At 40.9% G+C, this 144,179-nt stretch overlaps 4 protein-coding genes across 6 annotated transcripts; 2 read left to right on the forward strand and 2 right to left on the reverse strand.

The window, feature by feature from the left end:
• Nucleotides 1-26,803: 26,803 nt before the first annotated feature.
• Nucleotides 26,804-55,237, reverse strand: xxylt1 (xyloside xylosyltransferase 1). Its single transcript, XM_080882235.1, has 5 exons — nucleotides 54,801-55,237; nucleotides 52,746-53,373; nucleotides 46,230-46,377; nucleotides 39,428-39,560; nucleotides 26,804-30,643 (listed from the first exon to the last, which is right to left on the reverse strand). The coding sequence occupies exons 2-5, from the start codon at nucleotides 53,280-53,282 to the stop codon at nucleotides 30,247-30,249; spliced, it is 1,215 nt and encodes a 404-aa protein (XP_080738361.1). The 5' UTR covers nucleotides 53,283-53,373; nucleotides 54,801-55,237; the 3' UTR covers nucleotides 26,804-30,246.
• Nucleotides 55,238-55,673: 436 nt separating this feature from the next.
• LOC308396716 (uncharacterized protein) lies at nucleotides 55,674-63,152 on the forward strand. 3 transcript variants are annotated; one of them, XM_080882232.1, is made up of 12 exons: nucleotides 55,674-56,052; nucleotides 57,105-57,238; nucleotides 59,867-59,976; nucleotides 60,546-60,635; nucleotides 60,733-60,779; nucleotides 60,871-61,001; nucleotides 61,169-61,250; nucleotides 61,358-61,471; nucleotides 61,686-61,775; nucleotides 61,953-62,024; nucleotides 62,108-62,285; nucleotides 62,368-63,152. In XM_080882232.1, the coding sequence occupies exons 1-12, from the start codon at nucleotides 55,931-55,933 to the stop codon at nucleotides 62,569-62,571; spliced, it is 1,374 nt and encodes a 457-aa protein (XP_080738358.1). In that variant the 5' UTR covers nucleotides 55,674-55,930; the 3' UTR covers nucleotides 62,572-63,152. The 3 variants fall into 3 exon arrangements, with proteins under 3 accessions (XP_080738358.1, XP_080738359.1, XP_080738360.1); XM_080882234.1 differs by lacking the exon at nucleotides 55,674-56,052 and adding an exon at nucleotides 59,467-59,586 and having other exon boundaries at nucleotides 57,109-57,238; XM_080882233.1 differs by lacking the exon at nucleotides 55,674-56,052 and having other exon boundaries at nucleotides 57,105-59,586.
• A 1,678-nt stretch (nucleotides 63,153-64,830) lies between these two features.
• Nucleotides 64,831-90,079, reverse strand: LOC308396849 (ankyrin repeat domain-containing protein 13C). The gene is made up of 13 exons (XM_080882464.1): nucleotides 89,400-90,079; nucleotides 87,733-87,774; nucleotides 81,192-81,296; nucleotides 76,478-76,563; nucleotides 74,405-74,450; nucleotides 73,455-73,521; nucleotides 72,069-72,213; nucleotides 71,506-71,637; nucleotides 70,467-70,628; nucleotides 67,375-67,454; nucleotides 67,090-67,188; nucleotides 66,805-66,905; nucleotides 64,831-66,688 (listed from the first exon to the last, which is right to left on the reverse strand). The coding sequence occupies exons 1-13, from the start codon at nucleotides 89,785-89,787 to the stop codon at nucleotides 66,558-66,560; spliced, it is 1,584 nt and encodes a 527-aa protein (XP_080738590.1). The 5' UTR covers nucleotides 89,788-90,079; the 3' UTR covers nucleotides 64,831-66,557.
• A 4,420-nt stretch (nucleotides 90,080-94,499) lies between these two features.
• On the forward strand, nucleotides 94,500-105,613 carry cth (cystathionase (cystathionine gamma-lyase)). The gene is made up of 12 exons (XM_080883896.1): nucleotides 94,500-94,757; nucleotides 96,137-96,218; nucleotides 96,393-96,488; nucleotides 96,628-96,737; nucleotides 97,033-97,167; nucleotides 97,306-97,363; nucleotides 97,800-97,877; nucleotides 98,106-98,258; nucleotides 100,443-100,564; nucleotides 101,622-101,674; nucleotides 103,274-103,412; nucleotides 104,665-105,613. The coding sequence occupies exons 1-12, from the start codon at nucleotides 94,572-94,574 to the stop codon at nucleotides 104,677-104,679; spliced, it is 1,227 nt and encodes a 408-aa protein (XP_080740022.1). The 5' UTR covers nucleotides 94,500-94,571; the 3' UTR covers nucleotides 104,680-105,613.
• Nucleotides 105,614-144,179: the final 38,566 nt, after the last annotated feature.

Consider the following 144,179-nt stretch of genomic DNA (forward strand, 5'->3'; position numbering starts at 1 on the left):
GTCACTTCCGGTTTCGGGCAGGTGATGGCAGACAGGCGATTGTTCACGCTGACGTCTATTCCAACATAGGAAGTGTTACGAACAGCTGATTGGATCGGCAAAGTGTGTTTCTGGAATATTGTGTTTTTGTTGCTTTAAGTGCTTTTTATGCAGTTTTTGCAAAGCTATATGTGAAAGGAAACTGTGACCTAAGACAAGCTGATGGCATAAGATGTAAGTCCAACTCCTCCGGTTTCATATGCAAAAAAAATTATTGCGCTAGCTCACGTGGTTGCAGAGCTACCGGGATTTAAATGTAGTTGCACAAAACGGAGCGTGCCAGCTCTGACTGGTTTTAAAGGGTTAAATGAAGGAGCTGGAATGCCCTTCGAGGTCATTTGTGCCAGACTTTAAGGATTACTTTCCCTCGCTTTCTCAGTCACGTCCACTCCGGACTCGTCGCATCTCATTTCAAAACAGCAAGGATGTGATGCAACCTTGCTAACCACTGTGTGTCTCTATGTCCATCTTTTATTTACAGTATGTTGTGAACGGGCTACGTTTGACCTGATGCTTCCTGAAACTCCTCCAACAATTTTTCTTTCATTAATCTATCTAATATTTTTGATAACATTGTCTTTAGAATTACCATGATAGCATGCTGTTGTTGGCTGATACCAAATAGTGTATTGCTAAAAGAAAATGTGCTTTAGTATTTTTGTACATACACATAAAAAGACTTCTGACAGCATCTATTTGGCTCACATTTCGGCTCACTGAAGCATGGAAATGTCATGCCGAACAGTTTGGGTCGCACAAGGGTGTAACATTTTATTTGGTGGTATTTGATGGTTTGGGCCCCAGGAAGACTAGCAACCACTGTTGTGGAAGCTAATGGGGTTCCTTATAAATAAACAAATAAACAAACAAGCATATTGTAACACACTAGAGCTGGTTTCATCCAGGGAGTTACATTCTTATAGTTTTGCATTCTCACAAACACTGCAGTACATCACGTCAAGTGTAAGGCCATAACACAGACCCTCCTGAACTCCTCAGCTGGTCAAATTCACATGTACAGCTGAGAATGACTACGAAGCTGGACTTCAGAGAGAGTGCTGTGGGGAAAACAAGAACAAAAACTCCCAACAGCATTAACAGACAAAGGGCAACATGAACTGAACTGCTTCAGGAAAGTTCCACTCTGCTGTTTTGTAATAGTGTGTGGGCACGACTGTAGAGGATGAAGCCTGTGTGAAAAAAAACTAATTATGCTGTACTCAAACAGCCACGTGTGAGATTGTGCCTGGTCAAGCTGGCTGCACAGAAACGGTTGCTAAGGATTCATAAACACTACTATATTTTCAAGCCGAAACTTCAAAGAAATTGTTCACATGAACTTCACATTTGCATTCAGAGGAGCTTGTTTCTGTGACATTTTCACAGAACTATGCAAACTGCACCTACACTGTAATTTAAAATGTGAATGAAAGCATATTTGAATCATTGTTTCCCTCTCAGCAGCTCAGTGCTATTTTGACTAAGTATGTTTTTTCACGCAGTGTCATATCATAATGAGAACATATACAGTCTGCTGACTGAGTTGAAAACAAGGAAAATATTGCACTACTTTTTCTTTTTTTTTTTTTCTTCTTTTTTTTTTTTTTTAAATGACATCAGAAACAGCAGTATGCGACATTACGTGATGGCAGAGCTTCAGTTCATCCTTTGTCATTTTTTTTTTTTTTTTAATAAATAGGGCAGGGGGAATGAATGAGAGAAAGAGGGGGAGAGAAAGAAAGAAAACCAAAGGGGAGAAGAGACGGTGAGAAGGGGGGGGAAGAGAGAGAGAAAAAAAAAAAAAGAACTCCTGGGTCACCTGTATGGAGAAAAAAAAACAAACAAACAAAAAAACAAACAGAGGAGACAGCAAACAACAAAGAGCAACATAATAATAGAGAAAACAAAGCACCATCACAATAAACTAGCTAGCCATAGATATCAATATTTACTAAATAATAAACGATATTGTGCAGCACGCAAGATAGACAGCGCACAGTGTGCTTTGAGGTAGCAGCCAAGAAAGCTTTAGTCCGCGTCTGTGAATACCCATGTGTGCATACCTGTGTGGATCAGCATGCTTGCATTCCAAAGGTTTCTCCATGTAATGATCTGCTAGGGAGTGTGGGGGGGCCACAGCCCCGTCCTCCAGGGTGTGAAGCGGGTATGGAGGAGATCAAAACTCCAGATATCCAGAGGCCCCCAGAACACAAGAGACCATGGAAGACCAACAGAGGGGCAGCCGCGCCACTATTCCAGTAAGAGCTGAGGAGAGTCCCAGATGAGGGCTCGCCCAGCAGCCGCGGAGCAGAAGTCAGGGGGAGTTGCAGTGACGCGCCCGTGAGCTCCGCCGGCCCCCAGCTGCGCCTGAGTGACCGAGCCCCAGGCCGAGAGGCCGGGGGCACCCCACCTCCAAAGGGGGCCCGAGCGAGCCCCAGGCCCCAGGCCCCGACAAGCGGCCGCCAAGGAGTGAGCCGGTGTGTACCCGGACGCCCACCCCCAGACACAAAGAACCACCAACACACCGACACCTGAGGGAGTCCGCCACCGGCAGGGGAAGTGGTGGTGGGTGGAGATAGGCCTCCAAACCTTGGAGGGCCTGAGGTGTCCCCAGAGAGGTGGCGTCTGATACCCAACCTGACATATAGACACAGACATACAGGCACACACAGACACAAACATCCATTCCCACCCTCATGCTCTCATATGCACTCACTCCACACTCAACCAACGTGGAGACAGACATAAAGAGACGCTGTACACACAATCACACTCCCCAAGCGTACTCTACAAATTGCACTACTTTTTCAAAACGGCATGCTCGGAAAGGAACTGGTTACAATTAAAATGAAAATGTGCTGCATGAACAAGATAAATACTTTGTGAACACCCACAAACAAGCAACAAACAGACTGTCAAGGGCACACAGACAGCTAAGCCAGAGAGACAGGGTTTGTGCATCTGTGAGTGCAAGCATCAGGGCTGTGGGGGGAGCAGGCACGACACCGGCACGTGTTATGGCCGCTTGCTGTGGCACCCTGGTGCCTTGAGGGAAGGGTGAAAGGGGCTGATTGATCACCTGCTGCACAGAGAGGCTTCAGTCAGCATTATACAGAAAAAGACAGTGATAGAGGGAAACAAAAAAAAGGCAAGAGAACAGATGTGTAGAGATTAAGAAGAGAAAATAAATGCTAATCATAAGAAAAGGAATAAAAGAGATAACTAGGAGAGAAAGTGATTAAGAGAATGCTTATAAAGAGCAGGGAGGAGAGGCGATGAGACACAAAGACTCTCCATGTGATCATGTGGTCACAGAAAACAGGACGGAAAGAGGCATACAGCAGAATCTGCTTTTCAGCATCACGTGAAAAGATAATTTTCCCCCTTTGTTTCCCATCACATCACTGCATGTGTTCAGCACGTGTGCTGAAGGAAGTATTTTTACCGGGTTGTCAGAGTGACATGCTCCTTCTTCATTTAATTTAACCATTCAAAGATTTGACAGCTGAGTAATTGATGGCTCCACAGGAAAATACTTCGAGGTAAATGTTAAAGAAAAAAAAGTTCCTTTGGGAAGTCTCCTTGGAGCAAAATACAAAGAAATAAGGAGTGAATTAAGACTTTTGCAAAGTACTGTACTTCTGACACCAGTTGCTAAACAGACTGAAACAGGCATCCAACCTATAGGCTGCCCTCCTGCTGTTTATGGGGCTGAATGCTATTTCTGAAACGGCATTTCCACCACAAAGCTGTAGGTTCTGATACAGATATCGCAAAGCACCATAAAAGGACAACTCAACAACAACAGAGCCTTTCATCTCAGCCTAACAGAAATTTAAATCTGGGTGCTTGTGATTACACGCTCTGTAATTAAAGTGTGCAGGTAGGTTGCCATGAAGGCACAATGACATAACTGTTAATCAGGCATACACCACAACCTTCAAATCCTTTAAAACTAAAAAAACAAGTTACAATAAGGGAAACTGAGATTGGAGCTTTCTATGGAAACTTAGCTATTATTTATTTTATATTTTAGGTTAGCAGGAGGCAGTGGTTAAAACATATATTTATTTTAAAGAGGCAAAAGTTGCAATTTTCTTTTAAGCTATAAAATGCTACACAGTACTGCAGGTCCTTTTTTTTTTAAAGTAGCTTTTGCAAAGGATATAAAAACAGAGTAATTAGAGGAAAATAAATGTGCTTTCATCAATATTTTTAGTAACAAAATTAATTTAAATTACAGTTTATACTAGGAAAGCGTCGTGGCATAATGCTAAAATCACAGTTGCTCATAAAAAACAGGCAGAAAAATGTTTTCAGTTTTAAAAAAATGGATAGAAAGCTTCAGTTGGGAATTCATTAGCCTGGTGTTCAGAAGCACGACCGGTGATGAAAGCTCCTGCGTTACTCCTGCGTCCCCTGCGTCTGCTGTTTAACTGGGCAGTTACGTAGCAAAAGGACGATCCTGATTGCATCAAAATGGAAAAAATAGGGCTGCCAGGACCTTTAACGCTCACTGATGCACGCTTGCTCTTTTTATTCGTGGTTTAAGGGGAGTTGTGCCTTACTGTAGTCGACAGGTTGGCTCACTCATTTTTAACAGCTTTCTTGAATTTGGTGGACATGTTTATGGAGACAGTAGCTGAAGATGCTGCACTTAATCACTAGTTGAAATACAATAGCAGACTGTTATATGTAACAATAAATATATATCCAGCATTTAAGCCTAAGAAAACCATATGGAAATTATTCCACTCAACATTAGCATAACAATGTGGGAGCCAATGATGAAAATAATAGTACGGCTGAATATCAGCAAAGCATGTGTTAGGGACGAAAGGATCAGAGCGGGAAATGAAGAGCGCTGAAGAAGAGAGGGAGGCTGCTCATCGTGAATGATGGAAGCCTGGAGTCGTAAATGTAGGTCACAGACTCACAAATGTATGTCAGTGTGTTAAAAACAAGGGATGCAACCTCAAATAGTAGAGCACAAGACACAGAAACAAAACAGGACAACAAAAAAGAACGAGACAAACAAAAACATTTGAGAGCCAAAAGACAGGACAGAAGTAGGCAAAGGAAAAAGAGATAAAGTCAATTGAAAGAATGCGATTGTGCATTATATGGCAAATCAATGCTCTGTTTAATTATGTATGGCGCCGGATGGGCCAGAGATCACACTGTGTAACCATGCAATTAGCAGACCTGCATTGGGTCAGCCGTTCTCGGCAGGGAAATAATCAATAATGGAAAGTTGTGAAGATATAAACTTCACCTGTAAACGGACAAAAGAAGTTCAAATTCTTTTAATTTTACTGCTTCTTTACTCCATGTTTTTAACCTGTGCTATTTCCAGTTAATAGGCTAGAGCATTAAACATAATATTTACACTGTGACCTTTGCTCAAAAGAGAATGCCTGGAACATACGATAAGATTAATTGCATGATAATAGTATCCTAACCTATTTATTATGAGGTTACAGTCACTTTAAAGTCAGTATATTAAATGTCTAATTCAACGGTCATCAACATTTTTTGCGCCATGGACCGGTTTATGTCCGACAATATTTTCACTGATCGGCCTTTAAGGTGTTGCAGATAAATACAACAAATAAATGTAGTACTGGCACCAAAAAAGAAGATTTATTCATAACACAATAACACTAAAAACTGATAAAAACCCTGAAAACCATAAATTTCACATCTGAGCCTCAACTCTCGCGGCCTGGTACCAAACCGGTCCATGGCCCGGGGGTTTGAGGACCGCTGGTCTAATTGACAGATTTTAATGTGTTATTGTTAACAGGTATTGATACTAACACATTATTAAACTATTACTGATTGTTATATATTTGTTTCCACATTTCCCAGACCCCTTATTATCCCATAACATAGATTTCAGTGTAATATTACTCAGCTAAAACCATTGTTCATACAAAATATTACTTGGATTTTATTTAAGTAGTAATACTTAATGCTTATTTCTATGTTATTGCCTTCTAGTTTCTACATCATTTCCCCAGTATTACCACATCATTACTGAGCTGTAATGAAAAGTGCTACTAAAAGAAACTATAAAGGGAAGACAGGGCAGGAGATTAAAAACCAGCAAAGTGACCATTAGCTTACAGAAAAAAAGAAGGAAAGCCCTTTGTTCCACCATCATTATGCAGGTGGAAGGATGAAAAGATTATTTTCCCCCTTTGTTCCTCATCACCTTCATGTGTTCAGCACATGTGACGATGGAGGCGTTTTTACTTTGTTGACTGCGTCACGCTCACAGGATGTCACAGCATGGCTCCCTGTCCTGAGTGACAAGTGACTGATGCTGATGTGTTTCCCTTTGGTTTCTATATAAAAGTAAGCAAAGAAAAGAGACACACTTCTTTACTAGACTAGAATTCAGTAGAAGTAGAAATCAAAAACTAGCATGAAAAAAGCAAAGTGCATACACTTAAATGAAGTAGGGACCATTTTTGAAATTGTCAGATGTTTTACTGTGGGCAAATGCTGTGCATCTCCTAGTGAAATAATACAATAATACATGCTTGCTGGCCAATTTCAAATCATCAGTGTTATCTGCTCAATCCAAAGCCCTACATCACTTTAACAAACAGCAAGTAAACAGACTGAAACAACAGTTAATGTTAATAAATTAGTGACGGGCAGGACAGTATAAACTAAAAGTACCTTAGAACCACCAGTCTGGGTGTGTGGTCCAGGTAATCTGCTCTTTAACTGCACACTAACGGTCAAACGCTGATTACATGGTGCAGTCAAAGTGTGCGTCTACAAAGAGATTGTCCCGTGTCGTGAACAGCAACAGTGCTCCCATCAGGGTACAGCAGCGCCTCCGATAGGTGGCCCGAAGGGTGTCTGTGGCCTATTTTACGCACCGTGTGAACAGAACACAGTGTACAGCAGAATACACTGTGCTGCACAACTAACAAGCTCAGATCGGTGACAGTGCCTTCATATATATCAATTTATCAGTGATACAGGAGTATATGAGTGAATTATTACAGACATAGATGGGTAGACAGACAGGCAGATCCATAAATAGATGAAGATAATATTCTGTCATGTAGTGCTACTGAGGCGTGTGTGTGTGTGTGTGTGTGTGTGTGTGTGTGTGTGTGTGTGTGTGTGTGTGTGTGTGTGTGTGTGTGTGTGTGTGTGTGTTGCATACATTTGTGGGTTTTTGAAGCAGTTGTGTTACAGGTTTGTGGGGTGTGTCTGACAAAGATGTTTAAGATTTCTCACATATCATCTTTCTAGATTTCAACCAGTACTGTCACACTGCATACAAATGCATTTAAATCACAGTATGTAGCCAACAAAGAGCAAGAAATCTCATTACTAAAAACAAAACGGTGTGTACACAAATCTTTTGCCTCAGAGGAAATTTGTTTGTGTATGTCTGCATAGTAAATCAGAGTTTTCATGGCTGGTGTCACTCGAGCCAAAGTCACAGCAGAGATGAGTGTTGGGATGGGGCACTGTGCCAGGGCTGAGCTGGCAGCTGCTCTGGGGCAGACGGAGGAAGTGGCACTGCCATGGGGGTGGCACGGGTGGTTGTACTGCTCTCTCTGAAATATAGTTTGAGTGTTTTGAAGCATCACACTGTGAAAAAGAGACAACAAAAAAGTCTGCATGTTTTTTCATCACAAGGTATCCCCTAATAGCACCATACACGCACATAAAAGCAAGACTTTAGAAGACAGATGAACAAAAACAGAGCGGCATGAACCTAGAACTGAACACAGGCTATAAAAATAGACTCAGAAAGGCATGACTGACACCTGGTATTGTCTTTATTACAAAAGCAACAGACAACATCTTACTAATGTATTAACTACTCGTGACATCAACATATTTGCAGCAGGACAGTTAATGTTGGACAGCTTTTCGCCCAGCACACCTCATATCACCAGTGAAAAAACTCTAAATATGGCCTGTCACCATCGGCTGGTGAAGGCATTTAGCACTACTATAGCTGCAAATTTCCAGTGTCGACCAACAGGACATTAAACTGTCAGATCATTCACAGGTTAACCATGCCAAAAGTCTAAAATGAATGAATAAAACCATCAATGTTTATTAGCTCTGTGGCATCATAAACCTTTATTGAACCCACAACACAGATGTGGTTTGCAAACTGTAAACTTCTTGTCTGTTTACAAAAAAAAAAGTCTGGAGAACCATTCCTGTAGACTGATTAAAGAAATTTAAAAAACGTTTAGCTAAGAGTGTTCAGGCTGTGTTGAAGAATAAAGATGGTGTTTCCCGTTTCCCACATTTCAATAAATCACTAAACCTGTTTCCCATTTGCACCTACAAGCAGGCACGTGCAGAGGGGGGGGCTAGAAGGGCTTGAGCACCCGCCCCTTTAAACCTCTCTGCACGGCCCTGCCTACAAGGTAGGATGGAAAGAAAAACAAGGGAATGGGAAAATAAATATCTGGTTTTATGTTAGTCGTGCTAAACATACAACAAGATCATTCAAAGAGGACAACTCCCTTCGAAGGCTACACTTACAATATGCTGATGTCAGCCTGTTTTTAACAAAATGTTATGACACTAGCTTGTTATGGCTTCTTTGTGATGTCGCAGATCATCATACTAAAAATAAAAAGAGTGTTTTACAGCTTTCTCCGTGTTCTTTCATATTACTTGATAAGGTTTCTTGGGCCTGGGGTATTGTTGTGAAAACGATCCATAAGAAATTGTGGGTAATATAAAGTTTTTACTGATTTTCACATTTGGAGTGACCTTGACCTGATTTTCACCAAAATGAAATCAGATGGACCTGTTATTGGTATCTATCATCACACAAATTTTGAAAATGATATCTTGAAAGCTGTGGACGCGAGTCTGCTAACAAGCAGTCAGACAGACAAATAAACTGAATTAAATAAATTATTGTGTTTCAGGGTCTTAAACCAGAAAAAGATGCAAGGATGAATCTGCTTATCACAGTAAGTTTCTGCCCTGTGATGAAGAGCAAAATGGAACTTCTGGGAACTTGTTCTGCTACAGTTTACCTCAGGTATTAATTAAGAGTAGTGAGCTACTGAGCCGTCATGAAGCGCACATTAGGGGTAAATCTGTGGAGGAAAGTAACAGCTGTTGATGGACAGCACAGCTGGAACATGACTTTATGTATAAAACAAGTCTGTGTCTGGAATGTGAAGGAAAATGTGCTGCAGCACGTGCATGTCAGGTTACATTTACGCTGGGGTTTGAGACTAATGCACGCACACGTTTCTTACACACACACAAACACAAGGGAACACCGCTGCCTTAAACTGCAGGCAGCATGTGCGCCGTTTCCATCATACGCAGCAAGGTTATCTGCGTCCAAGCAAGTTGTAATGAAGCTGCTTTGGGCTTACTTAAGCTCAAACAGTTAGCCTTGTTAATTACAATGAATTAAAAAAAATATCTTCCTCCTAATTTCAGAGCTTTTACTTTGATGTGGAACAAAATGTTCTGAACGCATCACTGATGACACATCTGAAGCTGCGTTGGTATTTTCCACGTCACATCGCTGCTTTCTAAAGCACCGTACAAAGCATGGGAAGTGATTTGCATTTGCATCCTCTCTTTAAACATCAGGCTCTTCTGAGAGAAGAAATTAAAACGACAAAGAGCGGAGGTAGTCTGCAACAGAAAGAGCATCCGTGTGTTTTCTGGGTCAAACTGGTGGAAGGCAACACTTCTCACCGTCAACAGGACACCGCCCTGCATGCCAGGAGTGATTATGCTGTAGCTTTTACAGCTTGGTGTGTTCTGTCAGTGTATTCCTCTAACGGACATTCATTTGGCATCTTCTTATCTTCAGCCTGAGAGATTTAATCAGTCAGCTGCTCACCTAGTTATACCCTCACTTGTCTTTTTTATTATTTTTCATACTGTTTCACTCTCCGTCTACATCAGCTTTCATGTCACTCTTCGCCTTTGTCTTTCATCCCATTTTTCTTTCCTCGTAGATTGCAATGGTGTTTAAAATTAAAATACTCTCTTAAGAAAATACAAATCTTAAGTGAGTAACATGACCTACATTATTGTGTAACCACACTCTGACAAAACATAGCATGTAGATGAAAATTGCATTTGACATTTAATGGTCAAATGCAGACCAAATGCAGACCTTATTATCTCCCCAGAGAACTCACTTCGATCATACTCACTGCGGTGTATATCCCCCCCGACGCTAATGCTAGGTTGGCCATGAAAGAACTTTCTGCAGCCATTAACAAACACCAGAATAAACACCCCGAGGCTGCTTTTATTGTTGCTGGCGACTTCAACCACACCAACTTAAAGACAGTCCTCCCACGATTCCACCAACATGTCTCCTGGTGGGACAGACGCAGTGCTCCAGGACAGATTCAAAAACACAGACTGGAATAGGTTCACCCACACAGACCTGGACCAGTACACCTCATCTGTACTGGATTACATCTCCAAAACCACAGACAGTGTCACCACCCAGAAACGGATCACGATGTACCCCAACCAGAAGCCTTGGCTGAACCGGGATGTTCGTCTCCTCCTGAAGGCCCGCAACACCGCCTTTAGGTCAGGAGATGCACACGCCTACAGTACAGCCAGGGCTAATCTAAAGAAGGGTATCAAAAAAGCCAAACACCATTACAAAAAGAAGGTAGAAGAACACTTCTCCAACTCCAACCCCCGACGCATGTGGCAAGGACTCCAGACCATTACAGACTACAGGACCACCAAATCCTCTGATGTCTCCTTCCTCAACGAGCTCAACAACTTTTATGCTCGTTTTGAGCGAGGGAACCCCACAACCACAACAGACGTGACGCCAGACCACCAACCTCTGACTCTCTCCCCCACCGATGTAGGAGCGGTGCTGAGCAGGATCAATGTCCACAAGGCTGCAGGTCCTGATGGCATCTCCGGGCGTGTTCTCAGAGCGTGTTCTGGGGAGCTTGCAGGAGTGCTCACAGACATATTCAACCTGTCCTTGGCCCACGCTGTGGTACCGGCCTGCTTCAAATCCACCTCCATTGTCCCGATACGCAAAAACTCCAACCCATCTAGCCTCAATGACTACCGCCCAGTAGCACTCACCCCCATCATCACTAAGTGCTCACCTGGTCCTAGCACACTTCACATCCTGTCTCCTCCCCACCCTGGACCCCCACCAATTCGCATACCGCCAGAACAGGAGCACAGAGGATGCAGTCTCCATCGCACTGCACTCTGTCCTCTCACATCTGGACAACAACAACACCTACGCCAGAATGCTGTTTATAGACTTCAGTTCAGCGTTCAATACAATCCACCCCTCACAACTCATCAGGAAACTGACAGACCTGGGCATCAGCTCCCTCATCTGCAAATGGTTACTGGACTTCCTGACCAACCGCCCCCAACATGTCCGGCTGGATAACCGCTGCTCATCTACAATCACGATGAACACCGGTGTACCACAAGGATGTGTGATGAGCCCTTTCCTCTACTCCCTCTTCACCCACGACTGCAGACCAGCCAATGGTTCCAACACCATCATTAAGTTTGCAGATGACACCACGGTGATTGGCCTCATCAGTGACAACGATGAGGCCGCCTACAGGGAGGAGGTGGATCGTCTGGCTGAGTGGTGCGACACAAACAACCTGCTGCTTAACACCGAGAAGACCAAGGAGCTCATCGTGGACTACAGGAGGAATGCTGATCCACATCCACCCATCCACATTAAGGGGACGGCTGTGGAGCGTGTGAGCAGCTTCAAGTTCCTGGGAGTCCACATCTCCGAGGATCTCACCTGGACGACCAACTGCTCCAAGCTGGTCAAGAAGGCTCACCAGCGCCTCTTCTTCTTGAGGACTCTGAGGAAGAACCACCTGTCCTCAGACATCCTGGTGAACTTCTATCGCTGCACCATCGAGAGCATCCTGACCAACTGTATAAAAGTCTGGTACGGGAACTGCTCTGCCTCGGACCGGAAGGCGTTGCGGAGGGTCGTGAAAACTGCCCAGCGCATTGCCGGAGCACCACTTCCTGCCATAAAGGACATCTACAGGAAGCGGTGTCTGAAAAGGGCTGGGAAAATCATCAAAGACCCCAGTCACCCATCACATGGACTCTTCACCCTCCTGCCCTCTGGGAGGCACTACAGGAGCCTCCGGACTAAGACCACCAGGTACCGGAACAGCTTCTTCCCCACAGCTGTCAGACTCCTGAACTCTGCCTCCTGACATCTGACCCACGTTAACTCACGGACTGGACATACACACACACACAACCACCCACAACCACCTACACACACACACACACAATGGACAACTGTACCCTCAAACACACAATAATAACATGGACTGAACCACCACTCACAACCACCAGCACTTTATATAGCCTCTGTAGGAATTATATCTCACTTATCTTAACTGCACTACTGTATAGTTCTGTGTAAATAATCATTCTGTACATTCGATAATTTTTAATCCTACAACTGTTTATAACTTGCATAGTTCACATTTCTGTATAACTGTATATCTCAGATTTCTGTAGTTTTTCATATTTATATCCTGTACATAGCTTGTACTCACTACAGCCTGTACATACTTATAGTTATAGAATATTCATAACATACTTCATACCGTGTACATTATAACATACCATAATAGACCCATTTCTGTAATATACTTACATATCTATATTATTGCTAATATATATTGTAATATATTTATATCACGGCTAAAGCACTTCTGGATGGATGCAAACTGCATTTCATTGCCCTGTACCTGTGACATGTGCAATGACAATAAAGTGAATTCTATTCTATTCTATTCTAAAACTTACATACATAAAGAAAACAAAGAAGCAAAGCACGATTAATGCGTGTAAACCGGCAGATATAACTGATCAAAACATCTCAGCAGGTGTAATGCTGTTGTGCGCAGATGAATGTGGAAACCGATTCCAGGATGCTGAATTCATGCAGAAGGCACAGATTTGATGTAGAAGGTTGCAGAAGCATGCCAGGAGGAGCTTGCCAATATATTTTATTGTGCTGAAACATCTTGATTTGCCAGTGAGTTTTCCTTTGCTGCCCACTATACTACTATACTAATGGCATATTATTAAGTTCACTGGAGATGAAACTAATACTTACTCATCAGTCTGTCGCAGAAATTAAGCAGCAAGGAAAAAACAGAATAGCTGACAAGACGAAAAAGAAAAATACATCCAAAGGTCTCCAGTTCCCAATCCATCCATCCATCCATCCATTTGCTTCCGCTTATCCTTTTCAGGGTCGCGGGGGGCGCTGGAGCCTATCCCAGCTGTCATAGGGCGAAAGGCGGGGTACACCCTGGACAGGTCGCCAGTCTGTCGCAGGGCTAACACACAGGGACAGACAACCATTCACACTCACTAACTAACACATTCACACCTAGTGGCAATTTGGATTATCCAATTAACCTATCCCCACAAGCTGCATGTCTTTGGACGGTGGGAGGAAGCCGGAGTACCCGGAGAGAACCCACGCAAACACGGGGAGAACATGCAAACTCCACACAGAAAGACCCCGGCCTGATGGTGGAATTGAACTCAGGACCTTCTTGCTGTGCGGCAACAGTGCTAACCACGGTGCCACCGTGCTGCCCAATCTATAGAGCATTTTAGGATTTTTCAAGCTTGCTGGTTTTTAAGTCACATCCATCCATCCATTTAGCCAAACAAACGTTTTACATTTTTAATCTTTATCATTTTAACTGTGACATTTAGAAATGTTCATTTGACATTTAGTCACGTTCCCCACGTCTTCAATTCCAACTCCCCGCCTTCTCTCTTTTCTTCTCTCTTCCTGTCTTGCCAAATGTGTGGGTTTGAACAGGTTTCTCTGCATTTGAATAGAAATCTCAGGGGTGTGTCTATTCACTGGTACCAGCGAGATCTCTGGCTGCCACGCCTGCACTTCATCACTTAATATCAGGCTTCTAGTTCCTTTTGGGGTTATTTATTCATACCTGTAACACTGTGTGTCCCCTGGACATCCTTCATGTTACAAATCTCTAAAACTCCACCTGTTACAGCTGCCATAGAGCCCCTCTCACTGAGCCTACATGAAACCCCTTTGATAAATCTTTGGCTATGTCAGTAAACAAAGAGCTCTTCGTGCCAGCATAAATATAGATTCGCAGACACAGATTTATTCCTCGTATTCGTTCTGTTGGCTGGAAACAATGTTACAACAATTGTTCTTAAGTGTTAATATATGATTCTAAACAGGATCCTTATTTGTACTTGTGGACATTAGATTAAAGTTTGCACATAACCCAAGCCTCCAGCAACTGCCCTCCTGGCTCTTAGAAGCTCAGAGCTGCTGACTTTCTATGTGATGAATAACAATTGACTATGGGCTTCAAAGGATGCCCAAGGACCCCAAAGCTTCCGAGTCCTGCTGTTAGCATTAATGAATGACTTCATATGGTTAATGAATGTGAGTTTTGTGGTTGTGAATATAAAATAGATGATTTGTCGACATGTGAGATCATTCAGCAGCCCATACGTTAACATTTACTATTTCTATGGTAGATGAAGCTGTGACCTACAACATACTCTCACTGCTCGCTTATATAAAACACCAACTAAGATTAATGTATTTTGTACATGCCCCTGTTTTATATGTGAAACTTAAGCCATTGCTTATTGGAGTTATTTTTGGATAGTGTGTCAGAATCAGTAATATAATAAAATGTAATGAAAGCGTTTCTCTAAGAAACGTCTCTTAATCCTTTAGAAAACCCTCAGACTTAGTCGAAATCACACCATGACAAAACTCCATTTTCATATCTTCCATTCCACATATATGAAACCTGTGATTAAGATGCTTCCATGTCAGTGATGTCAGTCCAACAACAGCGTGTTTATCACCTCAGAAGGTTTGACTCCCTAAATGCCAGTGAGTCACCAACACTGCCTTGGCAGAGACAGAGCCAGTGGACGCTAGCCATCTGGGCCAAGGAATCAGGGCAGAGCCTTTGAGCATATGGCCCTGTGGTGGCTTATAATGATGTTCCAAACAATAGAGACCACACTTATAGGGAAGTTACAGCGTAACTGTTTGTCATAGTTACGCAAAGTTGAGTGTTTCTATCAGCCGTCTAGCTCAGTCAATAATTGATTTATTGGTTTGTTAATAATCACGTCTTTACCAGGACACGATCCAGACAGCTCATTAAAGCGAGGCGATGACAGCGATGACAGCGATGACAGCAGTGTCTGGTGATTGTTTCTGCTCAGTCGCAGAAAAACAGGTGGAGCAGAAAGGTTTGGGAAGCTGTGTCAGGGAGGGCTGATTAACACAGCTGCTGCACGTTGACTAATCACTGCTTGCTTCTTACGCAGTAGCATACTGGGACCTTAAGAGTTCTCATGCACAGGCTGCAAGATGTAGTCATGCCAACCCGTGTGGCTTGGGTGTCATGAGTTATACGTGCTCCACTGTGCCAGGCAATTAAAAGGTGTTCACAGCATTTCTGATGTTCATGCTGTTTGTGAGCAGCTCTGTGTGAAGAAAGGAGTGTCTGAGCTAGGTTTGGGTTTGTGCTGGAGAGCCTTACAGGCAGTGAGATAAATGCACAAAAACATCCTTGTTTACCATCTTAAACTAAACTACATGTAAAGGTTAAAAAGGCCTCAAGTGCCAGTATCCTGCAGGTTTTAGATATCACCCTGGGTCAACACCCCTGATTCAAATGATTAGTTCATTCCCAGGCCTCTGGAGAACTTGAGGACATGTTGAGGCAGTAATTTAGCCATTTAAATCAGCTGTGTTGGATCAAGGACACATCTAAAACCTGCAGGACAACGGGACTTGAAGCCTGGAGTTGCCTGCCCCTGGTCTAGATGGTGTAGTTTTAGGATGCATGTGTAAAATCTCTGTAGTCATGATTGCAATAGCACCAAGGGGGAAAAAGTTGTTGGATGGATTGAGTTGAATTTTGTGCATAGACTTGAAGACGGACTTTTACTTAAAGTACAACCCTAAATCTGTAAAAGGAGGGGAGCTGTGTAAAATGTAAACAACAGAGAATATAATGATGTGGAAATCTCACAAACCCATAGTAGAAACTGATTCACAATAGAAAATAGAAAACATACAAAAGGTTTAAACTGAGAAAATATAACATTTTAAGACGGCAGCAATGCATTTTAGAAAGCTTGGGCATAGCTATGTTTGCATGACCTGGATGATGGAGAGCCTTCACAGATCTGTTAGCATAAAGATATTTATTTCACAATCCCTTTTGTCCATGTGATTTCTGTTACACGCAGCACGGAGCGGTGGCGGTTAAAGAATGACAACACTTGCGCTGATTTTCTGACTCACTGCATCCATCTGCTTATTGCGCCAACCTTCAGCCCATTCAAGAATTTTTAAGCTTTGATTTGAATTGATTAAATAAAATTAAAACAGCCCAGCAGATCTGTGATGAACTCCCCACAGATGGTCTTCTAATGATGACCTAATAACAGTTTTCTAATACATGCAGTGATTGGCTGTTAATCACTGCTGGAGCTTCTCCACTGCTAGCCTGTTGCATGTTCTGTAGCACACTGACCTACTTACAGTGTGAGGCATGTTTTTGTCTTTTATATCAAGCCTGACAAATGACATCAACATATAAGAGCTTCATAGTCATGACCTTTCAGCTAGCTTGTGTAATTAAGTGTGCCAGAGCGTACGTGCATGAATTCAGTGATTCCATTATATATGTGACTAAGAATGCTATGCAGTCACAGTATTATTCAGTCATTACGTGCACACCAAGGTTGTTCTGCGACTGTCTTTAAGCATTGACCGACTGCCCAATTTTACCCTGCTATCCCAAAATACTCCCGGAAATTCCGTCCTATGATCTCACCAGAAGCCTGTTACCAACGTATGTCGCAGAATGGGGTCAACATTTTCTGTCATGTAACTAATACATAAAGCTTTGAATTACCTGAGGAGCTCAAACTATGGAGGTGGCAGTTCTCAGTACACACACACACACAAGGCGGATTAACCTGATATATAACCATAAGAGAATTATCTTGTTCTTTCAAAGAGAGCTGGATGCAGTGTTTGCTCTCTGTGGTCTTGTCTCAGGCTTCGTCACCCCTGTTGGTCAGTTTTCTAAGGTGTTTCAACATGTGGGTCATTCGTGTTCTGATGCCTTGCTGGAGCCAAAAGGTCATAAATGGTCTTTTTAAAATTTTTACAATTAAAGTAATTACGTTTTGAATCGTAAAACTAATGGGAGATTCATTTTCTGTTTAGTCAGAGTAATCATGACGACAGAACAAACAGAAGAAATGGGTCTTCTGAGAAAATGTTTTTTAATCACCACAAATCTCTCACGTTCTCCAGTTGATCGTTTCTTAAAAAATGACAGTATACTAAAGTACAGTGCTTAACAAATTAGATCACCACCCAGTGCAACACTTCTGATATGGCAGTCATAAATTAAGAGAAATGATCATTAATAAACTAAGTTTTATGTATTTTTTAACAGTAAATCCACGAGTGCTGTCTGAGTTAATCTCGTTAAAATGACGTTAACCCTCTCAAGGCAGGCGTTGCAGATTTGCAACAAGTAAAAGCTAACAACCTGATTACCCCACATACATATTTTATGAGATTTTTTTACTCAGAAGTACCACTGCAGGTATTCTTTTGTGCATTAGCAACAAAAACTTAATTTGAGCCTGAGAGGGTTAACGCCATAACTGCATTAACGCGGCAAATCTCTGTTAGCAAGTTAACGCGGATCGCCCCATGCGTGGTATTGGATGGCGTCAACCCGTTAACGTTAACAGAGATTTGCTGCGTTAATGTGCTAATGTTAATGTCATTTTAATCTCTTTATAACGAGATTAACGCTGACAGCACTAAAATCCACCAGTATCTACAAGCACTTTAATCACGATTGTTAATGCTGAAATGCTTCCTGTGTCCTGTCTTCTTCCCCACAACCAGTAGCAGCAGATGACTGCCCCTCCCTGTCAAGTACTGTGTGCAGGCAGGAATGGTGGACCCAAAAATGCAGATTCATGGAGGTGAGACGGTGAACTCAAACACAGTTTCATTGCTGGATGGCAAAACAGAAAACTGGCTAAACTAAAAATACAAACAAACTAAGCAGGCAGACAGTGAGAAATGAGGGAGATCATGACACAGACCAAGAAAAACACAGGGCTTAAATACACAGAGGGAGCAATCAGGGAATGGGAGACAGAAGGGAAACACAGCTGGGACAAATCAGAGGCAAAGAGACAAGAGAAACAAAACCAGACACACTGCACACAGGACTGGGACTATCAAAATAAGACAGGAACCAGGAAACACACAGCCTGAACTCAAGACGCGCAAGCTTAACACTAAGGACGGGAGGAATAAAACAGAGAGAAGATTCACAAAACACAAGACAAGGCTAGACACTGAGGGAGGTAAACATAATTATTAACGGCAAGGATTAAACAACCGAACATAAACCAGTTAGAGAACCTAAACTTATGACATACCTTAAACCCTTTAGACAAAGAAAACTAGAACATAATGAAAAAAACAAAATCAAAGAACCAAAAAACACAAAACATTAACAGAGCCTGGATCTGCTGCAGGTTTCTTCCTGTTAAAAGGGAGTTTTTTTCCTACTGTCGCCAAGTGTTTGCTCACAGGGGCTGCAGGGGTTTTCTCTCTATTACTGTAGGAAATGTGGCACATTGTAAGGTGACGAATGGCACCATATAAATAAAATTGAATTGAACTGAATCAAAATATAATGATATCATATTACGTTTCTGTGAATTTATAAATTTACTGTTTTGCTGAAAAAATAGTAAAATACATTATTCTTATTTTTGATGCCAAGTTACTATTTTTACTTGGATTCTCAAACAGAAAAAAATTGTTTTAGTGGTTTAATATTATTTTATCACCAGAGAAGTTTAGTGTGCCGACTCAAATTTGGGTATAAAAACATGAATTTCGTTTATTTTCCCAACAATACAATTAGAATATAATTTTTAATTTTAAACAAGCTTTTTCTGACAGTACAGTGAATCAGGCAGCCACACCTTGCAACAGCTAGAATCACTGCAGTTCACGGAGGTGAGGGCAGTAGCAAATGTTAAGCCCAGTTTAAGTGATTTAAAAGAAAAAAAAGCTTGTGATGAATCTCAACATGACTGAGAAATCAGTTAACCTGAGAAACAAATGACCACACTTAGGAACATTAAATCTTAGTTAAATCAGGCACGTGAGAGCCCAGCACAGAAGCTGAAGGGTGGGGTGGTAAAGGCACTGAGTGTGTTATTAGCATTAGTGATACTGGCCATGCTGTACTGCATGTAATTAAATGTAACCAGCCACAATGAATGAGCCACTGACGCCGAAGCCTGAATGTGTGTGGACAGGACTTTACTGTATTCTTCATTATCAGTGTCAGGCAGTAACACATTATTTTATTAGTGTAATGAAATTACATTTTATAATGAGACGTATGAGGGTTTAAAATTGGACATTTAGTCACATAAACTAATTGCAAACTGCTGATCTGCCCATCATAGTATCTTGTTTTATGTTTTGTGTGTTAATCGCAAGATGTGTGCTACATATTCACAAGGTGTTACTGCAGCAGCTCACTCCGTGCGATTTCAAAGCACTCCGAGGCAGATTTCACATTTGCTGATGCAACCCCCAAGGGATTTGATCTCCTCTTGAAGTAAAACCAAAGATCTTTCCCTTGTTAGGTGAGTAACTGTGAGTAATTCCTAAAGAAAGAAAACTACTTTTGGCTGTTCCCTTATTCACAAGGGGTTACCACAGCAGGTTGCGCTGCGTGTTTGATTTTGGGAGATTTTTTTATGCTGGATGCCATTCCTGACACAACTCCAAAGGGATTTGTGTCTCCTGCTGGGACCAAACCAGAGATCTTTTGAAAGGTCTTCTTAGGCGACCATGTAAATGAGTAACTACAAAATTAATATATTTACCATTTTCAAGGAACTTGCCCAGTACCATCCTTTATTGGTCAAGTTTACCTTTTGATGCCTTTTCAGTCAAACAGCTCTGACTGTCTGTACAAACAGCTATGCAGCATAGATTAAAATGCACCAGAACAGCGTCTGTCACCTTCAGCAATGAGTAATTAAGTCTGATGGGTAAAATTATAAATATTACCATCAAAAGTTAGTGTGTGTGCTGCGGCCTGTCATTCTTTTCCACTGGCATAGAGTAATAAGAAAATAATGATACACCAAGGTTCCTATAGACCCTCTATTTTCATCTGTGCGATGCATTCACGGTGCTAACATAAATAACTGGTTGTGTCTGTGGAAATTCTGCATTTAGCCAGCACTTCAGAATCATAAATCAAATGTTTTTTTAAGCAGCAGGTGATCTCCGATGCAGTTTTTCTGGGTGAAATCATCTGGAGCTCTAATGCACTCCCATACCAGCAAAGATAGAGGAGGCTTTTGAACTGTGTGATGATAACAAGCTAGATGGTCCCTCTGCTCTTTAGTCCAGATGATGAACTGTCCATGTTTTCCAAAAAGAATTACATTTTTGATTCGACCGAGCACACTTTGAAAGTGTTCCTGGATGATGCCCCCTACTTTTCATTCATGCATTTTAACTTGCATTTGTGGATGACCTGATGACCTGTGTTCATACACAGTGATTTCTGGAGTGTTCCTGAACCCACGTAGTCATTTCCATGAAAGAATCATACCTGGTTTAATGTAGTGCTGCTGCACTTCGTGTCTAATAACTTTTTGTTTGGACAGAAATGCTTAAAAAGGATGACTTTATAAGAAAATATTCCAACAGTCTGTTGAGTTAGTTCAAGAAACTGGACATTAAGTGAATCCAGTGCATTGAAGATAAGTTCAGTTATCTCAACATGATAGAGTCGTGAGTCACCTCAGACTGTAAATCAGATTCTGCAGTTAAATACAAGATTAGAAGTCAGTGTGGACACGTCTCCCTGTGGAGAAGTAGGGCGACACAGAGACCTAATTTCAGCTAGACAGAGTCATATATTATATGGGTCAGCCTCCCGGCCAGTGTTCACAGTTTGTATCCTTCCAGAAGGCATTGTAATTCCATATCTCGTGTATTAATGGCTGTAATGTGTCTAGGTGTAGCTCTTGAGACAGCCGGTTGAAGTATCCCACTGTCTGCCCATTGTGAGATGCCATATTCCCCGTGGTTGGTGACGCACCTCTCCAATGAATCAGTCCCATTCCCACTCAATCATTCACATGAAACTCAACATAAATATCTAAGAAAAGTAAAGAAACTTTATTATTATATAAGTATATATTGCCAAAGTTTGCATGTCTGCCTTCACATGCATATGAACTTGGTTTAATATGATGTTGGCCCAACAGCTTCAACTCTTCTGGGAAGGCTTTCCACAAGGTTTAGGAGTGTTTATGGGAATTTTGGACCATTCTTCAGACACTGGCTTATAACCTCCACTCAAATTCATCCCAAAGGTTTTCTGTCAGGTTGAAATCAGAACTCTGTGCAGGCCTGTCAAGTTCTTCTACACCAGACTTGCTCATCTATGTCTTTATGGACCTTGCTTTGTGTGCTGGTGTGCAGTCATGTTGGAGCAGGAAGAGGCCATCCTAAAACTGTTCCCACAAAGTTGGGAACATGAAATCATCCAAAGTGTCTTGGTATGCTGAAGCATTAAGAGTTCCTTTCACTGGAATTAAGGGGCTGAGCCCAGCACCTGAAACTCAACTCCACACCATAATCCCCCCTTCACCAAACTTTACACTTGGCACAATCCACTTGATATCATGTCACAGTACCACAATGGAATTCACTGAGCTCCCGAGAGCAACCCACTCTACACATGACTGGGTGCTTGATTTTATACACCTGCAGCCTTGGAAGTGATTGGAACACCTGAATTCAGTTAATGCTTTTGCCAATACAGTGTATATAAAAACACACACACACATATTTGTGTGTGTTTGCTGTTCTCCTCAGTATTCAGTTCAACGGTTACTTCAAAGAACTTAATTTTGTGAGGTAAAGAATGAACAACGTTAGAGAGAAAACTGCAACAAACAGGTAATCCCCTACAAGTGGCCCAATGGTGACAGCAGGAAGAAGGAACTCACTTTTAACAGGAACAGATCTCCAGCAGAAAGTGAACTCTGAAACATACTCATAGTATAAAAATAGTGTCTTCTACCAGGTATTTCTGTACAAATATAACCTGCCATTTAAAGATAATATTGAATTATTGTTAATACAATCGAATACAAACTTTATTTCAAATTTCTAATTCTATCGAATGTCCTCAGCTAGTGAGATTCAGCCCTAAGATCAGTTCTAGTGGCACTATGTGGGGAAAAGAATCACTTAAAAATAAGTTAGTAGATTTTGTGTGCTGCTGCTGCTCTGGATTCACTGTTTGTGGATTTATCCAACTGAATTCAACGTGATGTAAGCTAATGTTACACAAGCTATCGTGCATGTGAGAATTCAGTGAGTGAATCTAAGCAACACCACCACCCAACTCAACCCGGATCATGAACAACACAGTCCCTCTGCACCAGTTAATCACTGTAAACTTATTAAACCAGTGTGGCCTGCACTAAAACTACCTGGTATTTTCATGCAACCTTTGAACACAATAAATGTAGTATACTTGAAGTTGTTTTGCAGGATGTTTCACAATATAAAAAAACAGCAACACATCGTGTAGGCTTTGCATCCAGTATCTGTTTGATCCCAATGAGACTTTTCACCTGGGTAAATAAAGGATGATGAAACAAAAGGGGAAAAATGAACAAGGGCATTATAGGAATGCTTAAAATTTCCAGTCTAACAAGTTTTGAAATAACTCCTGTCTCACATCTTTCTCTGTCTCTGCGTGGCGTTATCTCCTTCTTTCCCCCCCCTGGGAAATCTATTCCATCAGTGAGTGTCACATAGAATAATAGCTCATCACCTTACTGCATAAAACTTTATAAAACTGCACAGTTCAAACCTGTTGCTTGGCTAATCTAGTCAGCCTCAGTCAACAGCGCTGACAGTCCGTGGCCCAATTTCAGGTCGTGCCATTTGCACTGATGTTTCATCGCTTGTGATTCATGAAATGATCCTCTGCTGTCATCATAATCTTCCCTCTTGTTTAGAAGTTACAGCTGTTGTGACACTGCGAGGCTGAAAACAAGGCAATCTCCAAAAGCCACAGATGGCGGTGCCGTGTGTGAGTGCATGTTAATTTGTGTACTGCTATGCATATGCAAAAACTTGGGTGCCAAGATAGGAGCATGATGAAAAATAGTAATGGATAGAGAGGGAAAGGAGGACAGGAAAGAAGACCCGAACATTTGCATACAGATCATTGTCCTTTATCACTATTGTTCTTGTCTGAAGCTTTAATCTGTTTCCTGATACTCCACCCAATATTTTTATTTTCCAGCTGGTGGTATTTGACTGTTGGTGTGTTTGTCAGGAATACCTACCTACCCTAAACTTTATAAAACATATCCAGACGAACACATTTAATGTTGGTGCTGATCTAGGTTACTTTGTTTAAAGCTGACAAATTAGGTCACTGGTATTAAAGCCTTTTAGGCTTAGTTCAGTGTAAAATAGTAAGCCTGTGTTTGGTGACAAATTGGATAAAGCCATAGGATTCATGTGCATGACAGCTGCACTTAATGTTTGTCATTGATTACACTCACCTTGGGACTGACTATTGTTAGAAATTGTTGAATTATTTTTCTCTGTCCTCTGAATGAAACACTTTAATGCATATTGACTGACTATGTCAAGGTTAGACACGTGCTGTTGTGGGCACTCGTACACAGCATCAGTGCATCAAACTGCTGTTGAACCACACGTGAAATGAATTAGAACACAGGTATTCACCATGATTGTGCTTTGAATATGAAGCGATAGATGCTATTGAAAAAAAAACTTTTTTCAACATCACTACATTGTCTTATAATCTGGACTTGTTGGCTTGCAGTGAATTTTAACTTGGTTTTTAGACATAGCAGAACATTTGACAGGTTAAGTGTCATAATTACATCTTTATTGTCATTTCACATGTACAGTGAAATCAGTGCAAACGTCTGATTCATCCAACCCCATTGAAAGTAAATGCATTTTAAAAAAGGGCCATAAAATATACATGTAAGTGTCACATTATATCACACATAAAAGACATTTAAGCTGAAACAATAAAATAATTCATTGTGTTAAAAAGTTGCACAGCTCGAGCAGTGTAAATGAAGTTGTTTCTTTTGGATAAAGTATTTTTTAAATCTCTTTGTCCTTGCCTGAGGGCAGCTGTTCAAACAGGTGTCTGGGGTTGGATGCTCTGGGCTGTTTTGAGGCAGCGGGGACTGCAAAGTTCCTGCAGAGAGGAGAGAGGGCATCTGATGGTCTTCTGGGAAGTGGTGATGACTATCTGCAGCATTTTCCACTCTGCCACTGTGCAGCTGCTAAACCACACACCGTTTCAGTATGTCAATATGCTCTCTATGGTAAAAGGACACAAGTAGTTTTTAGATGTGTTGGTTCTTCCTGGAGATCCTCAGGAAGTGAAGCCTCTGCTGTGCCTGCTTTCTGTCTGTGCTCCAGGTCAGGTCCCCTTTGATGTGCACATCGCAGATCCAGAAGCCTGACACCCTTTCCACACATTCCCCACTGATGAAAATGGACCGAAATCCAATTTCCTTCCTCCTGTTAATCATCAGCTCATTGGTGTCGGTGGTGTTAAGGATCAAGTTGTAATCCTTTTACACCAACCAGACAGTTACTCATCCACCCCAGAGATGAGCCCCAGTACGGTGGTGTAATCCACAAGTTTGATGATGCTGCTGCTGGACTGGGCGAGTATGCAATGGGAAGTAGGGAGGGTGAAGAGTAGGGGGATCCTCACAGAGCCCTGTGGGGGAGTCAGAGCTGAGACTGAGAGGTGAGGAGATGTAGTGGCCGTCTCTCACCCTCTGGGAGTGATCAGGTTTTTATCCAGAGGCAGATGGAGTGAGGCAGTCCCAGGTCTGTCAGTTTGCTCATCAGTTTGCAGCAAGGATGGTTTTAAATGTTGTGCTAAAGTCCCCAATAGTTAAATATTGCACACATACACAGCATGTACATAATGCAACTTTGTATCTATTTCAATACAATGCTCTTCCAGGCTGGCTGGTGTGTTTTCCCTTTAGTTTCAGGCAAAAGAATAAAAACTAAAAATAATTTTTTTTTTATCGTGCATATTGAGTTCTAAAGACATTTATGGAGTCTGAGTAAAGCAACAATGAGTGCAGAACAAACTGTACAGATGGATGAAGGCCGCTTATTCAACTTTTTAGTGGGCAGCCTGCCCGGTCTATGGGTGGGAGAGATACTAGAGAGAAAATAGCTGAGGGAGAGACAAGGTGGAGGAGCTCTCAGGAAGGTACTGGCCTACATTTGTTTTTCCAATTGGTGTGTTGTGCTGTCTACACTCTCATACACACAAACAATCACACACAGGTTAAAGTGAAAACACTCCACGTACACATATTTGCACACGGGTTACGTGGAGCTTCTGTCAGCTGAATGTGTTTCAGAAGGAGCAAAGGCAATATATCTTTGATTCGATATGGTCTGAATGTTCAAATTGGACAGACTGTCAGCAAAGTCTGCTGAATTTCAATTACTTTTCTCTTTCTACCACAGCAGCTGTCACCATAAGCCAGCAGTTTAAGTGTTCAATTTTAATTACACACGTGCGTTTGCCTGAATTTTTAATTATGCCTATCAAGTGCTGGTGGAACATTGACTGAAGAAGGCGAAATGAGTGCTCAAGGGGGACGGCTGTCTGCTCCCCATCTGACGAGAGGTGAGCGGCAGGCTTAGGGAAAAAAATCAAGCGCAGATAAAAACAACAGATAAGAAACACTGAAGGTCCACAAACACCGCGTCCTTCTTTGTGCTCGAGCTGGATACAGGTGTCAAGGAAAACTGGTCCTGTGGTTTTAATCAAAATGAGAAAATCTATCTTGTTACCATCCCAGAAAAGGTGAAACAGAGGTGTATTAGCGCATGTAGCATGGACAGCTACAACTGAAAACATCTGGCTGCTTGAAAAGCAAAAAACTAAAATGGTGTACCTGAACCTGTTGCCTACAGCAAACTGAAAGAGAGCAGATATTGTTTCAGAGTAAGCTATGCTGATTTTTTTTCTACTTTTCTCAATTAAATGTAGGTTTTGAATTTGCCCGTCAGTGTGTTTTTGTTTGTCGCTGCGATCTCTGCTGTCATGATTAAACTCTATGAAAAGCAGAAAAGAAACGAGCCTGTCATCTCCTCGCTGATTGTCACATTAACACAACAGGAACAGGCCACAATACGCTGCACCCTGCTGTACAAGAAAACACCATTCAAACGATTGCAGATGTTTACAAGGACAAGTGAATGAAGGCTGTCACTGATGATAAAGATAACATCATTACATTCTTGCAAATATTCTGCTTATGGAGCTTTAACTGGGTGTGATGGCAAATTTGAGTGAGAGAAATGGGTCAGGCCTGGCTTGCAGCAGATAAACAAGAGCACAGACATGGACTGGTGTTATAACATAAGCGAGGTTGATCTGTATGCATTTTTATACTTTACGTAAGTAAACGCATCCTCTTTTACTGAAGTGTTGGCAGCTTTACCTCCCACGCGCACACAAACAATAAGGACAAAGAATTTTAATAACAGCAAGACATTTTATTTAGGAAAGAGAAACACACACAATGTAACAACATTTTAAAGATTTGATAACTCTGCTGCTGTCACAGGAAGACTTTATTAAATGAAAAGGGCATGTAAAGCTTTCTCATTTGGTTCCGTCAAGACAAATTTGATCTTTAGACATTAGCATCATCTGCTGAGGGGTTATTAAAGTGAAAAATACAGACAGCTGTTACTTTGGTAAGTATAGTGTTAGTACATCAATGCCATACACACCAGATTATTCACACTCTCCATGATCTCAGTCAGATTAACCAGGGTGTAGTTGCTTGTCTAAGTTTTGTTGTCACTGCTTGACTGCATCTGCACAAACTAATGACTAATTAAAAGCCAACGAGATGTCAAAGAGGCTCACAAACAGGGACAGACAGATGATGGATGCCTCACAATTGCATAAGTGCATTGGTCATTTAGCCAAACGAGCTAAAACGCTTTATACAAAGTCTGAGTGTTTGAAGGACAACAGAAACAACTGACATGGCAATGGATGCACGTAACACAGGAATAAGCACTCGACAATACCGATCAACTGACCAGTGACCCCGTCTGTTTCATGCATATTCAGCACATGGACAGCAGTGCAGACAAACAGTCGCTTGCACACTCGCAGACACGTGTTAATATGTCGTTACTGTGGAGGCTCTCCACTGTGAGTAAAGACACTAAAGCAAATAGGTAGGGGGAGAACCATGAAAGCGTTCACATCACCATTTATTGTTTATTGTTCACATCATTGTTGGGGCAGGGATAGCTCAGTAGGTAAAGTGGTCGCCCCATGATCGGAAGGTCGGCGGTTCGAATCCACTTAACGGCTACCCTGAGGTACCCCTGAGCAAGGTACCGTCCCTACACACTGCTCCCCGGGCGCCTGCTTAGTGGGCTGCCCACTGCTTCACTGAGTGAATGGGTCAAATGCAGAGAAAAACAAGTAATTTCCCCATGGGGATCAATAAAGTATCCATTATTATTATTAAAAGAAGGGAACGTGGCTAAAGCTAGCCAGAGCTCAGAGCTAGCCACAAGCTTGGTGTGAGCCTCGGTATGAGCAAAGGACCAAAGCAGTGACAGGAAAGTTGTGGAGTTGAGTGAAAAATAAAAAAGGATCACTGTTCTGTTATTTGGTAAATTTATATGCAAAATGATCTAAGAAACTGACATTAGTTCTGTTTATATCAATAAAGCATTTTATTTTCAATTGTTTCAGTAACATGTCCTGTAACTCCAAACTGTAATTGGTGCATTAAAGAAAACTTAATTTTTCTATAATCTGTCAGGTGTAGTTCTTAGAAAGAAAATCAGAATTGGCAACAAACAAACAAAAATAACCTGGAATCAGAAATTGTGTGAGTGAATCTCTAGACGATACACATATAACATTTTTTTAGATGATGACACAAATAGGTTTGTATGTGTTAGCAGAGTACCAACAAGAAACTGATATACAGGCTTTTAGATCACACACAAACCATCACATGGATGTATTGTATGACACTTACAGTACAGCTGTTGGCAGAGGTCCATAAGACCAAGCTGGGACGTATGGTTTCATCCTTCCCTTTAATAATCCATCCTTTCTGGTACATGACTGTACTTTAAAAAATTGTACATGCTTTCTGATAGATTATCAATATCAACCATTTTATGTCATTTTAAACACTGTAATGCACTGAAACATAGTGATGTACACTGATAGTGGCAATCCCAGTAAAACTAATGTAATCATCATGTAACCAGTAAAGCCACTGGCTCTGTTAGTAGTAAAACAGAAAAAGCTATAAGGTGTTGAGAACTGAAGACATTCTTTTTATAGTCTTATCCCACGGTTCGTTTTCTCCTCGGCAGCGTGCTTCAGTGCTACATTAAGTTTCTGATTAATATCGAGTGTTGACATTTCTTTGAATCTGAGCAGGACTTCATTGAGCACAGCAAGAAAACTGAAAAGTGGGTCAGCATCCGCAGTCACGCTTTTGGCCGCAACGCTCCTTCAGAAACGTGTCTGAATGAAGTGGGTCTGTTTGGCCTCGGCTACACTGCAAACACGGGGCACAAACAACAGCCTTCAGTGTCGTCATTGTTAATCGTTATCTCTCCAATCCCTGTGGCCAGCTCTCTGCTGTCTCCCCCCACCCACTCACTTCTGCTTTTCTACCTGTAAAGACGTGTTTGAAAAGAGCTGTGGCTGACCCACAAAGTCCACGAAGAGCGATCCCTCTGGTTGCAAGAAAGAAAAAATACAAGTAATTGACAGAGATTAGCCCTCACCTGCTACGGTGTGATGTAGGCTGAACTTGGGACACTGAAAACTCGACGTGTCGGAGAATGAAGCGAGCCGAGTTCGGTCTACGCATTTGCTTCACTGCATTAATATTTCAACATCAGTTAGTGATTTGGGAGTTACTGCGTTAAATACTGTACACTACTTGGTGTACTTGATGCTCTTGTTTTTAAGTTTGTTAAACACATAAACTGAAACTGTAAATATATAAACAATAAACCTAAATCAAACGTCAACACTGCAATTTTTTCTCTCCACAGAAATAAAAGATGCTTCTCATGTGACATCATTATTGCACTGCTCAAGAGCTGTCTGCCACATTGGATGCAGTTGCTAGGGAAACATATATTCCCCAACGAGTTGGCAGCTGACTCCTGAAAGTGGCTGGCTCTTGCTGTGTGAGCTCTGTTTCATAGAAGGAAACGCACCAAAAACCTCACAGTGATTGCTTTGGTTGCTCGCAGATTTCCACAGTTGCCCGTACTTACATGATGCTGTCTGCAAACACTCGCTAACTACTAGCAGAGCTGCAGTAAAATCTGGAAAAGTGTGGCACACCTTTCATGTTGTCACTGCAGCTCAGGCCAATATGCTACCAGCCAAAGCAATTCCAAGGTTTTTGCCAACCAGGAGAGGAATACAGTTTTCCCAAAGGTTCCCAGCCTGTGTGACTCGTGCTTTAGCAATTATTTTTCAAGCAACCACTCACAACTCCTTCACAGCTCCCTCACGACCGCTGGTTGCCACACACCAGTCTGTACGCCTGTGTGGCTGGGGTCTAAGTCACATCCAAACTAGCAAACAAGTTTATGCGTTTGCGGAACATGAAAGAGCAGTAAAATCCTTCTGCAGTGACGGGCTCAAATCCCACATGGACCTGTATACATTACATCATAATGTCATGTGTGTAGTACCGGAAAAAACAACCTCCTGTTAATACACTACTCTGTACGACTGTAATGCAGAGCTGTTTTCACTCATAATGGCGACCTGTGCTAAAACAACTTCCACAAACACCACATCTTGTTGGGGGGTGGGGTCCCCTTGGCCAGCAGGGGGCAAGATATCTGACTGCGGTCACAAAAGGGAACTGCCATAAAATGAAAACAGTTGTAGTATCAAGCCAGTGTAAACCTCAGTCGTCTGGTATAGGGGTGTTACAGTTCCCATGATAGATATAGACAGGTCCATCGCAGCGATAATACAACTGAAATATGTCTCCGTATCCGTGATCCCTCCACCAGGTGCACAGCTGCCGGTTCCAGCCACACGCCAAGGAGTAAAACAGTTCAGGATGCTCCATTCCGATCATGGTAAAGAAGTCTTGATCACCCAGGTGGCCTCTAAAGCGATACTGGTCTGCTAGTTTGGCCACATTGCTGGGCTCCAACAGCTTATTGTAAAGAGCCGAGGACCTCATAGCACCTAGGTCCAACAACATCACACCGCTGTTGAAGCCCGGGAGGCCGTCAGGAGGAGGTTCCCCGACTCTGGTCTGAGGGTTCTCCTTCCGGTACTGCCAGAAAGTGTGCCTGAGGAAAAAAGAAGAGGTGCCAGAATAAGGATGGGTCTGCATGTCGAAGTGCATTTGGGCAAAATGTGTGTAACAGTCAAAACACTAGGTTGAATATGAAGGGTTGGAGGTAAGGGAAAGTTGCCTTTTTTCAGACTGATGAATAAACTGATGACTTCATTTGAAGAAGAAACATAAGTAGTCATGACCTTTTGTTTCTTTCCCTCATGCATTTGTCAGGAAAACTATTGCTGTGGTTTAGGCGTCCCTATCAAATTTAGGGAGATCAGGATTTTTATGCTGCTGCTTGTACCATTTTTATTTTTAGGGAGTGGGGGTGGGGATGAAGTGTTTGCTTCAAGAAAGTACAAAATGCTCCTTCTGTGTACTGACAGCTGGTGCGAAGATGTTTCGTGCCAACTGAAGACGAGGATGAATGGAAATGTGCTCTTACTTGCTTGCTTGTGCACACGTACACACAGATACAGCTTATTCTTAGTTTGGGCCACAGAGGAGGAAAGCTACAGTAGATGAAATAGTAACGCAGAAACAGAAAACAAAATTAACCACTCATTTAATTTCTGCTCTGCTGACTTTTTGGATAAATAAATGCATGTGAGCGGCAAAAAAATGAAAAAGAATAAATAAAAATCACACACAGTATGCATTTGTCTTTCTCTGTGTGTGTGCAGTTTGATCAAATCTTGTGGGAGCAGGAGATTCTGAGTCACACTTTCGTATTATTGCTGACCTATATTTGGCAGCTGTAGCTTATCCTCACAGTTTTATAGAGTGTGGTGGTTAGTGACTGGGGACTTGGGGCCCCTGTGGAGTATTTATCATTTTAAAGACATTCACTGTGTCTACGTGCACTGCACGATGTACGTGCACTGAGATGCATCCAGAGTAAACATGGTGAAGTCAGGGAACATTTACTTTTCTGTTTTGCTGCTCTGAGGGAGTAAGTAAGTAAGTAAGTAAGTAAGTAAGTGTGCACTGAGTAAAATACATTAAGAACAATAAATTGCATTTTCTTCAGCATCATGATGGCCAGTAATGTATGACTTCTATCTTACTAGTTACAGACATGACAAATAAGGCAACAGGACACCGTCCTTTTTTTGGACAAAAATGCATTCCAGAGTTTATGTGAAGCTAATATTAGTCAAAATTTCCCTGTTCTTAGCTGTCAGCGAAGAACAAGAAACTGAGGGTAGACAGCAGGGTCAGAAGCTGGCAAACACCATGAAAGCATAGATCCATTCTGCGTAGTGTTAACGATTCGGTGGTGGCGGCGTACGCATCTTTTGATGGCTGCTTCCAGCAGAATAACGTGCCACATGTCACAAAACATCTCAAACTGGTTTCTTGAACGTGACAGTGAGTTCACTGCACTCAAATGACCTCTACAGTCACCAGATCTCAGTCCAGCAGGGTACCTTTGGGATGTGGGGGAACAGGAAATTCGCATCATGGACGTGTAGCCAACCAATCTGCAGCAACTGTGCGATGCAATCATGTCAACGTGGGAGAAAAAAAAATCTCTGAGGAATATTTTTAAGCATCCAAGCACCTTTTAGAATCTATGATACGCAATGTTAATGGAGTCTAACCGGGCACTGGCAAGGCATATTCCCAAGAAAAGCCCTTTAAACTTTAATGAAACGTTCCGCTCTACGTTTGGAGAAGGTTAGAAAACTGAGCAAATAATAGAGAATGGCTCTCCATGCTGTGACACAAAGACTTTCTCTGGCTTTGTACCAGCACACTCACACCACATTCACTCAAAGTGAGCAAATAAGCTCACTAGCTCAGATTAGGGCTCATACTCTTCACACCTCCGTCCTCTCCTGCCTTGAATTTTCACTGCCAACCTTTCAAATCAAGTGTCTCTCTCACTTGTGAAAGAATGAAAAGCAGTAGCTGGTGACAAGGGCAGTCTGTGCTGCCATCCCCTCCAAATGCATGCTTCTGCTTCTTCAGAATATGAAACAGCCTGGTTTCTGATAACTGCAAAAAATGTGCTAACCGACAGAAGGGAGTCTGGGCTGTGCAAATGAAAAGTCCGGCCCTTTTCGTCTGTAGTTGGGATACACAAAAACACATTAAAATTCCAGGATGGATGCAAAAGAGACGCTTTAATAGAAGAGATGATAAAGAGCTTAATTTTAGAATAGAGTCATTAAAAAGCATGATTAAAGTCATTTAACACCGTCATGTTAAACAACGTTTGGCAATTCTGTTGACTGAATGAAGGCATCATGGTAGACTCGCTGTTCTTGATGATGATGCTGACCGCCAGATGCAAAATCTAATTTTATTAAGATCAATGACAAAGTGTCTCAGTGTCCGTGCTACATTAGTCATTATTTCATATTAAGCATTCGGTATCATCTTACAGCAAAAAGGGGAAACATGTGGGATGCATCACACAATGGAGCCTCAAAACACAAAGCTTAAAGAGAGCAATTCCCTCGCTGCTCATTGTGTGCGCCCGTGGCTGTGACACTTATGTAAGCATGTCTCCGGGGTTTTAAAACATTACGACGACAGCTGCAAGGGAAGAGGCACGGGGCATTTCTTCCAATAATGAACTTTTCAGGGGCAGGATGTGCTCTCAGTGTGGCTGGTGGGAGGATGTATTCTCCTGCATAATGCTCGGTCCATTAGCACCAAAACGCAGTGTGAGCTGAGAGCCCTCTCTCTGCTCGGCACAGGAAAAGAGGACGTGCACTCTGCCTCGCTAATAGCAAGTCTCAAAAATTTAAATATTATCAAGTCCATTAGCTAGAGGCCAATTAACAGGACAGCATGCAGAGATGACAAACAGATAACGGATAGGCTTCTCCAATGTTCACTCAGTCTGGGTTAAATGTAATTAAATAAAAGGCTTCTTTCTTTTGGGGTGCAGAGTCAGTGCTACTTATTTAATTTGGATCATGCATCCTGACATTACACTGGTCCTGACCTGTCGCTGCAATTGGAACAAAAACAAATCCTCGAAACAAAAAAAGAGAAAGAAAAACAATAAAAACTTGAATCTCTGTATTTTCTATTGATCTCAGCCAGTGGCTTCAGCAATATCCTCCAGAATTTCAGTGACGCAAAAGCTAACCGCTGTCAACACTTTCAAATTTCCTTTAAAAAGGAAAGAGGAGAAAAATCAATTGCAGCTCGGGGAATGTGCTTTTAACCCCCACAAACTGCAAGAGTGAGTGAGTCACATGTCAGTGCAGAGACAGACACTGAGCTTAATGTGGAAAAACTTAAGTTGATATACGATTTCTTGGTATTCTGCTGCTGAATAAGCCTGTCCAGGCCCACAGGAGGACATTAGTGGGGATTCCCAGTGTTGGTAAACCACTGGGAAGAACAGAGACACCAGATTTACTGATTAGCATGCACACACAAACACTGCTTTTCCACTGATGGCACTTCTCCAACACACATGACAAGCAAGCATCAATCAAATCCTGAGAGCAAACAAAGCATTACAAACAACATATAAATGTGGCCGTAGAAACGCATTCGCTACAGAGGAATTTAACTTTGGTTGGCGTGAGTTATTAGGGGTTAGTGATAAGATTAATGCACAGGCATTGCAGAGAAGACGATATTAATATCACACTTGTCGCCTTCAATATCACGTGCACTTGAAATCTTAATCTGTAACTTCACGTTGACAAGATTTCCTGTACTTTATCATACACAAGCACTCTGTGTACGATGTGTAAGCCATGTCTAAAGAAAAGCCTGAGAAATTGCTGGAAAAAATTGGTAAATGGACTGATTCTTATATAGCGCTTTTCTACTCTCACGGAGCACTCAAAGCGCTCTATACAACATGCCTCATTCACCAAATCACACCCATTCTCACAAGCACTTTATCTACACTTAGTGCTTTCTAACGACATTCATACTCCGATGGATGCATCGGAGAGCAAGTTGGGGTTAGTATCTTGCCCAAGGATACTTGACATGCAGACTGGAGGAGCCAGGAACCGAACCACCAACCTTCCGATCAGTAGGTGACCTGCTCTACCTCCTGTCTACAGCCACCTTAGTGAAGGGTTTAAAAATAGTGCAAAGAAAGCAAACCTGTGACTTGTTATCCTTATTTGGCTTCTTTCTAAAATTAAACACTTTTTGATTAATTGTTTTATTAGCACACAATCTTCAAGAGCCCACAGGAAACCACCTGCCCGTGTTTGTACCAGTATAGCAGCTGCTCCTGCATGAAACTTCCCACCTGGACTTGGCTCATTGAGTCTCACTATCTCACACACACAGACATCGACACAAGCACACACACAGTGACGTCCTGTTTTGATGCTGCACTGGAGTGGAAAACAGTGAAGTAGTCTAAACGGACCTGGTGTGTTTGTTTTATTATCTTGGAGAAAACTGGGAAAAAAAATCAGCTGAGGAACAAAGAGCCTGAAAATCGGGGGCCCTTGTTTACCTGTGTACACACACACACACACACACACACACACACACACACACACACACACACACACAATGACTAAATCAGTGTACAGAGCTTGATGTGAATCTTCACAGAAATATAATTACCCTTTGCAGAAACACAGACCTCAACAACTGTGATTGGTCAGTTTGATAGTAATATGCAGTAGTGCAGCAGCAGCAGCAGTGATTAGCACAAAGCTTGTACCTTTCTGAAACAAAGTAATTATAGGCTTGCTTGCTCATTAGGCTATGCAACAGCTGGTATTTCGTCAATGTATCCATGCATTTGTCAGGTTTTCCTATCACTGTGTATACACTGAAGTCTTCTCTCCTTCATATGTTCCACTAAAAGTAACCATTTTTAAGATTTATTAGCGTGCAGCTCAGTTTCACTTCTGTGGGTGCAGACACCAGTGAGTACGTTAAATACTGGCAACCCCTCATAAGTATGGCAATGCAGCTACCCATCACCCTCCCAGCAGACACACTTACTATGTTGGTTTGTTCTCAAGTTATTGCATTCACAACAGTTTCAGAAAACTTACTCTGACCTTGAGGTCGAGGTCACTGAGATTCAAACTCATCCAAGGTTTCGAATAGATGCACCTATGAGCCTTTCATTCATAAAGTTCAGAAATGCAACGGTAAGAAAGCCAATAAAGGAATGCTGAAAAGACTGAGAGAACCTGACCAGACATCTGTTACCACATCTGCTTATTTTAACGCCTTTGTATGTTAATAAAATATAATGAGCATTTAAGGCAGTGTTTTAAAAACATGTTTGCAGAGCCGAGGATGACGGGAGGAAAGAGATTCAATCTGGAGCGCCACATCGGAGCGCTGGATCCTCATGTCCAAGAGGATTTAATAAATTTCCACTGCCTAACGAGGGCACTCAGAGTTTTGTACTGTATGAATCAAACTGGCGTGTTGCTGGATTCTGAGTGTGAGTGATGAACAGTTTGTTTACTCCTGGCAGTTCTGAGAGAGAGACAGGAGATAAATATGAATTGCAGGACGAGAGCACTTCTTAACAGGTGACTCATCGTGGTTCCTGCCAAATCCTCAATTATTATTCTGGCATGAGAGACTCAAAACAACATTTTCACCATAGTTGTCATAACTTGGCCTTCTAAGTCTGACCTCATAGTTATGCCACTTGCAGAATCTCATTTTAAGCCAGTTATAAATCTGACTTATAAATCGGAGCAAGTGTAAAGTCACAATCTAGGACATTCCTCTATCAGCAGGTTTGACAACACAGCTTGTAACACTGACATCATCTCATAAACTTTACAACAAACCAGATTTTAGATCAGACAGAGTATTTAGGGACAGTCCGCCAGACCTCTAAACCATTTGACTAACGTAGTAAAGGCCTGTTACCACATGTGGAGCCCTTTTCACTGTAAAAACTCTCCAAAAATTTCCATTTGAATTTCTGTATACGGGTGCTTTCAAAAGGACCCCTGCTGGTTTGACTGATCGTTTTATTCCCAGTGAAAAACGCTTCTTTTTCCTTCTCCACAAAGATTTTTTTCTTGTATTTGTTTTTTAAATCGTTTTCTGAATCTTCGCTGTGAAGTGACAACAATTATTTATGAACTGTGTTATTTATCTTCAGTTCACCTGCTGTTTCTTGTGTATCTCATTGGACTGTCAATCAGTGGGTTTAGTTTTCAGATTTCAGTGTTGGGGAATTTGTCTTTTCTTCATAGTTGGAGAAAAGATAAATGACATATTAGTACCAAGCCTTGCTGAATGGCGAAACATGCTTCTAGAAACAAATCTATTAACGTGAACCTTTAAATCGAGGTATAGTTAAGACCTGGGTAGCCGGTCTGATTGGTTCAGCTGAGGTAAAGTCCAATACACCCTTAATAAATACCAGATATGCAACAAGTGCTCGAGGTTCAAGTTTCAAGTCCAGATGACAATATGAAAATAATAAACTAGCAACACTACTTGGAAACGATGCAAATAAGTTAAGCGCATTAGGATGATGCTGGCACGACAGAGGTGAAATATGAGTCTCTGCAGATATGAGAGCCTCATTTCCCCTCAAAGCATTTCCCCTTAAACTGTGTTTGTCTCCAGTAAATGAAGTTAATTTCTTCCATAGCTGCCAAACACATAACAGAGATGTCTTTTTCCAAAACCCTGAAAAGGATGCAGTTTCATAAATCAAATTCAAATTAATTTCAGATTCTGCAGGAATTTCGCCTCATGTCGATATTTCACAATCCCAGCGTTTCATTTCGCATGAAAATCCTGAAACTACAATCAGAAAGGCTGCTTAATTTCCTGTTACAGGCTGCATTGCAACTTTTTCATTTGTGCTTGTATCTGAGAAAGACACACAGCGTTTAGGTTCCTGTGAATCAGTCTGGACACCAGACCTCTGATGTTCCTTCTCACTTAGCAACTGTGAGAGACACCAACTGTGAGCATGCATGTGAGGCGCAAAAAGGCTGAAATCCATCTGGGGTCAACAAGAGCGACTGAGATTTGTACAGCGTTTCAACTGGTTATTAATATTTCATTAAAAATGTGGTATGTACACTTACACCACTTACAAACGTATGTATGCACGATCCCGATCAATTCAAGGGTTGCTTGTCACCTTCAGGGACTTTATACTTCATTTGACAGAAGAATTAGCAGATGAAGATGAACTTCCTGCTTCCTGTCTTCTCTCTCTACTTTCTATTTCTCTCCCTTTCCCTTACTTTTTGTCAGGCCAGTGGATTAAATCATGTTAATGTCACACTATCGGTCGAAAGTGGTACTGGTGACCAAAACACATATAAAACAGACATTGATATGTATCCATATGTGTCCACATCTCCTCAGATCTGACATGGTCTGCCCACATTCAGGTCCAGTCCGAAAAGGCTAGGCAGCGCCTGTACCACCTCCGACAACTGAGGAAGTTTGGGGTCTCGTTGCTTTCTGTATGACTTTATCAGTGTCTCACATTATTGTTGAAGAGTTTTGGTCCACTCCTCTTGACGGTGCCCTTTCAGTTCATTGAGGTTTACCTGCATTTGTTTATGCGCTGCTCTCTTTTGGTCCCAACACACTATTTCAGCCAGGTTCAACTTAACATGAAATAAAAAAATAATAAAATAGTTTGGAACATTCCTATGCACCTCTGGGTTTTTGTCACAGCCGTGCGGCCCGGGATTCGAACCCGGGACCTCTCACACTCTCATCTATCCAAACGACATTATTCCAGATGTCTTGTGGTCCATTTAGATGCAGCTTTGCAAACCTATGCCGTGCTGCCGTGTTGTTTTTATAATAATAATAATAATAATGGATTGGATTTATATAGCGCTTTTCAAGGCACCCAAAACGCTTTGCAATGCCACTATCAAACCGGCGACCTTCCAGTTACAGATGTGCTTCCCAACCCCCTGAGCCACGGTCGCCCCATTTTAGCAAGAAGAAGCTTTCCTTTTGCAACCCATCCAAACAAGCCACACTAATCTAACATGTTGAATGAGGCCTGTAGAGTCTGAGATGCAGCTCTGGGATTTTTGCAGTTTCATGAGCATCGTGGTCTCACCTCGGGGTGAATTTGCTGGCACGTCCACTCCTGGGAAGGAGTGTTAAATGCTTTGCACTTGAGAATAGTCATTCTCGCTGTAGAATAATGGACGAATTGTTTGGAACTGGCCTTATGACCCTTCCCAGATTGATGAGCAGCAACAATTGCTTCTCTAACATCACTGCTGACGTCTTTCCTCACTGGCACTGTGTTAAAGACACACCTGAACGCTCCAGACCAGAAAACTGACAAAACTTCTCAATTAATCAAGTGCACTTAGCCGTTTATGACCTTCTTATATGCTCTTTGTTAAATACATACTGACACAATATAGTATATGCTGTGTGCCACTGTTAATCTGAGGCTGTAGTTATCACATTTTTAGACCTGCTAGGAACAGATGAATTTCTTTATTACATCCAGACATACAAAACCTTTGAATTGAAAGAGGGTGTAATTTGTTTTTGTCAGACTGACACCTGAATTTTACTTTGGCACAATTTAAAAACAAAGTGAGGATGCTTTCTCGCCAAAAGTCAAAGCCCAGCAGTCGAGTCTCTCCTCATGACAGATGGTAGCCTTTGATCTAGCCTGAGCCGGAAATTATACTGACGTATTGAGCGAACACTTGAAAGCAAGAGCGCCGAAGTTAAAAGCAGAGAGCCTCACTTTTATTCATGTGCATGTCAAGATGCAGCAGACTGGTGTCAGTCTGAAGCTTCCAACGACTGGCAGGTTCAGATTTCCCTAGTAGGTGCTCTGTAGGTCTGCACTGCTTACCTGTATACTGGCTGCATCTCTCTGGTGATCCCTATAACTGCTCCTGGAGGAAACCGGTGAAACTCCTGAAAAAGGTCCCTGATGTTGGTCCTGTACTTCAGGTCCAAGTCAAGCTGCACTATGCGCGTCAGACCTGAAATGGAAACACAGAGGATAAATGCAGAGACTAAGTTGAACAGATAATGGAAATAGATTGTCTATTTTAAAAATGATCCCAAGAAAATGTACTTCTGAGTAAAATCTCCCTGAAGGATCCATTTCCGTGACCACTAGCACATCATTCAGCTTGGATAACAACATTTAGTGAGAGAACTGGCCCTTCCAGGAATACCGAGTTAGAGGAAATAAGAGCAGACACTGACAGAGGTTTTGCTCCGAGGTGGCTCGTTTGGCCTCTCTCTGTGCAATGTTAGCACTGACCTAGAAATGAGAAACATGCACGAGAAGAAAATGTGGAGAGGAATATGACGAAACGTGAACACAGTGGCGTAGCATGCAGAGTAAATGCTTAACACTGCATCTTGTGGTCTGGGAAAGAACCTGTAATAACAGTAACCAGGATATTCGAGCCCTCATCAGTTCATTGTTTCAGCTTCCTATATTATTCTGGTTGGCATAGTGATGAAAGGATGGGAAATGCTCAGGAATGAGGCACTGTGCTCACAACGTTATTATGAACTGATGAAAACTTGTGTCAACTTCGGATGTAAAGTCAACGATGAACACCTACAGGCTGTCGAGTTAACAACATCTAAAGCCGATGGACTGAAAAGATGTGGCGACTTTCTGAGATCCAGGACACTTCAGAACATCATTCTCGTTTTTAAATGTCTGGTGATTAAATGTCTCCTCAGTCTTACTAATGCGGTCGTACAATGAAAGACAGTGACCTTATTTATTTAATGTTGCTTAAGTCACTAGAAAAACTCAGCTAGGTCACACATAAACATATTTAAGTGCTTCTGTCTGTTAAAACAAGTGACGTGAAAAGACGATGGCTCAGCAGTGCGGCAGCAACCTGTTTTCTGTGCTCTCCAAACAAGGAAGCTGCACATCACAATGCCCGAATGTGCTGTGGCAACACAGAGGGGCTAGGAAGCGTAATCTCTGCGTGGTCAGCGCTGTTTGTTTGTACTAACATGGCTTAACGAGCGTGAGTGTAACAGGAAGAGGGCCTTCAGTTCTTACAACATCGTAATGTGGTGGGTTTGATGTTGGACCAATAACTCAACACAAAGTCCTCTAAAGGTGAAAGCGGAGCTGCATGTTTTCAAATCAACATTTATCTTTTTGCATTTTTGAGTAATGATAACACAAAGAACCCTGTTGCAGCTCCTACATTGCTGTACGTCTTTATATTATTATCGTATATTATTATCTAGAGCAGGGCGATATGACCAAAAATATTTATCACGATATACATTTGAAAATTTGCGATAACGATATGACTGACGACATAATTGACACTAGACAAAATACTTTACAACTTCACAACTTTATTAGTGCAAACCCCCGCCCCCCCCAAAAAAACATCAATGTATTTTCACTTAAACAAGCAGCTGTTCTTTATGTGCATTAAAGTTATATAAACATTTTACAGTGCAAATGCAAATTCCTCGCTGACAGTTTAACCAAAAGGCATTTCCAGTGGAAACTGGCCGACATATCCTCAGCATAACCATGTATAATATCCACAAAACTTAAAAAGAGGTTATACACACACAATACGGTAATATTATGTTGAAGCACAGTACCTATCACTCCGCGAGGCTCCGCCTACGATAGCCATAATGCTCCGACAATCCATCAAGCGGTGCGACTTCGTAGCTTAGCAAAGTCGCACTAAAACATTTGACAGATTCTCGAGCGCCGTGTACATAAAATCGTTTCGAGGTCAGTAAACACAACCAGAATTCATACATAAGGCACACGGAATTATAAGGGGCTTTGTCGATTTCCAGAAAAATCAAAGGATTGATTTTAAATGCCCCGTATTTTCCAAACAACACGGTAATAACGACGGCCCGCTAGCATGCGCTACCAAAAATAGTGCTTTGTTGTGTATCTGACGGATGAAAGTTAAACCAGTTCCACACCAGTGAAGCTGCAGCATTTTTACAAACCAGTTCTGGTTCATCTGTTTCATTCAACGAGCCGCTTTCGCCCTCCACATTCTCCGTTGCCGCCATGCTTTTTCCGCCATGTGCGTATGAAAACAAAGGCACTGCGCATGTGCGTTTTACCCATATTCTATCGCGATATTTCATTTTCTTATCGTTGCCCAACATTATACCGGTATTACCGTGAACGGTATATGGCCCAACGGTATGATATGGCCCAGCCCTATTATTATCTTTAATTATTTATAATTATGCTTTCATCCTTCTTTTAATTAAATAAACTATGTTCTTGTGCTGATTTGTAATTCCTTTTTTCCTCCCCTAATTGTCATAGTGATTGTTGTTCTCACTTAGGTCAACATCTGTTGTGTTTAAATGTGCTACACAAATAAACTTGACATCGTCTTTTCCCCCCCCCTCTACATCTAAACCTAAATGTATGGTTTATCCAACCAACATGGATTAAGTCCATGTTGGTCCCAAAGGCAGCTCTTGGGAAATAAAGAAACAGATCAAACTTTACTCATCTCATTCTTCTTGCTTCCTCCACTTCTGTACCATTGATTCATTAATGCTCAGATATTTGAAGTTTACACAGCTACATTCTCGACTGAAAATATGTTAAAAGTTTTTTTGCGACCCAGAAAGAGAAATAAGAGTAATATTAAAACTAAGTAGCTGCCGCCATTGTTGGAGACTGGACTTGGCTAGGCCGCGCTATGAATACTGGGATATGGTTTTTCATTTTTGTTGTCCGGGTGGAAAATCAGGAGAAATTTTGGGAGAATGGTGGCTCCGGGAGATTTTCGTGAGGGGCACTGAAATTCGGGATTCTCCCGGAAAAATCAGGAGAGTTGGCATGTACGAGGAGCACATCATTATATACCAGCTAGCCCAACTTCAGTAACCCTACAAACGCTGTTTAGTTTCCTGTCTTCATTTAAGTTGGAAATGATAGCAGAGCTGTACGTTTGAACTGTTTCAGAAATCTCTCAGTCAGAACATGCTATATCATGTTTAGGTGGAAACTAGTGAGCTAACTTCCTGCTAACTTCTAACGCAGTTACATTTAATAAATTCTGTTTTCATGGATGCCTGGATGTTAAACTTAATTGTTACACCTGGTAAAGCAGCAACGCTGATCATTTTATTAAAGATGAAAGAATTTAGACAGTTTTTAATTCTCAGTGATGCCGCAGTGTCGATTTGACTTTGGGACCTGAAGAGACGGAGTTTAGGACCCAGATGGCTCTGCCAGGCTCCTGACTACTGTAGCCGTAATCCTCTAAGCCATGCGGCTTCATAGCTCACCAAAGTCGTACCAAAACATTTTTGACAGATTTTTTAACGCTGTGTACCACATAAAATCGATTCGACGTCAGTAAGCACAACCAGAATTCATACATAAGGCACACTGTCGATTTTGGAGAAAATTACAGGATTTTAAGTTCGCCTTATAGCCCCAAAAATAGGGTACTTCACGTTTGAAAGCGGTCAGTGTACACATAAGTCAAAACTTCAATGAAACTTTTATGTGCATTTGCTTAGTTTGATTTAGAGATGAGGACGAGATTTGTTGTATTTTTGTTGAAAACCTCTCTTAATTATTAAATTAATTAATTTCTTAAACTTGTATGTACTAATCTCCAAACAGACTGAAGGCATCTTTAACGGTATCTTTATGTCTAAGATATGAAACATAAATTAAACGCACTCATATAAAAATAGTAGGAAACTTCTACATTGTTTGTTTATTTCAATTTAATTTTCTCTACATAAATAATCTTTTGAAAAGAATCCATCCCCGTGTGATCAAAATACAAAACTCTTTTCCCCCCCCAAACAGTTAAACAAAAAAATATTGTTATGTGGAAAATATGTGAGTTGAGGTCAATCTGGGCCAGGTGTGTGGGTGCTGCTTTCACTTATTTACTGCAGGAATAATGTCATTAGTGTGGCTTAGAGCCTGCCTGAGGCTCTGGTCAGATCTGGTCAAACTCAGGCACAGCAACAAAACAACAGAGACATTGTTACCTAACATGATATATATTTATTTATTTTTAAAGTAAGAAAGTGGGTCAACCTCATTAAGCTGTAATAATAGCCTTGATGTTAGTCTATTCGTATGAGACGCTGTTTTCTGCTTTTACCAAGATTCACTAGAAAATGCCACCAAAAGTACGTTTCCTGATTCAATATAAACGGTTTACTCCAAACAACGAGGTCCTACAGTCACAAACAATAAAAATAAAATGGAAAAACAGGACAACAGAAAGCAGCTGTACTGCGTTCACAAACTTCATTAAGTCTAAGTGACAGTATTTTAGGCTTGCAAACGGCAAAACTGTAGACTTGAAACAAATTCCTGAAAGTTACTCTCTGCCAGTATGACGCTAATAAGGTTAACATGTTAGCTAGATTGATGAACTCAAACCTTAACCCGTGCTGAGGATACTCAAGTCAGTTACTTGAACACAGAGTTTCTGGTGTTGTTCAGTGTGATAATACAACCAGCTAGGCTCCACCTGGGTTCAATTAAGACGCCTTCAAGACACCAAACAATTCACTGAAACTGAGCAGCATTATTACAAATCAGAAAACCTGCACACATTAAAATGTGTGATTTCACTGGCAGGTAGGTATACAGACACAACCTTAACCCTACTAAAACTGTCATCGATATGTGTGACCCTGTGTCAGGTCTTTGCTAGATTTTTACATGTTTCTTAATGACATGACTTTCAGATACTGTTCATCTGGTGTAGGTCGTTTTTCGGGCTTGCCGCTTCTTTTATTCTCCCCTTGTCCAGTTTCCTCAAATTTTTTAAGGACACATTGTACAACACGCTGAGATGTGCCAGGTTTTTGGCTGAGAGCTCGTTGGGAGTTACCTTGTTGGTGCAAAAATACCAGTTTAAGCCTGTCAAACTGTGTTATCGTTTTCAATTGTTATAGATTCAACTAAAGAAATGGGGAGGAAAAGATGTGTTCTTGCAATAGGCTGCTGCCTAAAACAAAGAAAAACTGGAAAACCATCTCTCAAGACCACTTGAAAAAAATGACATCTGGCATCTTGGAAGCAAAATATAAGCAAATGAGAGGTGACTCAAAATCACAGTTTTCAACAAAACCGCTGCTTCTTCCTGGGATTCAGTTATCATCTTTGTCACTTTTTCAAAGCGGTTCGCACATTAACAGTGTCACTTTAACCCTGTGTGGAAAACAAAAGACGAGGTCGCAGCAGAGACTCAAGTAGCAGCACGTTTACCTCTCGAGGGGACACAAAAGCACGTAACACCTTTCCCCTAAACAGAACAAGTGTTTAGGAACCTTGTCATTAATTAACAGCTTTCCATTGTGCAATTTTATTTCTCGCCTATTCTCAAAGGACAGAGAATACATAGATCTGTTTTCAAGACATTTAATGACCTGCATGCTACACTTACATGGTTTTGATGTCCTCATGAATTCTTTATGTTATGCTACTCTACTGTAGCATCAGTGTGGCGTAACCTGTACCTAAATTAATAAAAATTAACATAAGGACCTCAAATACATTTTGCATTTCTCATATGCGCTGATGAATATTTTCATATTCAGACTGTGTACAGGAAAGCGTAACAGTGCTGACAATTTCCTCCATGAATTCTCTTTTGAAAACAGCAACAAATCTGACAAAACATCCATCCTTCACACTTGTGCCACTAATCAGAAGCTTCTTTGTCTGCTGCTTATCTCACGCAGTGATGAGAGAAACAGTTACATCAAAGACTGGTGCCTAGAAAACAACCCTGCTGTAGCTTTGTGCATCACATACTCTCACCCCCACCTGTCCCAAAACTACCACATTATGCCCTTTCTAGATAAAAGCATTCTTTAAATAGAAATGTGTGACCACGTGGGCACACAGAGCAGACGTGCAACACATGGTTGATCAATAAGCGCTTTAAGGACACGATCTCCAGCGAGATTTTATTTGTTATTTGAATTATTCGCTTTAAAGTTTGAGCAGTCTAACAATTAGACAGTTGGATGAACAACGTCTCTTAAAATTACTTAAAGGCTCATCTCTTCAAGCTTTCACCTGAACAACTGCCATCACCAACCATCAAGCTGAACACGCTTCAGCTTCATCCCTCTTGTTCATGTTAGGATAAATTTAAACTGGAATACGGAGTAACGTTGAAAACATTTGAAAAATGTAAGCTGTTCTCTATTGTTGATCTCTACTGCATGCCCCATGCTGCACATCCATTGAAGTGATCCACAACAGTGCACAACAGAAGAGATCTCTGCCCACAGTCAGCACCCACACAGGAGGCACCGGTATGGACAGTAATGACAGAGCACATCCTTCCTTCCTCACTCCCCAGGGCCTCTGCAGCATGCCACGTGCATGTGAGATACCTGCCCAACCTGCTTTTTTCCAGCTGCGCACCAGCAAATTAAAGAAGTGAGTGACTGAGTTTATTTAAAGCTCGGTACGCCAGAGAACTAACGCAGACTTTTCTGACATATCGTCACCCGTCAACAACAGCTTGCGGCTCTATATGTGAAACATGATCTGTTATGTACATTTCTCTCCTCAAGCAAAGGAACAAAGTAATAACTGAGGCGACGGTTGCTGTCAGATAGGATAAGAACTAAAGGGACTAAATGGGATAAAATGTTCCACGTCTTACTTTCAGGCATGATGTGATGCATAGCTACGGACAGAAAGAAGATGGCGTCGCTGTAATAGGCTCCGGAGCCAGCGCTGAAATGCTTCTGCATGGCTTCCACAATAGGGAAGAGCTTCTGAGTCAGAGCCACGACGTCATGAAACACCACCTGCAGGAAAATATGAACAAAATTGAGTCGTGAAAGAAAGCTGGGAAAATAATATCGTTTTCAACAACTGGTGCAGCTTGAGGCCACTGTCTGCATTGGACAGGTTTAGTGAGCTCATCACCTTTAACTTCCCCCGCTTACCGTGTCGGTAACTGTCTACTCAAATGTTTATGTCATACTGAAATCCATTTACAGCACACTAAGCTATTTGGACTAAATTATGACAAATACTTGAAGCAGTGAGCAATGCTGAGCTACGCACTGTGATAAGGATCAGGGGTGCATGGGATATTTTCTAAGCAGAAGATCTGGACTTGAGCTAATGTGAAGTAAAGTAATGAAGAACCTGCCTATTAGAATGACCCAATGAAGTAACGCTGACTCCACTATGGAAGTTCTGCTGAAATCTTTCAGTTTTGGTGATTTCAGTTCAGACGATGGCTGCAAACAGCTGCACCAGTCCACGACCCAAATTCCATTAGGTGCTGCCTTCTTATGCCCAAGTTTCCCTTCATTCTGCCTCTGCAAGCTTCAAATCCCACAACATCTTGTACAGTAGATATCTCTACAGATTAGGGCAAGAGGATTTTAAAAAAATACACTAAGTAGTGATTATCATTAAAGTGTTCTTGCAGGAGGAAAAATAAGTAAGTCGATTTGGGCTGGGCTACTTTCTGTTAAGGCCAGACACGTGTCAGTGTGGCGAAAAGAAGTCTTAACCCGTTGCAATTACCGGGACTTGTGCACTGCAGGGTTAGACGACGTGCATAGAGGTTTTTAAAGTAGAATAGTAAGCAGAGACTTCAGATATCAGGTCCTTTTTTTCTCTCTTTAAAAAAAATGAAACAGGCTCCCAGTTTGGATTTAGGAAACAACACTCTCTTACAAGATTAGACTTAAAATGATCCTCTTTGATAGCAGATATAGTTAAGACTGCATCAGGTGACCCTGAACCATCCCTTAGTTATACTGCAACAGGCTTAGGAAGCTAGGGGACTTCCAACGAGCTACTGAGTGCTTCTTTACTCACCTCTTTTCTCTCTCTTTGTGTTTATACTTTTGCATTTTATCATGATTAATGATTAAATGATTCAATTAGCAATTTCAGCTCTCTCCCATGATGTCCCGTTAGAGGTTTCTTCCTGTTAAAAGGGAGTTTTTCCTTCCTATTGTTGCCAATTGCTTGCTCAGAGTCTCCCCTGATTGTTGGCGTTTTCTATTCTCTCTAATATTGTAGTCTCTTCACCCTACAATATAAAAAGCCTTGAGGCGACTGTTGTTGTGAGCTGACGATATAAATAAAACTGAAATCTTAAAGCTTCAGGCAGAACATTTCATCTGTCGATAACTTGCCGTTTTAAAGCTGAACAGAGCAAAACAAGGATAGGACTGAGCAAATAAATAATACATCCTAAGGTAGCCCTGCCCTAAAGCCTCCCCCATCATAATTTACAGTTACAATTACATTGAATACAACATGAAAGCATTGACTGAGACCTTAAATCTATCAGCATTCACTGAGGTCACAGATTAAAGGAGCTGTATGGTGTTTTTCCCACTAAAGGAATTAAAGGTTTAACTGTTTTCAACATACAGACGATATTTGATGACCTCCCCTGTACCCTTAAAGACGAGCTCTGACACCACAGCATACATCAAAGTTGTAGTTTTAGTCCATTAGTATAGTTTCTGGGTTTTCTCTCCGTTTTGGCCTCCCGTCCACACTGAGACGGTGTTTTGGCTGATGGAAAACGCAGCGTTTTGAAAACACTCTTGAAAACGCATACATTTGGAAACGGTGCTTTCGCGTTGCAGTGTGGACAGCAAAAACGCAGACTTTCTAAAACATGATGCAGTCATGTGACCAATTAAACTAAGATAGCAGAGGGCGTTATACAGCAGTTGTTTAGCCCTATTAAAGATTAATATCAGTCTGTACGTGCTCCAGATAGCTTTTCTTCAAATTCTTTAATTCTCACTCGCTTTTGCAACTTTGTACTTTCGTGTTACTCGCAGCAACAACTCCACCTCATTGTTAGTCCATTTTAAAAACTCGCTGCTTTTCCTCGACATTCTGCCGCGACGCTTCAAAGAGCCGGAAAGTAAATAAGCGGCAGACAGAAATGAGGCAGGTCGAATCTTCTTGCGTTTCACACATTAGTGATGTGCGATACCACTGATTTCCTTTTCGATCCGATACCAAGTAAAATCCAGGGTGGTATCGATGATACTGATCCGATACCGATACTCTGTACAAACACTTAATGTTTCATTGTATTTAATAATACAATATATAAACTGCATTATGTAATTGTAATAATAATATAATAATATGGCATCATAATGATTACATTACTTGCTCTTATAGCTTAATGATGCAGAATAATCCTATAGAGATAAAAAACCTGAAGTTGTGCACTATTTGAGCATGTTGCCTGCCTGCAGCACTAAAGGACTCTGTGAGAGACATCTGTCTCGCCCTATCAGCACCTGTCCCTGTCCACTCCTCCTCTTCGGTTCGCCTCCACATAAGCTCATCATATTCTGTGATATGATTTACTCTGAGGTGTTTGACGAGGTTAGTGGTGTTGCCACAATACCTCACTGTCAATGTGAACGCACAACTCTGAAAACGACTGAAAACAGTGTGGACGCGGAGCGTTTTCAAATCTATCCGGGCTAGTGTGGACGTAGCCTTAGAAGGCCGAGAGGCTTTCAGGAGGTAAAGAGTTAAGGGGTTAAATGTATTGTTCAGGTGGATTTGTGAAGAAAAGGAAAGAAAAAAGGTCATAAAACGTCCCAGGTAATCTATATTGGTACAGGGAAACCTTATCAATTCCCAGTGCAGGCTTATGTGAAAGTACTAAAATACTGTGTCCTGGTTTAATGAACAGTAGTTATTTTTGCAACACACCCAGTTCCAACTTTCAAAGCCCCAAAACTTCACACTGTTGTGTATGTTTATTCTGACACTCGGACTCATAAAATCTTACCTGTGGCACATAAATGGAAAGCCAGAGAGTTTTCACTTTTGTTTGACCGACAAAAACCAAGCAGAGAAACTCGAGCACATCATTCGAGCTCTGATGTTTTAAAATATCAGTTGATCGAGTAATATTAGCAGTGAACTTGAAAGGCTGGACATGTTTGGCAGCCGCCGTGTTGCTTTTGAAGGCGTGCCAGGACTGAGCAAAAGTTCCTTTTTTGACTTCTGTGGCCTGACTTGAGCAGCGCTCCCTTCAGAGAGCACAGAGCTTGAAAAGATTCGGACTTTGCGCTTACTTAATGAGCAATAACATGTTTTTGAATGAAAAGCTAGAGAAATGATGAACATATGTAACATAAACATGGAGGATGGATGCTTACAAAGTGGATTTAATAATGTGGACACAAAAGTCTCTGTCAGTATGACATTAACTTCAGGAATATGAGACATTAACCTCGTCCTTGAACCTGAACTTTACAGGATAAATAGAAATCAGTGACCTCAAAAAGCCTTCTTGAGTTTTATTAAATCCATGTTATGAGTTGATCTTGTGTTTCCTAGATCCTCCTGAGCGACTTGTTATTGCCTTTTATGTCCTCTTATCAGCTGCAGAATACTAACACATTGTACAATGGCTCTGACACAAAAACACTGCCATTAGGACGCAGATATTAACCCAGGAATTATATCACAACACTGCTTAATTCCCGTGAGCTGTTAGCACTGCATGAGACACTGCTCAAGTGAGTTCCATGAAATATGGTTAGGGAGTAAAGTGCGTAACCTCTAGGCAGCGTGACTCTGCAGTCTCTCTGCTGCAAATGTCAAGTGGGCCATTTAATGTGCTGCTGCTGGGAAGCAATGTAGCCTAAAATACATACTCATCTAATCCTCGTGCTCCTTAAAGTTAAATCATTAACAGGAATGAGCCTCAAGATGAGCAGACAAGGATGTCAACACTGCCCTTGTCAGACCCCGAGGAGTCTCTGTCCCATCTAAACTGCTGGTATACGTTTCTGCCGCTGTCTCTAAGCAGGAGAGACAGCGGCTGTACTCGTGGCGGTGACGGCAGAAGGCAGTTTTATGATTCATGATCTAGAAACGTTTTGTTTTTTTTGTTTTTTTAAATCGCTGGTCTGGAATGATATTATGAGACTGATGAGAAAAAAAAAAACGACTTTGAATGTATGGAGCGTGTAGCTTGGATTAAAAAAACAACAACAACAACATAAAGCACTGTCAAGATGTGTTTACATCAGACTAAAGGTGAGAGGGCACTGCAGTACAGAAAGTACAGAAACGTCTTCACGTGAGAGCATACTGAGAGGAAACCAGGGGAGAGAGGAGCATGAAGCATACGTGGCAAGCCAGAGATGTTTGAGATAATTGCAGATTTGGGGAAGAGGTGGCTGGCCTGAAAATCTGTGCACAGCAGATGAACAGTATCTGAAAGTCATGTCTAAAAGGGAAAAAAACAAAGCAGAAAAGACCTGAAACAGGACCTGAGAGATGGATCTGGTGCTTAGTCGATCCATCTACTGTTTACTAAAGCCTGATCACAAACAGTCTCAGTGGAAGGGTGGCTGTAATGAAAGGAACAGGAGGAAAAGGCTGAAATACGTCAAATTACACAAGAACTGGACTGAAAACCAGGAGGTCAGGAGAGAGGTACAACAGTGGAGCTGCATTTCAAGCGAAGGTTTTGGGGATCTTGTCAAAAAGTGATGGAATCGTGAATGCAGAAAAGTGCAGTCAGACTTTGCTCCACCATTCAAAATCATCTGTGAAGTCTCAGATTGGCAACTTTAGTTTTCAGCGTGACAACGATCCCCAACACACTGCTAATGTAATAAGAGCAAACATGGAGAGAAAAACACATCAGTCATCGATTGGCCTCCGCAGAGCACAGACCTTAACATTATTGAAGCAGTGCGGGGTCATTTTGACAGGGAGCAGAACAAAGAAGAACTCTGAATGTCCTTTAGAAGCCTGAAGTCTACTTACAGAAATGGGCAGACAACTCACCCAAGTGATTTCAGGCTGCTTTGAAGATCGAACAAATACTGACTTTGAAGCTCATTAGAATTGTTTTTCCCCTTCTATGCTGTACTTCCATGTGTGTTTGCACATGTTTCAATGAATCCGTGCACCCATTTTCCTACCCAAATATAAAGATATGAGTGGTGGCTCAAGACTTTTGCACAAAACTGGATCTGTACAGTAAGAAGGACATAGAACTGTGACAGAAATAGTAAATGCAAAAGGAAAAGAAAATACCCACAAGTCAGGTTTAGCATTTCCGCACCAACACAGAGGAACTCTTGTCTGACCAAGTCCCTGCTAATGCTTTAAGCAAATATAACCAAAAATGGGTTTTTGACACAACATTTTTCTAATATCCATGCAGCAGTCCTCTGAGGACTTAGCTCTGCATAGTAAAACTTGTCCACTAGAAAAGTCTGAGTACGGTCTGATTGCAAAAGAATCATTTGAACGGGATCCGATCCAGCCTGCAGCCACTAAACTGCCAAGATCCCAAGCCGAGCAGATCCCTGACCAATCCCAGCAGGAATGCGATCAGCCTAAGATAAAAGAGCAGTGGAACATCCACAGCAGAGGTTTTATAAGATGAGACATTCCTGAGAAAGGAGGCCCTGCCTGTCGAGGAAGATCTGAAAAGGGAGATTGTAGTTTGTAAGCCAGTTTATGATGGTGTGCTCTGTGAGAAATACAAAACAGGAGAAAGTGGGTAAAATATGCATGTAACAGAAAGAGCACAAGAGGGGGGAAATAATCCTGTTTTTTGGCAGGAAGAACACAATAAGGGAGGGATATTCCCATGTGTGAGGCATCAGCTTGGCAGGAAAACACTGCCCCCCTGTGTTTCAACTGTAAATAGCAAGTACAGCCAATGTGTTTCTTAAACGGAAGGATTTTTGATTAAAAGGTCAAGTAGCTTCACAGGAAGCGCACCAGTTCTATTTAGTGATTAGTCAAGGTGTTACAAAAGTTAGACATTTCTATCAGAAGCTCCCTTTAAAAAAAAAAAAAAAAAAAAAACCCTTCTCACTCATTCAGTGCAAAAATATAAATACCATCCCAGAAAGTGTGTGTGGATCATGAGCATTTTGGGCTCTAAAAATAGGATCTGCTACCCACAAGAAGAATTTACATAAACATATTTTTCCCTCCCCATTAGAAATAGAGATATCTTAGAAATATAAATCAAGCTGAACACAGTCTGTCAAGTGTTTAACTGCATAAATCACTTACTCCTTTGTTTTGTTATTAACAAACTAATATGTCAAAATAAATAGATACTTGGTCAGAAACACTAATAAATAAGTTAACGGCATTTACTGGAGTGAGTGTCGAGAAATACCTCGTATTTAAACGTTGTGTCAAGGAAAAGCTCCAGCAGCATCCTCTTGCCCAGTTCTTGGCTGGCCTGGTCACTCACAAAGTGGAGAACCAACACCTCTCCTTCCAAGAAGTGTCCGTGTTTTACCATGGACAGCATGGCCACTCGGAATTTATCCTGCAAGCTCCGGCTCTTGTCCACTTTGGTGAACATCATTAGCACGTGGTAATGTTGGTAACCAGCCTCACTGTCCGCTTTCCTGGACGTCAAAGCGTCGCCGTCTTCTTCTACACCTCGCTCTTCCCATCCTTGCTCCTTTGGCTCATCCGGGTGCGAGAGCCTGGTGTCCACGGTGAGGTCTGCATCGTTTCTGTTGGTGTTGTGACTGGCCTGGGTCTGCTTGATCCTCTTTGTGGTGCTGGAGAAATTCTGTCTCTCTGAGCCAAAGTAGTAAAAAGCTACAACAGCGAGTGCAGCAGCCAGGAGAAGCACCAGCTGATAGGACCTGAATGTACTGATCCTACCCATGATTCTGGCTACTACCCTTAAGAAGCCCATAACTCCCTGCTGGCGTCATGAGAACGGGAGCGTGAGTGGGAAGATTTTCAGCATTTCATGATCTTTGATTTCATAGATTTTCCACATTCTCCTGCAAGAGTAACAAAAACAAACATCTGCTTTAGTTTTAAGCTTTGGCGTGGACCATGAAACTAAATATCACCTATCAGCCAAATCTAAGTGAAGCATTAAGATTGATGATCTATTCTGGCTAAGCCATTAAAAGATTTTATTTCCATGGTCTTATAAATTCATCTTTGAATGTTTTTCATTTTAATTTAATTTTTAATTATATAGCACCAAATCACAACAACAGTCGCCTCAAGACGCTTGAGCACTGCTATTCCAATCCTGGGATATGCAGCAAGATCCAGAGTAGAGTCGGTGTTGGGCGGCATTATTATATTTCAATAATATTAGCCCCCTGAAAAACTGACCATACCACAAACCACTGCTGTGCTTTAACTTTGTAATGCTCAAACTGAGGCTTGTCTTTAAATGTGACACAACAGTGCTGTCAGTTGAGAAAGCATCACGCCAAAAACAAACAAAATCAGTTTATAATTTAGAAAAAGAATTGTTTATGCCCACAAAGCAGGAGATGGATACACAAAGTTATCACAGTGTTTTCAACTGCGAAGAAACAGAAAAGTGAGAAGTTGCATCAAAAAATTCAAAGAGAGTCACAGAGTACAGAACAAGCCTGGCAGCCTGTGAAAGGTTTCAAAGACTCTGGAAAGAGAACAAGTGAGAGATGTGTCTAAAGACCCCAGAACAACTGCCAAGGCACGAGTGAATGACTTAGCCAAGTTGGGAATTGTATTCTCAAAGAAGAAAATCAGCAGAACCCTGCAAAGGAATTGGACTGCATGGTTGAAGATTAAGAAAAACTTGACTTCGGATGAACAGATATCCTTAAGACAGACTGAAGTGTACTAAGAATAACCCGAAGAAAGATTATGCATAGTAGAAGCGTGTCAGGTGAGAAGAAACTAGAGCACCGAAGTAAACATTACAGGCTGGTCTGCACAAAGCCTGTGGGTTGAACTGAAGACCAAAGTCCATGCCAAAAGACCATCAAAATCTAGAAACTCACCAAAGAGAAGAATAGGCTGGGATTGTTGAAAACTACAACACACTATTACCACCAAAAAAAAGACTATTATCATCAAAGGAGCTATTAATTTTGACCCCGGTAGTTGTTTGTTAAAGTAAGATCATGTAGACATCCCAAATAAAACTAGGGTGCTTGGAAAATCTGCTAAACATTCCTTGTCCTGTTTAACAGCACTTAGGAAATACTTAAAAAGGCAAAATCTTTCATATAGGGGCTAGTAATTCTGTGCTCATCTATGCGAGTGTCTTGATTTTAACATGTTATTCTTTGGATCAGTGCATTACATAAAGAAAATAAATCAAATTAAATATTGTTGTTGGGCAAACAGTGATTATATTCAATGTAAACACCAACTCTAACTCCAATGATACAAAATAAAACACAGAAGTGCATCCACTTGCCTGTCTCATGTTCTTGATCTCTGTGGTTCAACCATATCAGCTTATCCAGGGAGTAAGCTGTCCTGAGATCTCCTCGGTTTAAGTGGCAGCTTCTGTCTCATTTACTAAATTGCCTCCTCACGTTTTGAAAGATAAAACTAAGACTAACACTACGGAAACCTGTTGACATCCCGCCTAAAACGGGTGCTAAGCTAGCCAGCAACGTGCCTAGATGTGGGTCGTTGAGTAGCCACTACAGCGATGATTTTTCAGCACACACATCAAGAGAATTAATCAGGGTTTGCTTGTTAAAATTTTCGCTGTATATGCGCAAATCGCTGTCGCCTGAAAACGATTTGTGTATAATAGCATAGTTTAGGGTAAGGAGGTAACAGACTGCACTAACATCAGATGGAGAAGCCACCAGCTAACAGCCTAGCAACAGAATCATGTGACACAACCTTAAACACACCCACCTGGTTTCAGCCGTATTCCGACTCGTGTTGCCTTTATGTGGTGTAGGAAAAAATAGAGCTATTTACTCTCCAGTGCATTTCTCGTTTCAGCTTTATGAAACACTATTTCGTTTATTTTACAGAACATTAGTCAAGTTTATTTATATATCACATTAAAGCACAACAGACTTTGAGAATTACCTCAAAATGTTTAATTTCGAGATAGGCATCAATACATTTGTGTGCACTACCTTAGATTCCACCTTCAAAACCAAAGTGCCAGGATTTTATTAGTAACACAGTGCAGTCCACTATGATCAATATAATTTTACTCCATCTCTTGAAAAGATCAAACGTACGGCATATATTTTTGACCCTGTGACGACTGTATATGGAGGAAAAATTCTTAAGTACGATTCTACAAACAGTACCTGAGGTATCCAAAGCAACCTCACGACAGTTTGGGCAGTGGCATTGTTGTTCTGTGCTCACTATTGTAGGGCTGTCCGGAGGAAAAAAAAAAACCCCAAAAACAAAACAAAAAAAAACAGCCACCATCTATCTTTGGGGAAGATGCTAGCTTTTGTGGTCGCCTGATGTTTTTGTAGTTGTGAACGTTTACAGTTTTTGTCTTTTCTGTTTAAGATTCGGGGACGCTGCTAGCATATAGCTAGCTCGACTATAGCACTCGCGAAAATGAATTCCAACACGCACGTAATCCAGGTGACAAACGTTTCACCGAGTACGACGTCCGAACAAATGAGGACTCTGTTTGGATTCCTCGGAACCATAGAGGAGCTCAAACTGTTCCCGCCCGAGTGAGTATTGTGAATTATGAACTGGTAAATTATCCTCTCCTCCACTATCTATGGCGGCTCACGCGGGGCTCTTGCTGAGGCCTACAGCATCGAGCAGGCCTCGCTGCACGGTAGTGCTAATGCTCCCGCGTCTTTATTGAACGTGGCAACGCTTGCTTCTTTCAAATTAGATATGCATGTATTTAACAATACTTCAATTCTTCATCCATACGCATCTGCCGATTATCACATTTGTCGATTAAGCAATCAAAAAATTGGTAATCGTTTGTGTAAGTCGGTTATCTAACACATACACGGTAGGCAGCTATACATCCTGTTTATCGAGTTATCTGTAATCTCTCCGTCAGAAAACAAAGTCATAAAAATATACACGGGAGAAATAAGCATGAATGGCTTAATTTTAATAATCACCAGAGTTGCTCCTAATTATTTTGATTTCAAGTGGGACTTATGTGGCAGCTTTTCGTATAAAATGAGCTGTTGATTAGCATCCTAAACCAGCGACAGTGCAAAAGAACAACTAATTATGACTCTTAATGAGCAGTGGGACATTTGGTTACACGCCTGGTTGAGCTAAATTGGAATATTTCCTTAGGTGCATGCTTTGTTTAGATCCACAGTGGACAATAATGAGCTACAGTACACACTGCACAGTGTTTTCTTACCTTAATTCTCTCTGTGTTGTGTTTTCTCTGTTGAATTACACGTGGCTACTGGACAGGTATGAAATAATCAAGGTGGTGATTTTCCGGGTAGATGTAGTTGTAACAATTTAGTAACTGTTTGAAAGTTTGATCGCCGCCAGTTTTATACCAGTATTGAGTTTTATCCTCATACTGTGGTGCTAAGGAGTGCAACAGGATCAGAAATGGCTGAAGAAAAAGGTTGTGTGTCACCTCTGGATGATACTGTGTTGTACTATGCAGAGGATGCAGGGAACAAGAGTCACTCCTGTGCTTTCTTGTCCCTGTGGACACAGACTGAGTATGAAGAAGGCATGTTGTCTCCCCTTGTTTGTATTCTTTGCACAACCTATCTGTATTTTCTTCCAGTGACTCTCCCTTGCCTGTGACTTCACGTGTCTGTTTTGTAAAATTCCTTGAGGCTGAGTCCGTGGGAGTTTCCCAACACCTGACGAACACAGTCTTCGTGGACAGAGCCTTGATCGTGGTCCCTTTCGCTGAAGGTGGGTATCTGTTTTATTCCTTTGGCTGTGGTCATCTCTGAACGTACGTCATAATGCGTAGGTGTATTTGTTAGACTTGCAAACACTAGAGACATTGAGGTTTCTGTTTTTCCTACTGCCATGAGAAAGCAGCTAAGCTTTTCAGTGCTTGGCATTTCTAGGTATGTAAAAGGGAAATGTACATTTGTGTCTGTGTCTTACAATCTAGCTGTAAACTTCTCTCTCTGTTATTTGTGTTGTGGTTTTCATAGTGGACAAGTCATTTGCAGAGAGCCCCTTCCTTGCTGGCTGAAAGTGGTCCTCTGATGCCATCAGGAGATTAGAAAAAATAATGGCACCAATCGCAAGCCCCTTCTCTCTCTTGTTCTGCAGTAAAATATTAACTTTTTTTTCTCTCTGTTCAAGGCATCTTTTTTGAAAAAAGAAAAAAATAGCCTCACAACTGCTTAATCAAATTAGGGGATTTGGGAGGGTGCAGGGAACTCTAATGTCCTCACATGTTGAAAGGATTTTTTATATTCTCAGATACAATGTGTGTCATGTAGTAGGCATTCACCAAACAAGGGATACCCCGAGCAAGTAGAATAGTGTCAAGGCAATCCAAACATATCGGAACCATTTCTGATCCTCTGTTTATATTTTAACCTTCTGCGAATTGAAATTCGGCAGCAATGTGTTTTAATGTTGTCTTAGATACTGTGAAAGCCATCAGATCCACAGTGACATAGCAGTAAATGCTCTGCACATACACATAGGTGTTTCGGTTATTGGTTGATTTGATCATGTTTTTAGGATCGGCTTGGGTTGGGCTGTGATGGTTGGATCGCAAACTCTAGTCCAGTAGGTGCAAGAAAACCAGGAAAAGAGTCAGGGTGAAGCTCCTGAAAACTGGTCTGATCAGCCTAATAAGAGAAAACACCTGTGTGGATGTTGAATCCATCCCCTTCAAACACGCACACAAGTCTCCAAACTGAACTGACTTTTTTTTTCTTTTTTTTAATGTAAATTTCTTTAGCTGGAAACGTATCACACAGCTACATTAGAGGGAAAATATGAATACTGGATCAAGATTTGGGTCTGTTTCCTTTTGTTAACACTAATCAGACTTTAAACCAATAAAAGAAGAGAAAATGTTCGGGACATCCCTACACCAGCACAAAGCATGCCAAATAGAAGAACTAATCAGCTGTGCATGCTAGACTAGATTTTTGAAGGTGTTTGCCATCATCTGAGTTTTGGCCAGCGGGTGTTGTGGCAGTTAATTCTGATTTGGCTTTTGGTCATAATAAGCACAGAAACTGCCCTCGGCATTTACTTGCTTTATTTTCCAAAGCCTTGTATTACTGTTATTACTATAAATTACTGTATTACTGTAAATTTGCATTCCAAAACTTTCACTAACACAAGAGATAATTATGGTTTTAAGCCTCTTGATGTTGCCGTAAAAATGCATTTTTATTAACTTAATTTTTTTAATTGACCCTCTCCAAACATGACTCTGAACGAGTTGAGTGAATCTCAAGTTTAACAGTGGTGTTTCTTTTGTTGTTGTGTTTTACAGTTCTTTTTCCTGGTTCAGCCAGCCCTATTTACCAGGCCCCGCTGAAAATGCCACCAACAGTTTTGTCTTCTGCAGCCTTATCCTGTTTCTCAAGTGTCCTTTCTGTTGTGTGCGTGGGTGTGCGTGGGTGCATGTCTCCCCCCTCTCTCTCTCTCTCTCTCTCTCCCTCTCTCCCTCCCTCCCTCTCTCCTCCCTTCATAATGTAAAGAAACATGTCAGATTAAAAAATAGCCTGTTTTCAGATTGCACAGCCATGGATGATCATCTCATGAGATTTTTTTTTCTGTCATTTTTACCGTTTGGTTCTCTTCAGCTTTGGGAATATTTTTCTTATCACTACCTTTGCTGCCAATAGCCTGTAATTGTTCAGTGTAGATTATTGTTTATTTACTATATTTTTTGTGACATACTGTTGGCTAAAACCTGTCAGTACTGTATTTGATTAGCAGTACTTTACCTGGTTGTTAAGTGTTTTTTGTGGTGGGGTTGTATAAAAAAAACAAAAAGAGAGAGAACCCACCAGAAAAAGGCTAGAAAAGGTCAAATGAGTAAGCCTTTTCTGTTTTTTGTATTGGTAATGGTAAGTGATGTTGAAATGTACCCTTGTGTCTACACCCAAATCATGAACTTTGTTTTCTGTATCTCAATGTTTTTGTGTGCTTTATAGCGAAGCAGCCGGCGCGAGTCGCTTGTTCATAAAACATCTAATGAAAGTTGAGAGCACATCCCACGGGACAACTGGCTGTGCTTGCTTACGTTTGGTTCATGACTTAAAAAACAAGTACAGGTGATAAAATCTTGGCAGTGTTGACCACAGTGTGTATTGTGACTTTGAAACTTATAGCTGCTAATCCTACAATCATATTCACAACAAAGCAAAACAGCAACAACAACAACAACAAAAGTCAGGGATCAAGATTTACAGACAAGACAAAAAAGTGGATTTTTGTTTTTCATTCTTTTACTACAGTGTAGTTAGACTGAGGTGGCTTGTCTGCAAGTCTTGTCTGAGTGTTGTCGACGTCGTCTTTGAAGATGTACTGAGATGTTCTTGGTTTTTCCTCCAGGAGTCATTCCCGATGAATCTAAAGCTATGTCGCTGTTGGCTCCAGCCAATGCTGTGGCAGGAATGATGCCCGGTGGAGGCCTTCTTCCGACACCGAATCCTCTGGCATCTGTGAGTTTTTACATTTTCACATAACATATCATACAATAATATTTAACTGTTATTTGATCAGGGGAAAAAGATATTTTAGATGTTGATGATTTTCTAAAACTGCTCCTACCTTCTCTGCAGCCATCAATCAAAATCTAACTTGGAAAAGGGCATGAATCTCCCTTATTGCAATAAACAAACACACAGCAGTCTTTTTTTCGTCTTGGTGGGGATATTTGGTAACATTTATGTCTAAAAGCACAGTAATTCATTCAAACTAAGCAAGCTGCTGGTGGTTCAGAGTTAGCAATGCTACTATTTGATCAGATTTAGCTACTGGACCACAGATTTTGACTAGCAGGTGCTTGGAGCCTGCTGAACACACTTTTCTCTGATCCATCACAAAGCCTTAGGCCCATTTGCAAGCACCCCTCTTCTTTCTAAAGCACAATTATCTGAAAATAACAAAAACAGTACATCTGAAAGTATCCTATTAAAAAAAAATCCCCCCTCCAAAACGTTACATAAATAAAGCGTGCTATGCTTTTTACCTCTACAATATATTCTAGTGTCTATGCTCCACATTTCAGATGGGAGCGACACCATTTGGCGGTCTTGGAGCTCCTAGCATTGAGCAGATGGCTGCTATGGGAATGCCCGGACCGAACATGAACCCCCAGGTGAGGATCAGTTACCTTCATAGCGCCGTTTAAGTTCAAGAAAAAAGTTCTTAGTTCTTAAAATCATAGTAATATCCTTGTCTTCCTTTCTTTCCAGGCTCTTTCCGCAGATTTCCTGAAGCTCATGCAATCCATGGATCCGAAGTAAGAAAAGTGCAGACACAGACGGGTTGTGCAGTCCAGTCAGCATACATATTTATTTGAGCAGTGTCTAAATAATTGATGCCATTTGCAGATTGAACCTTGCAGCTGGATTGAACTTGAGTCCAGGGCTGAAGGCTGATGCATCGAATAAGGAGATTGAAGAGGCCATGAAGAGAGTCCGAGAGGCCCAGTCTCTTATTTCTGCAGCTATTGAACCAGGAAGTGAGCGCGGTTTCAAAGCACGCTTCAAATATAACTGTACCAGAAATACTTGCTTCATATAGATTACGTGTTATCGGAAATTACTTCTCAGTTTACCTGTTTATTGATGTTTAGAGAGCAGTAAGTAAATGCATAATACATGTATAACTTTGTCTTTACTGTTGCAGGTAAGAAAGATGACAAGCGCAAACATTCCCGCTCCCGTTCGCGTTCACGGCGTAGACGAACCAGATCTCGTTCAAGACACAGGTAAAGATGCGTCTACGGCAATGTCGGGTGAAGCCTTTTTAGTTTCATAATTAGTATATTTTTGAATATTAATTGTTTGTAAATGTGCTGCTGCTTATTATGAGCAGACGTTCGAAGAGCAGATCTCGGCGTAGGTCTCATTCAAGGAGCAGGAGGAGGTCCAAGAGCCCACGGAAGAGGAGGTCCTACTCCCGGGATCGAAGCCGTCGCAGTAGATCTAGGTCAGCTGTTATCCTGAGGAGCAAAATGGCTCCTGTGTTTCATTTCATTCAAAGTGTGTTTGGAGACCAGAGGTTGATCATTTCAAAATTGAAATTTGTCAAAAATATTTTTGAGCTTTAGTTTTTAACGTTGGCAGTGGGCAGCTCCAGGTTTTGAGACTTTTCAGGCATGAAAATGTTTGGTAATGTTTTTGTTTGCTTTCATCTCGTACAGAGACAGGAGGAAGGAGGAGAAGTCCAAGAAAAGATCCAAGACTCCCCCCAAAAGCTACAGCAGCGCCAGGAGGTCTCGGAGCATTAATCGGTGAGTAGTCTTGAATACGGTGTGATAATATGATGAAATGCAGGTGAGCCAATTTACAGTGTGAAAGACCAGAAGCTCTAACTCTTCTATAGACAGCAGAAAATCAAGTAAGTCCTGAATAAATGATGAGGATGTTTTTATGAATGTTACTTATTTTTACTCCTTTGTGTGTCTCAGGAGACACAGGCGAAGTCGCAGTGCTTCTCGCTCCCCTAAGAGAAGGGTCTCCAGGTCTCCGTCCCCCAGACGGTGAGCTTTCTCCATCTGATGTACAATGAAGTTTATTTAATTTTGAGTGCCACAGTTTAAAAATATTTTTGTTCTCTTTACAGCCACAAGAAAGAAAAAAAGAAGGACAAGGACCGTGAGAAGGAAAGGGACCGAGACAGAAGGGAGGACAGGGACCGCAGCAGAGACGAACGCGAACGCTCCAACAGTAAGAAAAAAAAGAGCAAAGACAAAGAACGAGATCGGGACCGCAAGTCCGACAGCGAGAAAGGAGATGTTAAGGTATGTAGAGCAGGCACTGTTTAGAGACAGGTGGCTGGATGCATTACTCTGCTCGTCATTAACGTGATTAAATGCGGCACAGGTGACTCGGGACTACGATGAGGAGGAGCAGGGTTATGACAGCGAAAAAGGAGAGGAGGAGGAGGACGAGAGGAAGAGCGACTCTGACTCAATCTCGTCCCCGAAAAGCCAGGAGGAGATGGAGAGATCTGAGGGTCAAATCCCCAAAAAGTCCAAACTGAATGGAGATGATCACCACCAGGAAGACATGGAGATGAGCGACTAAAAACGTCCAAACCAGATAGCATCGTCTTTTCACTGTCCTTTTTATATTTTTAATATAGGCCACGATATGTCTGTGCCTGATCGCTCCAAGTTAAACAGATTTTGTCTTAACTGTAGAAACACTGCAAAGGAGGGTGGGCAGTGGGGTGTACGGAGGGGAGGGGGAGGCAGAACTTTTGTAAAGATATAAGAAACAATTACTAAAATATGAAGAACATGAAACCTGGTTTTAAATTGTCATTGCTGTACTTTTTAAAGATTTTGTCATTGGAGTTTGTTTGTCTTTCTGACAGTAGAATACGCAGCGTTTTCCTCTAAAAACGCAGCATCTGTAAATATTTTACTGGTCAGGACTTTGTCCTCATTCACACTGCTCGTTGTTTGCCACTCACCGTTTTATTTTTTCCAAACGAACCGTTTTGCTTTAACTGTGTAACACACCCAGCTGTGTTTCATCTCTACTGACCTATTTACAACCCTTTATTATTGTACATTGTAGATTGAAATGTGTTGTGACAATGAAATATGTTGTCTGCAATAGAATTTCCAAAGGACACAAATAAAATTGGGGTAAACTGTCAAGTTGCGCCACAAGGGTCCTTATTTTGAAAAATAATTGCTACGATGGGATTTATTCTGTGGTTATGTTCTGGGTGCCTGGCAACTGTTAACCTTCACTCAGGTGTTGTCACGTTATGGTTCAGTCCTAATCTCTACATTCATGGAGTTTCTTTCCACTGAAACCTGAGGGATAAACTATACATGCTTACTGTTGCCATGTACAGAGACTTTGCCTGAGAATTAAACAGCTCAGTGCATTGTGTGTGTGTGTGTGAAAGAAAAGTACTAAATTAGAGGCATGCATGCAGTGGTGTGGAGAAGTCATGAGCCAGCCAGTAATAAATAAATATATTTTATTTCTCTCAACCACTTACTTTGCAGTAGTTAGAACTGTACAGAGGGTGGGGGTGCCACAATTTATATTTGTAGATAAAGCCTTCCTCCTGCACATATTCTTTATTAGCCCCTCCCACCTCAGGTGCAAGTGCTTGTTTGTCAAAAGTAATTTAATTCTTAAACTCTTGAAACAAAGAGTAACCCTTGAAGCTTTTTTTCCCTGAACTGGTGGGTGTCTGACTGTTTTAGGCTGCGTATAGAACAAAATAACTGAATGTGCATCAGAAATGAGTGAGGATGGTCTCTGCCTATGCAGCTACCCTTGGAAAAACCTGGTAACTGTTCCAATGGTCATCAAACCACATCTTTATCGATATGTACTGAGGTGTCAACACTCACCATTAAGGGTACAGGACAGGTCGTCATGTTTTACTTTATATATCAACTTTTTCTCTTTTTTTTCTGCTTTGTTTCAGAAACCACGTGAACAAAAATATTCTGAAAGGCTGCTGCGGATTCTCTTTTCTGCCCAGTCAAGCTATAAACCAAACTTTCTATCGCAGCTCCGTTTTAGTTGAACAAAAACTGAAATATTGACTATTTGACAACCATGTCTTGTCCCATTGTCCAGTAAAACGCAAAATAAAGACTTATAAACCCACAAAGGTTAAAAAAGAAAAAGAAGAGGAAGTGTAGGATGCCCCAGAACGAGCTCAGAATAAAAGGATACCCAGATGAGGTGTCGTATCCGTGCCACGCATGTTTTAATATGACCAAGTTAGAAAAAACACAAGAATGCAAACATTAGATATGTGGCTTTTTATTTCGGTACATTTTATATGAAAATAGTGTCGCAGACTTATACAACAGTTTTTGCTGTACAACTGACATTTAGACATGGATGAATCATTTCCTACAGAAAACATGTCAAATCCAATCAGCTGAATTCGGGAAGGAGCATCAAATAAATGTAAAGCATTATGTCAGTGAAGAGGCACACTTCCACTAGCTGCGCCTGCCTGTACTATGGAATGTGAAAAGTCAAACTGCATTTGGTTATCATACTAAATATGCATATGTAAGCACGGTGTTTCAATGATTAGGATGCTGAACAACTCTGAGCCACCAGTACAATAGCAACATCCCACAGAAAGCTGTCTGTATCAACATTAAGAGCTCATGAACCATAGCAGCACCTACGAAGACTCCTTAGAGTTAAACCCTTCCTTCCTTCCTTCCTACAGACTGATATTGAGCTTCTTCACACAGCTGACAGGTTATTGGTTCCACACATCTCCAGGGAGTAGAAAGAAAAAAATCCAACAAAACAATTAAGAGATTCTTTTTTTTTTCTTGTTAAAGCAACATAAGTATGTACAAAAAAAGCAACTCCCACCATTTACAAACCAACAGTCTCAAATTATGTCACATGATGCATAAAAATAAAAAACATTACACAACTCTTCTTTTTGCAGAGGATGTCTGAAACCCATAAACACGTAGGAATAAAAAAAGAAAGTAAAAGACAAATCAATAACTGAACATGTATTTCTATAGTGTGCGGTGGAAATGCCTGATTTTTGTTAAGTGTAAGAAAAAAAAGGGGCATGAATGCTGTACTTACTGATTCCCAGACACCTGCTCACTGTACAATCCCCAGAGTTCCTCTTTTAGCACAACTGTGCGGTTGGTTACACAGTTAAAAAAAGAACAACAAAACAATCTGATGAAGTAAAAAACAAAAGGCTGGGTTAGCCTAACTTACACTGCCCTGTCGCTCAGACTTCGCAGTACCATTAAAATCTGCAGCATCGCTACCACTGCCGCCATTAAAAGTTAATATTTCAAATGCAGGTTTAAAGATTCAGCTTCACAACATGAGTCTAAGAAGTCAGCTGGAAGGCGAGTAGGTGTAGTGGATCCAAATAGTGCCTCAAATATTCACTGACTCTGTGCCAGTAAAAATCATCGCTCACACACACACACACGCACGCACGCACGCACACGCACGCACGCACACACACACACACACACACACGCACACACGCACACGTTAAAAATGTGCACAGTTAAAGTGGAATTCTACGGAAAACTGATTTTTTTTAAGGACTTTTATCTACAAAAAGTACTCAGCTTTATACAAAACAAACTTCTCAAAGGATTATAAAGGCCACCTTAAGAAAAAACTAATTAAATTAACCTCACATCCCAAGAATATCGTTGAGTCAAATGTCAAGCTTATTCTTGGCATTTCAAACTTACATCCAAATTAAAATAACAGACCTTTCACTTTCTTGTTTACTTAACATGGCCGTTATAATCCTTTTTTTTTTTTTTTTAAGTAACACTTTTTTAGTAATAATTCGACCCCTTTGGACATTTACATTTCATCCTTAATCATTAAATAGGAATAGTCTAGTGTGTTCTTTAATAGAGTTCTTACACAGGCCTGTAACATAGATTAGGACATAAATTATGATATGTAATTTAATAAATGTAAGATCATAAAATATTTTTTAAAAAAAGGCTGATGATTTTTCACGAGTGTTTTGAAAAGTGAAAAATTGATCTCAAAATCAATTTCAAGTGGAATTCCTCTCCAGCGTCTCTCACAGTCACTCAGTGCTTTAACTACACATCAGTTTAAAACAGTCCCTTTATGAACATTACTTACATACTTAAATACAAAGCATCAGCTGAGCTGCTGTTTTTCGTACTCGTACTGAATATACAGAAAATTCACCTGCTGTGTTGTTTCTCATATTAACTCCAATGCCCCTTCACTGATGAGATTCTCACAGTCACCTGCGCTTCCTGCCTCGGACGCTGCATCGAATCAAATCTAAAAGGTAAAGTTCAAACCTGCGACACGAGGAGATGTCGAACAACCCGCTACCTCCGATTTAAATTTAGGTGTGTTAGGCTGTCTGGTCGCCGTCTGTACTCAGAGTCGGGGCGGGCGAGGGGTAGTCGCAAAACACAGTTTTTATTCCTCATGTTTTTTGTTTTGTTTCTTAAATTCAAAAAGTACCCTCTGTAGCATAATGTTGCCTCGTTGCTTGTTTGCGGTTCAGTGTCCAGTGTGTGAGGTTAAAGGTCGGGGAAGCGGCTAGGGTCTTCTTTATAATCATTGGGAATGCTAAAAATGGATTCATCAAACTCATCGTAGCGAAACTCCTGAAACGTCACCGTGGCCGTGATCGTAGGAAACACGGGGATGTCTGCGGGGAGCCGAGAGCACAATTATATGGATGACATGAAGAACACATCACACGAAAAAGTCATGAACATCAATCAGCAGACTACTGTTTGCAACACCATATAAAACTCTGCTTACCGAGCTTGACGGGAAAGCCAGGGGGGAGCTTCATCTGAACAAACTCCCTGAGTTTATTAAAGTGCTTGAAGGGTGCAATCACTTCCAGAACATTCAGTAACCTGAGGGACACGAGAACCCAAATCAACAAACAAAAACAAAGTCTATTTTACTAAAGCATTTAGGTCTCAATGAATGAATAATTTCCCCCTTTATCCCCACTAAACAAGCCTGAAAATACCAATAGAAAATGATGCTGCCTGCTTTTTAATAACCATCTGGAGGGCAGCTTAAATGAAGACTTACGATTCGATGCTCAGAGGGAAGTCTTGACTCATGGCTATTGTGGCTTTGAAGTTTTTCTTGCTCTCCTTGCACACCAGCTCTCTTCCTAGATGAGGAGCTCTGAGACAGAAAATTGTATCCCACGATGAAGGCAGTTCAGTCAGGAAGAGCTCACAGCTCATTAATGCAGACATGGAAAACTACCAGTGTTCTTCCAGTAACTAAAACATCAACCTATGTGAATATTGCATTTGGCACACGTAGAGATTCCTGCTTTATTTATTCCCAAACACTTCAGACACCTACTTTCCATTGTCAGCCGTGATGTATTCTTCCCAGGATATAGTGTTGGGTGACGGGGGGGTTAGAGATTGCCTTCTTGCTGGCTAAAAGTCAGAAAAGAGATTAAAAAAAGGTCATGGTTAGGCTAAAGTGTAAAATACTGAAAGGTCACACTTAAAAACAGTGAGTGAAACTAATAAACAAAATGTTAAAACTGATCTAAGTTGTGACATACAGATGTTTTTTGTCATTACTTTTATATCAACATTAGTGTTTACCTACACACCTTTAATTTTTCCCCGCAGAGCAATGACATACACGGCACATGCCACTAGAGGGCCCCAGCGCATCACTAAGCAGTATACTTTTATGCTGACATAATTAACAGCCATCCAACAACAGCAAAGTAACTTTATATAATAAGCTAAATGTTAGCATAGTATTAAAGCTAAATCAGTAATTACTAAAAGCGGGAATCAACCAAACTTAATCTAGAAAGTCCTGATTCAGTGATGTTAAATCTTTAGTTAATTCAGCGGGTGAGCGTCACAAACGGTCACAGAGAAGAAGGAGGAGGAGAAGGAGAGCTGTTGATGCTGTTGTGCCGGCCTTGAAATTAGATTCTATGTTATTGTTCATGGTTGATAACAACTGTGTGAACCAGTGATCTTAACTGAATAAACAGGAGCTGCACAGTAAACAGCCTTCAAATGTTAAGCTTTGTTGAAATTCAGCTGTAACGCTGCCGTATCAGATTCATTCACCAGATCATTTTTATCAGCTGAAGTGAGTGACTCTCCCCACGAGCAACGAAGGATCAAAGACAACTTTCTTCAAAAGAAATAATTTTTTTTTTAAAAACAAAAAATTGGAAAACGTTTGGCGCTTGGCCTTCTTGATTTAATGTTCTTCTTCGGTGTCAGTTCATATTAAGATTGGACGATCTGTTCTGGATGACTCTGAACTACGAGGTGCTTTGACAGTCTGCTATTCCTAAATATTAGCTCCCTGCTCTGCCAGAGTTCAGATTTTTTTTTAAATCACTATTAAACCAGCCGATCTCTGTTTTGTAAGCTGTGGTTGAGTACGACAACTAGGGCAGAAGAATCTGAAAACAGGTTCTGGATGACGAGACACCTCTGTGCCAAGAGATGGCTGACATAAGGTGTGCAGCCTTATTATGTCCTCTCTCACACTGTGTACCAGGCCTGGCACATTGTTGTGATGAGGACAGAGTACACACAGGCTGTGGAGACCTTGATCTGCTGGCATGCCGGACCTGCTCCCCCATCATTCCACGGCACCGGGAGGGGGGGGTTAGCTTTCATCCGTGCGATCAATAGTGTCCAGCTCTATTCCAAAGCCTCCCACGCTCTGCCTGCGTCCACAGACTGACTTGTTCTCTCCTGCTGTAGTAAACACCGTTGCGTCACAGCAGCTGCTTATCTCATCCACTTCCCATGTATCATTTTCCACAGGTGTGGAGGCGAGACTATTTTCACATCAAAACTAAAACAAAAAATGATATCCCTTCAAACTGTTTTCCCCCCCACTTTAAACAAGAGCAGGCACCAATTCACATCAGCACAAAGTTCTGACAGACAACAGAGAACACTTTGATGAAACAAAGCCCAACACAGAACACAGGACGGTCAAAAACAGAACAAAAAGCCGTGAGCGTCCATTGTGTGTCGAGAGGCTTTATGTTCACAGAGTGGTTGTGTTTACGGCTTCCTCTCGAACATACTATAGTGAGGGGATGGTGGGTGAGCGATGAACAGCTTAGTAGCTTTCACCACTGGGGGGCAGTGGTAGAATTTGAATCCATGCAGAGTGGCTCAGGGGCATTTGTTCATTCTGTCTTCAAACAAATAAAAACATCAAAAGGAACATTAGTGGGGATCCAGTCAGGAATTTTTCAATAAACCATACAAAGTGGCTCGACAGGGTCCGTTTCTGTAGGATTTATCTTTGTATGGACACGGGGGTGAGGAGCACTGTGAGGTTTATTTTGTCTGAGAGGCTCGTGTCCTACCCCAATGTTCCAGCGGGACAGGACAGTTTCAGGATTGGACTGGTGGTTACGCTGCAGGTATAAGTAAAGACAATGTTTATCGACAAAGTGCTGGAGGTGTACAGGTGCACTTGATACACAGGTGCACTCGAGGATTCATGTTAGAACAAACTGACCCAAGTTAAAGAAAAAAAAAAACTGTAACACAAATTTAACGACTTTAACTTCACTGCTGAATGAGAACCTGTGGGAAAATGAACTAGAGAAATGTAAATTAAGTACATTTCAGTGCCCATCAAACCTGCAGCACTGTATCTCCCTGTAGAAATAAAAAAGGTTAAAAGAAGTATGGTGACAAACGTTTAGTGATAAAAACTGCATTTCCTGGCCCAAACAGAGTCACCCTTCACAGATTCAGATGTTAAGCACCTAACTTCAGTTTACTACCACAAACCTTTGGTCTCCACTTCCCTTTTCATAAGCGAGAGGTCTTTGTTAAAATGTACTTAACTCACCTATTTAAATCTTATCAGGACCTAAAGTTTGAATTATTGGGAGCACGACCACTTTGAAGGACGCCTGGATGCCGTTACAGGCAGCTGCAGCTGGTAGCTGTCTGCCAGACTTCATGTCTCCAAATTCAAGTCACTGAACTGGACCTCCCGACTATGATTGTAGTGCTTGTGTGTTTTGGCTTGATGTGCGGTTAACTTTACAGTCTGTCCAAGAAGTCTGCTGGATTCTAGCAGGACACTAGTTCATTTGATGACTGTTATTGTGTGCTGCTGCAATATAAATAAACTTGAACTGGAATGTTGCATAGCACTCCATAACTCTGTGCCTAATAATATGGATGCAGATAGCTAAGCAGCTTTTTGGCCATAGCTCATAACTTATCAATCCAACCTCTCGTCTAAATATGCTGAAGGTTGGCTCTAAAGAATTGACATGTGATGCTATAATGCTAAAGTTAAAGCTTCAAAACAGGACTTCAACTGCACATAAAATAGGCATAGCCACAGGAAGACTGTTTTTGTTTTTTTGGTTTGTGAAGTTATCAAACAAAGACACATAAATCTTTATTCATGTCAGTGATGCTCACCTCAAAGTTCTGCTCTATGAGGTTCCCTCCTTTGCTCAGACTCTCCATGATGGCTTTGTTCCTCAAGATGTCCTCCTCGCTCAGATGCTCTCTCCTCTTCCTGGACTCGAGCACCAGGCCGTTCACAGAGTAGAAATCGGCCAGAAAGTTTCCCACGCGCTCCTGGAGATTAATAAACAGTTAGATAAGTTCCCCCCTGCCACAGACTGACCAATTTCCCTTTTGAACAGAAGTCAAAAGGACAAAGGATTGAGAGGGCAAAAAGCAATACTGTCATATTTCAGTCACTAACTCCACACTGCCAGATTTGTCTGTGTTGTTTTGAACCCCAATCCTGTCACCTGAGCTCCCTTCCTGGGGTCATCACTGCCTCTCTGATGTATTTACTGCCTTTCCTTCCTGGTGTGGGGGTTACAACAGGAAATATGATATGTTGGCACTGGAATTTGAAATTGCCAATAAATAAAAACGATGAAGCTAAAGAAGAAAAACACCTTTGTTATGAATTAACACTGAATAGTTTACCACCGAACGCTCAAATTTCCCCGTCGGCAAAACAAGGCCATCGTCTTATTATTATAGTAAGGACTCATAAATACACACACTTAACAACATTAGCAAAATCTGTTTATGTTTCATGTGTCTGGAAGAAAAAAAAAGGTTTTGGTATCCGTCCATATATCTGATGATCATCAAATACATGGTATTAAAATCTCATATCGATCAGGCTTCAGATCCGGTCTAAAGGCTGCTGATGTTCTTTTCAGGTCCGGTTTTTTTAAAGAAAACAGTCAAAAACAAAACAAAAAAACACAACAACCTAAAAATGAGATATTGCAATCAATGTCACGTTACACACTGATATATCTGTGAAACCATAAGTAAAGTTTAATTTCACCAGCTATCCCAGTCAACTGAGTTATAAAGTACAAGAACTGGGTTCAAAAGTTGACTACAGTCGTTATGTCTTAAACTTTTAAAAGTCCCTGAAGGTCCACAGTCAGAGCAGAGTTTCTAAAAGCTGACAAATGACACCCACCGTCTTGTCTTCCCTGAACAGCCAACCAGTCTGCGCCCTAGAGAACGTGATGGATTTGGTGGACAGTGTGGCGGAGTACACGTCGCTGCTCATCAGAATATCCACTTCTTCTTCTGTTTCCATCTCCGACTCCTTAAAGTGTACAATAAATAAATAAATATAGCACATCATTATGCATCATGCATAGTGAACACTGAACAGCCACATCCTAGTGTTGGAAACAATGATGTCAGTCGGTTCCTCCAACTCTTTCTGAAGTGTTTGCACAAGATGTTGAACTGTTGTAGTTTCCCAGAGGGTTACATCTGTTAACATTTAGATGCCCTGACCTTTGGTCTAGTGCTGTCATCAGGTGAAATATTCCTGCTAGACATAAGAAATACCAAAATATGTAGGGACACTGTTATATAATTTACTTAAACACAACTAAACAACTTTAGATTTAGTTGTCTTCACTGTAGAATCACAAACCTGCATTTTTCAAGTCAATGACAAAACTTTAAATATGCTGCTTTGTTCTTAACAGACATCACAAATTAAAGGGCCCCAAGGGTTTCACACACCTCATGGTGTATCCGCTGGTAGACTTTCTGTTCATTATCCAGCACAACAAAAGACTCTGAGGGAATAGCATTGCCGTTAAAGATGAAACTGAGGTCACCCCGCTGGCATTTCATGTCAGTGAAGTCTATCAGGGTTGTATCCAGTCTGCATAAACACATCGTGAACATACACAGAGGAGACAAAAGTCAGAATTATTGTGAGCTCAAGTTAACTTTTCAGGCCAGCAGCACAACCGTGTCAAAACTGTGAGCGAAGACAAAACTGTGCTCGATGTTACACTTTTGAAAGGTCGGAGACAATGTGTATGGTAATCACTGCCACGGGAGTCCAACAGCACTTTTCAAAATTTTCTTTGTGTTGTCAGAGTGGGTAGTCCTGAAATAAAGCGTGACGGCAAAGAGAATAAGTGATCTGCTTGAGAAGAATGCACACAAAGCGGTAGGTGCTAAGGGTAGGTATGATAGGCCTGACACACCGTGGAGCTGGTATGTAAATGAACTTGCTGTGACAGTTTTTTTCCTTTCACCCGCTCCGTCTCTCGCTCTCCCTTTTTCTCCCTACAACTCTGGCATAATAAGAGGGCATTTTGAATACCAAATTAGACAGCCAGGAGCGGTTTCACAGAATAATGACAAGCTCCACATCAAGGTTACCTCATAAGGAAGAGTGAAGATGCACACACACGCGCGCGCGCGCACACACTTTTACAAACTCAATTCAATCCTCAAATAGACTGTGCTGATATAAACCCAAACGTAGAGGCATAGGTTTACGTGCGTGATAAAGGGGTGGCAGGATTTGTCATATATGTATGAAAATCTATGTGCATATGCTGTAAATGTGGAAGCCAGCCCTCAAGCCTGCATAGCGTTGGATTTTTGCCTGAAAGGCGCTGGAGCACAGCGGCATATATTCCTACTGTAGATTCACTGTTGAGACTGTGTCAGCATGTGTCAGGGTGTGATGAATTTCTGCTGATGCTCTTTGTAAGTGAGCTACTCAGCACAGTAGACTGTACAGTAGCTTCATCTATGAGACTGTGATTTAAAGCGAAACAGAAGGAAGAGTTGTGCGCACAGAGGGATCGCTGTTCGGCTTCCTCGTACTGCTCATACTGCAGGCGCTGATTTCACACTCTAGTTAACAAAACTGAGAAACTGGAAGTAGAGAAAAGAAAGACGAGAGGATGCTGTGTACAGCAGCAGTTACAAATAAACCAGCAAGCCTTAAAAACAAAGTGCACGAAGAGCAGGCTTTCTCTGGGAAATGTTTAATATGGCAGGGCTTACATCTTCTGGTTTACTTTAACAGGCAGCTTGAGAAGTGACTCTGAGTTTTGAAATGTCAGAATGCTATTTAAATGAACATTTGTTGACAGGACTTGCCTGATGTTGATGCCTTGTTTGTAGATCTTGCAGGCATCTGAAGGCAGGATTCTGGAGAGCAAAGGCACTGCAACATGAAAAGATACAGTAAGGGTGTGTAAAACGTCTAAATTTAGAAAGCACATTTGAGGAAAAAAAACTGCAGATTTCAAAGCTTTGGTGGCATATAAACCTGGAAACTAGAGTGCCACATACCAGAAGTAGTTCAACAGCTAAATATTTAATAACTCACAGTCCCTATCGTATTAAGTAACTGAAGGCATGATACTCTACTTGCTGCTCCAAAGTACAGAAGAATAGTTGCGCATTAACAAAAACAACAACAGAAAATAAAGACCAGTCAATAAGCAAGATGTGCATCTGATACAAGTCTGTGTTGTTCTCCGAGCACACAAACCTTAAAAATATAACTTTCACTATTACACCATCTCAACTGGCAAAAATATATCCTTATGTAACCATTTTACATTTTGTTACCATCACGTGTGTATTACATAACCCTATTCACCTTGTCAATAATTCACAAAGACACACTGAGTACACAGAAATCAGCCCAGGCCTACAGTCCTGGGTTTGGTCTGCAAGCTAAGCAAATGCTGATGCTTGAGCTCTAGTGAAGGCATTTCGTCTATCGCCACACACCGTGCTCCATCTGTGAGGTCCGCTGTTATGTTTTACCTGATGTATTAGATCATTAAAGGTGAGACATCCATTTTAAAGGAAGGCGTATTGGCTCATTTCAAACAGGCACTGTCATTTTCAGCTTGACGTCACTCAACGTCCCTCATGATACACGGTAATCCATCCGTAACCACCTGAACACTAAGTCTGTTCTTCTCCCTGAGATTCCTTAGTGTTCGTTTTTCAGAACAATGACATGTGATTCATTTCCACAGTGGATCAAATCTGAGAAACTGTCAAAGGAGAGCAGACAGAGAAACTTGACTCACCCCAACTTTGGAAGTCCCAGTGAAGCTCCAAGTAAAAGTCTCCGAGCTGTGAACACAGATAAAGAAAAATCAATAAGGAGTGAGGCTACGTGTTTCTACTGCTAATTATTATTCCACAGATCTGATGAAAAGGCCAGAAACCCACAATGTCAGAGTCTGTCTCTCAACACTCTCCAACTTCCCTACCCTCTCTGTGCCTCACAGCCACCAGATTGAAAATAAATAAATTATTAAGAATACTCAAAAATAAATAGTACTCCTACTGAGTTACACCACGAGGACGATGGTTTTGATAATGACAGAACAATTCACCCACTGTAACAATAGTGACATAGCGAGCTCTATGCAACAGAAAAATAAATTAAACCACAGACTTGGACACCATATTTGGTTTTATTTAATGAGATTATAAAAGTAGCACACCAGCGTTTCACTTTACATGAAAGTATAACTGAGCCTCTGCTTCTTTACATAGCAAACCCCACCTCAGTACAGTCTAATTATCTTGTAAGGCTTGGATCACCGCTACGATCGGTGGTCTCAATCCACACGTCAGCAATGATGTCAGGCTGGCCGAGGATCATCACTTCCCAGAGCTTTATAATCTCAGAGAGATGATGACACAAGAAAATCGCCGGTCTCATCATTTCAGGGAAAATACAGCCTTCGAGGTCTGTCAAGTACTTGAGACTTTAAAACTTTTACAGTGAGGGAGGAAGGTCAGGTGAAGTGGTATAACCTCTTTAAACACGATAAAACGCAGAGTTTTATTTGCTCGTGTCCTGTTCTTGATTTCCTCAGCATTACTGCACAGCTGACCTCTTGTTTGATGGCAGATGCTCCCTTCACCCTGGCCAAAAAGGCTAAAATGACCAAAGAAAAAGTGGAAAACAGTTAAACATGAGAGGTTTTGGACAAAGTTTGTGTTTTTTCCATTGTTTAAGCACTGCTTCCAGCCAAGAGTGATACCATATATGCCCCATAGCTGCAGAAAAGGCTAACATTGTTATCTTTTTACAAAAAACAGCTGACCATGAGAGGTTTTTGGACCAATTTTGTGTTCTCCATTCTTTAAGCACCGGTTTGAGCATCGTTTGAGCACTGGCACCGTTTCAAAAGTACAGATTTGGCACCGGTATCGGATAAAACCTAAACGATACCCATCCCTAGTGATGTCAGATAAGCATGATATACTTCTGCATTGTTATTTTCAGTGTATGTGTGCAAGGTCAGATAAGCTGAGATAATGCCTGACCTCTCCCCTTTCTGTTAAAAGAGGAAGTACTATGTAACTTACTTTCACTATAAATAAAGCAACCGAGCCTGCACTCGGTGTGTGTGTCTTCTCAGAGGCATTCACCCGTGCGCACGTTTTCTAATACTCTCTGAGTCGGTCTGCAGTGTCTTGTTTCTCTTACTTGTGTTTGAACAAATGTCTACCCCTGACATGTGCTAAGGCTGTGCTTGCAGAATAGATCCCAGTGAAAGGAAAAGAAACAGGACAGAATTGAATGAGAGCACTCTGACAGGTAAAAAGATCTGATGACCATAAAACAAGATATCCCATCAAAGGGTCAGGAGCAGCAAGGACTATCAGAGACATTATAAAAGAGAGAAATGGTACTCGAAAAATCCTGTGGTTTAACCGACACAAATGCAAAGCAGAGACTCACTGCAATTTCATCTGTGTAGTGGCAGGCATATCTATTTGTTACAATAAAAAAAAAAAAAAAAAGGGCTGGTTTTATTGGTTTACTGAATTATTTAGCATGACATTAGTGCTCCGGTGAGAGTCATCGATGGTGTCAGCACTCTGGAATTAGCCATTATGAAGCTGTAGAAGTATAACTTGAAGGTAAAAAGACTTTTTAAAACTTAATTTGAGCAAATGTATTTTTTTAATAGTCCATTGAGTATTTAAAATAAAGTTACGGCTCCAACTCAGTTCGTTCAGGGCAGAGGCTTCAAAATAGCGGCCAAAAAACATAAAACAAAACAAAACAAAAAGAGGCTGCCAAAGTTGGGTGCAGAGTGGCAAAACTGGCTTCTAGCAGGACTTTAGGACTACGTTACCTCTTTGAGGGCTTTCAGCAGTTTGGGCCTCTTGTCCTCCACGCTCTCCCTGGACTGCTGCTTCAGCTTCCTCAGCAGCGCTGTGACTGAGAGCGCACGGAAAGATGAGCAGAAAAACAGAAGAGAAAAAAAGTGACACACCAGCTTTTTCTATACAAAAACATATCAAAGTTTAATTTAAGGTTATTGGATGGCACATTACTTTTTGCCATGAATATTTTTTATAACCCTGTTTTACTGGATCCGATCCCACTGCTAAACTTAATAAATATTCTACTGTGAGTTGATCAACCATGTTTAAAAAAAAAAAAAAAAGTTTAACAACCATGTTTTGGCAAATCTGACCATTTTCTCCACACTCCCTGAAAGACAGGCTGTCCTTAACCCGAACTCTTCCACAGCAGCATTTTTAATTTCTCTTTGAAATTTGGTCACATTGGGGCCCGATGAATGTAAAAACGAAAAATTGCCAGATTTTTTTTTTTTATTTATTTTTGTTTTTAAGAAAAATAAGAGCCACATATGAGCATATTCGTTTAAAATTTTGAGTAACAGTAGCAGTATAATGTCCTCATAAGTGGATATCAGGCCCTTGTAGAGCAAAATTGAGTATTTTGGTCTAAATAACCCAAAATGTGATGTCCACATATGTGGACGCCAGGTCCTAGGAGGTTAATCATGATTACTTGAACATTTCTAAAATTAAGGGTGCTGGGCTTCACTTCCATATGGGCATCTTTCAAGATTTCCCACAATCTGAGTGCCTTGCAGAACATCGTCAGTTTTATTTAAAATTACAGGTGGTGATCAGAATGACAGATACTGTGCTTCTTTCATGCCCAAAAATATCATACCATCTGTTTTTATGCTGCACAGCAAAGGGCAGACCTGCAATATTGGTAAGGTTAACGTTTAGGGCAAGACGTTTTTAAACGTACAGGAAATACTGTGTACTTAACGGTTTCTCTAAGCGAATCATGTCAACAATGAAAAAAAAAGTGCTACAGGCTACAGCAATTTTTACTGAGATTTACCAGCTTCCTGGAGCCAAATGGGGCACTCCCAGCATCATCCAACCAACCCTGATGCATAGCCTGCAGGGATCAAACCGTTCCAGGAAGTTCAAAGGGAGCAGCAATGGCAGATACAGAGCTGCCTGTTAATGAGCAACTCCTTTAACCTCCTTAACGAACTAGGGGAGAGGAACGCTCACAGGGGGCTTTTAGCCATGATGGGTCACATTAACAAGCGTTCTGCAGCACTGGCTGCAGGAGACTTGTGCAAAAGAAAACGGTTCCACGCAAATTTACAACAACTATTTAGATGTTATGTGATGCTTATTAGGGAGTGGGAGCATCAGTTGCTCACTAACATAACTGTGGTGCTTTTGACGAAGCCATGAAGGGAATAAATGACAACAACTATTCCAGTGATTAAGTCATGGAAGCAGTTATGAAAAAAAAAAAGGGGGGGATATGTTTGGCCACTGAGAACCCGCCCGTCCTACATTTTAATAGGACTAAAAGCAGCAGTGCCCATATGGCATAGTCATCAGCCTGACCATCTCCTGTGCCCTCCTGCATGTCCACGTGGCGAGTCAACATACACAAACATGTTGTTCATATTGTCTAACTGGTGCTCCCCGTGCAGCAGCACAGAGGGGCAGAGGACTCAACGGTAAAACTAGGCCAAATGAGAGCACAGGAACGCACATGCGCCAGCCGGCACAGACACAACTACAGGATGAGGGTGTCTTTGTGGCCTGGCTGCCTAATGAGTGTAGACAAGCTCTGGATGGGGCTCCTCCTGATCCTCACCGCCTCGCAGCAGGACAAGGAAGGGAGTAAAATCTCACCATCTGGTCACAGACCACCCAGCCAACACAGACTGAGAAACCAATGCGGGCCGTTTCAACACTAAACCCAACTGACTCTCCACGCTGGCACTAATTCACCGAGATACTGATCGGGGCACTTTGCTGGCACTAATTAGTCGAGTGATCTCAGCAGTTTCACCTCCACACTAATAAAAAGAGACAGAGTCAAGACAAAAAACTTGCTTTTACATTACCACAAAGGGCAACTATTTAACAAGATACGCAGGTGGAGGGCTGCTGCTGCCAGGTCTCCAAGAATGTGGGAAAAGTTCAAAATGACACAGGCCAGAATATTAAATGGATGCGAAAACTCACCGAGGTCGACAAATTTTGCAAGCTAACTCAAACGGCCGAGTTAACTGAAGATGACATATCACATGCAGGGAGCTTGATTCAATTTAGTTTCATTTAAACGCTCTGAATCATATCAGGAAAATGTAATTTTTAGACATAACAAATAATTACAAGCTGAAACAGAATTCCATTGTTCTTTATCCCTGCAGCCTGTGCTGTCATATTTTTATATGCACAATAATTTTGCTCTACATTAATTTGTCAGTGAGGTTACAGTGAGGCTATAAACAAACCTTTGTTTGCAAATAAATGTAGAAAAATTCACTAGTTACAAGCTAAAATAAAACTATGGCAGCTTATAATTAATAAATAAGAAAATAACATTTAAGAATTCGTTTGCTTTGCTATGGCCTTAATAAAAAAACAAAAAACAACTTTTCTTCCTTCTAATGCCACACATATCACCCGAAAAAGCAAAATGTAAAATATCATTCAGTCAGTCAATCAAGATAATAATATTCAGAAATAAAAATTATCCAACTAAAAATGTTCAAATATGCTGGTGATAGTGTTGTTGGTGCCTTTACTTTTACAGGAATTCTAACCCTGACTCTTCTGCACAGGTTGGAGGAGTAATATAAATCTCCTCATTTGTTACTGAATGCTGCCTTGTTTTGATTCACACATGCACTATAACATATAACACCATAACATTAATAGCATATACTGCAACATATACTGATAAGAAGATGAATTTTATGGATAACGATGATTCTATCTACAAGAAAGCCAGTTAGTGATTATTTGATGTTGAACTTGTGCCCTCAGGGTGATTTAATAGTCAGGGATTATTTCAGCCAAAAGCAATTAGTATACAGAAAAATAAGACGCTGTGATGCATTTCTATTCTGTATGTATGAATGCTGCTGATTGTTGGCACTAATTCTATTATGAAGTGATCTTGTGTATGTATGACTTGATGAATCATGAGTTATTCTAATTCTAATCTATTCTAATGCCTTAATCGTGGATATTTATAAGTGACTCCTAATAGCTCTATAAATTTTGAATACAGGAAGAAAACATGTGAGAAAAATCTAAACTCAAGCTTATTACAAAGACACAGAAAGAGAAAAGGATCTTCTTAAGCCAAACTTCTTCAACTTAAACTTTTCTTGCCAAGTCTGGTTGTTTATTCAGGCTAGTGAGACCATTACTGCCTGACACCCACATGAAAAAGCAGCTCCCTGCCTCACATACAGTAATATGACTGAAACTCTCTTTGAACAAGTCCCTGAAGCTGACAACACAGCTGTGTGGCAGAGGCGAGCGAGGACTGAAATAGCTCTTTCTGAACCAAACACATGACAAAAACTATTTCTGAGCCACATTTTGTCTCCTCGTTCAAACGGAAAGCCACACACCCGGGTAACAAACGCACTGTGTCGCAACAACATACGGGGGAAATGAATGTTGAGCAGAGAATAGAGAGCTACACCTTTCTTTAAAACCTTACTGCAACATGTACCTGCATGGTCACCTGCACAAGAAACCTGCCAGCTGTAAGATGAAATGTCATTAGAGTTCATTAGAGGTTTCAGTCAACAGACATACTTTGAGTCAGTTCATTAGAGGAAGCAGTCGATGGAGGAACTTAAAGCTGCTTCCGTTTATGACGTAACATTGGTGCGAAGTGGCTGTGTGGATACATGAATGAAAGAGCTTGCTCTTTCATTCATGTATCAACATGTACTAGGTTAGCAAAGTCATTTTTTAACTGGAACTTATTAACTTATATGTAAAATCCGAATGCTGTACTTGAGATGTTCCAATAGCTGAGAATGAAGTGGGCCAATCAACACCTAACCTGGTAGTTCTGTAGCAGTAGTGAAGGGTTGTAAAATACTTTTAATGCATTCACCACAGCTACAGACCCCACCACAGTGAACAAACCTCAAGCCTTCCTGTTTCTGGCATCAAAAGCTCTAAATAGATTGCAGGTGAAATTCTCACTAGCAGAGCACTACGGTACTAGCAAAACTGTAACAGCTGTCGTTCAATCCATTCTCCCTCAGTCATTACAAAAAATCTAACGTGACTTTTTGTACAGTGCCACAGGTACTCGTGACAGTGAAATAATACAAAACATTCTCACTGTTTCAAAACAAACTTTTGGGCCATTATGAAACGTGGGACAAAAACACGTGTGATATGGGCTTGAGCATAATCAGCCTATCAGGACTGAGGGAAATATCTAATGAATTGCTTTTCACTGGAATACAAAAGCCAGAGGGCCTTGAGGAATGCCCCCCTCTGAGGGACAAAAGAGCCAGGCCGGTGTGGTGGCCTCACTGCGAGGCGGCCGCGTGGAAGAATGTGCAGAGCCGTTTGTTGATTTGTATCTGTTGATGAAAACTTCTCCCACTGGTGCAAGCCTGATGCCTCGCTTTAGTAAACGAGTTCACTGACCAACATCAGTTTCAAACCTCTGCGTGAGTGTTTTATTGAGCAAAGCCAGCTACTCAGCGAGTCAGAGATACTTACTCATCTGTCGGTCTCCGTAGCTAATGGCCTCGGCGAGGGGGCTCCATCCCTGAGCGTTCTTCACCTTCACTGGTGCATTGTGGGCCAGCAGCAGATGGGCACACTCTGCAAGGAGGACAGTTAATCACTAAACACCAAAAGACAAACAGAAGGACAAACTGAAAACCCAAAAAGCCACCAGGAATGTGCCTAACACACGACTCACTAGCAGTACCACAGACCTAATAGATTTCAGTTTGGCATCTTGACTTGACAACGGGCTGAAGGATGATTTCCTGACCAGAAATAGTCTGAAAATGTGACAGCACCCAAACTTCATAGTCATAGATATTAGGAAATTAATGTTCCAGTAACTAATAATAAAAATCCACAGAAGTAAAAGGTGCTTTGGGGTATGTTTTTTTATGTATCTTCATTTTACATCCTATTAATATGAAGCAAACACATAATACAATATATGCTGAAAACAAAACAATAAAAACTTTAAAAAAAAAAACTACATTGATATTTTTTATGGTGACTGCTTAATACACAGAAGAAAAACCCTGCGTCCAGCTCTAGTCATGTGTTCGATTTTCAAACCACAGAGGAACCGAACAAAAATGAGATGCAAAGTTAAACAGCTTTACTTCTCCTGCTCTGCAAGTTTTATCTGATGTGTTTACTTCAAACTGACTACTCTGCAGTACAGGTGTCATCGGTTACATAGAGCACATTTCTCACAATGTTTCCAGGGTGTCCAGAGGGCTAGTTTGTGTATAGAACTTTAACCAAAAAGCCATATGGGACCTACAATTATGCAAGACTTGGAATCTTTCCTTTTTCTTTTTTTTTGTCCTGCATTGCTTTAAATTAACGAACTAAATTTTGAGCTAAAGGAAAAGACATCCCTTGGTACTATGTAGTCACCCTCCGAGCGGTGCTTGAATTCTAACACCTGGAAAACAGCCAAAGAGCTTCGTCTCTTTTCTATGGTGAGATCAGCAGTAAGAGCAGCATAAAATCCCTCTGCTCTCCAGGCAGCGTGTCAACAAACTACAGCCAGCCACAACTGAAGCCTGTTGTTCCGGCTCAGCTGTCAGTTTTGTTGTGACATCACTCATTATAATGTTGGCATCTGTACAACTCTGTCCCAGCACTGGCCCGAAAAGTCACAGTCCTACAAATGCTAAGCAGGGGCTAAGTGCTAATGGTCCGCTGCTGAGTGCATATGTGGGGCCTTTGCTTGTTGGAGCCAGAAGTTACATTTGCTCGACCGGTCTTTTTAGTCATGGGTGTATCACGTGAACTCATTCAAATCCTCCTGACTTGTTTTTTTGCATAGATAATAACAGCTATCAAATACATCACAAAACCACATGCACCATATACATTGTATGACTGTGTACGTGACAAATAAAATTTGAATTTGATTTACATACTCCCCATGTTTCATTAATGAGAAAGAGGGTAACACAAAGTCTTAATGACGGAGGGCAATACAATCTGAAACTCTTCCTTATTAGACGCATTAACCACACAACAAAGAGAAGCACGTCTCTCCCAGGAGTGTAGTTACAGAAATAAAAAGGGCAAGATGTGACATCAACCAGTTCAAACAGTTAGGCTACATTCTCCTCATAAGCAATTAACAGTAACACCAGTTGTGTATAGTACAGCAGACATCAAGATGGGAGCATGGCAAAGAAAATCGAGATGAACAGAGACGCGGCGCTGGGAAGTCATTATGGTCACACCAGTGATGCAGAGTTTCAAAGACTTGGCTCATTACTGGCTTTAATGGATTTTCTTGGTAAATTTCTGCTTGATGCCGAACGCTGTCCAAAAGCTGACCACTTCAAAAAGATTGACTAATACTGTTCATATCGCATGCTTGAATGAATTAAAATAGCTGCATTGGTAACAGGAAGATAGCTGAAAAGTGAATGAATAATGCAACATTACAGCAAAGCCCAGTCTTTACATGTTAGTTCAAACTGTCACCCAGCTCCGGGACTCAGTCGCTGATAACAGAAGTTGATATGGAGGCAACACAGGCAAACAAACGGACAAGAGCATGCTTTCTGATGTAAGCTTTGCATTTCCTCAAGGCTCTGACCTATATATCCCTCTGCTAAATCAAACGATTGTGTAATGATAACGACAACATTTAGCAGACATGCATTATATAACCACGAGGAGAACAGCCAGGCCGTGTGTCCTGAGCCCCACACCTTCAAGCTTCTGGTCTGAGTTTTGTGTTTCAGATGCAAGCGTATAGTGTGGCATCATGGATACACTTTTGTTTTAAAGGCACACAACACTTGAGTTCTATGTCAGTTGTTTATGATGTGAATTAAATGCAGAAACTAAGTTAATCGCCTCGCACTTTAAGATAAAAATTACAAACAGTTGCTATTCGAAGATCGACTCTGATACATTTCCATTACCTGTGAGGTAAGCGGGACATCACAGCACAATTGTAGCTACATCATGTTGAGATAATGAAGGCTTTTTGTATCAAATGTGACTAACAGCAAAGACACGTGGCTATTCCACTGACTAAAGTGTTTGTTTAAACTTGAACATCCAGGCAAACATTTGTAATTCCCGTTTCAAGCACTTGTCTCCTGTTTGCTCTTATTGGTGAAATAATAGCATTTGTGACGCATTCAAGTTGTTACCAACAGTTAAGTAAAGACTGAGCTATGATATTGAGCCATGGCTGTAGATGAAATGGCTTCAAACAGCAGCAAATGAGGATCGGTTTAAAAGCAGGTCAGGATGAAGGTGGCATGTGCCTGTGTGTGGCACGCCACCATTTAGTTTCAAGGACAGTTTCATAATCAACCATCAAACATTTTCTCAGAAAGACACACACAGCAACATGGCAGCTACATCCACAGAGGCGCTTTCAGAGATATCAAAGACTTGCATTTCTCTCAGGAATGAGTAACAAGTCAAACTTTTGGAACAGCCGAGAGTTCTGTTTTCTTATCGTAACAAAGTAACATGCAGGACCTTTTTAGTCGATTTACACATTATCATGGACATGGTGCTCAGGTGGAGACAAACAGATACTGTTTTATCTTTCACTGGTCACTACAGAGTCAAGGACACAGACAGACACACCCACCCCTTTTTTATTTCCTTTGGCTCTCTCCAAAAGTATCTTACCTGATAATTCTGTGACCTGAACATCAGATTTTTCCACAAGATTCCTAACAAATTAAATTTTAATACAATAATGTTTTGATTAGTATTTAGTTATCAGAAGTAGTTTAACTAAATTACTCAAATAAATCAGTTATGCTTTGTTTTCTGTCCATCATTCAAGAATTTTCACTTCCGAATTCATTTTTATCAGTGTCCAGAAACTCTCCGAAAAGCCTGCAATTGATCCAAAATGCTGCAGCAGACTAGAAAGAGAGAGAATATTTGACCCATACTTCTCTTCATAGGCTCCCTCTTAAATCCAGAATCAAATTTAAAATCCTTCTCACAAGATACAAGGTCTTGAATAATCAGGCCCCATCCTATCTTAAAAACCTCACAGCACCATACCCACCCAATCATCCACTTTGCTCAGAGACTGCCAGTTTATTTGGTTGGTGGTTCCTAGGATATTTAAAAGCAGGCCCCTCTCAAATGGTAAACACTGAGCACACAAAGCGCTTTATGCAACTTACCTCATTCATCCACTCATACAAGCACTTTTTTTCTATGCTTTTTCTATGCAAGTGCTTTCTAACATTCACAAATATTCACACTCCGATTAATGCATCGGAGTTAGTATCTTGTCCAAGAATATTTGGTATGATATTTGATATTTGGTATGAGATTAGGCTTAAAACTTTCCTTTTTTGATAAAGCATAGAGTTAGGACTGGATCAGTTGACCCTGAATCCTCCCTTAGTTATGCTGCAATAGGCCTAGGGTGCTGTGGGCTTTCCATGATGGCTGTTTCTTCTTCACTCACTATGAGCTTACACACACCATTTTGCATTTCATCCTTAGTTATTGTGAATCTCTTCCACTGGATCTATTCCACAGTGTGTTTTTGTCCTGCCTTCCTCCCATCACTCCCAACCTACTGGTTCTGCTGGAGGGTTCTTCCCGTTTCTTCTTCCCACTGTTGCCAAGTACTTGCTCAAAAGAGGTTGTTTTCTGTGTATTACAGTCTCTACCTTGGAATATAAGAGCATCTTGAGGTTACTGCTGCGGTAATTTGGCGCTATATAAATAAAATGAAATTGAATTTTATATAATCATGATCAAATCATGACAAATTTGGGATCACTTGTCCCAATTTGGGCAGCATAGCTTCTATACAAAATGGCTATAATGTATTGCTGTGTGTGTATTTAGTGTTTTAAATATAAACAAAGTTAGCTAACTGGATAAAATGACATTTAGGCTGCTTGTTATTAGCCACCGTTTGCTGTCTTGTTCGATCTAATATGCACTTGTGCGAGCACTGATAAAGGAAAACTCCTTGTGGGCTGCTGGGCTGATTGCACGTGCATCTGCTGCACAGACGTCCTGCTTGAGTCGCATTCAACTCATGAGTGAGGGAGCAGGATGGTGATGTAAAGCACTTATCTAATGCTACTTGCTGTGCACTGGCTGCAGATGGGGCTTCTGTCGACAGGATCCGATTGCTGTTAAAGCTCCCTACCTTCACCCTACAGTTTTGACTAAGTCTGAGTACATTTTAAATGTTGATCTGGCTTTTTTTTTTTAACCATTATTTACATACTCAGCAACATTTGCAATTGTGGATTTGAGTCAAACAGGAAATTTTCTTTTCCTGTTTGACTCAAATGCACTATTTTAATCAAAATCTTAAAATGAGCATGTGTGTGCCACTTTAGAGTATTTTTTTCCAGCCAGGGTGGCCCACTAATGTCAAACACTCACTGGAACTGTATCTTTCAAAGCCATTTTTAGAATCTCACCATTTTATCTTTCATTCACACCCATTAGACAAATGAAACAAAAAAAGAAAGAAACAAAAAAGAAAGAGTTTACTTTCCAGGCACATGACAGGAAGCAGAATCCAGACAAACTGTCTTACTCCTCTGACAATGACGTCAGCTTTCAGGACTGCATTATGCTCTGCTTTGGATTTTCTTCGTCTTTTACGTTAGATATTTCACCTGTGCAACTATTCCAGTCATGCAAACGATCAGACAGTAGACTGCTGATATGCACAACTGTCATTACCACAATGGCGGACATATATGCAGAAAAGCCAGAAACAAAGAGAGCCTTGTCCTCTGCATCCCAACAGGCCAGCCACACCCAGGCTGTGATCTCATGCTGTAGCCTTCAGCCCGTCTGGCCTGAGCATCCCTAGAGGACCAGGCAGCAGCTCAGGCAAGAGACAGGCAACCTCATTAGCAAAATCAATTCCATGGCATCCCGTCCACGACAACACTTCGGTACTCTGCTATCTGAATTACCAGTAGGTAGTGGCAGAGCCATCACACTGACAGAAATTGAGCTGTGCGAATGTGAAATCAATCGAAACCCGTGCTTCAGTGACAAACACCACAAATGACAATGTGCAGCACGGGTAACCCTATGCCTGAATGGTTGATCAGGAGCTGACTGCAAAAAAGGCTAAATTAATTTTTCAGAAGCATGTTCTGATGTTTCCTTGTCATATTAAAATGCAGGCATTGAGTCTTGAAGGGACAGCGTTTTAATGTTTTATGTGGATGCTTTCAGTCCAGCCAGAGCAATTCATTCTAAAAACAAACTCATGTAAGATTCCTACATTGCCTTGATACATCATGACATATTCATTATATACTCTTAACTCACAGTTATTCTAAGACGCCCAGATCTCATTAATGTGCAATTTGTTATATGTTCAACATTCTGAGAAAATACACATTGTTGTAGCCTCTGAAACACGTTCACCTCTTTTTCACAAGCCAATTCGAACCGATCACAAAACCAAAGTAACCTCTTTGGTGAGAGACACTGGCAGGTAACTAAAAATAACAGACTAAGCAAATATTATAGGCACTGAAAATTACATCGCTTATCTCAACTAATTACCTCCTGTGCCAGCTTCAAAGTTAAAGTCTTTCGAGCCAGCAGTGTTACATCAATCAGAATGAGACTTTAACTACTGAGAGGGGCCTAATTCTTGCACTATCATCATTATCCAGTACTCACTGATTAAATATGATCTGATAATCCTTTGTGAATCTATAAAGTTGGGGAGAAAAGAAAACCCGCTCTTAACAGATAAAGAAGGAAAGGTCTCTTGTTCCATCGTGATTTTGACCAGGAGAAAATCCATTAACACAACCTCTTTATTCATGCATGAGCATCTTGCCTTCTGGGATCTATGTGGTGATCTGTGACAAATGTCTGGTGGTGCTTAGCCTGGCAAATGCACACACAAAGGGAGGGAAATAAACTGAAACACACACAAACAAAAGATGCACGGGCCTACAGAGAGGCGTGTTTAAAAAGCCACAGAGACGGAGACAAGGAGAGAAACCAAAATAAAGCACGTGGAGGTGAATGTTTCAACACTACTCACCTTTATGTCCCATCATGACAGCAAGATGCAGCGGTGTGTTTCCTGAAGAAAGGGGAAAAAAACAGAATTTGTGTACTGCATTTAAGAATAACAAAAACAAGCGAGAGACTTCGAAGAGCATTTTGCCTTTAGGGCTGTCACAGCTGGAGTGAATTAGATGTTTAATCTGGGAGGCAGCCTTTGCTAAACTCCAAATGATATGGTAAGTCTGTGCTCACTGTGCCTTCTCCTACCATGATGGCAATACCACTGATTACTACCCAACTGCACCACAAAGCAAGCTACATTTCAGAGGCAGGCACATGGCCTGCTAACAGACACAATGTATGTGTTACATGGTAATCATTCAAGAGAGAAATGATATTTGTGGCAGGTGTGCAAAAGCCTCTACCTACTATCTGGCCAAACTGTAGGACCAGCTCCTTCAGGCTCTCCCTTACAGAGGAAGACGGAGGTAGGCACGCATCCAAAAACAACGTGGGGTAAATATGGGGAAATGTGCCAAAGCTGGGGTTCAGCTAAAAATCACAAGGGACGCTGTGATGAACAACAGAAAGATTTTTTTCTGTGTATATGAGGTCTGAGTTCACTTACAGCCACCACTGTTGACAGTTTCAAATAAACCACTGATATTTTTTAAAGCACCAATCCAAAGTCAGCTGACATAAATGAAGTTTAATCTGTAAACAAGCTGCATTTTAACTCGTCAACAACGCAGTGTTACGAAAGTATTGTCTGGATTCACTGGGACTATTTCCTCCCTCCCACAAGCAAGTGGAAAACAATTGTTTAAAAAGGTATTTCTTTAAGCAACAAGTTTTCTGGAAAAAAAAATCATAACAAAACAGCAAAGTGAATGGATGAAATATAATAGTGTTAATAAACATATCAAACAAAGCCTGCCTTACTTCAGTGATTTGATGGTCCAGCTTCAACTTATATCCACTAGAAGCTAAAAATTTATGGGAATAAAGCCACGAATTCAAGATACTGAGCCCAGGTAACCATCAACCGAGAAGGCAAAAAGGCTTAACAAGTTCAGATTCTTCAGCATCACCAGAGTAAATGCCCTCCCCTTCTGCTACGTTGTTTCATTACAGCATGTCAGTGTTTTGAGGACAGAACACATTCCAGAGCTGACAGTAAGCACAGCCCATCCTTTTTTCTTTACATGCGAACCGGAACAACCCTTCGCTGTAGATCTGTCAGTTAAGAATGCGTTGATTTGGAAAATGTGGCGTTATCTGAACAGACTTTGCCTTGCAGATGAATTGCAGTCAAGTCTGGGAATCCCAAAGTTTCGCACAACACGCCTTGATGCGTTAGCCATAGGGCCCTGAACCAACTTATCATCCAGTGTTTAAAGATGACTCATGTCACAAGGAATATGTGATAAATTTGAAATGTGGACTGAAAGGCCGCTGGGACCTTTCCTTATGCAGGCTTGAAAGAAGTGAATTTGAAGAAATTACAGGGTATTGACATTAAACTGCTCCTCAATTTGGACATCAGTTATCTGGGCCTTGGCAACAAGAAACCTCGCCTACATCTAATGCTGCCGGAGAATGATGGCCTATTAGCTAAAACTAAGCTTCACTGGACCTTGAAATTGGCAGTTCATTGTGGGCTTTTTAAAGGCAGCTGAGATGAGCAGTTGTTAAACTCACCATGGACGTCTTTCTGGGCGATATTCTGCGTCCGTATGAGCGAAGACAGTCGTCGGACATCTCCCTTAAATACACATTCGTGCACCGGAAAGTCCTGCCCAGTTCGGATAATGGGGTTTTTGTTGTTGTCATCGATAACATCGGATGTTGACAGTGTGTTGGTGTTAGCATTAATCTGCGACTGTTGGTTCTGCTGCTGCTGTTGTTGTTGTGTGGATGAAGACTTGATTAACTTGTGGTTGCTGAAGATTTTACTCGCTCTGCTCTTGTTGTTCGTCCTGGAGGCTGTAAACGTCCCGGTCGCAGCCTCTTCGTCGGGCTCCAGTAAGTCCTCGTCTTTGCTCGGCCTGTGGTCCTTGCGCAGGGAGCGGACCTTCTCTCCGGTCATTTTCTAAACGGTCGACGCTGACGGAGCAGAGGGTGTCGTCGCTGACGATGACCCTCCGGGCGAACTGATGCGATTCGCCAGTTGGAAGTCTTCGCGCAAACACTGGAAACTGCACAACATGAAAACACTTACTTCTCCCACGGACACACAAAAACCACAGTTTGCTCGAGGACGAAAAAGTAGCACCCCCCTCCTGCCGGTCTCTTATGAAAACAAACAGTCCACTCTCCTCCTACCGCCCCAAACTGTCGACGGCTGCAGTACAACATAAGCGGCTCCAGTTGACTAGTACGAACGCTTCGGCTGATATCTTCCGGCTCGTATTATCGCGAGAGTTTGGGAAAGGTTATTACCGGCCACTCACTGAAGCCGCTCCTATTTTATCAAAACACAGCCTACAGTAGTGTAAAATAAACACGTTTTCTATTATTTTACTCATGTATTTGAGTTGAGTCCAAATTTAAGAGCCATATAAGAGCCAACCTCTGTATATTTTATATATTTTTTTTTATTTTTACTCTATTTAATTTGTAAAATATGTATACACACACACACACACACACATATATACACACGTAGACATACATATTTAGTATACACATTCAGTAATATGCATACACTCTTATATTGTACATATATTTATTCATATAATTCTCAGATTTAGCCATTCTTATATTTGCTTGTTCTTATGTTATTGTACTTTGCACACCTCTGTTGCTTGTGAAGCTCGCACACAAGAATTTCACTCACATGTACTGTACCAGTGTACCTGCACATGTGATGTGACAATAAAAGTGATTTGATATTTTACATTTTTAATCTAAAATGACCTCTAATATAGCTACACGAACACCGAAATCCAACTCCCACACACATCAACTACCCATTAGCTTTGGCCTTGTAACTGAAAGCGTTCAGATTGCTCGCGAGTAACCAAATTCCTCAAAAAAAGAAAAAAAAAATCCCCCAAAAACTACAATTAATTCTCTCGTGAAAAGTCTTTCCTCGCTCCTCTTTAATTTTTTTTTAATGATTTTTAATTTAATTTTACTTTTTCCAGGCTGTTAATTCTGACGAACTGGAGGTCGCAACTTATTTAAAATCTAAACATATTTTATTTTTATTATGTACTGTGCATGAAAGCACTGCATTCAAAAATATATCAACAAGGGAGTTACACTTCCTATGATTTTTTAAAACTTACATGACACATGGGAAACAGCCAGCAACCCCCCCGCAGCTAACGCAGTCTATTCTCGTTTATCCCAACAATAATTATATATATTTTTTATGTATGTAACAAAAACTGTCTGCTCATAGGGGCTTGTCTTTTATTTTCATAAAAGCTGTGTGTACAGTACAGTGTACTTACCACCTCTTTATGCTAAATCTTTCTAAAATATTGTTCTCTTTTGTTTTTGCAGAAAACAAAAACTTGGATGAAGGACATTTTGTAAAGTAATAATTTAACACTGTGGAACTGTTATTTTTATTTAACACTGCACTGTTTATTTGTAGAGTTACAAGAGTTACAAGCATGCTTGTTATTCATAAAAAAGAAGCCTATTGCACTCATTATTGGATTTTAAATTTTTATACTGTATTACTGTGTCTTCTGCATTTTATTAAGGTCTTTTACCAGTGTGTAATCTGCCCACGTGACCTGCAATATATACTGAATAATAAATTCAACATAAAATAAATATTAATATAATAAATAAATATTTTATTCAGTAAAATGCTAAGGTACTTTAATTTTTTTTAAGGTCATACTACAAAATACATCAATGTACATCGATGACAATAAAAGTTCTACATTTTAATGACCACATAGTACATCAGCTGAATGTTTTTATATGGAAGTGTTAATTTCAGCCACAGACCTCAGCTTTAAAACTTTAAAAGTTTAGAGCTGGAGATGGAAATCTTATGTGTATCATACTCTCTGTGGATCATCCGCATTGAATAGCTCGAATAAATAAAAAGGAATATTAACTCTCAAATGAATCTATAGTGGAAGATCTATACTAAGAAGAACAGAAATAAACATGTATTTAAAATTGCACCCAGATACCTCAGTGAATGCATTTCTTTATCACCACTAATTAGTAATTAGTTTATAATCTATTTCATGTTATCATTTAAAATGAAGTGTATGACCAAAAGCCTGAGTGAAGAATGAACATTAATTCTTTCTGACAATGATGGACTCAGTGCTTCAGGAAAAAAGAAAGGTATTTAAAATACAAGAAATATGACAGATTCCGTTTCATAAATAGTCATAAACATACTTAGACAAAAGCAAAAAAAAAAAAAAAAAAATGACGGTCTCTAAGCCCTTATTCACAGAATTTCTGTTCAAACTGTAGTGAGTACTTTGCCAAGAAAAGGCCATAGCAGCAGCAGCTTGATTTGTTTGGATACCTGCAAAACCATGAAATGTCCACAGTTTCCTAAAACAAAGGTGAGATCTTGTTTACAGTAGTCACAGTCATGTGAGGTTTCATGTGACTGTGCATTCAAACTAAATACACCCTTTCTGCTTCCACAGGAATTATGCGAGTAAGTAGCAGCCAGATACTAATCAAATGGACTTGATTTACTGATTATCTGGAAGTGTAAAAGCAGAAGTTTTCACAGTTTGTGTTAAAACAATGCAACAGTCTTTCCAAGAGTGGATTTCCAGTTCAGACTGTGCAATGCTCAGAGAAACTGCCAAAAGCCCAAAACCTACTCTTCAGATTCTGCAGACTTCGGTTAACAAATTCAATGTTTAAGTTCATGACAGTACAATTAGAAGAAGGCTGAACAAATATAACTTGTTTGGAAGTATTAACTCATGAATAAGAACTACAGCACTCACAATTTCATGTGTAAAATCTTTAATATTACTAGATAATAAGAAAAATACAAATGCATTTTAGCACAAGGCTTTCCTCAGCAGTTCTAATGCACATGTGGGCGCAGCCATCCACAAAACACTACCGGGACCTAATCCCTAATAGGCACAGGTGGTAACAGTTGATAGTTTGTCAGCATGCAACACTGGCTGTGCACTTCAACCACAGACCTAAATCCTTGAAACATGTACAAAACAACACGCTCCATTAACACTGTCTGAAACACACAGCTCCCATTATTTATTTATTTATTTATTTATTTAATTGGGGGGGGGGGGGGGGGGGGGGGTTGTTGCAGTTGAGCCTGTTGGTTTTTGTATTTGCAAGGGCTGCCAGGAGAAAACCTCTTCTCTGTAAAAAGGTCATGGCAGCACAGCTTAGACATTTAAAGAATCCACAAAACTTTTTGAACAATGAACACGACACCAAAGTGGGGATGTTATAATTTAATAATGCACACACAAGCATATCAGGACAAACACCTCATATCAACAGTCGCAGAGGGCTGATGAATTGGACTTATTTTCACCTTCATGGGTAATTTGCATTCATTGCATCGACCATGAACTTCTTTGTAAACCAAAGTATTCTAGAGTCAAATATGAGTCCCTCACAATCCCAAGCACAGCAGAAAATCTACAGCCGAATAGCAGGAAAAAAAAAAGAATCAAGGTGGTTCAAGGGCCCAAAGTCAGACCTCAAGCTGACTAAATACTGTATCAGGAACTGTGCACAAACAAGTGCACACAGAACTCAATGAAGTGAAGCAACACTGTAAAGAGGAGTGGAACAAAATTCCTCCACAACAATGTGAGAGACTGATAAAGTCACACGGAAAACGATTACTTCAAGTTACTGCTGCAAAAGGTTCTTCTTTATGCTACTAAATCACAGGACTGCACGGAGTCCTCTGATTTTCCACAGATCGTTCCATACCAGAGCACACCCACTGTCTACGTGCTAAATCATTACTATACATAAACGTATTCATGAAAAACAACAACAAATACTTAAATCTGCATCAAAACCACCTCTATCGTGTTACCACTGTCTCACTGACACCAAAATGTTGTGACTACACCAACAAAGATAATGTAGTTCTGATAGAAAGATTCAATTTGTTGTTTCCATGACAGAAAAAACAAATAGCCAGAAATGTTCCTATATTTATCTGATGTTGTTTTCACTTTGAGATCACACTAACTCCACGCGCTTGTGTGAATTTGCTCAACAAACTGAAGAAAACTGCACACAATAAAGCAAAGCGGACTGTTCTCGTTCAAAGTCATTACAGAGCACTTCCTCCCCCTGTGGTTCACTCCTGGAAACACAGCTTCAGACACAAAAATGTTTTTAAAGAAGAAAACAAAATAGCGATAATAATAATATGATTGGATAAAAAAATGCACCAGATTCTGTGAATTGTGCCACCAACACAAGAACTTTTATTGCGGCTGCTGAAAAATCGAGTATCCCCCCCCAAGTCAGTGTTATTGTAAACTGACTCTGTTGCGTTACAAAACAACATAAATCACTGTCTTTGGGTAAATACCTGAATTATAAACCCAGAAGGAAACAACGTGCAGTAGCACATTCGTGTTAAAAAAGTAGGCACCGTGTTGGAAAAAGAGACGCGGACCCTGACTTAAAAAGCAGGAAACGTTGCATCACGACGAACAGCGTAAACAACGTGCATGGCCACGTGGGCTGGACGCCCACTAACCCCCAGCAAATCAGCGCCACGTCGCGGTTTGTGTCGAGCGCTGATTGGCTCCGAGAGACAAGCGCAGCGCACGGCTCCATTAAATGTCTTTTACCATTACTGGGCACGGGTAATGCGTACTCATCTTCAGCCCGCAGCAGTCATTTTTGGAGCGCACTGCCATGAGTAACACGGACAAAAAAGAAGAACAAAGCGATTTATTCGCCGGTTTCCGCACGGCTTATAAATCCTTTGCAACAGATGCCATACACGTCGGTCAGGAGCCGGAGCAATGGAAATCTATGGCTGTAGTGCCGCCGATTTCCCTTTCTACCACGTTCAAGCAGTACTCTCCAGGAAAGCACGCTGTAAGTATCCCGTTACTTTAGGCCAGGTTAGGATCAGACTCGTTCCAGTGTTATGGACGATACGAAGCCCGATGGTTTCTAAGTGTTTGTATATTTTTAGGTTATTCTTATACTATTATTATGTTTTAGCTCTGTATGGAGGCGTGTCTTGTATTATTTTTAGCATGTATAAGAATGTCTCTTTAGGTAAGTAAAGTTAACGTAAAATCTGTGAATTCAAGTGTTTTTAACCCACTGCATGCGACTGACTGCGCACTCTGTTAAATAAGAAACTACCCTCAGTCGAAAGATGAAGCTTGACTTGTATTGTAATTCCTTCCTGCGTGTGATAACCAGTTCATGGCCATCCATTACTGGGAGTCTGTGTTAGATAAATATTGTTTTGTTTCCGCTTTAACATCATTATCTCTCCATGTTTCAGATTGTTAAAGTCGTTTTTTCCCTTCTCATTGCTTCTGGCATTGATTGGCTTACAGATGACAGATTTCTAGCACTACACTGACAAAAAGAGGCAGGACATTACACAGGAAAGAAATTCTTGAGGGCAGAGTTCACTAGTGTCAGTTTTCATTGCTTAATGTTTCACAGTTATAAGACTCCTCATATGTAATGCATTACCAGTTAAACTTTTTTTTTTCTTATTTGCAAGGGCTGCCAGGAGAAAACCTCTTCTCTGTAAAAAGGTCATGGCAGCACAGCTTAGACATTTAAAGAATCCACAAAACTTTTTGAACAATGAACACGACACCAAAGTGGGGATGTTATAATTTAATAATGCACACACAAGCATATCAATACAAACACCTCATATCAACAGTCGCAGAGGGCTGATGAATTGGACTTATTTTCACCTGGACATCACCTTCATGGGTACTTTGCATACTCCTCATTTGTAATGCATTACCAGTTAAACTTTTTTTTTTTTTTTGAGTTTTTGCACTCAGGTCAGCTTTCTTCACACAAACCACTTAACCTCCATTAGAAGTGGTAATTTTTTTTCTCCAAAAATTAAAAACGTATTTTTTTATTTCATTTACATCTTTCTGATCTTTTCAAAGCAAGCCGTATTTTTCAAAATCAAGGAAAAAGAAGGAAAAACCCGACTATGTTTTAGACAAAAAGGGTGTAGGCAGAAGCAACAGCTTGTATGTACCTGCAACATATATATAATCCAACACAAAGTATTTTATAATAACATTAATAATAATAAATATCTACTTCTGTGGGGTTTTTTAATACTTAAACTTAACAAAAGTGCCACATACCAAGTCATCACTGATCACTAAATAACTGCATCCCCTTACTGTCTGAACAGGTGCAAGCAAGTATTATAAATGCTGACCGTGGTGATGAAATGTAAAAATCTTGTGTTGATGTAGGGGTTCGAGTATAGCCGGAGTGGAAACCCTACCAGGAACTGCCTTGAAAAAGCCGTAGCTGCACTGGACGGAGCAAAGTACTGTACGTCAGCCAACCGTATTTCACAGCAGTGAATTTAAACAACATGTTTTAACATCGTTTTACTAAATGTTTAACGCTTCAAAAATGACAGAGCCTTCCAATTTTAGGCTTCTCTGACACGATGATGAAAATAATTCCTGCTCTGGACAACTTCTCACACCTTTTCCTCTGCAGGCCTTGCTCTCGCTTCAGGACTGGCGGCCACAGTGACGGTCACTCACATGCTCAAGGCAGGCGATGGAATCGTCAGCATGGATGACGTGTACGGAGGTGAGAAACCACTTTGCAACTTGGCCAAATGTGTAAAACAAACTCTGTGAGCTATGAGACGTTATCTTGTTTCCTAGATTATGTATGCGTTATGTGGTTTAGTGATACTAACAGAGATTCTTTTTTTTTTAATCACAAGGCACAAACCGCTACTTTCAAAGAATCGCAGCTGAAGTCGGCCTGGATGTGTCTTTTGCTGACTGCACAAAACCACAATTGCTCAAGGCTGCCTTGAAGCCAAATACTAAGGTATGTCAAAGCAAAAATTACACTTCAGAAGATTTCAGAACATGTGTTGTTTGTTTGTTTGTGTTTGGGTGCACCTTTTAGGAGATGTTTCCATTTTATCTGCAAAATAAACACATGCTGTTGTACCAGTGTCTGGTTTGACTAGTATGTTGCTTAATAGGGCGTGTCTTTAAGCTAACTGAAACGGTCATTGTGAATCAGCAGTTCGAGTGATTTCTCTTCTGGAAGTTACACCCACCCCTCCCTCCGCCCCCATGTTTGGTTTGACTTATACGTCATCTCTTTGCTCACGTAGCTGGTGTGGATTGAAACACCCACCAACCCCATGATGAAGGTGGTGGACATCAAGGCCTGCTCCGACTTGGTCCACGAGCACAACAAAGACATAGTGGTGGTCGTGGACAACACCTTCATGTCGGCCTATTTCCAGGTGAAACTTGACCCACGGTGCATTTTGTGCGCTGTTGATTGTGTAACAACAGTTCGATAACCTCCTGCAATCAAATTCCAGTTCATCCTGGAATAATTCAGGAAATGATTTACTCTTGTTTCTCTTGTGCACCTTTAGCGCCCCTTGGCTTTGGGAGCTGATATCTGCATGTACTCAGCCACCAAATACATGAATGGTAGGTTCGATTTTACTAACCTAACATTTGCATTAGAAGTCGATGCAAACATTTTGTGAGCTTAGTCACATGATCTGTTGCACGCTAGAAGGGATTAATTACTTTAGTCCTAAAATGTCTCCAAAATGTACCAAAGTACGTCTGAAATGGGTGAAATAAGATCTTAAGCTTAAATGAATAATAATTGTAAAGCATTGCTAAAATGCTCACGTTGCCTGTCTCTACGATTAAAACAGAGAAACACATGCAGGGATCACCAGTGAAGTTAGAACTTTTGTCAAGGTGTTTGAATTTGATGCTCACCCAGTTAGTTTTGCCCCACCATCATCACATAGCAAAGACGCACAAGCTCAAACACAGAAGAGCAACAAAGTCAACTCCAGTATAAACTCTGTGTTTTGGACTTCTCTTTATTGTTGTATAATCTGTTTGGCAGGCCACAGCGATGTGGTGATGGGACTAGTCTCCATGAACAGGGAGGATCTGTACGAGCGACTGAAGTTCCTGCAAAATGGTGATTAAATACAAAGAGTGCATCAAGTGTTTTTTTAATTTTTTTATGGAAATGTACAATAAACCTCTTTATATGCCTCCATGCCACACATTGTATTTGGAGGCTCAAGTTCTGACCAGTTTAAATTCTCTTCAGTAGGAAAGTATTTGTTGATCTGGATTTTGGGAGGCTTTGTTTGTAACCTCTTTGGATTTTCCTTTTCTTCATGTGATCCCGCCTCTGCGTCAGCACTGGGTAGTGTGCCGTCTCCTTTTGACTGTTTCCTGTGTAACCGTGGATTGAAGACCCTTCACCTGAGGATGGAGCGGCACTTTAAGAACACCCTGGCTGTTGCCAAGTTTCTGGAGGCTGATCCGAGGGTGGAGCGCGTCCTCTACCCAGGTGATTTGCTGTAAACATTTTAAAATCACACATACCACAGACTTGTCAAAACATGCCTGTCATTATCTCCAATCTCAATCTTTACAAGGAAACTCTTGCTGATTTAGCTTTAAGCTTATTTGGAGGAGCCTGCAAAACCCAAGTTGCACAGTTTGTTGTACATTGTCTTTTTAGGTCATTTGAGGTCACACTGACCAATGGTGACCTTCCCCATTGAAACACTGTCTTTTTTTTTCACAACTCTGGTGGTCTTACAGTTAAACTATAAAAGTCTGACCTTTCCTGGTTTCATCTCTTTATGCTTTGTTTGCCAGTTATTTAGTCGACAACATTGATCCAAAGAACCATTGTTCTTTAAACCATTGTCACTGTCGGTCACTTGAGTTCACGTTGCTGAGCGGTGACCCGTGGCACGCTTCTTTTTTTTTTTTTTTGGTTTTCTAGCAAAACGCACTCCCTGCCTTGTGTTGCCCTCTATTTCTACATAATAAGTAAATAAATAAATACTAGAGATGGACCGATCTGATATTACGTATCGGTATCGGTCTGATACTGACGTAAATTACTGGATCGGATATCGGAGAGAAATAAAAAATGTCATCGATCCATTAAATATCAAAAAAAGCACCTCAAAACTTGCGACATGGCGTAACTCGGCTCATAACCGTAGCACATCGCAGCAGTGTGGTCACGTGATAGAGCGGCTGTGTGTATTTGTAGCCTCGCTAGCAATCCAGCATTTCATCTCCGAGGAAGTGATCCCAGAGAGAAGTAAAGCAAGTGTGTAAGTTCATCTCTGAATGTTTGTAAAGCATTCCAGCGTTAAGCTTAACAACCGATTTATGGAGCGATGGCCTCTTCTCTCTCTCTTCCTCCCTCTCCTGCTGCTACTTCAATCATGAAACTGATCAATGATCAGCTGATCGGCTTTTCTGTCGCGAGTCCGTCTCTCTTGTTTGTTTTTGGCCCACTTTGCACCAGAAAGAGGAAACCAGCGGCTGAACAACAGCAGCACATTTAAGCTTATAATCTGTTGTTAGAATTTATTTAATATTACTTTCTACACCAGGATCTTTTTCTACGTAGCTGACGGCTATGCAGGGGCGGATCTAGCAAAGTTTAGCCAGGGGGGCCGATAGGGCAAGAACAGGGAAAAGGGGGGCACAAAGACATACTTTTCTTTCTTATTCTCATTTTAAATGTCTAGCTTTTAATAAATAATTATCCGAATCTTACACCCAAAGTTTTAATCTGATGTAAAATGTATAGAAGTCTAATAGTATAACTATTAAGTCTAATATACCCTAGTAAGCTGTAGTACTTTTTCATTTGGGAAGGTACCATCTGTGCAGTCTGCAGTTCTGTTGAAGAAAGATGTTGAATCTATTTAATTATTCTTGAAATTTTTTTTATTTCTGTGCATTTTTTTTTCACACTGCATCAAATTAAAGTTGATTACGTCAATTAAGCATCATGAGGTGGGGGGTGGGTCCCTATTTTTTTTTTTTAATTTTTTAATTTTTTTTTTTTTTTTGCTGGGAGTTTTAGAGCCCTATTAGTTAGGTTGCTTACTCTTTAAAATACCAGAATAGGGAGGATGGAGCAGGTTTAAGTTTATTAGATTGATCAGTATTGCTGAAATATGAAATATTTTGGGTGCAGTGTATTTTTTGCATACAGGTATAACAGAATAGCTTTAGTTTTTTTTTTTTTTTTTTTTTACTTGAGTATGAACTTATACAAAAAGCAGCAAGATATTAAAAAAACAGTTTTATTGAAAAACACACTATATCGGATTCATATCGGTATCGGCAGATATCCAAATTTATGATATCGTATCGGACATAAAAAAGTGGCATCGTGCCGTCTCTAATAAATACATAATTTTCTATTGAAAGTAGCCAACTGAATGTGTCTCATCCATAAAAATTTTTGCCCCTCCTCTGTGCTAATTTTTAACTAAGCAAACTGATTAATCAGCATTTTCCCTCCAACTTACTTTGGTGTTCATGGGTAGATAACTAACTTTCATCTTATTGTGCTGTTTTTGCCAATTATTTACAGCTTTTGCCTATAAAATATAATTTAGTCAGTTTTCTTATTTAAATTAAGTTGTACGTTACCAACTTTTTCTTTAAAATTAAATTTGAAATTTTGAGATATGTCTTCCCTCTTTTGACACAGGCCTGCCATCTCACCCCCAGTACGAAGTGATGAAGAGACAGTGTACTGGGTGTCCAGGGATGATTGCCTTCAACATTAAAGGGAAACTTGAGCATGCTACTACCTTCCTCAATAACCTCAAAGTAATTTGGCTCAAAGTTTTTATTTATTCTGGCCTGTTTGATTTTGCATTTAATAAGCAGGTTGCTGGGCTTTAGGAAAACTATGAGATGTAGTGCTGTGAAAAACTAAATGCACCCTTACTGTGTTTGTAGGGATTACAAAGAAATGGTTTAGTCGAGCTACTATCCCTTCTGGCTTCCTGTTTGGACCTCAGACACTATATTTTCACTTTCTTCTTATTTCTTGCCTTTCACAGCTTTCTCAGCTGCACCTAGAGGTAAACCTACTTCCTTATATAGAGAAATGTGGACGGGGTAGTGTGCAGATAGGTTGCAAATTGTATGAAGATTAAACAAGACTGTTGGTCATGAACGATGAACATACGCACTGTGGTAAGAACAAAATAGGCCAGTGCGACTGTTTCATAAATCCAACTGCAATTTTGTGTGCAAACGATTATTTTGCACAAGATGATTACTTCAAGTTGTTGCTTCTAAAGGTTCTATAACTAATGAGTCATGGGGTGTACTTAGTTTTTCATAGGACTGCATAGAGTCTGTATCAGGATCAGATGCCTTCACTGACCGGACACACACGCACACAGACACAGTGACATTTTCAAACGCTGTTTTTCTACAAGACACATTACAAACTTTCCAAGTTGATAATATTTCGCTACATTATAATAGCCATAATTAACATGTGACATCAGTTTATACTTGCTGCCAAATTCATCACATTTTTTTTCACACTGGAAAAACATTGTTTTCATGTTAATTTGACCAGTTTTATTATAGTATTTGTTACAAGTGGACCATTGTGAAGCAGCATGATCCAAGGAGAACAGATTGTGGACTTCACTGTGTGTATGAAAGGCCTATGTAAGCTCGCTGTTAATGTCTGAAAATGATCCAGACCACAAATAACAGTGAAGAGTGCTGCTTTGGCTTGTTTCCGTTGTGGGTTACTAATTGTCTTTTTCATTTTTTGTAATTCCCTTGAAACTTTTGTGCTCGCCTGTACACATTACGCGCCGTGCTTCACTTCATCTTCATGTCCTTTGTGGTCTTATTTCAGATGTTTGCGATTGCAGAAAGCCTCGGTGGGTACGAAAGTTTGGCAGAACACCCGTAAGTGTCACTGTAGTGTTTTTATTCTTGGCAGTGTTAAAAGTACACTCTTCTGTAAATGGTTTACTGTAAGCTTGCTGCAGTTTAACACAGACCACCACAAGGGGGCAGCAGAGACCAATAGATGAGCCCTATCAGACTCCCTCAAACTACACTCAACAAAAATATAAACGCAACACCTTTGTTACTGCTCCCATTCCCCATGGGATGGATGTAGAGACCTAAAATTCATTCCAGATACACAATATAACCATCCCTCCCAAACAGTGGTCGCAAATCAGTCCAAATGTGTGGTAGTGGGCACATCTGCTATATTGAGATAATCCATCCCACCTCACAGGTGTGCCACATCAGGATGCTGATCTGACATCATGAGTAGTGCACAGGTGTACCTCAGACTGCCCACAACAAAAGGCCACCCTGGAATGTGCAGTTTTTTGCGCTATTGGGGGTCTGGGGACCCAGAACCGGTCAGTATCTGGTGTGACCACCATTTGCCTCATGCAGTGCAACACATCGTCGCATGGAGTCTATCAGATTGTCAATTGTGGCCTGTGGAATGTTGGTCCACTCCACTTCAATGGCTGTGCGAGGTTGTTGGATATTCGTGGGAACTGGTACGCGCTGTCGTATACGCCGGTCAAGCACATCCCGAACATGCTCAATGGGTGACATGTCCGGTGAGTATGCTGGCCATGCAAGAACTGGGACATTCTCAGCTGCCATCTGCCCTGAACAATGTGAACCATGATTCATCCGTGAAGCGCACACCTCTCCAACGTGCCAGACGCCATCGAATGTGAGCATTTGCCCACACAAGTCTGTTACGGCGACGAGCTGGAGTCAGGTCAAGACCCCGATGAGGACGACGGGCATGCAGTTGAGCGTCCCTGAGACGGTTTCTGACAGTTTGTGCAGAAATTGTTTGGTTGTGCAAACCAATTGTTCCAGCAGCTGTCTGGGTGGCTGGTCTCAGACGATCTTGGAGGTGAACCTGCTGGATGTGGAGGTCCTGGGCTGGTGTGGTTACACGAGGTCTGCGGTTGTGAGGCCGGTTGGATGTGCTGCCATATTCTCTGAAACGCTTGTGGAGACGGCTTATGGTTGAGAAATGAACATTCAATGCACGGGCGACATTCCTGCTGTCAGCATGCCAGTTGCACGCTCCCTCATTGCTTGTGGCATCTGTGGCATTTTGCTGTGAGACAAAACTGCACATTCCAGGGTGGCCTTTTGTTGTGGGCAGTCTGAGGTACACCTGTGCACTACTCATGATGTCAGATCAGCATCCTGATGTGGCACACCTGTGAGGTGGGATGGATTATCTCAATATAGCAGATGTGCCCACTACCACACATTTGGACTGATTTGTGACCACTGTTTGGGAGGGATGGTTATATTGTGTATCTGGAATGAATTTTAGGTCTCTACGTCCATCCCATGGGGAATGGGAGCAGTAACAAAGGTGTTGCGTTTATATTTTTGTTGAGTGTAATTGCAACACTTTATGTCCATTATAAAGTCACTGTCTATGCTCTCCATTAGAATCTCAGCATGTTTTTCTGCTCATGTGTAATCCTTCTCTATCATACCGTTCAGGGCGATTATGACCCATGCATCAGTGCCAGAAAATGAGAGGAATGTGCTGGGCATCAGCGACACCCTGATCCGGCTCTCCGTTGGCCTGGAAGACGAAGCCAACATCATCGAAGACCTGGATCAGGCACTGGCTGCTGCTGTAAGTATCAGACATTAAGTTTTTGTTTTCTTTCTGTGTTGTGGTGGCATCAAGTTTACGGGAGACTTGAGTTGACTTCCTGAGAAGGTTAACTTTACCTGTTGGTCAAGCTAGTGCTTTAGTGAATAAAATGTTCACTTTTTTCTACCAAAAACCTCTTTTGGATACCCTCTCCTCAAATGGATATTTGCTGTTTCTCAGTATATACAGTGCAAATGTTATTTTTAACTTCTTTGTTGGTTCAGCAGAAACATTGTCGTGTTCCCAGAATTCATTTTCAAGTTCATTACTCAGTTTTAAGCTGTCTCACTGTAGTGCATCGCTTTCAGACTTGGCAGACTGTGTCCAGACATCTGCATCTGCATCTTTATCGCATCTCGTCCTCTGGCAGCCGGTGTCGACGTCTGACGTTTTCGTCCACCTCTCTGACTGTCTCTGGCCTGGCACGGTGGCAAAGAGTTTATTAAATGTGCTTTTCTCTGATTCATCGTTGTTCTGGTTGGCGTGGATAGTTTAGGGATGTGAGTTCTGGTGTATTTTATGAATGGATGCAAAACTAAACACCAACAACTCGTTCTGATTTACGGTCACCCAAATTGGCCATGATTCTGCTGCATTAAAACTCCGAGCTCTAGCGCACTGGTTTGGGATGATTCACCGCTAATTCCCATCCTCTAACTACGCTGTCATCAGCAGTGCATTTGAATTTCCTAAAATCTTGTTACGACCTCGTTTAGCTGTACCCTACATGGCACTCTGTACCTCCTGTCCTCAGCATTCAGATAATGCTGCTGCGTCCTTCTGCTGCCCATCTGAAGAAAATGGATATTAAATGGAGACAAATCTCTCTAATGACTGTCTGTGGTCCCAGGAAAAGGCACCTCTGATTTGTGAAACATTTAATTGGATAGGATGGCAGGTCAGATGGGGGTAGACGGGTTCATTTCCAGTTGAGTTTTATCAGGAAAAGTTGGCTGTGGACATCAGTTGGTCAGTTAGTGATGTAGTTTATGGTGATATTTCTGTAAGATCCTGGGTTTGGATTAGTGACTGGTTTTGTCTTTGGCCTATATTAATCTAATCTGGTCTTGTCTTTATCGCAGTCATTTTGGTATCCCGTCTAAGCTCATCAGAGAGTGACCTTTTTATTCTTAGGGGAAAAAAAGAGAAGCTGGATGTGGATTGTACATTTTATTTATGTATTTATTAAATTATTTTAATTCCCCCCTCTATCTTCTGTTCTCTTTAATAGCATCCAAAGAAGTGAAATGTCTTCAGATGGCATCCTTGAGGGTGGAGGAGTCAAATTTGGGATGAAAGACCCGAGTTTCCAACATGTGGGACCTCAGCTCAGTGACATTCGCCTGTCAGGGAAGCTTGTTCTTGGGGAGGCTGACTTTTAGGCTGGTTTTACTTTGTTTTCATGTTTGTTCTGTGCTTTGTTATAATTAGGATTTTTCGAAGGCTTTAATCAGGCAAAGTCCTGCTCAGTTAAAATTGATGAAGCACGAGTTACTGCTGGAACAATGTCAAACAGACACTTTTCTGAATAACCTGGCTATGAAACTGTGTCTTCAGGTTGATTCATGGTATCAATGTGCAGATTTTTAGATTACTTTATATGCACTTCCAATTCACAACGTAAGTCATCTACCTCAGGGCACTTTAGGTGGCAAGGTAAAGACTCCACACGATCATCTGCAATCTGAGGCTCAGCTGCCACCTACTGACCAAATGTTAGAAGTGATAGTGGCTCTCACAGTTTTGGACAGAGATTTCTTTTTCCCATGCAGAACAATTGTTTTACTCAAACTAGAAGGTGAACAAAAAATGCTGCATGTCCTTTTTGTTTGGCCAAAACTTTGATATAAATGAACTGTTACTAAGAGAGGAGGAGCTCCAGATATTTGCTAGTAAACGTGGGAGGGTCTGGTATACACAAGTGAAGACGTTCCCAGCAGTGACTCCAGTTGAGGTCTGTGTAGAAACGGCTGAATGTTTTTCCAGGAACATCTCTGAGAATTATGCTTGATAAAGAGCTTTTTATGTTTTTAAACAAGAGGTTGAGACATGTCAGAACTCCTTTGGGTTTTATCTGTGTGACAACACACACGCCATTTGTGCAACCCACTGTACTCCCACATCACAGCTCATCATTTACTGTAATCGAAAAAATCCATTAAAATCAGTCCAAGTGCAAATCTGTGCCCGTCTCACTTCCTCTCAACCATCGTGCTGTACAAGCACAAGTCTTGTTGTGAGTTCAGCATCAGCAGTGGGGTGGGGGTGCACGGTGGGGCAATTCCCAACTTAAGGTGTCAGATCTTCTGCAAAAGACTGATCAGTACCCACACCTGCAGTCAGTAATTTTATGTAATTATTAAATGGAGAAAAATGTATCATGTTCATCAGGATACAAAGATTTAGTGTGTGTGTTTATATCTTCCAACAAATTGTTGCTTTCTGATGAACCTATAATGTATCCATTAAAAATACAGAGGAATAGGGAAGTGGTTTGTGGAAACCACCATATTTGAAAGCAGTGGGTGGAAGCACCTCTCCTTTCCAACTGTGTTTTACGTATGTGGCTAGAGACTGGCCACATACGTAGGCGGCCGCCTGCGGTGGAGGGACATTTCACTTCATGCCTGCACCTTCAGACTTGAGATATGAAGCATCGTACCTGTGCTTTATCGTCAGAGATTAAGTCCCCCTCACCACAGAAACAAAAATGTGAAGAAAGTAATGCTGCCTCTTAATAAAATGTCACGCTCTTCCTCCTCACCTCAAGAGTCATCTCCTGAACTGAAGTCAGGGCTCTAATGTGTGAAAAAAGTTTGCATAAAATAAACATGCTTATTTCTTGTCAATATAGTCACAGCTAATTATTATCAGCAGGTAAGACACACGTCTCTTCCGTCTTTGGGTAGCTCACAAGAGCTGTCTAAACCTGCGGTCCCCAACCTTTTTTGCGCCACGGACCGTGTTTATGTGCGACAATATTTTTACAGGCCTGCCTTTAAGGTGTCGTGGATAAATGCAACATAATAAATCAGTACCGGTACCAAAAAAAGAAGAAGAATTATTCATAACACACGGGAGAAGACCCAGGGAAACAGAGTTAACGATAAAAACGATAAAAAAACAACAACAAAACACTAAAAATCGATAAAAATCCTGAAAACCATGAATTTCACACGTGAGCCTCAACTCTCGCGGCCCGGTACCAAACGGTCCATGGCCGCTGGTCTAAACGAACATTATTCTAGCTAATGTTGCCAGCTAACACTTTCCCTCTGATTAACAGTTGATTATTCTCACATCATATGAGAGTTGATTCACTGTCAGAGTAGCAGTGTTTCACAAACAGCAACACAAACAGCAGCCTTACTGACAGGCAAAGTTCAGCATATCCTCAACAACTCATTGCAGTATTGCTGTCATTGTTCAGAGGAGAAGTCGTTTACCATAGTTTTATACCAGACTAAATAAATGTGGATGCTTCTCACTGTCACTGACAGCTGAGGTAAGCGGTGGACTAACAGCCCACAGACAGGGATAAACTGTGGGGTCTGTCTAGCTTCTGTCTAAAGTAGCAGAAACATGCTGAGCAGCCTCGGCCATTATGGGGAACAATGTGTATATTTACTGTTTTTGATCTCTTTCGGCTAACAAAAACACGTTAGTGCCGTAGCAGCTTTAACTATGATTATGAACTTGAATTGAGAGGGACAAGAAAACGGAACTCAGTCTTCTTTAGCTCTCAGCGAAGGCGGTCGCACTTTTCTCCTCTCCTCCTCACCCTTATCTTCCCTGCTTAGCCTTGTCTTGTCTTGTGTGCATTACTTCCCTGGAATAGCCTCCCACTGTCGTTCCCTGATAATGACTGTGTTACGGCTATTCTTCCCCCTTTCCAACGCATTCGATGCTTGTGCCCTACCGGGGAAGATAGCAGTCAACTGGACCAGCACTGCAGGACCGGATGCGCTGTCTACACCGGCTCTCTCTTACCCTTTACCCGCCCCTGTTGCTTGTCTTGTGTTTCTATGGTGTATTGATAGTCATGTGCTTTTGTGCTGAGGTGTTTTTTCTGTTATCAAACTGTTCTCCCACTAGGAGCTCAGTCTGAGTGGAGTTTTTTTTCTCCTCCTCTTACCTCATGTAGTGTATTTTCGTTGTTTTTTCCTATCAGCCTACCTTTCTGACATGTCTGCCCAATGTGATGTTTGTGTAAAGTTGGTCAGAAGGTTCCTTTGTAAGTGCGCATGCGCCATTAGCGTGCTGCCTGCTGTAACCCTAATTTCCCTCGGGATGAATAAAGTATTCTGATTCTGATTCTGATTCTAATCTACAGACATCTAGTGGTGAAGCTTTACACACTGTAAAGGTTTGTTTTGAGTAAGAGAATATTCTGCAGCAATCATCTGCCAAAGTATTTCAAATTTGCTGAAATCTTTAACTTAACAATCATCTTCACACAGAAGCCTCACAGAACTTGTTTAACCTGGCATGTCCCATTAGCTGTACCCGTGTGAACTCAGGGCTAAAATGGAAACGGGACAGGAAAACAGGCTTTGGATCAAAATTGAAGGGCTACTGAAGTGTTTTAAATTCAGCTCTGAGCCCTTTTATCCGTGACTTGGCTTGAATCTGTCACTCAGTGAGCGGTTAAAATGGAAAATGTAAGTACACATCTGAGGTTTTCAGCTTCATTTCCCCTCATTTAGACAGAGCCTTTTTTTGGGGCACTGCTTATCACATCCACCTTAACCTTCAATAACAACCCTGGACTACTGTGGAAAGACACATTTCTGTGTGTGGCTCTTGGTGTTTATTTAACAAATATGACTAATGGATTAGATTTCCTGTTAAATATAGCATGTGCTGTCATCATTTTAAACAAATCGGGACTGAAAATGTGGACAAAGTCTTCACTGTAAACACTGTAAAAACGACTGCTCTGACCCTTCCATTGTGTGCTTTCAATCTGTTGCACCACTTACTTGCCTTCACTGGAGGGTCTCTGCTCTTCATCATGTCTGACCAACAGTACTTTTGTGTACACAAATCTGAGAGTAAAATACTTGGAGTTCAGATGTCAGCTTGCTCTGTTTTGAAATATCAACTCCAGTTCCCAGAAATTGACTACACACTGCTCATACGTGTGTTTCAGTGTGGGCAGCGGCGTATTACGGAAAGGTATCAAAAAATGATAGAAGCAGAAAGACACAAGAACTGTGTGTTTATTTTTCTTTAGAAAGATTCTGTATTTTCTGATCTTTGATGGATTCTTTTCACCTCCAGTAACCAGTAGCCTTTGAGCCATTTAAACTTGGACCATTAAATGAACAGCAGCATGGAGAGTAGTGATCTTCAGTGTCTTGTCAGTCAAAAGTGATGTCAGGAACATGCTACTGTTAGCCAGGAAACAAACCAACACAAACCCTTCATATAAATGGAAACGGTTAATCTTACACTTTGGAATTGTTACAAACAAGATGTGCTGTCATGAGTTTTAGAGGCGCTGGAACATCAAACTTATGATAGAAGAAGAAGCACTCCAAGAGCACAAACCTTCGCCAGGGCAGCTCACTCTCTGAGCAGTAAGGGAATATTGTCATATTTTGTATATATTCAATTTGTTTTCTTTGTTGAAAGCCAAATTTTAATGGACTGTTAAAATGATCCCGTTTTACACTCATACAAGATTTTATCAGAATTTGTTCAAAACCTTCAAGCTATCGTGTTTACAGACAGAAAGAATGACATGCATTCACGCAAACATTACAAAAAACATAGCATCTTTTGTAGAAATCTTGGCTATGTCTCATTTAGAGTCCAACTGTTGTTAGATTCTTCTTACTGTAGCTTGTCTAACTCTGCACAAAACATGCCACCTCTCCAGAATTACAGAAAGACCCTTTGTTCAAATTTAACATTAACAAATTTTATGTCTAGCATGCCCAAAATAAGTCTGATGTGTTTAGTCAAAAAGCATCTGGTTTCAAATTAGACTTTATTTGACTGAAAAGCAGAATTTAATTACACGTTAGCACGGTCATTAAAATGCTGTTAGAGAAGGGTTTAAAGCAACCAAGTCACTGTTCTGCTCAGGCTGCTGCTGAGACAAAACACAGTAGTAGCTTTAAGCCAGACGTCCAGATGCCTTTTGACCTGCCTATCGCCCTATTAATGTGTGCATAATGATGATGAGGCTCACTTGGCATGCACTTTAAAAACTTTCTAGACCACATGGCCAACCAGAATCCAGTCTGTTTGGTCTCTGTCTGGTCTAACATTAAGACATACTGTAAATCTGAACTGAACCAGTTTGTTTGTATGATGCATGTGCCGTGCTGCCGTGCTGCCCATTTGAATTACTCTGCGTAAATGAGCTTGCTGGTAAAAACTGCTTTGTGGTTGATTGAAGCTCCATCTGTTTCCAATGTCAGCCAAGAGCTCTAGTGGAGAACAACTGCAGTCAGCTCTGGCATTTTTCACACTAGAAACTGTAAACAGTCTCACACAAGACAAATTCTAGGCAAGTAAAGCTGGGTAGGACATTGGAATCATTTCCACACAGTCTTCAGCACTGAAAACAAGAATGATTGTTTGCAGTGAGTTTGCATAGATTCTGGGAAAGCTTAAATATCCCCATTTTAAAATAGCACAAACAATGACTTTAGTTACATTTATTTTTAGGTCTAACACAACTAAAAGAATAAACTGAAGCGATATTGACAGTGTCTTTGAAAAGGAATAATTACGTGTCTGAAGGGTTTGTTGTCGCCATTTATTTCTCAGCCTCTATGTTTGGCAGACAAAGAATATAATTACTCCTGTATTGATTTTAAATAATGTCAATGACGTTGCTGTTGTGGCAAAACCAGAAGCTGCAGCAACTGTTGTTGTTGTTGTTGTGCGTTATGCCAACAACGGCAGTTGCAGCCAAGATCTAAGGAAAAATAAATAAAAAGACAATAAAAAAAACAATGCGGATCAATCAACCAGCAGTACAGTCTGGTCAATCTGAGTAAAAACAGGCAGAAATGATTCTGAAAGGAAGTCAACAGAATAGTGCTGATGCATGCATCATTTGGCTGAAACTTCTGTCTGTTGTTCACAGACTTCATAAAGTTATGCTCAGACAATTTCAGAAGCCGGCAGCAGACAGATTAAAGTATATTGCCTTCTTTCTTTAAAAGAAACTGATTTTCTTCATTTCTCACTCATGCGGATTGTAAAAGCTAAATAGGAACAACCAACTTCAATATTATTGATCGTTTTATTAAAAAGTAAATACATTTTGTTTCTTTTTATTTAAATACACACAAACTAACAAACATGTAAGCGTAGCTGTTACACAAAAGCCCAAACCTTTATCTAAATACAGATAGCTGTTCAACACGAACATGTAGGGATGCAGTGTAGAAAAACACAAGAACTGTTCTTTCATCAGAAGCAGTTTTGTTTGCATGTGCTGAGATTGCATGCATAGTCTAATTCATTTTATCAATGAAAGGATTTTGCAGTTGTGCTCAGAAGTTTGCACTCAATCGTAGGCATGGATGTCATAGTGAGTTTGGGATTTTTTGATTTCTTTGAACTCCACGTGGAATAATTGGGAAACATGCATCTTTAAAAAAGAAGAACTGAGAGCATAAGTTTGTATTTATTTGGCATTTTAGTTAAAAGTATAAATATATCCCTAATATAATGTCCCTCAGCAAACTGCCACTCAGCGAGACCTTTTTGGTAGCCAAGCTTCTGTCTGTCTGGATATTTGACCACTCCCGTCAGAATAGGTAGAGTTATATCTAAATTGGTTAATTTCCTGGCGTAAACCTGGATTTAAGCACAGTGCAGAAATTTTCAATAGGTTGAGGTTGGGGTGAAGGTCATTCTTGATGCTTAATATTAGCCTGCTTCATTTGAAAAACCAAGCTTAAATTGTTTATGGGATCATCGCCCTGCTGGATCACAAGTCTATGAACATATTTATTTTCTCTGTGAAGTTGTATAAAATACATTTTATAAATTTTTTATACAACATTTTGTTTGTAGGAAATGTTTCACTTTGAGAGGCAATCTCAAGTAGCCATTTCATTAACTGAAATAACCACTGGAATAAAACATGAAAGCAATTTCATTTGTTCGTCTGAACAAGACTCTTCCATTTATGTCACAGCTGAAAGGCCAGACATAAAACCGGAGTGCAAATTGAGCCATCATTGAGCAGCGAGATGTGATGACCTTTATCTTATCAGTAAATACAGTCATTACTGGAAGGTATTAATAGCACTGCATTCAGTTGCTCAAATTACAGAAATAGAAATATATCATAGTTAAGCTACAAGTTCACACTGTGGTTTCTTTCTCCCCTTTGCAACAACTGCCCACTTTCTGTGTAAATAGAATGCAAATGTCAGCTTATCAGTTTGCAAAAGGTAGGAGGATGACCTCTTCAGCTAAAGGTTAGAAGGATGTAGGGGAAGAAATTATTCTACTGCCCAACAGTCGGGGGACTGTGAATTTTAGAAAACCAACCTACGGCAAAAATTATAGCCTGCAAATATCAGTCCATGTCCAGATGGATTTAATAAGTTTTCTTCGTCCCACTCCTTTTTCAGGCAATTTTTGTTTTTTGTTTTGTGCATTTTATGTTCAATATAGGTATTTGTTGTGCCTGAAAATGAACAAATAAATGAATGAAATGAATGAATGTCATAAACAGCTTTGCAATGTTCTTTGAACAGACAGGACCAAAGTGGAGACATTTGGCTACAATGCACGACTACATGTTTGGTGAAAACCTGACAGAGCAGACCGGTGTAAACACCTCATACCAACTGTAAGCATGGTGGTGGAGGGCTGATGATTTGGGCTTGTTTTACAACCACAGGACCCGGGCTTCTTGCAGCTGACTGTGAAGGCCTCTGCTGAAGTCAAACTGGGTCATGCAGCAGGATAACAAGCAGGAGCAAATCTGCAAGAGAATGGCTGAAAAAGAGAAGACTCAAAATGTTACAAACCTCAGTCTGACTCAAATGCTCTGGTAGATAAGATAAGATAACTTCTATTAGTCCCACACATGGCAAATTTGTTTTGTTACAGCAGAAAGTGGACAGTGCAAAGTTACATAGCAAAAATTAGAAAAACACTGGAATAGGATAAGAATAAGATGCTGTGCACAACTGTACACAATAGAATAGAATAGAATAAAATACTATATACAACTGAGTAAAATACAACGTTGTCAGAAAAAGAGTATTGCACTTAGTGTTATTGCTATTGCACATGTGTGGATGTGTGTGTTTGGTCAGTTGTGAAGTCTTTGTTGTGCAGTCTGACTGCTCAGTGCTGTCAGAGTCTCCCGCATGGGGTGGAGATGTTGTCCAACAGGGATGACAGCTTAGCTACCATTCTCCTGTCACTCACCACATCCGCTGCATCCAGAGGGCATCCTAGAGCAGAGCTGGCCCTCTTAAGGCCCTCTGGACCTTGAGAGTGAGACTGATGCATAAACAAATATCCATAAATTCAATGAACTGAAGCAAAGCTATAAAGGAGTGTGGGCCAAAATTTCTCCACATTAACTTGAGAGATGACAAGTTATGCTGAAAATAACTACTTAAAGTTATTGCTACTAAAGGTGTTTGTATAAACTACCACATTGTGGTTTGGTACTGAGGCGTTACCCTTGCAAGGTCAGTGAGTGGGGTTACATCACTTGAGGCTAAAATCTATACCAGCATAGCATGACTACTTGTCATCTACACGGCAATAGATCAAGCAGGAAATTGCCTGGTTTTTTATAATTACCCTCCATCTGCTGGTTATTGAGACTTTATATGTTTTCATAAGGAGCCGTCATTATATTGATGTTTGTGTTTTCTCTCCAAAGAGAACCTGGTTCAGCAGGAGCACATCACGTCACAGAATAGTTACTCCCATAGAGTCATTCCCGAGCAAGGAAATAAGTTGTCAGTGTTAACATGGAGGAGACGGTTGCATTGGTGGGCTGAGATGGAGGGAGTTGTTCTCCCCTCTCCTGACCTTGTCATGAGGAGGTATCCTATCAATTATTCACTCTCAGCGGTGTGTTGTGTTCTGTTTTTGAGTGAACAGAACAGCTTATTTCTCTGGATCTGGTTCAATGTGATGTTTTATTGGTTTCCCAGAAGTCCTTGCCTGTGCTGCTAGAAATTCATCATCTTGTAAAAAAGAAAAAGTAGTTTGAATAAAGTGCATCCGTCTCTCTACTCAAGGATGAGTCTTACCTCACTTATTTCTCCTGCCTGTCAGATTTATTCTCTACAGCTTTAAACGAGCCACGAAAAAGTATTCGTCCCCTTCCTAATTTCTTATTTTGTTGTTTTGCTGTCACGCTTACATTTTTTAGATCATTAAACAAATTTTAATATTAGATATTGGACAGCTTTATATTGTGAGATGCTGAAAAATTTCTTTTAATATTTTTTTATTTAATTCGTTCTTTCTACCTTGAACTTTAGCCAAAAGTTTATTCGTTGAAAGAAAATCTTTCGACAGAATCACTCCCAACAACTATTTTTGGTTCCAGCCAGCACCTTTGTGTTTACCACAGTTCATGGGGACAGCAAAGCGTTGCACATCTCGATACCTTCCATAAAAACACATGTTATTCAAGGTTTGCTTGGCTCAGACATACAGAAATGGGCACCGACAGCAAAACTTACATAACAAATAACACCGACTGTATATTTCCTTAAAATCAGATTTAGCCAGGACATTTCTGTCTCTAACACATCTGATTTGTAGATGGATATCTTAAAAACATGACAGTAAATGCAAAGTCCCTTAAAACAACAAAGGTCAGATAGGATTAGTTGACACAGACATTTGCTCTCATTATGCTGTAGGCCTCAGAGACATTTACCTTCATGTCCACCAGTTCAGGTGTTTTGGGTGACAGTCACACTGAAATGCAGAATCACTCACTCATCATCGCTCTCTGCTTGGCTGCCCACATGGATTCATCTACAAGATCAATACAAAGGGAGTTTGCTGCTTTCTCCAATGCTTGCCAAGAAAACAGTCCTTCTTCCTCTTATCAGTCTCCCATCTCTCTTTAATGTTTTTCCGTATATTGTTGGACAGTCATGACTTTATTTCCAATGTACTTTGTCCAGTACCTCATAAATTAGATAGTCTTAGGATTGGCTTAAGAATTTTTACTCCCTCTAGCAGATCGTTACATGGAGAAACCTTTTGAATACAAGCGAGCTCATCCACACAGGTGCACACAGACACAAACTACACCTTTCTTGGCTGTTACCTCAAAGCACATTGTGTGCTGTCATTCTTGCGTGCTACACAATATCATTCAATATTTAGTATTTACTGTTAGTTACAGATTATTGCAATGGTGCTGTGTTTATTATGTTGCTCTCTCTTTTGCTTGTTGTCTCTTTTTTTATTTTTTCTCCTCTCAACAGGTGATCCAGGAGATTTTTTTTCCTGTCTGTAACAGCTGAAAATAAAATATAATAAATAAATAATAATAACAAAGGTCGATCAAATGGACGAATACGGCAAGGACGTGATGATCCACCTTCAGACAGTTCTGATGGCTAAAGAACCAAACGGGACAGGCAAAAAAATAAGACATCTTTTTTACTACTTTTCTAAGTTGTACCAAGTGTTTTAGTTTCTGGGGCTGTGGTGATTTTTCCTCTTCATGTGATCACTGGATTGCAGGCAGTTGTGGCATGAACCTTCGCTTTCTTTGCCTTCTTCCAGTTTAAAAGGAGTTCTTTCTTTCTACTCTCACTGCGTCCCAGTTGGGGATCTTCTGATTGTTGGCGTTTTCTTTACCTTACAAAAGAAATGAAATCACAGTAACTGTGAACTGCTACTACATAAATAAAACTGGATTGAATTGAATGGAACAGAACAAAATAAACCATTGTGTTGTTTAATTATTCACTGTACACAAGACTTCCTGATTTACTTTTTACTACTAATGTTACCAAAGAGCAGCTGTCAGATGCCTGTCAGAGCCGTCAGAGCCACGTGTGGCTTCATTTCCATTTGTCTTGGGATGAGGCTTGTACACATGATGTTCCCGATCATGAAAGGATTTTTCTCTTGTACACTCAGGCACTCAAGGGGAACATTCAGTCCTTGGGTGATGGTGTTGTGAAGAGGAAAAGGTTCCTGATGCTGAGCTTTAATGTACAAATAATAAAATCCCTAAAGACGTGATTTGTACCACTTTTTGCCACAAGCAAAGTGGTGGATATCTTCCTGAGGGAGCCCATTATAGCATCTGGAGCTGCAGATGAAAGGCTTGCAGGGGATGCGATCTCTGCGTGTGTGTTGTTACCTGCTGGTTACCTAAGATTTTGTCATTTATCTCAGTCTGTTTGTCACAAAAGGTCGATGATAACAGTGTTTTAATAATGGAGCACCTGAAGATGTAACCTCAGGCAGTTTAAGTCACAGAGTGCGCACAAAATAAATTCTCCCAGTGACCCAACTCAACACTGATGATGCCAAACAGTGGCAGACTCTCTTTTCAGTCTGAACTGAACAGGAACTGTTGCACTCTTTTGGTGAAGCGTCGATAAGTTAAGGACACAAAACAGATTCAGAGGTTTGTTTGTCACTAGCTCATACAGCATACGCATCGAAATCTCAAGCATGACTTATGAGGGAGTCTGGGAGTCGATGGCAAGACCAGGGTTTAGAAATACTGATTTATCGTGGCTGTGTCAATATTGATTGATAAGACCGTCAGAATGATTTGTGAGTCTAACCAAATCCTGAAAATGCTCTTGAGACTTTTCTAAAAATGACAAATTAGGTATAATTAGGTATGTGACCTAATGTGACCTAATTATGAAGCACATTATAAAATAAAAGTGATGCATATGAGCTGTGACTCATACTGAAGTATACTGAACTTCAGTATGAGTCACAGAGACTGTGGGATAGTCCACTGTGTTTAGTTGACTCTGTGGATTCTTTAAAAAGCAGTTAAAACATTTTGGTCCCAACTGGGTTTCTGATGAGAATTTTTATTGAATTGTTTATTTATTTTTTAAACTAAACATATTTTAGTTTTTATATGTCTTACTGTGTCTTTTTAATAGGCTGTTGTGGCCCTTAATGTTCTTATTTATTTCACTCTTTCAGTGTGTGTGTGTGTGTGCAGCACTTTGTGACTGTTTGTCTGTGAGAATCACTTAAAAAATAAATTTGACTTATTTGCTTTGCTTTGCTTTACTTACGCTTGCACCAGGTGCATTGATCAGGTCCTGTGTCAGCTCTTCACTGTTTTTTTCTTCCTGTTTCTCAGATATTGTTCACTTGCTGTAGGTAGTTTTGTTTTCTTAGGCCTGCAACCTCTTTTTCTGCTATCCACTTATCCAGTTTCCTCCAATTTTATAAGCAATTTGTCAGCTTTCTATATCAATGTTCTTGGCTGATGGCACTTGGAGTAAAAATATTGTTTTATGCCTGTCAAAATGTGTCATATTTGGCATTTTTCATAGATTTAGTTTTTTTAAAAAAAACCCCCACATTATATGTTTTTGTGACAGGCTGCTAACAACACAGTACTTATGTGTAGAAGGAACATTAGTTTACTGCTTGAGTTCCTGGTCTTTTTTATGCTTGAATGATTCATAGGTCAGGGTTAAGTGGCTTAACAAACAAACAAAGGAACAAACAACTCCAGAAAGCCTGAAGAGCTATTGCTCAAAAGCACTTTAGAAATGATTCCTGGCATTGGGCTCCGTGGAAACAAATTATAAAAGATATAAGAGAGGGTTCAAGACTTTTGCACATTACTTTTTTGTAAACTTTATTGTAGATTTTCTGTTTTTGCGTCATGACATAATGTTCTGGTCAGCCAGCAAGGAAGTGTAGGTCAGTGCATTAGATCCAGGTTTTCACTTACACAGCATTGTCAGATTATCCCAACCTCAGCACCATTTCCAGCACTACCTGTAGGTTCTCTGGTCTTCTTTTCCACCAACCGTATTAACAGCAGTTTGGTGGTCAGTATCTTGATGCTGAAGACTTTCATTATTATATGAAAAATGTCATAATGAATTTAAAAACCTGTCAAACCTCCAGATGTTAACAGTTGGATAATAATACACTCATTATCATAGGAACGCATATGCTAATCCAGTTGTTTCTGTATGATATTATTATTTATAAACAGCAGCCTCACATTTGCCATGACCTTTGGAAAATCTATCAATAACCATGTTAATACTGCAGTTCAGTGTTCCTGGAAAAATCTTGGATAAATATGGTAAATGCAGTAAAGTGGGTCTGTAAAGAGTTCTAAAGGCCAGGGGATGGCTTTTTGAGTAGGAAAAATATGTTAATCATAGACTATGTCCTTCAGTCACTCTACAAGTGAACAAGTGGGAAATTCAAAGCACTTAATGGAGGAATATTGTTTGAAATAATAGTTTTCTTCTCTGCAGTGGAGTGCACCAAAGAGCAATATACATATTTATGCAGATTTTTATTGTATCTTGGTACCCATTCTTAACCCCTGTGTACCATACCACATTAAATCTGCAAATACAAACTTGCACTCGTGTCAGTGTGCTTTTCTATCTACTGAGGCAGACTGTCAGCTCACAGGAAAGTTGAAGATTGATTTTTTTCTGCTTCATGATTTTAAAAATATATGTGTATTAAAATTTTAGGCTAGGCCAAAGCCCACATTGACATTCAAGCCTTCAGGATGAAAAGGGCAGGTCTAATAGCATCGTTCTTTCGTGACATTTCGCTGATGTGGACTTTTCTGCAAACACAGAACAGACTTTTTTTTTTAAATTTAGCAGGAGCCACAGACCTTTCTCACAGCAGACATGTTGTCTTGTCACAGTAGATGAAGCACTATGACAAAAATGACTTTAATTGCTGTAGTTGTTCATGTTTAAAGGAACAACTGTGATTCTTCTGCTGTGACAAGTCGAGATGACTGCTTTTAAACATCTGATGCAGTAGACTGAATATTGAAAATGAGAGTAAATGTTACACATTTACAAACAGATACAAAACTGTTTCCAAAACAGCTGGGACCCCACATGAAATTGAATGATTTGAAAACCTAGAGACAAAACAATGAATATTTAAATAAAAAACAACAACACTGTGTTTATCTCCAAGAGGGCAATTAAGAGAGAATGAGACACAGAACACCAAACAAACACAAACATCAAATAAATCATTCTGTAAATAAACACAAAAAGTCAATATAAATGCAATCTAAAATAACCAGTCATATTTCAGGAACAGTGTGCTGATCATTTATAAAAGAACTGACTTGAGAGGGATGTTGTCACAGATCACCCCTGAGACTCGACCCTGTCTGCACACTCTTCTTGTGCTTTGTCTGTTGCTTTGGTTGACCCCAGGTATTTAAACTTATCTAGCTTCAACACACCTTCTCCTTACAGCTTCACTGTTACACCTGTAACTCTCTCATTCACACATGTATTCCCTGTTGCTTTTTACTGACTTCATTCTTCTCCCCCTGCAGCACTTCTTTCACTTTTCCAGTTTTTTTCCCCACCTGCTTCCTGTTTTCACTACAGATCACAATTTCATCGACAAGCAGCATAGTCCAAAAGATAAACCCTGTTTATTTTTGCATATATGTGTCATTTTGGATGCTACAGACTGGTAACCTGTCCAGGGTGTACCCTCCCTCATGCCGTGTGGTAACTGGGATTGATGGATGGGTCATTTTGGACATTGACACTTTTTTTTTTTGAAAGAACAGCTTTAATTTGAGTATTTATGCATCAGCTGTTTAGAAATTACTGCTACTATTATACACTCAACAAAAATATAAAGGCAACACCTTTGTTACTGCTCCCATTCCCCATGGGATGGACGTAGAGACCTAAAATTCATTCCAGATACACAATATAACCATCCCTCCCAAACAGTGGTCACAAATCAGTCCAAATGTGTGGTAGTGGGCACATCTGCTATATTGAGATAATCCATCCCACCTCACAGGTGTGCCACATCAGGATGCTGATCTGACATCATGAGTAGTGCACAGGTGTACCTCAGACTGCCCACAACAAAAGGCCACCCTGGAATGTGCAGTTTTGTCTCACAGCAAAATGCCACAGATGCCACAAGCAATGAGGGAGCGTGCAATTGGCATGCTGACAGCAGGAATGTCAACCAGATCTGTCGCCCGTGCATTGAATGTTCATTTCTCAACCATAAGCCGTCTCCACAGGCGTTTCAGAGAATATGGCAGCACATCCAACCGGCCTCACAACCGCAGACCTCGTGTAACCACACCAGCCCAGGACCTCCACATCCAGCAGGTTCACCTCCAAGATCGTCTGAGACCAGCCACCCAGACAGCTGCTGGAACAATTGGTTTGCACAACCAAACAATTTCTGCACAAACTGTCAGAAACCGTCTCAGGGACGCTCAACTGCATGCCCGTCGTCCTCATCGGGGTCTTGACCTGACTCCAGCTCGTCGCCGTAACAGACTTGTGTGGGCAAATGCTCACATTCAACTCACTCGACTAAACGTCGGGTTTCAGACTAAAACTTCTCTCTTGACTTTTTGGGACCCCTAACCTCCGATTGCACTTCTTCCATTAAGAGTCTTGGTGTTATTTTTGACAATGCTTTTAAACTTGATAAACAAATCAGCTCTGTAGTTAAGGGATCTTTTTATCATTTGCGGATTTTAGCCAAAGTCAAGTCTTACCTTTGCAGGAACGATCTAGAAAGAGTGGTCCATGCTTTTATTACTTCACGGCTAGACTACTGCAATTCCCTCTATGCTGGCCTAGATCGTTCCTGTCTACATCGCCTTCAACTGGTGCAGAACGCTGCCGCTCGCCTGTTGACCGGTTCAAAAAAAAGAGACCACATCACTCCGGTTCTCTGCTCTCTCCACTGGCTCCCAGTTGCCTTTAGGATTGATTTTAAAATCTTATTGCTGGCTTTTAAGGTTTTAAATGGCACTGCACCTTCTTACCTGTCAGAACTCCTTAGTACTTATCGCCCCAGGAGATCTTTGAGGTCAGCCGACCTGATGCTTTTAGATGTTCCCAGGTATAAATTAAAGACAAAGGGAGAGAGGGCGTTTGCTGTGGCTGCACCCAGACTGTGGAACAGTTTACCTCCTCACGTCAGACTCTCCAAAAGCCTAGAAACTTTTAAAACCGCTCTTAAAACTCACCTCTTTTCATTGGCTTTTAGAAAGGTTTAATTTATTTGTTTTATATATTTTTATTTTATTTTTATCAGCGAGGTGTTATTACGAAATTGTGTTCTATTGTATTTTTTATCTGTATTTACTGTACAGCACTTTGGTCAGCCTTGGTTGTTTTTAAATGTGCTCTATAAATAAACTTGACTTGACTTGACTGACATTCGATGGCGTCTGGCACGTTGGAGAGGTGTGCGCTTCACGGATGAATCATGGTTCACATTGTTCAGGGCAGATGGCAGCTGAGAATGTCCCAGTTCTTGCATGGCCAGCATACTCACCGGACATGTCACCCATTGAGCATGTTCGGGATGTGCTTGACCGGCGTATACGACAGCGCGTACCAGTTCCCACGAATATCCAACAACCTCGCACAGCCATTGAAGTGGAGTGGACCAACATTCCACAGGCCACAATTGACAATCTGATAGACTCCATGCGACGATGTGTTGCACTGCATGAGGCAAATGGTGGTCACACCAGATACTGACCGGTTCTGGGTCCCCAGACCCCCAATAGCGCAAAAAACTGCACATTCCAGGGTGGCCTTTTGTTGTGGGCAGTCTGAGGTACACCTGTGCACTACTCATGATGTCAGATCAGCATCCTGATGTGGCACACCTGTGAGGTGGGATGGATTATCTCAATATAGCAGATGTGCCCACTACCACACATTTGGACTGATTTGTGACCACTGTTTGGGAGGGATGGTTATATTGTGTATCTGGAATGAATTTTAGGTCTCTACGTCCATCCCATGGGGAATGGGAGCAGTAACAAAGGTGTTGCGTTTATATTTTTGTTGAGTGTATATATAATCCCCCTTTTTGAGAACCGCTTATTCTGAGCATCCAAAATCCTAAATCATGGAAGGAATGATTGGCTTTCAAAACAAGAGTCTCCTCCTGTTTTTAGTCTGAAACCCGACGTTTAGTCGAGTGAGTTGATTTTCTTCACTGGTGATTTTCAAAATTAGTCGCACTTTAACACAAAATGGATCTGAGTAACATTTGCATTAAAAGATGCAATCTGCTTTGGTACTGAAATTAAACATGTGTTTGCAGATGAGTGCAGTACAAGATAAGACCAGACACAAACCAGCCGTCGCACACTCAGGCCTGTCACACTTCCACTGGCCGATGCAGATTTATTGTGGCCTCATGTCCTCCAAACTCTCCTTTGATGGGTTATTGGTCCATAAAAATGTGCGTGCATAAACGAAAGACATCAACACGATTTATGTTCAAGAGAGCTGAAACGCTTGATGTTGGAGTGGACAAGGGTCAAAAACCAAAAACATCAAAGAGAATAAAACTGAATCAAATGCTAGAAAAAATAAAAACAAGAAAAAAAAGGCTTTGACAAAATGTGGAGCATCTTCCAGCCTCAAACATTTGATTAAACTGTACAGTTGCAAAAAAAAAAAAAAAAGGAGTTAATAGCCTGAATGAAAAACCAATAACGGAGGAGAAATTATTAATCCACCAACTGCGTTTTGCAGTGGAACAGGTGGAGGTGGGTATGGTGTCACTGTGGGTGTTGATGCTAAAGCAAATACTGCCAAACTCATAGAGTTTTAGCAAAATAAGAACAAATTAAACTGCAGCCTCTGGCGATGTCATAATTTATGGTCATTTTGATGTTTAATGAACACAAATGAGAGTTCCTGACTTTCCAATAATCTACACAATGATTTGCATAAAATATGAACATAAAATATAGCAATAAAGTTTTTGCCATTAGTTGTCACTAATAAATAGTGCAAAAAAGTAATGAAAGGTGTGCTGATGTTGTGCTGTACCAGGTTGTTCTACTATGAAACCTTCCTTTTCACAGCTTGCAACCCAAATCTTAAATCCCAACTTCAAGCAGAGAGTTGGAGAAAGGAAGCAGGTGTGAAGAGTCAGGAACATAAAGTCGAGCACTTGGACTTACAGGGAAAATTTCAGTTATGGGGTGCTTTACCAAACAGACAGAGCTGAAGTGCTGTTCAGTTTGATGCCTGAGAACTCGTACGCGTACTAGAAGTGACCCTTGATGCTCTTTTCTGAACTGAGTGGTTTCTGTCACATTTCAGCCCTGCTTATGGAACAAAGTGACTGGGTTTGAATCAGATGTTAGTGAGAGTGGTCTCTGCCTATACATCTACCCTTGAAAAGCCTGGAAAGTATTCCAATGGTCATCAAACCACATCTTTGTTGATATATACTAAGGTGTCAAAACTCATTATTAAAGGTAGAGGTCGTCATTATGAGGGAAAGAGGTAAAAAGAGAAACCATGACATGTTTTAGTCACAAAGGTCACAGAAGCCATCAACTGGCATCATCTGGAGTCTGGTGTTTTTCCACTGTCATCCTGTATGTCCACCTTGTGGGCGGAGCCTTAGTTCCTCACCTTTTCTGCTCACCTACCATCCATTGACAGCAATGAGTGAGGCAATACTCAAGGCCGACGCAGTAAATCACTCTCCGTCAGTTCGTCAGCTACCTCTGGTGCTAACCAGACTTATGTCTATGCTCTGTACTTGCCTTGATTTCCTTGTGCTTCCAGTTTTAGTCACGACGCCGTTTACTCACCTGCAGCTCAAGACTCTGAACACTGGTCACTTTAGCAAAATTCACTGCGTTGCTCCACAACCTGCCTCTCGGAAACTAAGCTTCTCACTGCTCTCACCTGCCTGTCACTCTTGGATTCCTGGAAACATAAGGTTGAAACCTCAGTCGATCACACTCCTCTCGGATGCTCACCCTCCTACCCTCTCGACAGCCCCCCACTCTCCTCAGTATTCACCTTTTCCACAGTAATTGCTCTGCCCACTCAGCATCTAATCTCACTCTGTTTCAGTGCCTTCATGTCAGAGCTCCTGCTATGTTCACAGGTCTTGTTATATTGCATATCTGTTTGTTAAAAACTTATCACTGTCCGACTTGTGTCTGCATTTGGGTCAACTCCCACGTACTGCCTCCCGGCCCAGCTTGAAATCAGTAGAAACGAAACTCTTCTACAGCCTGCATATTGATCTTCATTTCGACTGTTATTACACAACTGTACAGTTTTGTGGCTATGTTGGTCGACTGGTCCTGATACAGACATTAGAGGTGATTTCCATGACACACATATGCACACACAGACACACTGCTGTTGTGGCTGATAATGACTTTAATGGCTGGACTGATGTAGTTTCAGCTTGTTATTTAGTAAAAGCTCCACATCATGGTTTGATGAACTTGCTCGAAATAGGATCAAAAATTGCTAAGTGAGTATGAAAGCCGATATGTTGTCACATCGTCGGTGTCTGCATACAAAACAACGCAGTTTAGAGGATGAAGACTTGCGTGACAAATGTTTTATGTGATGTCTTTTCCACATTAACCTTGTGACGCTTAAGATCTTGATTAATTTCTGTACTGCAAGGAGCTCTTTGCTCTGTGGGCGTAATGTTGAAAAAGGGCTGTTTTACAAAGATGGAAGACACAGACCATTAATGCTGAATTTGCATTCTTCATAGTCTTTGACAGCATCAATTCACTGCCTGTGACAGTGCCGCTTAGACTCCTAGACCATGCAGAAGTGGAGCAGAGAGGAGAGCTTACCACAGCTTTTTCCATTACACTATGTGGGTAAGATAAATTACCAGCATGTTCTGCTTTTCGATTTACTTTGTTAGCGGACAAAATAAACATTTTTGTGCTGTAGATCATAAAACACAGGGTGCATTAAGCCAGACTTCTCATTGCATTAAAGCATTCTAACACTTCAGAGTCCAAATATGGAACACTAAGATTTATATTTGTCTCTTAAGCCACTTGGTCTCCCTTTTTGTTTTCACTTTTGTAGATAAAATAATTTTAATGTGTCTGGCCACGTTAAAATTGACAAAAAATTACAGGTGCACATTACATAGTGTGTAAAAGACGGACAGAGCAACTCATTTAATAAAACTTTATAATATCCATCAGTGGTGGTCAGCTGCTCACAAACTCATTACTGTCCATCCCATCCTTAAAGTCTATCGGGTCATTCACTTCCTCCGCCCCCTGCTTCGTCCCTCTCCTCCAGAGTTTCTGTGCAGTCTAATCACCAGGGGGCAAAAGACTTTCTCAGTCTATCTGTGCAGCAGCTCTGAGACAGCAGGCTGTTGCTGTATATACTCTCTCTCTGTGAAGTCAGAGTGCCGAGGGTGGAAAGTAACCCCTATGACTGACTTAAACCTGAACCGTGCTCTCTGCTCTCGCTCTGACCTCCACAGGGTCCATCTTCAGCCCAACAACCTGATTATTCTATTCAGCCAGTATATGTTCTTCTTGTTGGTACCACTGCATAGAGAATCCTGCTAGCAACCACCAACCGAACTCTGTAGCAGCTTTGTGCAGAAAACCACTTCCAGTAGCGAAGATTGGTGTTCATTTTGTGGTTGAGTAGGAGCCATAGGTACTTAGAGGACGTGAGTCTCAACCCCCTTGAGAAGACTGGCTGAGAAAGGGGCCTTTTGTGGGAAATCTAGCACCATCTCTTTGGTTTTTAATATATTCAGCTGCAGATGGTTCCTCCCACACCACTGCACAAAGTTATTCACCGCTACCCTGTATTCCCCCAACTCATTTGGCGATGCATACAACTATGGCTGATTCATGTGAATATTTCTGCGAATATCACAGAACTTGAAATTGTATTGGAAGTTATAAGAGGGCTGGGGACACTCATCACCATTTTGGTTTGCAAAACCTGACGTGAGGAGAAGAAAAGACTCATCATACTTTGTTTAATTACCTATTTACATAAACTAGGACCATCATTAACAAAATGAACACTATTTTGTATTAAATGAGACTTGAAATTAGCAAATAAAATCATAAAGTCATTAGGAAAATGAATACTGAGGTCATAGATCAAGTGAGCTCTCTGATCGATCTCTAAGCGTTTAATAATGGGCTATTTTTACAGCCCGAGGAGTCACCTCATGTCGGCCATAGAAACAAGGCATTTTAAGGCACTTCAGATTAACTTTCCAGAGGTTTGCCTATTCTATATAAAATACAATGAAAAAGAATTTGCCTTCTTCCTGATTTATTTTTTTGCCTATTTGTCAAGCTTAGATGTTTTAGACCATTAGACAAAAGCAGAGATCATTGGAAAGAATGAACATGATTTATTGATGAACAGAATTTCGATATAGGTTTTTGACTGTTAGGACCGTCTCAGTGGAACAGAACCCCAGCTGTGAAAGGCATTATAGCAGGACCCCCCCAGAGACGAAGGTGGCTTGAATGGAGCCTTAGTGAAGAGAAGCAGTGATGGCGAGGAGGTGGGTTGCACGCAGGCGTCTGCATAGAGAATGACAGATGCACAGTGAGATTAAAAGTACGTGTCATGAATGCTGATTGGCCTGGAGAAGGCCGGGAGAAGGTGATTGGACCAGACCAGTGATGACATGATAAATGGTGTGATAAAGCTGAGATGTAGACAAAGACAACAAAAGCATCATTTAGAAAGTGAATTTTGTATTTACTCTGTTTTTTGTCTAATAATAAATTTTATTTGATGATCTAAAACATGTAGCTGGGATAAGGACAGATGGATGTTTGATGCAAAAACAAAGCAAATGCCTGCTGCATCTCAGACTGACAGGGGCTTTGCTGTAAGCTGCAGATGTTTCACATCCATGAAACACAAATATGCATTATAGTGGAAAATTCAAAGATATTTATATAAATAAATAAAGACACAGTCTGCTGTCAGACAGCATAACATAGACTGAGACTCTAACCCAGTGATGAAAGTAGTAATAAAAATGATGCACTTGTCAATGCAAACCAAGCATTTTCTGCTGCTACAGCTTTACATTAAAAGGGTTTAAGAAGTCACAGACAATATTGTTGTCAGTGAATGTAACACTCAAAGTAAACAGTTATTGTACAATGACACTTGGATACCACCTTAGTGGATTTCAAGTCAAACAATCATGATATGATTTAAGAGCAGACTTTCACTTTTTATTATGGTGGAAGTGGATGATGACGGTATTATTTCCATGGTTAGGAAAAACAACTTCTAACCAAGTCAAGAACACTCTCGAGGATTTATGGATTTCAAGAGACGTCTTCCTGAGTGTAAATGCAGAGGGTTTAAAAGCAAAGTTCAGACCACTGGTTACTCTCAAGAACAAGAAGGCCAGATTAGATTTTGACGTAAAAACATCTGAAAGAGTCGTCTGAAAAAGAAAAGAGTGTATCAAATAATATTTTCAGCCAGATTAAAACAAGATTAACTTGAAAGAACGATGAGAGTCATACAAAAATGAAAGGCACACTTCATGAACTCAAACGTATGACAACATATTTTAAACATGAAGCAGGCTACCTTAGGACATGGGCATGTATGGCTCAGTGGAACTGGGCTGCTACTGTTTATTGATGATGTGACAGCTGATAGAAATAGCAGGATCAATTATGAAGCAATATGCTCTCTGCTCAGCCTGTCACAGCGGGAATCGCTAATGGCCCAAAGCTTACTGCAAAACGAATACTTCTTAAGAGAAAGAAATGCAATATTCTTCAATGGCCACCTCAATCACCTGATCACAGTCAAATACAGCAAGCTTTTTAGTTATCAAATAGAGAGACCCACAAACATGCAGCAGCTGAAGCTGACTGCAGTGAAGCCCTGACAGAGCATCCAAGCGAACAAACATGATGTCCACGACTTTTACTTGATACTTTATACATACTTTTAATGAACTTCAGTCAAATCTTGAACAATTGAGTTAAAATCCAGCATGGTAAACTACAAAAGTGTGTCACTGTCCGAAAACGTATGGGCCTTAATGAACATTGCAGGGAATGAACATTAATTCTGTGACCAGTCATGTTAAACGTTACCAGCAGTAACTACTACAACAGTTCAACCAGGACAAAAAGCTTAAACTTAAACAAACAGTAAAACCTCTCACAAAAAACAGGATATCAGAAAATATTCTTGTTCAGAGTAATATTTCTGCCTCTGATCTTGTAACTTCATGGTTACTGTTTTTCCAATTTTCATCCCTGGCCTGCGGTCATTCTGAACATGTGAGAAATTCCCGGTCTTCAATTACTGCTGCAAACATCTGAGAAGAACAAAATGACCTGCCACGTCCCATTCAACGGCTCTTTTTACATTGCGTTACACAGATGAGCATTACTCATGTCAGGCTCCTTCATCATTTGAAGAGTGGCAACGTAATGACACTTAAAAGATGCCACGAGTCTGGTTTAAGAGCTGCAGTGTTTGGTTTGGACTTCCAGTCACATTTATACCTTACGAATCCTGAATAAAATCACTATGATGTGCAGCTTCTAGAGTATTGTAAACACACCAGACCCCTTTGAGTTTACAGCTTCTGTTTAAAGGATTTCCTGTGTGGGTATTTGAATAAAGTCTGACTTTACCCTGGGGCCTAACATGTTGTTAAGCTTTTATGCATATTAATGTTTTTTGTGCTGCTAAATAATTCTCATATTTACAGATAAGCAAATGAATCTTTAAACTGTCTGTTAAATGTGATGTTAGATGTTTGCAAAGCCACAGGGTTATAAATGACCTGTTGAGTTTTCCCACAATACCACAGCTATACACTCATGGTCACTTTATTTGGTACGCTGTGTTAGTACTGACTTGGTACTGCGTCACGTAGTTGCTGCAGATTTGTCGGTTGCAGATACAAAATGTGAAGATACAAAATGATACAAAATAGATACAAGATGTGAAGCACATCACAAAGTTGCGGCTTTAATATCTGGTGACTCTGGAGTCCATTTCAGAACAGGGAACTCACTGTCATGCTCTAGAAATCAGTTAGAGATGACTTTTTCACATAGTGTGTTATTATGCTGGAAGCAGCCATCAGAAGATGGGTACATCAGAGTCATAAAGGGATGGACAGCAGCAATGCTCAGGGAGGATGCAGTGTTTATATGCTCAGTTGCCACTAAAGGGCCCAACGTGCGCCAACAAAATATCCCACAGTGTGAACGAGGCAGGGTGGATCCATTCTTTCATGTTGTTCATGCCAATATGTTTTTATGAACACTAGATCTCATGACTAATTTAAAAAATTAGTTTGTGAGTAATTAATTCACAGAAAACGATCAGCTGTTTCAATGCCAGCTTCACAATTACTGTCACGTGAATTGACATATTTGGTTTTTCCTGGATCTTTCCCTTAGCGTGAACTGTAATAAATTTTGTAAAGTACTTTGTCACAACATAAATAAAAATTTGCATTATGGAAAGTTCAAAGATGTTCATTTAAATACATTAAGTCACTATCTATTGTCAGTTGGCACAAACACAAAAGTATGCAAAAATGAAATCAGATAGAGGGCAAATAGTTTTTCACAGCACTGTAACTGCTGATGATAAAACATCTGAGAAAATTCCCTCAAATACGTTCGCACATAGATATTAACATTCAACTTAAGATCTTTAAGGTGTGAAACAGCTGTGTACTGCCTTTTGTTCCTGGAGATATTTAACTGAGAGCCATGCTGGGCTCAGACTCTGCTGACCGTCTGTCCCGCGGTCATGCAGGGACTTCATCAAGCTTGGTTGTCTGTTCTTTGTGTGTTTGATCAAAGAATGTTAGCTACCGCTCACCGCTCGTCTGCAGGCTTTATTTAAATGGAAAACTTCCACAATAGGCAAAAAAAAAAAGCTTTTCGCTAAAAACAAGATTTAGAGCAGAAGTTTTTTGCACTGCATTTTAAAATGAAAACATATTGCATTTATTTACAATTAAAGACAGAGCAGAAAGTGTGTTACTGTTTTACATCCACAGACACACAAGAAAAGAAGCAGGCAACATGAGGTCAAGTTATGGCAATTTTATTTGTGCATTTCAGTTTTTAAAAAACAAACAAACGTCCCAAGAAGAAGGATGGGCTGAAAGAAAGGTGGAGAGAGGGGGAAGAAACTATTGATGCTGCTGGGTCAGTTCTTTCTCAGCAGTCTGCTCCAGAATCCCCTCCTGTCCTCAGCTTGCTTTTCTTTTTCTTTTGCCTTCAGTTCGTTTAAGGTCTTGTTGAGCTGCTCCTCGGCATCTTTAAATTTTTCTTTCAGCTGCTGTTTGGCCAGTTTCCCTTTGTGTTTGAGGAGCTCTTTAGCTTCCTTTTTGTGCTTTCGCATTTCTTTCAGTGCGTCTTTGCAGTCTTTCTTGGTCACCGTCATTTCTTTCTTGAATACCTTCACCTCAATTTTCTCTTCTGCAAGTTCTTCTTGCACTTTCATCAGTTCCTTCTTCATGTTTTCAGTGTGACTCTTTGTATCTTCCATTTCTTTCTTTGCTTCCTCTATTTTCATTTTCTCTTCCTCCAACACTTTTTGAGCTTCCAACAATTCTTTCTTCAAATTTTCAATCTCATTTTCTGCCTCATCTTTACGTTTTTTCTCCTCTTCAAGTTGTTGCTTTACATGCAGTAATTCCTTCCTTAGTGTTTCAGCTTCAGCTGTTACATTTGCAGCTTCTTGAGTTGCCAACTGCATTTTCCTTTTTCCCTCTCCAAAAGCTTCCTGCACCTCCTGTAATTCCTGCATCACATTTCCTGCCTCCTTCTTTGCAGTTTGATATTTATTTTTGGCTTCTTGTGCTGTGCTTTTCTCTTCCTCCAACGCTTTTTGAACTTCCAACAGTTCTTTCTTCATGTTTTCATTCTCGTTTTCTGCCTGTTGTTTTCCCATTTTCTCTCCTTTAAGTTTGAGACCCACATGCAGTAATTCCTGCAATACTACATCAGTTTCAAACTTTGAATCTTTAGCTTCTCCTCTTGATTTTTCTGCCTCTTCTTTTAATTTGAAATTTTCAGCCTGTATCATTTGAAGTTCTTCTTGCAGGTTAATCAGCTGTACTGAATTGTGAGGTGAAGCACTCGCCGATCCTCTTCTCGTTCTCCCCTGATTCATTTTGGCCTTTTAAACAAAGGAGCCAACGTTTTGTAGAGGAGTGAAGTGAAGTTTTCGATGTTTCTTCGTCAACTGTCGTTTGTCCTGCACAGAGATGCTGCTGTAGATGTGTCTCTAGCTGTGTCTGGATACAATGAAACATGCTGGAACTAAGTGCTTGTGTTGCACAGTTCTACTAAACATTCCATTTCATGCATGCTCCGCCCACATGGTCAGGAATGTCAGGTGCTGCATCACCAAATGCTGCTCCCGTTGCCTAGCAATAACAGCTGTTTACTTTTGGGGTCTGGTTCATTATTTAATAAAGAAAACATGTCCAAGTATTGGGTGCTGAGGCTCAGCGCATATTCTAGCCTGCTGTGTGGGTGGGCAGCTAGAAATCACTGGTGGGCAACATGAGTGAGGAGAAAACTGGAGCAGCCAAGCAGGGAGCTGCAGGTTGCTGGTTTGAGTCTCTGTTCAGATGCTGGTGTCTCCTCTCTCTGAGATGTCTGCAAACAGTCCCAGATAAAACAATAAGGATAAAAAACAAACACGTGACTAAAAGAACAATTATGACTCTGATGTGTTTCATGTGTAGCAGGATGGCCTCTATACAGCAGTCGCTGCAAGCATCCACATCGCCACACTCACTTTTCTTTAAGCAGGCGTGCTGGGCTCCTCCTAAGGAAAGTTTGAAACTTCATTTCCTTCATGCTGGTGAACTTTTTACCAAATATTTCCATCAAAGCTTCTCCATCACTGACAGGGATTGTTTGGATCTTCACACTCATCTCCACCAACCCTAAAAAATGAGTCTCACTTTGCTCATATAATGCCAGGAGTGTCTCCATATTTCACAAACGTCTGTGCAAACATGTAACAGTATCCCATATTCATATGAATATTATTGATATTATAACAAAAGCTGTCACCAACACAATTGTCCCAAGTGCTTTTTTTATTAGTTATTGCAAATGCTTGATTGCAGTTCTTGCTAGATGACAAAACCACTTATTAGGTTTAGAAGGAAATGACTTTTTCTACATGAGGTAAAGTTGGAGCTGTTTCCCCAAACTAAATGAAATCATCATTTAAAAAACTACAATCTGTATTTACTCTGAACATCTGTGTTAACATTTGAAATTGGAAACATGTAAGTGTAAGAAATCAGGAAGGGGCATGTATAGGAATTTCTTTTACTTATGTATTAATCACATTATTTTATTGTATGATGCCTTGGTGCCACTGGATTTTAACATGTCTCACACTCATACAGTAAGACAAATGGTGGGGGTGTAGTAAGGAAGTTGGGGGAAGCAGAAAACTCCACAGGAAGAGTCTTTTGTCTCTTTGAGGACTCTGGGAGGCAGCAAGGGAGTGTGAACCTTAAGGTGTGAAACAGCTGTGTACAGCCTTTTGTTCCTGGAGATATTTAACTGAGAGCCATGCTGGGCTCAGACTCTGCTGACCGTCTGTCCCGCGGTCATGCAGGGACTTCATCAAGCTTGGTTGTCTGTTCTTTGTGTGTTTGATCAAAGAATGTTAGCTAACGCTCACCGCTCGTCTGCAGGCTTTATTTAAATGGAAAACTTCCACAATAGGCAAAAAAAAGCTTTTTGCTAAAAAAAAGATTCAGAGCAGAAGTTTTTTGCACTGCATTTTAAAATGAAAACATATTGCATTTATTTACAATTAAAGACACAGAGCAGAAAGTGTGTTACTGTTTTACATCCACAGACACACAAGAAAAGAAGCAGGCAACATGAGGTCAAGTTATGGCAATTTTATTTGTGCATTTCAGTTTTTAAAAAACAAACAAACGTCCCAAGAAGAAGGATGGGCTGAAAGAAAGGTGGAGAGAGGGGGAAGAAACTATTGATGCTGCTGGGTCAGTTCTTTCTCAGCAGTCTGCTCCAGAATCCCCTCCTGTCCTCGGCTTGCTTTTCTTTTTCTTTTGCCTTCAGTTCGTTTAAGGTTTTGTTGAGCTGCTCCTCGGCATCTTTAAATTTTTCTTTCAGCTGCTGTTTGGCCAGTTTCCCTTTGTGTTTGAGGAGCTCTTTAGCTTCCTTTTTGTGCTTTCGCATTTCTTTCAGTGCGTCTTTGCAGTCTTTCTTGGTCACCGTCATTTCTTTCTTGAATACCTTCACCTCAATTTTCTCTTCTGCAAGTTCTTCTTGCACTTTCATCAGTTCCTTCTTCATGTTTTCAGTGTGACTCTTTGTATCTTCCATTTCTTTCTTTGCTTCCTGTATTTTAATTTTCTCTTCCTCCAACACTTTTTGAGCTTCCAACAATTCTTTCTTCAAATTTTCAATCTCATTTTCTGCCTCATCTTTACGTCTTTTCTCCTCTTCAAGTTGTTGCTTTACATGCAGTAAGTCCTTCCTTAGTGTTTCAGCTTCAGCCGTTACATTTGCAGCTTCTTGAGTTGCCAACTGCATTTTCCTTTTTCCCTCTCCAAAAGCTTCCTGCACCTCCTGTAATTCCTGCATCACATTTCCTGCCTCCTTCTTTGCAGTTTGATATTTATTTTTGGCTTCTTGTGCTGTGCTTTTCTCTTCCTCCAATGCTTTTTGAGCTTCCAACAGTTCTTTCTTCATGTTTTCATTCTCCTTTTCTACCTGTTGTTTTCCCATTTTCTCTCCTTTAAGTTTGAGACCCACATGCAGTAATTCCTGCAATACTACATCAGTTTCAAACTTTGAATCTTTAGCTTCTCCTCTTGATTTTTCTGCCTCTTCTTTTAATTTGATATTTTCAGCCTGTATCATTTGAAGTTCTTCTTGCAGGTTAATCAGCTGTACTGAATTGTGAGGTGAAGCACTCGCCGATCCTCTTCTCGTTCTCCCCTGATTCATTTTGGCCTTTTAAACAAAGGAGCCAACGTTTTGTAGAGGAGTGAAGTGAAGTTTTCGATGTTTCTTCGTCAACTGTCGTTTGTCCTGCACAGAGATGCTGCTGTAGATGTGTCTCTAGCTGTGTCTGGATACAATGAAACATGCTGGAACTAAGTGCTTGTGTTGCACAGTTCTACTAAACATTCCATTTCATGCATGCTCCGCCCACATGGTCAGGAATGTCAGGTGCTGCATCACCAAATGCTGCTCCCGTTGCCTAGCAATAACAGCTGTTTACTTTTGGGGTCTGGTTCATTATTTAATAAAGAAAACATGTCCAAGTATTGGGTGCTGAGGCTCAGCGCATATTCTAGCCTGCTGTGTGGGTGGGCAGCTAGAAATCACTGGTGGGCAACATGAGTGAGGAGAAAACTGGAGCAGCCAAGCAGGGAGCTGCAGGTTGCTGGTTTGAGTCTCTGTTCAGATGCTGGTGTCTCCTCTCTCTGAGATGTCTGCAAACAGTCCCAGATAAAACAATAAGGATAAAAAACAAACACGTGACTAAAAGAACAATTATGACTCTGATGTGTTTCATGTGTAGCAGGTTGGCCTCTATACAGCAGTCGCTGCAAGCATCCACATCGCCACACTCACTTTTCTTTAAGCAGGCGTGCTGGGCTCCTCCTAAGGAAAGTTTGAAACTTCATTTCCTTCATGCTGGTGAACTTTTTACCAAATATTTCCATCAAAGCTTCTCCATCACTGACAGGGATTGTTTGGATCTTCACACTCATCTCCACCAACCCTAAAAAATGAGTCTCACTTTGCTCATATAATGCCAGGAGTGTCTCCATATTCCACAAAAGTCTGTGCAAACATGTAACAGTATCCCATATTCATATGAATATTATTGATATGATAACAAAAGCTGTCACCAACACAATTGTCCCAAGTGCTTTTTTTATTAGTTATTGCAAATGCTTGATTGCAGTTCTTGCTAGATGACAAAACCACTTATTAGGTTTAGAAGGAAATGACTTTTTCTACATGAGGTAAAGTTGGAGCTGTTTCCCCAAACTAAATGAAATCATCATTTAAAAAACTACAATCTGTATTTACTCTGAACATCTGTGTTAACATTTGAAATTGGAAACATGTAAGTGTAAGAAATCAGGAAGGGGCATGTATAGGAATTTCTTTTACTTATGTATTAATCACATTATTTTATTGTATGATATCTTGGTGCCACTGGATTTTAACAAGTCTCACACTCATACAGTAAGACAAATGGTGGGGGTCTAGTAAGGAAGTTGGGGGAAACAGGAACTCCACAGGAAGAGTCTTTTGTCTCTTTGAGGACTCTGGTAGGTAGAAAGGGAGTGTGAACCTTAATCCATCAGCAGGACTGCAGGATCTGCTCTTTTATGCAAGAAGGAACATGATGAGCACTGCTAGAGATATAAAATGATCTCCAGCAGGCCACTGGTGTAAATGTTTCTGACCAAACAATCAGAAACAGAGTTCATGAAGGTGGCCTGAGGCCCTGACGTTCTGTAGTGGGCCCTGTCCAGCAGTATGGAGCTCGATCGACATTTGCTGTAGAATACCAAACCTGGCAGGTCAACCACTGCCATGATTACACCCTGCCTGATGCGGTGTGAGTATCCAGGCAGTTCCTGGAGGATGAAGGAATTGATATCATTGACTGGTGCCCACGCTCACCTGATACTAATAGAGGCGCTCTGTGACGTTATGTTTTGGTCCCTCAAATACCACCAGGTTGCACTTCAGACTGTCCAGGAGCTCACTGAGCCGTCTTCAGGATACTATCCATTGTCTCATTAGAAATACATCCTGAATTTGTCAGTACACAAACACAGATTTCAGCCTTTTATATGTTAATAATTCAAATTTCCATCAAACAATGCGGCATCCTTTGGATCCTGACAGATTATAGAGTCTGAACAAGAACAGAAATCCAGCCTGATTTTCTCCCCACTGAGAGCTGATGTGTTTTTAACTTTTCATTTAATTTGTTTTTTAGCACTTTATATAAAACTCACTAAAAAGTTGTGAAAAGAAGAACAAAAACTCATCTTAACACAGAAAATCACAAATCTTGTTAGCAAATGAAAGGCAATTTTATATTCGTTTGCCTTTTTAAATTACGGTCTTTCTTTATTGTGCTTAAGCGTAAGTGTCTCTTTACGACAAACAAGTAATGTTCAAAGCCTGGATACAACAAAATGATTCACCCATTACCAGCAAGTGTTTTAAAGAGGAACTGGAAACGGTAAATCATAGAGGTTATTTCTATAAATACAGGGCCAGAACATAATGACGGTGAGGCGGTTTTGATTTGATTGTTGTTTGAAGTGCCATATTTCCTGTTTCAGGTGAGCTCAAGAGGCCGGCAGCAGCGCAGCGTTGTCAGAATCACGTTAGTATTGTTAATTTTGTCCTCTCCAAAAGTAGCTTGATGGAAATATATTGCAAAAGCTGAGACACATTTTTCACTTCCCGCTGTTTTGTGTGCGCACATACTGGATGTACACCACTGCTGCTACTGTTGGACAGTGCTCTACTTCCAAAAGACCATTATGCTGAGACAGATAAATGTGCGTTTGCTCTAAATGACATAATTGTTCCTCCTGGGCCTCTCAAGGAGCAGAGCCACAACTTTAATTTAATTAATTAGGGGTTGATAGATGCCTCTACTTTACCTAGCTTATGCTTTTACTGTATATTTTAAATATTGAGGGATTAAGGATTTGTTAGCAGACTGTGTGATCAGTGAATCAGACATAACAATGCATCTGTGATTAGTGTGAGGAAAAAGTATGGTCGCATAAACAACCTTGGAGTAGTCAAAAGGTCACCTGCTGAGTGCATGGAAGATCTAACAGCATCCGTGCACCTGAACAAAATTATCTTTATTACTGTTTCCTCAGGCAATGGATCACTGTGACCTAAAACATAGCAGCTGGTGTAAAATCTCAGTGCTTGTGTGGAGATTGTTACGGATTCAAATATTGGGGATGGATACAAGAGGAAAAACCACAATAACAACACTGGTCCGGCCGGGTTGAGTCAAACAATGATTTTAATGGTCACACGCGTGGGAGATGGACACCGCACGCAGACAGCATCAGATCTCAAAATGGTGGAGCATTGATCAAACTCTTATAGCCTCTAGTGGCCCCCACCTTATCATAAAAGCCTAAACATTGTTGCGAAATCAGTTTTACCCCGGTTCTTTTATTCGTCGAAACTTCCAGAGACGGCACCGAAACTCAGTAGTCATTTCACAAAACCTTTATTCATCTTCATTTAAGCATGCACTTCTAGAAGGGAAGACGAGGCCGGTGTCCCTCTGCAAAATCTTCACCCCTTTGTCTGTGAAACACAGTTTTATAGGGGTGACCCTATCATAAAACCCCCCACGGTGTGCTGCAAACTCTGTGTCTGTGTGCGCATACCTGTGTGTATGTGTGAGTGCACATAAGTGAATGTGCGTGTGAATGTGTGTGCGTGACAGTTAAAACACTATGGGTATAGGTAACGCCCTAGAGGTCATAAAACCCCTCTCCCTTCCAGACCACAGGTATCCAGTTACAATGTTGAGACCCCCACCCATACATCCTCTGGGGAATTTCCACTCAGCATTAACTCTTCTCTGTTTTACTTTCACAGCTCAAGTGGGGGAGGGGTCTCCTACAATCTACTCCTAAGTTCACGACACAATCAGCCTTTATTATATTGAGGGCAGTGTCAGTCTCTCTACAACAGTTCTACATTCTATGATAACACATTTCTAAACTCTAAACCAGCTAAATATTCTACAACATTCACATGCTTTCTCTCACACAGCGCCTAAGCTACGACCTTGGCTCCCTGTTTATCTGCTCCTGCTGAGATGAGGCAGAAAACTCCAGCATGTACTGTTCAGATGCAAGAAAAACTATTATTACAACAATAGCAGGTACAGATGACATTTTATTTTGGTGCTACCTTATACCCTTCAGACGTACTCAGACTAGAACCTCTGTCCGAGGAGCTTTTAGCCTTTATTTTATTGCTGCAGCCACCAGTGCCTTCCAGTTGGGTGATCCTCTGCTCTTCTTTCTTCAACCTCAGGGGTTAGACAACCCTTCAGTCATTGCACAGATCAGTGGATTATTCTGCCCCGATTTCAAACAACGATCTGTGTATCCTCGGGTCCTGTGCGTCCTGTGTATCCCCCAGAAAAAGGAACAGGAACGTGTCCCCCTTTTGCCCAAGAGCCTCTCGAACCTCGTTGGTCTGGTGTTCCTGGATTTCCGCCACCCCCTTCATGGTTATTGTTGTGTTTATGGGATCCATCCTTTTGAGGTGACTAATCGGAGCCCAAACGCCATGACACTTGGACCCAGTTGGTATCTCGGCAGTCACTGTGTCTGTCTCTGCTGCGAAGGATCCTCGTATATCTGTGACCTCGTCTGGTGTCTGTTCCTTTCTCTGTAAGAGACAGAAAACCAAAACACCTCTCTTCCTAACTCTAATAATCTAATGTTGTTATCTACTGATCTTCTGGCGATTCAGAATTGGTTTAGAATATTCAGAATGTCCCAGGGACTTATTCTAATCATATCCTATGTGTGTGTAAGCGTGTTTGCATTTAGCCTCAAGGCATTTCCTACACTTTATCAGTCCGGACCATCACGCCGAACGAAGCTTATGACCTTCAAAAGACCGAGTGCCAACTCATTATAAGCACATTTGCAAGGTGTGTACGAAAATTATTAAAACCACTCATTTTAGCAAAAGACATCAAAAACAAATTAGCCATTTTTAATCCTAACATTTGCCCCCCAAAAATCATGTGTTTGCTTCCGCCTACTGTCCCACGGTTTCCTCTCCAGTGTGGTACTCAGCTTCTCATGAACACAGGCATTTTATCATCTAAACGCTATTCAGTTCATTTCAATGATTAATGCTTAAACATGGAAATAATGATTTATGCTTCTCACTGATTCTCTAAAAAAGTCCGGAAACCTCTTGGGTCACTATTAGCTTAAGCTTTACCATACCTAAGTTATTAAAAACACAAATGAAGTCATAAAAATGTTCATATAACCCTTGTTTGATGTTAAAACTCAACTTCCCCCCTTTTTTGACACATTCCCATGTGTCAAATCAACGGAGCTAGAAAATTAAAAGAAAAGGTTAGTGACCTCATACCTCAGAAAGTATGAGACTTTCTCCTATCCAGTGTCGTTGCTCCAGTCCTGTCATCCTGTGCCAGGGAATGAAACCAATTTAATTGTCATGTTAGATCTGTTCAACTCCTGGCTCCGCCCAGAGCCTGCGTCCGCAGAATCGCCATGAAACAAAACCTGTATTAATATGAACTTCACTTGAATATGAACTTGTTGACACAGCAAAGGAAGATGCTCTCCTTCTCGAGGACAGGCACTGACTCCCACTTATCTCCTGGAGCCAACTGTCCCTTATGGAGACACAACATTGCAGCTACAAGGTTTTGCAGATTGTTAAGTTGATCTGTGTGTAATGCTCTGAATCAGGTATGTAATATTAAATGAATGTCGTTTAATCAACTGCCACTACTTAAAACTTAGCAAAAGACATGACTGAATAAAAGATCACAAAGAAAAACACGATATCAGTGTTATGTAAGCGCGTGCAGCCTTCCATGCCCAAAGTCACTCCAGTCCATAGATCAGCCAAACATTGCGTTGACTGTAGCTTTTAACCCTTATTAATTTGAGCACAACTCTATAATGAGCAACAAACTGCAATATGTATAAAAATGATCATGTTTACACCTGCAATGAAAGATCATATGATTATCCTGACACCTGTAAATAGAATATTAACCTGAGGTTATAACAATCACCGTAATACAAATGTTAATGTAATGTCAAAAGCTTCAATAAATGATTAATGCAATGCTTGTTATATGATTCTGATGTAACAATAATGCTGATGCTAAAATGACAGTAAAACACCCCCTTTTTATCCCGTTTACAAACTTGACACATAAACATCTATCCATGCCTCTTTTACTTTTATTTCCCCCTGTTTTTCCCCTCACTGACCACAGCAGGGGAATCTATGTTTTGATTCAGCCATGAATCCAGCTCACCTGATTCATCAGTGAGCCCCACCGTCACTGGCGTCTGACAGGGTGGTGCTGCATACTCTTCCTTTAATGTCACTATTTTCAACCTGTTAATTAGAGTGTTTAAACCTGAAGTCGACTACGTCCACAACAAGTCAATACAGCTGTAAATGTGGCCAATTATCAATCGATTACCAATCAATAATAAAAAATAGCTTTTATTTTATGCATGCTTTTAGTCAACCACTCACCCAGAGGATCTCCAATCCCAGAAAATTCCTTCTCCTCATTTAATGAGTCTGTCCTCCTTCCATGCCCTGGTAACCGGTCCATCCAGAGCCATATCATCTCGAAATATACATACAACAAGCCAAACCACACCTCGGTCACACCAACCCTTTTCCGCCCTGAAGATGTCCAACATGGCGTCGGACATCTTAGTCTGGATTGTCAAAGGTGACTTTAACACTGACTGTTCCGACAATCCATTTTATAACATTTCCTGGTCAGATTTGCCAATCTCTGCACCAGGGTTTTAATCGTTTTGCAATTTTCATTAGTTTTTATTTTTATTCAGCTTCGACTTCAGATTTTCAATTTTATATCAGTTGTAATTAGTTTTTACCAATTGTTTGCTAGTTTAGTCTAGTTTTTATTTTCTGAAAATCCTTAGTTTCAGTTTAGTTTTGATTAGTTTCAGTTATAGTTTTAGTTGTGTCTGCAATAATTAAGTGTAACAAAATCCCAGTTTCCTCATATCTGTCATGCTCTTGTGCTTATCCTTGGGTATTGAGACTATTAACTCTTGCAGCACCGGGTGTTCGTAATTTTGGTTCAAGTGAATTGATAAACTTTTTGAGGGCAATTGACTCACACAGTTATGTAGATGTCCCCGTCCTGTTGTCTCGGGATGCATCACGCCGCCTTGTCTGGGGTTAGCTTCTGTTTTCTGGGGATGAGGGTTGAGTGTGCTCCCGTACCTTCTCAAGGTAAGCTAGGTTAGCCTTCTGGTGTGAACCTTTCAAGTGCACTTTAAGGTTTGTGGGATTTTTTCCCTTTAGAAATGTCCCTCATTTGCCCCTCAATTTGTCTCTTTCCACTGCAAGACACTTGCTTTAAGCAAAGCATAGTCATATTCAAAGTAATCCCAAATTGGACTCTGGTGCTTTCTCCTGACTTTTCCTGACATGATTCTGCGCGTGGACGGAGCAGCAACACAGGCGACTGGACTAACGTACTGCCACCTGCTGGCATAATGACACACAGCAAGAAAAAATCTGAAAACTAAACTTCATTTTCAAGATCTGTCACTAAAATACAATAAAGTTGAAAGACCAAAATATGAGAACTTTGTTTACTCAGCCTAAGCAAATGGACCAAACACAGATGTCAAATTTAACACACAACACTAATTTCACTCTATTTTTGTCATTGGTATTCTCTTTTTTCTTTTGCCACATCCATAGAACTTTGTATCATGTCTTTATCCTGTCTCTGCTAGACTGTGTTATTGTGAATTTTCAGTGAGAATCATTTATACCGCAATTCTTTTTTTCTAACCTAAACAACAAGCAAAGGAGGACTTGGAAAACCGAAGAATTGAATATTCAATAATTCAGCTGACGTTTAGAATAGAATAGAATAGAATTATAGAATAGAATTCAACTTTATTGTCATTGCACATGCACAGGTACAGGGCAACGAAATGCAGTTTGCATCCATCCAGAAGTGCTTAGTGATATAGATATATTACAATATATATTAGCAATAATATAGATATGTAAGTATATTACAGAAATGGGTCTATTATGTTATAATGTACACGGTATGAAGTATGTTGTGAATATTCTATAACTATAAGTATGTACAGGCTGTAGTGAGTACAAGCTATGTACAGGATATGAACAGGATATAAATATGAAAAACTATACAGAATATGAAATAAATAACTTTACAGGAATCTGAGATATACAGTTATACAGAAATGGGAACTATGCAAGTTGTAAACAGTTGTAGGGTTAAAAATTATCGTATGTACAGAATGATCGTTTACACAGGGCTATACAGTAGTGCAGTTAAGGTAAGTGAGGGTGTGGATAATTTCTACAGAGGCTATATAAAGTGCTAGTGGTTGTGAGTGGTGGTTCACTCCATGTTATTATTGTGTGTTTGAGGGTACAGTTGTCCATTGTGTGTGTGTGTGTATGTTCAGTCCATGAGTTAACGTGGGTCAGATGTCAGGAGGCAGAGTTCAGGAGTCTGACAGCTGTGGGGAAGAAGCTGTTCCGGTACCTGGTGGTCTTAGTCCGGAGGCTCCTGTAGCGCCTCCCAGAGGGCAGGAGGGTGAAGAGTCCATGTGATGGGTGACTGGGGTCTCTGATGATTTTCCCAGCCCTTTTCAGACACCGCTTCCTGTAGATGTCTTTTATGGCAGGAAGTGGTGCTCCGGCGATGCACTGGGCAGTTTTCATGACCCTCTGCAACGCCTTCCGGTCCGAGGCAGAGCAGTTCCCGTACCAGACTGTTATATAGTTGGTCAGGATGCTCTCGATGGTGCAGCGATAGAAGTTCACCAGGATGTCTGAGGACAGGTGGTTCTTCCTCAGAGTCCTCAAAAAGAAGAGGCGCTGGTGAGCCTTCTTGACCAGCTTGGAGCAGTTGGTCGTCCAGGTGAGATCCTCGGAGATGTGGACTCCCAGGAACTTGAAGCTGCTCACACGCTCCACAGCCGTCCCCTTAATGTGGATGGGTGGATGTGGGTCAGCATTCCTCCTGTAGTCCACGATGAGCTCCTTGGTCTTCTCGGTGTTAAGCAGCAGGTTGTTTGTGTCGCACCACTCAGCCAGACGATCCACCTCCTCCCTGTAGGCGGCCTCATCGTTGTCACTGATGAGGCCAATCACCGTGGTGTCATCTGCAAACTTAATGATGGTGTTGGAACCATCAGCAGGTCTGCAGTCGTGGGTGAAGAGGGAGTAGAGGAAAGGGCTCATCACACAGCCTTGTGGTACACCGGTGTTCATCATGATTGTAGATGAGCAGCGGTTATCCAGCCGGACGTGTTGGGGGCGGTTGGTCAGGAAGTCCAGTAACCATTTGCAGATGAGGGAACTGATGCCCAGGTCTGTCAGTTTCCTGATGAGTTGTGAGGGGTGGATTGTATTGAATGCTGAACTGAAGTCTATAAACAGCATTCTGGCGTAGGTGTTGTTGTTGTCCAGGTGTGAGAGGACAGAGTGCAGTGCGATGGAGACTGCATCCTCTGTGCTCCTGTTCTGGCGGTATGCGAATTGGTGGGGGTCCAGGGTGGGGGGGAGACAGGATTTGAAGTGTGCTAGGACCAGCTGCTCTAAGCACTTAGTGATGATGGGGGTGAGTGCTACTGGGCGGTAATCATTGAGGCAAGATGGGTTGGAGTTTTTGGGTATCGGGACGATGGAGGTGGATTTGAAGCAGGCCGGTACCACAGCGTGGGCCAAGGACAGGTTGAATATGTCTGTCAGCACTCCTGCAAGCTCCTCAGAACACGCTCTGAGAACACGCCCGGGGATGCCATCGGGACCTGCAGCCTTGTGGACATTGATCCTGCTCAGCACCGCTCCTACATCGGTGGGGGAGAGAGTCAGAGGTTGGTGGTCTGGCGTCACGTCTGCTTTGGTTGGTTGTTTAGGGGCTGTGATTACAACATTTTACTGCTTATCCACTGCACGGCAACTATTTTAGTACCAGATCTAATTGATAAAATGAATAAAGCTGTGTGCAAACATTCCCTCCCACCAAACATTTGTAACTCTGACTCTCATACTACTTTCAAATTCTGTCTCAAAACTCACCTCTTTGAAAAGACATGTTCACTTTGTTTTCCAGCATATGAATTCTCTGCTCTTATTATTATTATTATTATTATTATTATTATTATTATTATTATTATTATTATTATTATTATTATTATTATTATCTAGCCATCTATTGTCTTCCGAGGGTACACCCTGCACAGAGCACCAGTTTAACACTGCAAAAACTAAATTTTATATTTTTAAATGTGCGGACTGTTTGTTCTACATTGCAATAATATGAGAAAGTCAATCTACGATAATGACAACATTATAGGACACGATATAGCAAAATCTGAAGCGGACCCCTGAGAGTGGTACATGAGAGAAAGGGCAACAATAGCCTCATATTTTCTGGGGATCATGTGAAACAGCTCAAAGTGTGATATGTTCTGAGTGCAAGTCGGAAGGTGGGAATAACAAAAATTTGTTGCAATCAGTGTAAAAAGAGTCACAGAGAATTGGAACTATATTAAAAAAACTGTGACAGATGTTTTACTGCTTACCGCAACACGAAATATTCACCAAAGAGGCTGCTATGAGTCAGTGTAGTCAGTAGTGTAACAGGCAACTGACCGTGACAAGTAGCAAAACCCAATGTGACCCTGAATACTGAACCTAGAAATGTTGTCACACAAAATATAATCCTTGAGTCTGAGCTCGGGATGGATGAAAAAGGGCGACCCCAGTGCCTGACTCAAAAAATCAAATGAGATTTTACTGATCTTAAGGCGTTGTTTTTGTTTTTGTTAGCATGTTTCAGCTTTTGCCAGAGAAGCTACAGCCTATGT

The sequence above is a fragment of the Rhamphochromis sp. 'chilingali' genome (assembly GCF_963969265.1).
Source record: "Rhamphochromis sp. 'chilingali' genome assembly, chromosome: 5".
NCBI lineage: Eukaryota > Metazoa > Chordata > Actinopteri > Cichliformes > Cichlidae > Rhamphochromis > Rhamphochromis sp. 'chilingali'.

Bases quoted from the DNA above. Each gene is read 5' to 3' on its own strand.
- xxylt1 (XM_080882235.1), bottom strand. From the start codon at position 53,282: ATGGGCTTCTTAAGGGTAGTAGCCAGAATCATGGGTAGGATCAGTACA. The intron at 46,378-52,745 runs GTATTTCTCGAC...ATTTTCCTGCAG, and splicing joins ACACAACGTTTAAATACGAG to GTGGTGTTTCATGACGTCGT. The intron at 30,644-39,427 runs GTAAGCAGTGCA...TTTTTTCCTCAG, and splicing joins GAGATGCAGCCAGTATACAG to GCACACTTTCTGGCAGTACC.
- LOC308396716 (XM_080882232.1), top strand. From the start codon at position 55,931: ATGAATTCCAACACGCACGTAATCCAGGTGACAAACGTTTCACCGAGT. The intron at 56,053-57,104 runs GTGAGTATTGTG...ATTTTCTTCCAG, and splicing joins CTCAAACTGTTCCCGCCCGA to TGACTCTCCCTTGCCTGTGA. The intron at 61,472-61,685 runs GTCAGCTGTTAT...CATCTCGTACAG, and splicing joins AGCCGTCGCAGTAGATCTAG to AGACAGGAGGAAGGAGGAGA.
- LOC308396849 (XM_080882464.1), bottom strand. From the start codon at position 89,787: ATGACCGGAGAGAAGGTCCGCTCCCTGCGCAAGGACCACAGGCCGAGC. The intron at 76,564-81,191 runs GTAAGTATCTCT...GTGCGCTCTCAG, and splicing joins CTACGGAGACCGACAGATGA to TCACAGCGCTGCTGAGGAAG. The intron at 72,214-73,454 runs GCAAGTCCTGTC...GTGTTTATGCAG, and splicing joins AAACAAGGCATCAACATCAG to ACTGGATACAACCCTGATAG.
- cth (XM_080883896.1), top strand. From the start codon at position 94,572: ATGAGTAACACGGACAAAAAAGAAGAACAAAGCGATTTATTCGCCGGT. The intron at 96,219-96,392 runs GTACGTCAGCCA...TTTCCTCTGCAG, and splicing joins ACTGGACGGAGCAAAGTACT to GCCTTGCTCTCGCTTCAGGA. The intron at 101,675-103,273 runs GTAAGTGTCACT...CATACCGTTCAG, and splicing joins GAAAGTTTGGCAGAACACCC to GGCGATTATGACCCATGCAT.